The sequence below is a fragment of the Durio zibethinus genome, chromosome 27 (assembly GCF_047325235.1).
Source record: "Durio zibethinus cultivar Kanyao isolate XHJ-2024 chromosome 27, ASM4732523v1, whole genome shotgun sequence".
In the NCBI taxonomy this organism is placed as follows: domain Eukaryota; kingdom Viridiplantae; phylum Streptophyta; class Magnoliopsida; order Malvales; family Malvaceae; genus Durio; species Durio zibethinus.
Genome location: NC_143188.1, coordinates 13383058 through 13521609, shown reverse-complemented (window position 1 = coordinate 13521609; position 138552 = coordinate 13383058). Strand labels below are relative to the sequence as shown.

Genomic DNA, 138552 nt, shown 5'->3' with positions numbered 1-138552 from the left:
AAGAGCAGTGCAATTGGATCCTTGAAGAATCAAAGGGCTTGACACCCAAGAAAAAAAGAGCTTGAGAAACTTGAGTACCATACATTGAACAGGAATTAATTGGCCAACATTTGCATAGCATGCATTGAAATTCATATGCATAGCATGCATTGAAATTCATATGCATTTGCATAGCATACACTACTTTCAGGAAAGTATAGTGTACAAATTCAAGAAGCAGGGGTGTTCCAACATCCCACATGAAAAAGACAGATATGAAAAGACTTTGCAAGTTTAAGAAGAAACTTGTCAGGTAAGTTCCTAATCCTTGAAATAGGATGTCTCTTGGTATCAGGGTTGATTTATAAGACCTTTGGGCATAATCTCCTGAAATCCCTTCAAACACAACTTTCAACTCCTTCGGACATGATTGTCTAGGAGTATTTACTTTTCCAAGTTCGTTGCCTTTGTTTAGATGAGCAATTTACTTTTCCAAAGTCGTGGTACCTCTGTTTAGAGGAGCAATTTACTTTTCAAAGTTCGTTGCCTCTGTTTAGAGGAGCAATTTACTTTTCAAAGTCGTGGTGCCTCTGTTTAGAACAGAGGAGCAATTTACTTTCCAAAGTCGTGGTGCCTCTGTTTAGAGGAGCAATTTACTTTCCAAAGTCGTGGTACCTCTGTTTAGAGGAGCAATTTACTTTTCAAAGTTCGTTGCCTCTGTTTAGAGGAGCAATTTACTTTCCAAAGTCGTGGTGCCTCTGTTTAGAGGAGCAATTTACTTTTCCAAAGTCGTGGTACCTCTGTTTAGAGGAGCAATTTACTTTTCCAAGTTCGTTGCCTCTGTTTAGAGGAGCAATTTACTTTTCAAAGTCGTGGTACCTCTGTTTAGAGGAGCAATTTACTTTCCAAAAGTCGTGGTGCCTCTGTTTAGAGGAGCTTTGGTAAAAAAAAAATAATAATAAAAAAAAACAAAAAAACAAAAAACAAAAAAAACCAAAAAATGTTGAGTTGAGTCTTGATTGGGTGTCTACGTCTTTGCGCAATTTCTGTTTCACAGAAAATGTGCAAAGAGGGGCAGCTGTAGACACCCAATTGGGTCCGGCCCAGATCAATTGGGCCTGGCCCAAATGGGTAAGCCCAATTCAATTTTATCTTGTATTTTTTTTTCTTTTCTTCTTCTTTTGTATTTTATGTATTGTATTATTTATTATTATTATTATGTATTAATATATGTATATATTTATTTATTTATTTTTTGTTAATATTTATGTGTATTTTATTATTTATGTATATATATATATATTTTTATCTTTTTTATTTTATTCATTTTTGTATTTTTACTTATCTAATTATATATCTGATATATTTTTTTATTATTATTTATCCTATAATATCTGTTGATTTATCTTCTCTAATTATCTAGTTTTTTTTTATTTTGATTTTTATTTTGGAGGGCTAGGATTGAAAGTTGAAGAATCCCACTGGGAGTGGAAATTCAATCAGAAGAGTCCAGACTGGATTCAAAGATTGAATTCCCGTCCAAAGGGGAATTGGGATTGATCAGAAACTCCTGATCAATCCCTATATAAAGGACCCCTAGGGTAGACTGCATACACACAGAGAAAACAGTAAGCAAAGCTACTGATTTGAGAGAAAAGGAGGCGTATAGGAAGCTAGGAAAAGTTTAGGAGTGTTCTGGGAGTGAGAAAAAAATTTTTAGAAATTTTTGGCGAAAAAATTTTTCTGGAAATTTCTGGGAAATTTCCAGAATCCGACGAATATTCCGGCGAAATTTGAATTTTCCGGCAACAATTCCGGCGAACATTGAAGTTTCCGGCGACCAGCCCAGTTTCCGACAAAGAATCCCAGAAACCGGCGATTTTTCGGCCAACTTCCGGCGAAATTTCCAGATTCCGACGAAATTTTCCAGAATCCGGCACCGGTGTTCTTCAGTTTTTAGAGAGAAGGGAAAGGAAAAGGGAAGAAGAGAGAGAGAGGGAGGAGCGTTCTGCCGAAAAAATGAAGGTGATTGCCTTTTATACCCTCCCAAAACGACGTCGTTTTGGCCTTAAGTAACCCAGAGGATCCGCGCGTTTTGCCGAACCCGACCCGACCCGGGCGTCGACCTGCTTTCTGACCCGCGCGTGCCAGCCCCCTCCGAGCCGAGCCAAGCCTCCAAGCCACTCCCCCCGAGCCGTTTTCTCTTCCTTGAGCCGAGCCGAGCCGAGCCGCGATCCGAGTCGCTCCAGGTTTTTTTTCTTTTCTTTGTTTATTTGTTTATTTTATTTTTTTTTATTAGATTAGGTTTATGTAATATTCTTTTTATTTATTTTTTTTATTATTTTATTTTCTTTAAATAAAAATAAAAAATTTCCAAAAAATATTTTTAGGGAAAAGTTGAAAGTATCAATTTTCCTTAGAAATAAATTTCCAAAAAATATTTTTAGGGAAAAGTTGAAAGTATCAATTTTCCTCATAAATAAATTTCAAAAAAAAAATATTTTTAGGGAAAAATTGAAAGTATCAATTTTCCTTAGAAATAAATTTCCAAAAAATATTTTTGGGGAATAGTTGAAAGTATCAATTTTCCTCATAAATAAATTTCCAAAAAAAATATTTTTAGGAAAAAGTTGAAAGTATCAATTTTCCTTAAAAGAAAAATAAATTTCCAAAAAAAATATTTTTGGGGAAAAGTTGAAAGTATCAATTTTCCTTAGAAATAAATTTTCAAAAAAAAAGGTTTTTAAGGAAAAGTTGAAAGTATCAATTTTCCTTGAAAATCGAAATTTCCAAAAAATATTTTTAGGGAAAAGTTGAAAGTATCAATTTTTCCTACAAAAAAAAAAAATCATTCTTTCATTCCTTTCTATCTTAATTTTGATTTTGTTTTTTTTCTTTAAATAATCCGACGACGGAGCCTCTGCAAGTGAAACAGTAGTTTTTCTTGCATACTCTTGAGGTGAGGGAATTTTCTCAATTTTCTGCTAAAAGTATTAGAGTGAATTGAGAATAATTTTCAATAACTAACTACTTGATAAAATTTTAAGGCTTTTGGATAACACAAATTCAAGCTGGTACCATCTTTTGATGGGCGTTGTGAGGGTGCTATAACCTTCCTCACACGTAACCGAACTCCCGAACCCTATTCTGGTTTGTAGACCTGAACCTATTCTTCTAGGGACCCTTAAACTTAGGTGTTCCCTGGAAGGACAGATTCTTTAGGTGGCCAATCGCACCTAGACAAAAAAGATTGGTGGCGACTCCCTAAAAGTCAATGTCTAGCGATAGATCCCCGGATCTAGACGTTATGACAATGGAATTATAAAGTTTTAGATTAAGTTTCATTCTAATTATATATTAATTTTATTCAATTATATATTGATTAATAAATGAGTTAATAGCATTAGTAGTCTCTAAATTTTAATCTAAATTTTATTTTGATCCTTTAATTTTAAAAAGTTTTAATCGGATTCTTAATTATCGAAAATTATCCTATTTTGATCTTTTTGTTTATAAAACCGTCTAAATTAATAGCAAATACCAATCGACACCACATATGATGTTAATTAACATTTCACGTGGTAGATTAGAGACCAAAATGGAATCCTTTAAAAGTTAAGGGACCAAAGACAAAATTATCTCAAAATTTTATATATTTTATATAATTTTATAAAATACTATATTTAAAATTATATTTTTATATTTTTTGTTGTAATATAATTTATTTGTTATAGTTTTTGTTTTTAAGAGAAAATAGTTCTTTAAAAATTAAAATTAAGTTAAAAATTCAAATTCTTTTTTAAAAACTCAAAATCATTTTAAAAACAAAAATATATATTTTGTATTAAAAATATTATTTTACTCATAAATCATAACAAAAATATTATTTTCTATCCATAAAATATATATTTTAAAATATTAAATGTTTTTTATTTTTCTTTTTCAAATTTATTTTATACAAAATAAATAAAGGCAAAGATAAAAATAGTTTAAGAAAATTTTGATTTTTATATATTTCAAATATATTTTATAATGTATTATAATTTAAAATATTTTTATTATGATATGATTTATCAATAAAATAATATTTTTATAGAAAATATATTTTTAAAAAATTAAAATTTAAGTTGAAATTTTGAAAATAATTTTGTTAAAATTACATATCATTTTAAAAAATTAAGCAAAAGTTTTTATATTTCAAAAATTAAATAAAACCTTTATATAATGTTAAAATATTATGTAAAAATTTTCATATCATTTTCAAAATTAAAATAAATTTATTAATCTATTAAAAAATATAAAAATGTTTATTCATATAAAATAAAAAATATAATTTAAAACATATTTATTTTTTTTATAAAACATATTTTATAAAATATATTTAAAAAGGAAGATAAAAGATATTTAATATTTTAAAAAATAATTTTTTGGATAGAAAATAATATGTTTTATTATGACATATGAGTAAAATAATATTTTTAATAAATTTTTTTGTTTTTAAAATGTATTAAAATTTGTAAAAAATGGATTTTGAAAATTTTAACTTAATTTTAAGTTTTGAATATTTATTTTCTATTTAAAACAAAATTCTATCTAATAAGTTGTATTATAAAAAATATGCAAATATAATTTAAAATTAGTATTTTTTTTGTAAGTCATGTATGGAATATATAAAATTTTGATATAATTTCATCTTTGGTCCTTAAACTTTGAGAAAATTTTCCTTTAGTCCTTTATCTGCCATGTAAGCTAATTGATGTCATCATGTAATATCAGTTGGCATTTGCTGTCAATTTAGACAGTTCTAGAGATCAAAAAACCAAAATAAAATAAATTTGGTCAATTAAGGATTCAATTAGAACTTTTTAAAATTTAAGGATCAAAATAGAATTTGGATCAAAATTTAGAGATTACAGGTGCTATTAACCCTTAATAAATTAATTATTTCGATTTATTTATTAATTTTCATATAAAATATAAATTTAGATTATAATTGTAATTTCATAAAAAATATATATTATTACTCTATCACATTGAGCAATGAACATTCTCATTTAACTAAGAAATTAAGACTAAGGGCTACTGCATACAAAGCCACTCTTGGGATAATGTGAGTGATCAAGACCTCCTTAAATTGCTTATTGCTGATCCACTTGAGCTTGTTTCAATCTTTTTGGTGAAATTTCATTTTATTTATATTTTTTTACAAAGAAATTGTAAAAGAAATAGAAGATAGAATTATAAATATTAAAATTTAAATCTTATAAGAAATACTGCATGAATCAAATTAAACTTTAGATTCAATTTTACATGAACTTTGACTCAATAAGTAATTACATTATAAATTATTGCTACGACTTCTACACTATTGCTAGAAAGTGAAAAACAATGGCATCCTTCCAAGGTCCTACACACTTTAATCTCCAAGTTTTGACAAGTCATAATACCAAGCAGATTTTGGGGTGCTTTTGCTTTCCTCTCTCACTAAATTACGTGAAAAGAAATAACTTGTATGATTTCCGACAATTCTATAAATCCCAACCTCGAGGAAAACATGTTTGGATTCCAATATCATTTTTTTTCTAAATACTAAAAGTTTTGAAAAATAGCTAGGCAATGGATTTTAAGGAGCCAAATCATGGAATCCTCTTGCCTTTTTATATCTTCAATCATCCATTGGTCTCATTCCAATCATCTTGCCTTCGTTATCACTTTAATCTTTATTCAATCAATAAACTTCAACATTACAAAATATAATACCTTTGCATTTATTGGTTAGTATGCAATTATTTTTTCTTTAAAATACTTTATTCTAATCTTTATTCCATAAATAAGAATATAATTCTTCATAGATCATGTGAACCATGTTGAATATAATTATTTTTTTGGTTTTTATTTTAAGCTGTAATTAATTAAAAATTTGCATACACACCTCGAGTTGGTATGTATATTACTAAACATATTTGATAAAAATAAAACTAATTGATATACTAAATTATATTATTGCATAATATTGCATGATATTATTTGCATGATAATTTTTGTTTTTATTTTCTTCCAAATTCAAAAAAAGGTTTTCACAAAAAAAAATATTTTTCAATCCTATCAAATTATTGGAAGATTTAAATCTCGAATTAAGTCTTATCAAATTATTGGGAGACTTAATGAATTTTTTTAAAAATAATTTTTGCATAAAATCCTAACAATAGATTAGAGGATAATTTTCAACAAAAAATCTTACTAATAAATTAGAGGATATTTCTGACTATAAGCTCGGTTTATAGATATTTATTTTTAAAAGTAAAATTAAAGGAATCTGACGATAGAACTTCTTTAAAGTAAGATACTAGTCTCCATTAATACTTTTAAAGTGAGATAATTATCTTAAATTGCTACCAAACTATTGAAGTAATTTTACGATCAATTTTCAATATTAAATAATTTGATAAATAATAAATATGGTTAAAGCTTGGATAATTTAAAATCAAACTGGTATCATTTTTTAAATAGGTGTTGTGAAGGTATTATAACCTTCATTATGCGTAACCGTACTTTCGAACTTAAAATCTGATTTTGTAAACTAAAATTTATTATTTAAAGATATCTAAGTCAATCTTGAGACTTTTCTTTAAATGAAACAAATTCTGTCAGTTGTCAATACACCTAAACAAAAAAGATTCGTGGTAACTCTTTTAATTTATATGTAGTAATAGGTCTATGAATTTATATGTTATGACATATTTTATACAAAATGAATAAAGGAAAATATAAAAATAATTCAAGAAAATTTTGATTTTTATATATTTCAAATATATTTTATAAAATATTATAATTTAAAATATTTTTAATTTTTATTATGATATGATTTATCAATAAAATAATATTTTTAATAGAAAATAGATTTTTTAAAATTTAAAATTAAGTTGAAAATTTGAAAATAATTTTGTTAAAATTGCATATCATTTTAAAAATTTAAGCAAAAGTTTTTATATTGGTTTAAAAAATTAAATAAAAACTCTATATAATGTTAAAATATTATGTAAAAATTTTCAGATCATTTTTCAAAATTAAAATAAATTTATTAATCTATTCTAAAATATAAAAACTTTGCATTCATATAAAATAAAAAAATATAATTTAAAACATTTTTTCGTTTTTATAAAATGTATTTTACAAAATATATTTAAAAAAGAAAAATAAAAAAAAATTAATATTTTAAAAATAATTTTTTGGATCGAAAATAATATGTTTTATTATGACTTATGAGTAAAATAATATTTTAATAAAAATTGTTTTGTTTTTAATATGTACTAAAAATTTCAAAAAAAGGAATTTGAAAATTTTAACTTAATTTTAAGTTTTGAATATTTATTTTCTTTCTAAAACAAAAATCTATCTAATAAGTTATATTATAAAAAATATGCAAATATAATTTAAAATTATTATTTTTTATAAGTCAAGTATGAAATATATGAAATTTTGAGATAGTTTCATCTTTGGTCCCTAAACTTTAAAAGAATTTAATTTTGGTCTTTCATCTATCTTATGAGCTAACTAACGTCATCACGTGATACCAGTTGACATTTGTTATTAATTTAAATAGTTCTATAGATGGAAGGACCAAAATAAAACAACTTCGGATAATTTGGGATCCAATTAAAACTTTTAAAAGTTTAGGGATTAAAATAGAATTTGAATCAAAATTTAAGAACTATAGGTACTATTAACCCTTAATAAATTAATTAGTTCGATTTTTTTATTAATTTTTATATAAAATATAAATTTTGATTATAATTGTAACTTTTATTCTTAATTGTAATTTCATAAAAGTAAACATATATTATTACTCTATCACATCGAGCAATGAACATTCCCATTTAACTAAGAAATTAAGACTAAGGGCTACTTCATAAAAAGCCACTTTTGGGATGATGTGAGTGATCAAGACCTCCTTAAATTGCTTATTGTTGACCCACTTGAGCTTGTTTCAATCTTTTTGGTGAAATTTCATTTATTTATATTTTTTTTACAAAAAAAAAATTGTAAAAGAGATAAAAGATAGAATTATAAATATTAAAATTTAAACCTTATAAGAAATACTGCATGAATCAAATTAAACTTTAGATTCAATTTTACATGAATTTTGACTCTAATAAGTAATTACATTATAAATTATTGCTACGACTTCTACACTATTGATAGGAAGTGAAAAACAATGGCATCCTTCCATGGACCTACACGCTTTAATCTCCAAGTTTTAACAAGTCATAATACCAAGCAGATTCTGCGGGGCTTTTGCTTTCCTCTCTCACTAAATTACGTGAAAAGAAATAACCTGTACGATTTCCGACAAGTCTATAAATCCCAACCTCGAGGAAAACATGTTTGGATTCCAATATCATTTTTTTTTTCTAAATACTAGAAGTTTTGAAAAATAGCTAGGCAATGGATTTTAATGAACGGAATCCTCTTGCCTTTTTATATATTCAGTCATCCATTGATCTCATTTTAATCATTTTGCCTTCGTTATCACTTTAATCTTTATTCGATCAATAAACTTCAATATTATAAAATGTAATACCTTTGCATTTATTGGTTAGTAAGCAATCATTTTCTCTTTAAAATACTTTATTCTAATCTTTATTCCATAAATAAGAATAAAATTCTTCTTAGATCATGTGAATCATGTTGAATATAATTATTTTTTGTTTTTATTTTAAGCTGTAATTAATTAAAATTTTGCATACATACCTCGAGTTGGTATGTATATTACTGAACATATTTGATAAAAATAAAACTAATTGATATGTTAAACTATATTATTGCATGATATTGTATGATTTTATTTGTATGATAATTTTTGTTTTTATTTTGTTTCAAATTTAAAAAAGGTTTTCACAAAAAAAAAAATTCAATCCTACCAAATTATTTAAAAATTTAAATCTCAAATTAAGTCTCATCAAATTATTAGAGGACTTAATGAATTTTTCTATAAATATTTTTTGCATAAAATCCTACCAACAGATTGAAAGATAATTTTCAATAAAAAATCTTATTAACAAATTGAAGGACATTTTTTACTATAAGCCCGATTTATAGATATTTATTTCTAAAAGTAAAATTAAAAGAATCCAAGGATAGAGTTTTTTCAAAGTAAGATACTAGTCTCCATTAATACTCTTAAAGTGAAAGAATTATCTTAAATTGTTATCAAATTATTGAAGTAATTTTAAGATCAATTTTTAATATTAAATATTTTGATAACTCACAAATATGATTAAAGCTTGGATAATTTAAAATCAAATCAGTACCATTCTTTATATATGTGTTGTGATAGTACTATAACATTTATCACGCATAATCGTACTTTTAAACCTAAAATCTGATTTTGTGAAATAGAATTTACTATTTAAAGATATCGAAGTTAATCTTGGGACTTCTCTTTAAATAGAACAATTCTATAAGGTATCAATTACACCTAAACAAAAAAGATTTGTGGTGATTTCTTTAATTTATATATAACGATAGGTTTATAAATTTATACATTATGACATTTTTTATACAAAATAAATAAAGAAAAAGATAAAAATAATTAAAATTTTTTTATTTTTATATATTTCAAATATATTTTATAAAATATTATAATTTAAAATATTTTTTAATTTTTATTATGATATGATTTATCAATAAAATAATATTTTTAATAGAAAATAGATTTTTAAAAATTAAAATTAAGTTAAAATTTTGAAAATAATTTTGTTAAAATTACATATCATTTTAAAAATTTAAGTAAAATTTTTTATATTGGTTTTAAAAATTAAATAAAAACTCTATATAATGTTAAAATATTATGTAAAAATTTTCATATCATTTTTTAAATTAAAATAAATTTATTAATCTATTTTAAAATATAAAAAATTTATATTCATATAAAATAAAAAATATAATTTAAAACATTTTTTTCTTTTTTATAAAATGAATTTTATGAAATATATTTTAAAAAGAAAAATAAAAAACTTTATATTTTAAAAATAAAATTTTTAGATAGAAAATAATATGTTTTATTATAACTTATGAGTAAAATAATATTTTAATAATATTTTTCTTGTTTTTAAAATGTACAAAAAATTTAAAAAAAAAAGAAATTTGAAAATTTTAACTTAATTTTAAGTTTTGAATATTTATTTTCTTTTTAAAACAAAAATCTTTATAATAAGTTATATTATAAAAAAATATGCAAATATAATTTAAAATTAGTATTTTTTATAAGTCATGTATAAAATATATAAAATTTTAAAATAGTTTCATCTTTGATTCCTAAACTTTGAAAAAATTTTATTTTGATCCTTCATCTGTCTTGTGAGCTAACTGACGTCATCACGTGATACCAGCTGATATTTGTTGTCAATTTAAATAGTTCTATAAACGGAATGACCAAAATAAAATAACTTTGGATAATTAGGGATTCAATTAAAATTTTTTAAAATTTAGGGATTAAAATTGAATTTGAATCAAAATTTAAGAACTATAAGTGCTATTAATCCTTAATAAATTAATTAGTTCGATTTATTTATTAATTTTTATATAAAATATAAATTTTGATTATAATTGTAACTTTTATTTTTAATTGTAATTTCATAAATATATATATATATATATTATTACTCTATCACATCGAGCAATGAACATTCCCATTTAACTAAGAAATTAAGACTAAGGGCTATTACATACAAAACCACTCTTGGGATGATGTTAGTGATCAAGACCTCCTTAAATTGCTTGTTGTTAATCCACTTGAGCTTGTTTCAATCTTTTTGGTGAAATTTCATTTTATTTTTATTTTTTAAAAAAAAATTGTAAAAGAGATAGAAGATAGAATTATAAATATTAAAATTTAAATCTTAAACTTATTAAATACCGTCTTATAAGAAAAACTGCATGAATCAAATTAAAATTTAGATTCAATTTTACATAAACTTTGACTTTAATAAGCAATTACATTAGAAATGATTGCTACGACTTCCACACTATAGCTAGAAAGTGAAGAACAATGGCATCCTTCCATGGTCCTACACATTTTAATCTCCAGGTTTTGACAAGTCGTAATTCCAAGAGCAGACTCTGCTGTGCAACAAATATCATTTTTTTTGGTAAATACTAAAACTGTTCCAAAAAAATTAACCAAATAGCTAGGCAATGGATTTTCATGAACCAAATCATAGAATCCTCTTGCCTTTTTATATCTTCAATCATCCATTGGTCTCATTCCAATCATCTTGCCTTCGTCATCACTTTAATCTTTATTCAATCAATAAACTTCACTATTACAAAATATAATACCTTTGCATTTATTGGTTATTACGCAATCATTTTCTCTTTAAAATACTTTATTCTAATCTTTATTCCATAAATATGCATATAATTCTTCTTAGATCGTGTGAATCATGTTGAATAGAGTTAAATTTTTTTTGTTTTTATTTTAAGCTGTAATTAATTAAAAAATTGCATGCATACCTCTAGTTGGTATGTATATTACTGACACATATTTGATAAAAATAAAATTAATTGATATGCTAAACTTCACTTTAATTTTTTTACAAAATAGGCTGTAATGTGAAAATAGAAGTTTGAGTCTCAGATATGCTAGATATTATTTTTTAAAAATAATACATGAACCAACTGAATTATTCTGTGAGTGAAAAAGCATTACTTCCTCTCCAGCGAAAAAGAAAAAACCTATAGTCATTTATTCTAAACAAATTACAAGCACAACCAAAAGAGAATCAGAATAACTAGAAGAAAACCCTAGAAATTTTTTTTGTTAGCGACATAAAATTTTTGGATTTTTTTGAGTATAATTTTTTTTGGATCGATCTGTATTATTTCATAAATTTGGTCTTGACTATCACTATTTCAAAAAGATAAAGCATACAAATTTATATACCAAACTTGTTACTTATATAAAGTATAAGAAGATTGGATCAATCTAAAGTTAAAGCCAGCTACTATCTTAGGGGTAGTGTAAGGCATAAATTCTGCAGCTTGGGTACCCCGATATAGCCATGTAGAAACAGAGAAAACTATTTTTTCTTGTATCTTGCTCTTGGATATTCATGCTTGTGAGTTGTTATTGTATTGTGCCCACGAGGCTTTATTTTAATTATGGAATTATAAAGCTTTAGATTAAGTTTCATTCTAATTATATATTAATTTATTCAATTATATATTGATTAATAAATGAGATAATAGCATCCGTAATTCTTAAATTTTGACCTAAATTTTATTTTGATTTTTAAATTTTAAAAAGTTCTAATCAGATTCTTAATTGTCCAAAATTATCCAAAATTATCCCATTTTTTTTTTGTCTATGAAACTGTGTAAATGGATGGCAAAAACTAATCGATACCACATATGATATCAACTAATATTTCACGTGACAGATTAAGGATCAAAATAAAATTATCTCAAAGTTTTGGAGAATGAAGATGAAATTATTTCAAAATTTTATTTATTTCATATATATTTAATAAAATATTAAATTTAAAATTATATTTTTATATTTTTTTGTTTTAGTTATAGTTTTTGTTTCTAATAAAAAATAGTTCTTTAAAAATTAAAATTAAGTTAAAAATTCAAATTCTTTTTTCAAAAATTCAAAATCATTTAAAAACAAAAAATTTATTTTCTATTAAAAATATTATTTTACTCATAAATCATAATAAAAATATTATTTTCTATCCAATAAAATATATTTTTTAAAATATTAAATGTCTTTTATTTTCCTTTTTGAAATTTATTTTATACAAAATATATAAAGGAAAAGATAAAAATAATTCAAGAAAATTTTGATTTTTATATATTTCAAATATATTTTATAAAATACTATAAATTAAAATATTTTTTAATTTTTATTATGATAAGATTTATCAATAAAATAATATTTTTAATAGAAAATATATTTTTAAAAAATTAAAATTAAATTGAAAATTTGAAAATAATTTTGTTAAAATTATATATCATTTTAAAAAATTAAGTAAAAGTGTTTATATTGGTTTAAAAAATTAAATAAAAACTCTATATAATGTTAAAATATTATGTAAAAATTTTCAAATCATTTTTAAAATTAAAATAAATTTATTAATCTATTCAAAAATATAAAAACTTTGAATTCATATTAAATAAAAAATATAATTTAAAACAATTTTATTTTTTTCTTTTTTTATAAAAAGTATTTTATAAAATATATTTAAAAAGGAAAAATAAAAGATATTTAATATTTTAAAAAATAAATTTTTTGGATAGAAAATAATATGTTTTATTATGACTTATCAGTAAAATAATATTGTTAATAATTTTTTTTGTTTTTAAAATGCATTAAAAATTTTTGAAATAGGAATTTGAAAATTTTAACTTAATTTTAAGTTTTGAATATTTATTTTCTTTCTAAAACAAAATTCTATCTAATAAGTTATATTATAAAAATATGCAAATATAATTTAAAATTAGTATTTTTTATAAGACATGTATGGAATACATAAAATTTTGAGATAGTTTTATCTTTGGTCCCTAAACTTTGAAAGAATTTTATTTTGATCTTTCATCTACCTTGTGAGCTAACTAACGTCATCACGTGATATCAGCTGACATTTATTATTAATTTAAATAGTTCTATAGATGGAAGGACCAAAATTAAACAACTTCGGACAATTGGGGATCCAATTAAAACTTTTTAAAGTTTAGGGATTAAAATAGAATTTGAATCAAAATTTAAGAACTATAGGTACTATTAACCCTTAATAAATTAATTAGTTCGATTTTTTATTAATTTTTATATAAAATATAAATTTTGATTAAAATTGTAACTTTTATTCTTAATTGTAATTTCATTAAAGTAAACATATATTATTACTCTATCACATCGAGCAATGAACATTCCCATTTAACTAAGAAATTAAGGCTAAGGGCTACGACATACAAAGCCACTCTTGGGACGATGTGAATGATCAAGACCTCCTTTAATTGCTTATTGTTGATCCACTTGAGATTGTTTCAATCTTTTTGGTGAAATTTCATTTTATTTTTATTTTCTTACAAAAAAATTGTAAAAGAGATAGAAGATAGAATTATAAATACTAAAATTTAAATCTTAAACTTATTAAATATCATCTTATAAGAAAAACTACATAAATCAAATTAAACTTTAGATTCAATTTTACATGAACTTTGACTCTAACAAGCAATTACATTAGAAATGATTGCTACGACTTCCACACTATAGCTAGAAAGTGAAAAACAATGGCATCCTTCCATGGTCCTGCACACTTTAATCTCCAGGTTTTGACAAGTCGTAATTCCAAGCAGATTCTGCTGTACGGCCAATATCAATTTTTTTTTGGGTAAATACCAAAAATGTGTTGAAAAGAAATTGACCAAATAGCTAGGCAGTGGATTTTCATGAACCAAATCATGGAATCCTTTTGCCTTTTTATATCTTCAATCATCCACTGGTCTCATTCCAATCATCTTGCCTTCGTTATTACTTTAATCTTTATTCGATCAATAAACTTCACTATTACAAAATATAATACCTTTGCATTTATTGGTTAGTACACAATCATTTTCTCTTTAAAATACTTTATTCTAATCTTTATTCCATAAGTATGAATATAATTCTTCTTAGATCGTGTGAATCATGTTGAATATAATTATATTTTTTTGTTTTTATTTTCAGCTATAATTAATTAAAAAATTGCATACTTGCCTCGAGTTGGTATTTATATTACTGAACATATTCAATAAAAATAAAACTAATTGATATACTAAACTTGACAAGTTTTTTCATGAAGTAGGCTATAATATGAGAATAGAAGTTTGAGTCTCGATCTATTAGATATTACCTTTCAAATAGAATATATAAATCAGTTGAATTATTTTGTGAGTGAAAAAATATTATTATCTTTCCAGCAAAAACGAAAAGACCTATAGTGATTCTTTCTAAACAAATTACAAGCACAACCAAAAGAGAATAAGAGTGAGTAGAAGAAAACACGAGATTTTTTTTTTTTTTTTGTTTAGCGATATAAAATTTTTGGATTTTCCCAGAGTATAATTTTTTTTTATCGATCCGTACTATTTAATGAATTTGGTCTTGACTATCACTGTTTCAAAAAGATAAAGCATATAAATTAATATGCCACACTTGTTATTTTAATAAAGTATAAAGAAGATTGGATCAATCTAAAGTTAAAGCTAGAAACTATCTGTGGGTTAGTGTAAGGCATAAATTCTGCAGCTCGGGTACCCCAATATAGCCATGTAGAAACCGAGAAACCGAACTCACCATTTCTTCTATCCTTTCGTCCTTTGTTTCTTCAGGCAGCTCCAGCCAAATTTCCTTTAAATGTCGTTGTATTACCTCCTTTGAACCGTTAACCTAGCTGGTAGAATTTGATGGCGAGCGACCAGGGGAACCTGGAGGAAGTGATAATTCCTATTACTGAGATAGAGCAATCGGATTTCACGAGAGAACAGAGGATGGAATTAAAATCAGCATTTGTTGAATTCCAAAACCGGAGAAGAGGTGTATCTCAGACAACCAAACCGTTAATACAAAAAGTTACACCTCGCCTAGTTGGCGGTATCAAGGAGGACTTAAAGAAATATTTTGAACCGAGGATGGTAGCCTTCGGCCCTTTGCATCATGGCAACCCGAAGTTCGATCGGGGAGAGCAAATGAAACATTCATTGGCAGCTCTCTTCGTAGAGAAGAACAAAACGACTGACGATGCTCTATTCCACAAGATTAAGGAAGAGATAGAGGATCTTAGGAAGTATTATAATCCGGAGGACATAGAAGACTACGATGATGATAAGCTAGCTTGGATGTTCTTCGTGGACGGTTGTGCAGTGTTGTATACCGTATGTTATAATTTATCATTTGGGTTGATGTTATTCAGTTCAGATATGCTACAACTCATGACATTTGTGAAACTTGATTTATTCTTGCTAGAAAACCAACTTCCTTACAGAGTCCTCAAGATATTGATTGGCTCAACCCTACACCCCAGAATGTGGGAAATATCGATCGAAGGATTCATAAATGATAACCTTATGACAAATATACCAAGTGCGAGGAAGAGCCTACAGCTGGACGAAAAAGATTACGCTCACCTTCTGGACGGGTTGAGGACAAAATTACTGACAGGAATAGTAGAACAGAAAAGCTGGGGCGTGATTGGTAGGTTTCTTCTTTGGTGCGGATACAAGGCAAAAAATAGAAAGCTATTTCTGAGCATCATGGATCTTAAAGAATCAGGAATTCAAGTGAGCCCCAACATGACATGCAACCTTCTAAATATTTCCTTCCATTGCAACATTCTGGGAAGCCTAAAGATGCCAGGCCTCGTGTTGGCTGAGTCAACAGCCTCCAAGTTCGTAAACTTGGTAGCTTTCGAACAGTGTCCAGATTTTGATAATGATTATGCTGTCACCTCTTACTTATGCTTCATTTCTTCTCTCATTCAAACGCCCGAAGATGCTAAGGAGTTGCGGCCTACAGGTATCCTTCACAATTACTTGGGCAGTGACGAAGAAGTGGTTAATTTTTTCCGTGGGATGAGCAGGAACTTGGTGAAAAATATATTCTTATATTATGACGTTAGAGACGACATCCAAAGGTATTGCAACTCGTGGTTAATACGTATCTCTTCCAATTATTTTAGTAGAAACTGGAGTTTTCTTGCTTTTTCGGGCGTCATAATAGGACTTCTTCTCTCTCTTCTTCGGACTTATTTCACCGTCATACAAAAGAAGTAAACATCACTAGTATTTAATTAGTTGGTATGTGTGTTCAAATTCAATTATAGAATTATGTACTCAGAAAATGTATGCTTTCATCATTTCAAAATGTTTGAAAATGTGTTTTTACAGCACTCTTTAACCTTGTTGTGGCAGATTGGTATGGATTTGATTTGATGTTTGATTGGATAAATTAAATAAATATATGGTTAAGGTCTGCTTTTATTTATTTTATTTATTTTTACTGTCTTTTTATTTACTTCTATTGCTTCTTTAAAAGTTCTTAAAAAAAGAAATTAACTATAGAGTAGAAAGTCAAATTATAATAATCGATTAAAATGAGTAAAGAAACTAAAATGTGATGCCAACTTTAACCTATATTTTGTATATAAAATAATTAAATTCATTCATTATGCTCTTCAAAAGAATAATTCAGATTTATTTTTGTTTTCTTTTTGCCACTATTCAAAATTAATTATTAACTAGAATGTATACTGCTCGAGTTATTTTTATTTATTTTAATATATTTAAATTAAGTGATTAAAATATATTTTATAAAAAATATATATCTATATAATAGCTTTTTTCATATATATATTAATTTAATAACATTTTTTAATGAATAAAGCTTTTTGTATTCATTTAACAACTAAAACTGAGTATTCTCACAAACAAATTAATTTAATCTAACATATTATTTATCATTTTCTTTTACAAGATTCAGATGTTAATGTTTATTGAACTCCCATGAATTCATAATTAATACTTGCTAAATATTATGGAAGTGACTTGTTATTGGTAATCATATTTTCAAACGACCATGATTCATAATTTGTATTTAAATATAATAATTATTATTTAAAATTAAATAAAATATAAATATTCACATGCAAAACATGTGATGGTAATAAGTAAAACCAAATTAAATTAAACACATAATGTTTAATTATTTTATATAAATGTAATTAGTTATGAATAAAAGTTCTTTTGTAAACATAATTTACAAGAGTAAATTCAAGTGGCTAATAAAGTTGGTAAGCTATTCACTATTAACTTATATTAACTTAATCCACACAAACCAAGACAATTTAATCTTTTTTTATTGGTATATTATGTCAAAATTTATGACAAAGAAATAAAACTCTTAAGACAAAGTTTAAGTCCTAACAGAATTTAAATTATATTAGCATAATATCATTTAACTTTTAATCTATTTTTATTATTTTAATAATATACAATTTATTCATTCTTAAAAATTAGAATTTTAAGAATTTTTTATTATTTAATGTTTGTATCTAATACTATCATTTTTCCAATATGATTTCTTATCATGCAAACTAAAATTTTCTTAATGATCTTTTTTGTCTTTTATTTTTATTTTTTAAATAAATTGTTATTAGCTAACAAATTAAACTATGATAAAGTGATACGTCATAAATCAAAATTCAATTAAAATAGATTGTCTTAATGAATTTAGAATTTCTTCTAAATTCAATTATTTTTGTCTCATTTCTTTTTCATGTTGCTTTCTTTTTTCTTTATTGAAGACTTCTAGGGTTTGATTTTAAATCATTATAACTAAAAGTCCAACAACTTTATAAACAAATCAAATGAAAACTCTTAAAAACACCTGTGATTCTTTGACGTTTTGTCCATGGTTAGTACATGTTTTTTCCTGTTCAAAACAAATTTGTCTATTTCCCACTATTCTTATCCCAGAATGAAAAAAATTCATTTAAACTTGAAATCTTATTCTTTTGTATTATATTAAATAAATCTGTGTTTCATCTTTTAAATTAGTTTGCAATTCTTTGAATTATGCGCAAGCTATATTATCATTAACATAAGGATGCTATTATTATTTTTTTAATAAAAAGAATAATATTATATATTTTATCTAATGATATAAAAAATTTACTCTTTTCAAAGGATGTAAAGATAATAAATAAAAAATTCATTAGTAATGTCATTATTATTTAAGTTCTTGAAAAAATTGAATTATATCGAACATCATATTTTACTTACTAAAAATTTATTTTTTTACTCATAAAAAAGGCCCTGATTAATTTTAAAATTTTAATTATTTCTAGTTAAGCTTGAATCTTGCTCTTGGATTTTCATGCTTCCGAGTTGTTATTCTAATTTGCCCGGGACACTTTGTTTTAGTTATGGAATCATAAAGTTTTAGATTCAAGTTTCATTTTAATTATATATTAAATTTATCAATTATATACTAATTACTAAATTAATTATTTTGATTTATTTAATAATTTTTATATAAAATATAAATTTTGATTACAATTGTAACTTTTTTTTTTTAATTGTAATAATTTCATAAATAAAATATTATTACTCCATTGCCATTGAGCAATGAACATTCCCATTTAACTACGAAATTAAGACCAAGGCCTACTACGTACAAAGACAGCCACTCTTGGGATGGTGTGAATGATCAAGACATTCTTAAATTGCTTATTGTTGATCCACTTGAGCTTGTTTCAATCTTTTTGGTGAAATTTCACTTGAAAATTTTCTTTTATAAAAGAAGCCGTAAAAACACAGAGGATATAGATTTCAATATTGAGATATGAATTTTATATTTATTAAAAATTATCTTATAAGAATGATTATACAAATCAAACCAAGCTCCCCTCTGGAGTCAATTCCACTTGAACTTTGATTCTAATAAACAATTACATTAGAAATGATTGCTACCACTTCCTACCTATAGCTGGAAAGTGAAAAACAATGGCATCGTTCGATGTTCCTACACACTTTAATCTCCAAGTTTTGACAAGTCGTAATCCCAAGCAGACTCTGCGATGCTTTTGCTTTCCTCTCTGGCTAAATTATGTGAAAAGAAATAACTTGTGTGATTTCCAACAAGTCTCTAAATCTCAACCTCAGGGAAAACATGTTTGGATTCCAATATATTTTTTCCTTTTAAATATTAAAAGTGCTCCCAAAAAATTAACCATATTGCTAGGCAATGGATTTTCCTGAACCAAATCATTGAATTTGATCCCATGTTTCTTCAGAAATGGAGACTGGATTTCAAACCCAAGGGAACTGAAAGAGGTGGTATTTAATTTCTTTAGGGATCATTTCAAAGCAACCGGGAAGAAAGGTCTTGCGAACTTCGCTCTCCCACTCAAGAGGCTGTCCCTTGAAGAGTTGGAAGAGTTGGAGATGCCATTTACTACGGAGGAAATGAAAGATGCGGTTTGGGACTGTGAAGGGGACAAGGCGTTTGGGCCTGACGGTTTTAATTTTAGCTTCTACAAGAAAGGCTGACATATAATTAAAGAAGATGTGATGAAGTTCATGTTGCGCCTGAAGCAATAATCACAACAATACAGAAGCAATAGACAACAATTAATAATCAAATGCGCAGGAAAAATAAAGCACACCAAGATTTACGTGAAAAACCCTCCAGTGTAGAGGGAAAAAACCACGGACCACCAGAAAAATCTTCACTATCAAATAATAGCTATACAAAGTTCTTCTCTAGCTAAAACTAGAGCTAATCAACAACTAGAGAAACAATTGGAGAAATCTCACCAAATAAGTGACTCAACAAATACACCCTGAATTTGTTCCTAGAGAGCTTCAAACCCGATCTTCACCGTTCAGAATGTAAAACTCTGAATCATAAATCTCCTGACAAGGTTCCAACTGAATCGGACCACGGATCGACTTCCGTTCAACCAACTCTCCCTTCTCCTTTTTCTCTCTCTGCTTTTCCTGGCTTTTCTTCTTTCTCTGCTTGGTTTTCGACACACACTTAAAACAACCCCACCTCTTTTTTATTAAGTAGCTAGGGCTCTGTGTAAAATAAAAGATCAAAGCCCATGGCCTTTACTTAGTCCAAAACCACTTACATGGGACTGGACCCCATTTTCCTAACAATCTCCCCCTCCAGTCCCATTAGAAGGAGATTCATCACCATAGCAGTTTCATTTGGAACTTACCTTGGCCAGAGAACTCATTCCGGCCAAGTTACTGCAAAGCTCAAGCTTTTCCCTGGGAAGTATCTTAGTCAACATATCTGCTACATTCTTATCAGTATGGACTTTCTTCAATAACATCTGCTGTTCTTCAATCACTGAACGTAACCAATGATATCTAACATCAATGTGCTTTGTTCTAGCATGGTACATGGTATTCTTACTCAAATCTAAAGCACTCTGACTATCACAAAATATCACATACTCTTTCTAATTCAACCCCAATTCAAAAAGAAAGCGTTTCATCCAAAGCATTTCTTTACATGCTTCAGTTGCTGCAATATACTCAGCTTCTGTAGTTGACAAAGCAACACACTTCTGCAACTTAGACTGCCAAGATACAGCTCCTCCTGCAAAAGTGAACAAATACCCTGAAGTAGATTTCCTACCATCAAGATCGCCTGCCATGTCAGCATCAGTAAACCCTTCTAGAACTGGTTGTAAAACTCCATAAGTCAAGCACATTTTTGAGGTACCCCTCAAATATCTAAAAATTCATTTTACTGCTTCCCAGTGAACCTTCCCTGGATTAAAAAGAAATCTGCTCACTACACCAACTGCATGAGCAATGTCAAGCCTTGTACAAACCATAAGATACATTAAAGAACCGACTGCAGAAGAATAAGGAATACTAGACATAGCTAGTTGCTCTTCCTTAGACACTGGACAAGATTTCTTACTTAGATGAAAATGGTTGGCAAGTGAACTGCTAACTGATTTAGCATGTTGCATGTTGAATCTACCAAGCACTCGTTCAACATACTTTTCTTGTGACAACCACAGCTTTCCAGCTCTCCTATCTCGGATAATGTCCATACCAAGAATCTGCTTTGCTGGACCTAAATCCTTCATATCAAAGGACTTAGACAATTGTTCTTTCAACCTGCAAACCATACTAGCATCTTGTCCTACAATCAACATATCATCAACATATAATAATAGGATAATGAAGTTACCATTAGGAAATTGTTTAACATACACACAAGAATCCGCTGCTGTTCTTTTATAGCTATGACTCACCATAAAAGAATCAAACTTTTTGTACCACTGTCGCGGAGCTTGTTTCAAGCCATACAAGCTTTTCTTCAATTTGCAAACTAAGTGCTCTTTCCCTTTCACTTCAAAACCCTCAGGCTGATTCATATAAATGTCCTCCTGCAAATCACCATGCAAAAATGCAGTTTTAACATCAAGTTGCTCAAGTTCAAGATTCAAACTAGCTGCCAATCCCAGTACCACTCGAATAGAACTCATTTTTACAACTGGAGCAAAAATCTCATCAAAATCGATGCCTGGTTTCTGAGAAAAACCTTTTACTACCAATCGAGCTTTGTACCTCACTAGTTTGTCACCATCTTTTTTCAACTTGAACACCCATTTATTCTTTAATGGCCTCTTCCCTGTTGAAAGTTTAACAAGATCATAAGTACCATTCTTTCGTAATGACTCCATCTCTTCTTTCATTACTTTTAACCAGTGCTCTCTATCCGGAGTAGCCTGCACATCTTGAAAGCTTTCTGGCTCCCCTTCACTGGTAACTAAAATAAAATCTGAACTTGGATACCTGGTAGATGACCTGTGCTCTCTAGTAGATCTCCTGGGCTGAGACTCTACATCACTTGATGCTGAAGGTAGCTCCCCCTGCTCAACACTCTCAGGTAGAGAGGATTGCTCCCCCTGCTCAAAACTAATAGCATCTGGCTCATCACCAACTGTGGCTGGCTCATTCATATCCCCAAGTTCTGTTTCTGGCTCATTTTCACCATCTGTGGCTCTTTCCTGTGAAATCTCTGTCGGTGTTGAAACATCACACTCAACAGTAACTCGTGTAGTCTTCTCATTTTTCTCAAGGTCTGCTATGGTTTTTTTTTCATGAAAGACCACATCTCTGCTTCTGACTGTCTTTCTCTTTACTGGATCCCATACCCTGTAACCAAATTCTTCATCACCATATCCTACAAACACACACTGTGTAGCTTTACTGTCAAGCTTTGACCTTTGCTCTTTTGGCACATGCATGAATGCTTTACACCCAAAAACTTTCAAGTGAGAGTATGAAGTATCTTTTCATGTCCACACTCTTTCTGGAATGTCAAAGCCCAAAGGAACTGATGGTGACCTGTTAAGTAAATAACAAGTTGTGTTGACTGCTTCACCCCAGAATGGCTTTGGTAATTTTGCCATCCTCAACATACATCTGACTTTTTTCACAATGGTGCGATTCATTCTTTCAGCTATACCATTATGCTGCGGTGTTCTAGGTTCTGTCCTCTCATGTCTGATCCCATACTTTGAGCAATACTCTTCAAAGCCTTTAGATGTGTATTCCCCACCATTATCAGTTCGAATACACTTCAAGGGTAACCCTGTCATCCTTTCAACCATGGCATGAATTTTTAAAAATACTGCAGTACCTGACTTTTGTATTTCAACATAAACACCCAAGTCTTACGTGAAGCATCATCAATAAAAGTAATAAAATATCTGCTACCACCTAATGACTCAACCTCAATGGGACCACATACGTCAGAATAAATTAATTCCAATCTATTTTCTTTTCTCTAAGAACTTTTACGAAAAAAAAACTCTATGATGCTTACCAAACAAACAATAATCACATGAATCGAGAGACATACCTTTGGTCAAGGGAATGAGAGAGTGCCTTGCCAAAACCTGTAACCCTTTTTCACTCATGTGTGCCAGCCTCATGTGCCACAAGTTTGCTGAAGCATCATTTTCAACGGTATTTATCTGGTTACCATTTAATTGCATCCATGTCTTATACATTGTGCAGCATAGTTTTCTCCTTGCAACTATCATAGATCCTTTGAGAAGCTTCCACTGTCCATTCTTTTGTCGGCTTTCATATCCCTCCTTATCAAGGACATTAATAGCAAGCAAGTTCATTCTCATATCTGGAATGTGTCTGACATCCCTCAAAGTTAACATGTAGCCTGTACTAGTTTGTACAACAATATCACCAATCCCAACAATCTGCGACACACTCTTGTTTCCCATTTTAGTACAACCAAAGTCTCCTGCTTTGTAAGTTGTAAACAACTCTCTCTTAGGAACACAATGATATGCCGCTCCTGTGTCAACTATCCACTCAATGCCGGGATCACTAACATGATTGCAATCACCATGTGTACAAATCAAAGTAACTGAATCACTATCTGAATTCACTGCTGCAACATTGCTATCATCTGAACTCTTGCCTTTCTCATCTTTTCGCTTTTGCTTCAAGATTTTACAGTTTCGTTTTATATGACCCGCCTTACCACAATGGAAACACTTCACTTTACCTCTAGACTTGGATCTATGTTTAGACTTACAAGTTGCAATCTTTTTAACAAGCATAACTTTATTCATACATGTTTTTCTCTCATACAATGCTGCCAATTTTTCTCAAATAATGTGAACATCTGATTCCTGCGCTACATGATGAAACACGCTGATATCAACCCATTTTCTGATTGTAGCCAGCGTCTTTCTACCTAGCTTCTTTCAGCTTTCATCTTTCATATCCGCTGGTTTAGCCGAATCACCCAATACTGGCTCATACAAATCTTTGCAGTATAGATGATCCTCCATCATAGGCTTCCAAATTGAATAATTCGATGCTGTCAATTTTATCATGAAACCTGTATCACCTTCCATGATCTCAAACAGAATTTACTTCTATCCTGGGTTGCTTCTGTATCGATGTCTCAAAATAACCCTCGCTCTGATACCACTTGTTGCGCCTGAAGCAATAATCACAACAATACATAAGCAATAGACAACAATCAATAATCAAATGCGCAGGAAAAATAAAGCACACCAAGATTTACGTGGAAAACCCTTCAGTGTAGAGGGAAAAAACCACGGACCACCAGAAAAATCTTCACTATCAAATAATAGCTATACAAAGTTCTTCTCTAGCTAAAACTAGAGCTAATCAACAACTAGAGAAACAATTGGAGAAATCTCACCAAATAAGTGACTCAACAAATACACCCTGGATTTGTTCCTAGAGAGCTTCAAACCCGATCTTCACCGTTCAGAATGTAAAACTCTGAATCATAAACCTCCTGACAAGGTTCCAACTAAATCGGACCACAGATCGACTTCCGTTCAACCAACTCTCCCTTCTCTTTTTTCTCTCTCTGCTTTTCCTGGCTTTTCTTCTTTCTCTGCTTGGTTTTCGACACACACCTAAAACAACCCCACCTCTTTTTTATTAAGTAGCTAGGGCTCTGTGTAAAATAAAAGATCAAGGCCCATGGCCTTTACTTGGTCCAAAACCACTTACATGGGATTGGACCCCATTTTCCTAACAGTTCATAGGGTATTTTTACAGGAGTAGTAAGTTAGAAAAAGGACTAAACTCCTCATTTATATCGTTAATACCGAAAGTGGACAAGCCAACGGCATGGAATCATTATAGACCTATATCGCTTATTAATTCCCTGTACAAGATTTTGGCAAAAGTGTTATCAAGGAGATTGAAGAAGGTTATGGGTAATCTGGTTAGTGACACACAATGTGCTTTTGTGGCGGGAAGACAGATCATGGATGGTGTTCTTTTGGCAAACGAGGTGATCCATTATTTAAAGCAGGGACATGGGTGTGCAAAGGAAGGAATCATTTTAAAGCTGGATCCTGAGAAATCATGGGATAGTGTATCCTGGATGTTTATGGATTAGGTAATGGAGAGGATGGGTTTCGGAAGGATATGGGGAAGGGGGGTTCGAAAGTGTATCTCAACAGTGTGGGTAGTTATGCTGGTCAATGATTCTCCAACAAATCAGTTTCATATCAAAAAGAGGCTTCGACAAGGAGATCCACTGTCTCGTTTCCTTTTCATCCTTATTACAGAAGTTTTGCACGTTCTGCTTTTGGAAGCAGAAAACAAATCACTGATAAAAGGTATTATGTTCTCTTCCTCTGAGTTCACTATTTCTCACTTGCAATTTGTAGATGACACCATCCTGTTTCTGAAAGCAAATGAAATGACGGTTAAGAGTGTAAGGAAGATTAAGAAATGTTTTGATGTCTGGATTAAAGCTGAGTTAGGAGAAGTGTTTCGTGGTTGAATGCGGGGCTAGTAGTCAGTTGGTGGAAGGTTTGGCGCAGGAGTTTCGTTGCACAGGGAGATATCTGCTATTAAAGTATCTGGGAATTCCCCTGGGTGTAAACCCAAATAGGCTGTCTGTTTGGAATCCAATGATAGAGAAGTTCCAGAAGAAGTTGGCAATGTGGAAAAGGAGGTTTCTTTCGTTTGGGTGTCGAGTTAGGCTAATAAACTCAACGCTATCATGCCTACCTGTATATTATATGTTCATTTTCAAGGCACTGGTTGGTATAATCAAGAAGATTGATAGGATTAGAAGAAGCTTTCTATGGAGAGGAAGCGAATCACAAAAGAAAATGGCAAAGGTTAATTGGGACAGAGGTTGTCAACCTAGGAAAGCGGAGGGGCTGGGGATTCATGATCTACAACTAAATAACTTGGCTTTGTTGGCATAGTGGTGGTGGAGATATGCTAATGAACAGAATTCACTTTGGCGGAAGGTAGTGGTGGCGAAGTATGGTGAGAATATTCAGACCTGGATTCCTGCAGACACAAAAATGAAGAAGATGTTAATGGTTTGGGGAGTCATAGTGGGACTACAGTCAAAAGAGCCGGTTAAAAGGTACATTAGAACAGGGGCGTGTAGATGGCAGGTAAGAAGTGGATGGGACATATTGTTCTGGCTTGACAAATGGTGTGGTGATAAGCCTCTGATGGAATGTTTCCTGAGATTGTTTCAGATCGCATTTGATGGGTAAACAAGGGTAGTTGATTATGCAGTAAACAACAAATTAGATCATCCGAATTGGGCCTCTTCTTTCATGAGAGATTTGTTTCAATGGGAGGAGGAGTTGCTGCATGGACTATGCACAAATTATAAGATGATTCAGCTAGTACAAGGGAAGCGAGACAGGATTGTGTGGGAACAGGAATTGGCAGGTAAATTTTCAGTTAAAAAAGAAATAATCTCTGATGAATGCTTTCCCCAGTCGTTCTGATTTGTTTGAATTTAGGAAGCTGTGGAAAGTCAAAATACCTCCAAAGATTCAATGTTTCATGTGGCTGGTAGTGCTAGAAAGGATCCCCACTATGTCTTTTTTAGCGAAACACGGAATTCTGGTAATCGATCTGCGATGTCCATGGTGTCAAAGGATGGAAGAGTGCACGGATCATGTATTGTTTTCATGTGTATAGGTGGGAGGATTTTGGTGTAAGTTTATTGAATGGTGGTGTGTGAGTGGGTGCCAACCTCAGTTGCTAAGGACATTTTTCTTAGAAGGTTTCGACTCATTGTTTATGGGTTATTGCAGAAAGTGGTGGCTGGTTTCTATAGTAGCTGCATTGTGAACCATTTGATTGGCTAGAACACAAAGTGGTTTTCGATCATAAAGCCTTTACGGTGACTGATCTAATGTTCCTGACAAGGATGAGGACGTTTCACTGTATAAAGGTAGCGGATCGGAGTGGTGGGAGTGCCCTAAGAAGTGTGTTCCGAAATTACAGAATGGTGGTAGTAGAGGTGGTGCCCATTGGAAACCTCCACCAAGGGGTCTATTGAAGTTTAATGTCAATGGTTCAATGAAAGGTGATTGTGGGCCGGCCGGTTGTGGGGTGTTCTTACAAACGAAGTTATGATTGTTCTTGCGATGTTTTCAGGACCGTTAGAAAGTCAGGAAACCAGTGAAGTAGAATTACTAGCCTTTAAGATAGCATTAGAGCTGCTAACAAAGAAGAGCGGGATGGAAAAGGTGGGTTTGATAATAGAATCTGATTCCTCAGTGGTGGTGAGGTGGTGTGCAAAGGAAGAAACAAGACCATGGAATATGTGGGAGACTTTTGTAAGGATTGATTGCTTGAATAAGGAACTTGGTATGGTGAGGTTTGTCACTGTATTACGTGAAGCCAATGGCATGGCTGATGCCTTGGCAAAGCAGGGAGTACATCAGCCGAAATTGTTTGCGGCCTGGCTATAAAGGCACGAAAGGTGACTTGTATAACGTATTCTGTACTGTATCTTGAACATCATTATTAATAAACTTATGATTTAGCAAAAAAAAAAAAAAATAATGGAATACTTTTGCCTTTTTATATATCTTCATCATTCTTTGCTCTCATTTTATTCGTTGTGCCTTGTTTATCATTTTAATTTTTATTCTATCAATAAACTTTAATATTATAAAATACAATACCTTTGCATTTATTGGTTACTAGTTAAGCAATCATTTTCTTTTAGTTAAATATGTTAAAAGTGGGTTATTTCATAATTAATAAATTTTCAATATCTTACAATCTTATATTCAAATTGGACGCTTCATTTACTGTCAATTAATTTTAGATTAAATGATTAACATGATATCATTGTCAAAATTTCTTTCCGCTGCCATTTCTTAATTTGTCACGTGTATGACTTCTTGTATTTTTTCTTACACATGATATGAGTTTATTAAAGTGAGTTATCTCATATCTAATAAATTTTTAATATTTTATAGTTTTATATTTAAATTGGGTTTCTCCACTTACTATCAATTGATTTTAAGTTAGATGCTTAACAAAATATTTTATTGTAATGATCTTTATTCCATGAATTACCTTAACGTTTAGGTTATATCATATACTCTTTAGCTTGCGTACTTTATTTGACTACTGACGTCCTCCGATTTTGGAGAAACTATGAAGCATTGTGTTTTCCGTAAACCAGGCAATGAAGACCACCTTGGCACTTATTAAATAGTTCCATGTCACTTGTTAGTGTGGTGTTATCTCATATTTAATAAATATTCAATATCTTATAGTTTTATAGTCAAGTTGAGGCTCTTCACTTATTGTCAATTAATTTTAAGTTTGATACTTAACATGATATCAGAGTTAAGATTTCTTTCTTCTGCCCTTTTCTTATAATCTTATATTAAAGTTGAACCCTGTTAGTGTAATGTTATCTCAAATCTAATAAATATCCAATATCTTATAATCTTATATTGAAATTGAGCTCTGTTAGTATAGTGTTATCTCAAATCTAATAAATATCCAATATCTTATAGTCTTATATTGAAGTTGAGCTCCTTCACTTATTATCAATTGATTTTAAATCAAATACTTAACATGATATCAGAGCCATGATTTCTTACCATTACCTTTCCATTAGATACTTAACATGGTTTTAGAACCATGATTTCTTTCCATTACCCTTTCCAAATCTGTCACTAATAAGCTTTTTCCATCTTCATCTACATGTGATGAAAACTTGTTAAAGTATATTATTTTATATTTAATAAATATTTAATTTTTTATAGTTTTATATTCAAATTGAGCTCATCTACTTATTATCAATTGATTTTAAGTTGGAAACTTAATATCATCAACCAATGTAGCTTTGAACAAATCATGGTTCACGTAGGTGATAGCCTCCACTTGCACAGCCCGTTCAGAAGGAATGAGCTAATTGAAGGATTCAATTGCATCATTATAATTAATTTGGCTAATATTTAAAGCTTTCTTATTCAATCTAATTAAGCTAAGGCAAGTAGTCATAGATTTTTCCTGAACCAAATCATGGAATCCTCTTGCCTTTTTATATATCTTCATCATTCTTTGCTCTCATTCCATTCGTTATGCCTTGGTTATCACTTTAATCTTTATTCGATAAATAAACTTTAACACTACAAAATACAATACTTTTACATTTATTGATTAGTACACAATTATTTTCTCTTTAAAATATTTTATTTTAATCTTTATTCCATAAATACGAATATAGTTCTCCTTAGATTGTGTGAATCATATTAAATATAAATATACTTTTCGGTTTTTATTTGAAGCTGTAATTAATTAAAAAATTGCATATATACTACTTCTCTTTAAGATTTTTAGTAGTCTATCACTGATTTTATTTATGAAAAAGAAGTATTACTAAACTTAACACATTTGGTAAAAATAAAACTAATTGATATACTAAACTTGACATTTATTTTTACACAATGAACTGCAGTGTGGGATAGAGATTTAAGCTTCAAACTTATTAATTATCACTCGTTAAAGATAACACATGAACCATAGTTATCTTCTGAGTTGAAAAGAATTACTACCTTCCCAGCAAAAAAGGAAAAACCTATATTGATTCATTCTAAACAAATTATAAGTAGAAGAAAACGCAATAATTATTTTTGTTAAGTAACAGGGGGTTTATGAATTTTACCAGATACATTTTTTTTCCTGATTGATCCAAATTATTTCATGAATTTGGTCTTGACTATCACTATTTTAAAAAGATAAAGCATATAAATTTATATATCAAACTTTTTACTTTAATCTAAAGCTAGCTACTATCTTCGGGTAATATAAGGATATAAATTCTACAAGAAAACAAAAAAAGAAACAATGTAGGTGTCCGCATGATACTCCGATTTGATTTTTCCCTTTCGCACCTTTTTTTATTTAAATAAATTTTGCAACGAATGGAATCAATAGATAGAAACGACAAAACAATTCTTTTTTTTTTTTTTTGCTAAGCCAAAATTTATTAAAGTAACCACAAGGTTACAAAGCTAGTAAAGACTAGCAAAAACAAAATCCCCAATACCATTACAAACCTATATGAGTGTCAAAGATCACCTAACAGCAAAACAAAGAAAAACACCCTACAATTTCTCCAGAAAATCCATGAGTAATCAAGATACAAAAACAGGGATCCAAAATATGACCAATTATGAAAGAGCCCACCACACTTGAGTTTTGAAGGAAATATAGACAACTAATCATCAAAAGCAAGAAAAGGATATATTTATGGATTCAGAGATATCAAGTAATGACCAGTCGTTAGAGAATAAAACACATCATCATAAGACATAGAACCACCATGTACCAACTATCAAACACTAGCTGCTAGCATTATCATCTAAATTCCTCTGTTCCAATTCCATTAGCTTCTCAATAATAATTTCTTCATTACCGTTAAATGACAACCCGAGACATTTCCCAAGCTCCTAGGTTTTGATTTCCTTTTCTCTATGCATCGAATTTACCCATCAAATATCATTATCTGAAATGCTATTATCCTTTTCAAGGATCACAGAGGGATCAGGAATACACAATGGAACCCTTGAAATCTCCTTCCTACACTACTTTAGTTTTTTTCATTTCTTTTTCTTGACTTTATGACCTGTCAGATTCTTCTTACCCGAGTAATCAAAATGGTTGACAATATCTTCACAATTACCACCACACTCCTCATCGTCCTTTTCTAGATCACTCTCATCATTTTGTATAGATTCCCCGTCTTTCTCCTTCTCAACTTCCTCAACTAAATTAGTAGAATTTGAGCTCAGCCGATCTTCTAATGACTTCCTGTCCTTGAATACCCCTTCACCATCACCATATTTAACCATATCTAGACCACCACTAATGTCATGAGGTTCTCCCGCTACTTCATAATAGTTTGGAACCACATCACAGTCATCATAGCTTTTAACTCCTCTTTCACAACTCACTAAAGGATCAAGACTCCAATTATTTTCTTAAATTGGATCAATATTAGGAATATTCAAAGACACCGCACCACTTAGAGACTGCTTGTCATCAATAAAATGGCAGGCTTGTACTGGTTCATCCCCTAACCCCTTGGCCTATACATTGTTAGCCACCTCCAAAGACAGATTCTCATGTGACAACACCTTCTCACTGCATACTTCCATAACTCCTTGGCCTGTACATGGTTAGACATAAGCTTTTAATATCTCATCTAGATTGATTTTGATAACTAAAGACCCTTTGTCTGAAGAAACTTGAATATGATTAGATGCAACACCATAAGAAACAGAAACTGAACTCATAGTAACCTTATCCCCACCAACCATGCAAGAATCAATAATTTTCTTTATTCCAGGTTCCGACAAGCTCTTTTTATGGCTGCAAGTGTCATATTCTTGCCACCTACCTTTAACCACTTCTGCATAAGATTTGCAATTGTTTAAAGGGACCTCAGGCCTACTACTAGGTTCACTAATCTTAGCAGTCTTAGCGTGTTGAACTTGGTCTATAACATCGGTTATTCCTTTCGCTTTGAAAATTCTAAGTTTATAAGAACCAATCCAAATGCCATTTAAAGCTAAAAGTAAATCCTCACAATTCTTAACATTCCTGAAACTAACAAACCCATATCTTTGACCTCGAACATTTCTTTTAGCAGGAATGTATATATTGACAATGTCACCGTACCACTTGAACAAGTCCCAGAAATGAGCAGTGAACCATAGATTAGGGAAGTTAGTAAAATGAAAAGGCACTGAAATACCTTCACCGTGGAAGTTTGCATCAGTTTGCTGGTGTTGCTGATCTCTCTGGCTTGTAGAATGCTACTCTGAAAGTCTCCTTGATTCTCCTTTAGATAGCATCTCCAAATAAACCTGTGATTACGCAAGAACCTCAAGACTAGGATTCACTGTCCTGATGAAAAAAATTTTTCCCACAGCATTAATGAAAACCTCTAAATCTGTGGGCTAATATAGAGGTCGTGAGCGTAGTGGAAATTGGAGCGAGCAGAGCTTTGGACGTGCAAGGACAAAAGAGCAGGTAAGGGCTAGTGCGAGCAAAGGCTTGGGCGAAAAGAGTGTTAAGGAGTGAGGAGTTTTGTCAAATAGTTGGAGGGTGCAAGCTGAGGAGGAGCAACCGCCCAACACGAACACGTTTGGAGTGGGGCCTAGTCGAAGAACAAGCGGCTTTAAGTTTGGGGAAAGTCGCACCGGAGAAAGACACCGGAGGGGGAGCCAGAGGAGCCGTAAGGGGAGCCGGATAAAACAATTCATACCCTATGGATCCCCACTATTTTAGGATGTCCATGTAAGTACCCCAATGAAATTTTTTTTAATTTTTTTTACTTTTACTTGGTTTTTTCCTCTTTTTTTTGTTCTTGTCTTTTTGTTTTATGTTGTTTAAATTAAAGTATCTTTTTTAATAATTCGTTGAAGTTGTAACGTGACATTTTATTTGATTTTTTATTTTTTATTTTTTAATTAAATATATTTTATAAAAAAATTATTAATCGATAAAAATATCAAAACAATTTATATCTAAAAAGTTTCAATTTTTCTTGATCCGAGACATCTTATAAAAGGCATGTTTGTAGAGAAACTGGCATCTTGTTGAAGCCAATGGCAACTTGATCGGATTGAGAATCTAATTATTCTTGGAGCAGAAAGAGGATTGATAGTGGGATTGACTGAATTGTTAATGATTATAATTGTCTAAGAAACAATAATATTTGGGTTCATGCTCCATGATATAGAGCCTGTCCACCTGTTTGTACATTCCAAGTCTTTTTTTTTTTTTTTTGTCTTTTTCTTTTGGCAATTGCTCGTTGTATAAGTTAAGAGCACTGCTAACTCTTCTTCTCTAATTTAAATTTACAAACGATGATCACGATCACCACGTACAATTAAACGTATTAACGAGCTTATCTATTGATAAAATGTTTAAGTTTTTCTTTTTTTTAAGTATAATATATAAGATTAATTGTTACAAACTTAATTTTAAAGACATACATGAAGAGTAATGACACATGTATAGTAAAGACTTGTAGGTGATTTATAAAAAAGAAAGGTATTACAGCAAACTTTATTGAAATAAGTTCCTATAGAAAAACGTATACTTTCATAAAAATTAAGTCACTGCCTTACTGCTTATATTATGAAAGCACATGAATTTTGTGCATCAACTAAAATATTTTAATTATACCCGAGTTATATAAAGTGTTTATATTTGATAATCTTTTGTGAAGGTAAATTACTAGTTATGGCCCTGGGTCTTGGTTGCCGGAATAAAATTTTCCTTCTCGTCATCAAGATAAGGAAGAGAACAGCCACTTGGTGCATGTTTACGATTACATGGATCTGGTGGCCTTACAGCTATTAGATTTCTCTGAATCTCTTCATCGGCATTCTTCCTACAATAACCCCAAAATAAAAAAAAAAATAGAGTACTGAACAACCCAAAGGGGAGATCATACAAGTAAATAAGAAGAACGTTTCATATAAAGTTTTACACTTACCAAAGCGTGTCTTTCTGGTTAAAGTTGGAGGCAAGACTCAAGAGTAGTGAACGTGATAGTAGCAGAACAAGTATTGAAAGAACAAGGGACATCTTACAGTGCATGTTTGATAAGAAACTGATTTCTGGCCGAAGCCAATGGCAGCTTTATCAGATTGGGTTGTGTTTATTTTGGTGGAGAATGGGAATTTTGGTACTCAATTTGTTGCTGAAATGGTTATAAAATAAGAATATTTGGATTCATACTCCATATTAGAAAACCTGGTCAACTGCTTTTTCATTCCAAGTCTTTCTTTTTTCGTTTCCTTTTTTGACAGTTGGTCGACGATCATTGTGCGCTTGGATAATTTCTCTTTTTTATTTTTTATTTTTTTCTTCAAATCTCCAAGACGCCAAATGATGATGCCAGTGTCATTTCAAAATGATGGCAGCGATGATGGCATTGTTGATCTCAACAATGATCGTCACTGAGGCACCTGGGCTATTCCACCTAAAAATCAAAGTGAACGTGAAGATCCGTACTTAATTTACAATATATTATTTATTTTAATTCGATATTTATATATAAATATATATTATGTTATATTATATCCCATTAAATCTTCGGCAGCATGATCGGATTGGGATTCCGATTACTTGTGGAGCAGAAAGACGATTGATAGTGGGATTGATAGTGGAGCAGAAAGACGATTGATAGTAGGATTTATATATATATAAATATATATATATTTATATATATGATACAAATATATAAATTGTTACTTTTTTAATTTGTTTTTAATTTGTTACTCCCTTTTGTTTTGTATAGAATGTTTTTATACTGCCTTAGCTTATTAGGCCGAATATTTTATCACAACTATGCAAATTATATATATTACCCACTATTTGATAATTGAATTTGTTATGATTAAATCATAATTATTGAAATTATTAGAGTTTAACAATATGTCAATTTACATTTTACATGATATTTTATATTTGACATAATAATACGATACGAAATATGATATAAAAAATTTAAAATTGCATGGTTTAAAATTGAAAACATTTTATACATGGGTTTCAAAAATTAAAAAATATATATTTTATGTTTAACGTGTCGACATAAATTGTGATACGATAACTTTTATATTTTTAAATGAGTTTGACACAAAACAAATATAATATAAATACATGAATTGTCACATCTTTTTATTTGTTTTTAATTTGTTGCTCCCTTTTGTCTTGTATATATGTTTACTAGTTTTTTGCACATGTGTGACGCATTTATAATTTTTATTTCTAAAAATTCAATTTAGTAAATATTTTTTAAATACAATGATAATAAAGATAATACTAACAATTTAATTTTGATTTTAGTATAATATAAATAAATTTTATTAACTTTTAATATATTTTTTATTTTGATAGCATTTGATATGGTTTGATAACCTTTGTTAGAAGGCTGATAATCTTTAAAAAAATTTGGTAACCTTTGTTATTAGTTTAGTAACTTTTAATATAATTTTGATAATTTTTTGATGTAATTTGGTAGCATTTCATATAATTTTAATAACTTATAATATATTTTTAGTAATTATTGATAAAGTTTATGCCATCGAATATTTAATAATGGTCCTGCAACGGATTTCATTCTAATATAAAATAATATTATTTGAACCGGAAAGAAAATTGTGTGTAAATCGAGGACTAGGAATATATATGTGTGTGTATGTGTGTGTGAAAATTCATTCAATTTTGAGTAATATAACTCATATTTGCATTACGTACATACCTTTTTATAAGCCAAAAGTAAGGGAGAAACCTTTTCAATTATCCAGTTCTTCCATATGAATCAAGCACAAGGTCTTAAGCAATCTTGTGGTTCTCTGAATTTTGCTTATTATTTTCATTCCATTCTTGAATTTCCATATTTTCCATTGATTTGGTTTCTATTCTTATATAATTGTGAATTAAGTGGTTAGCCGAATTGCCCCAATTGCTCCTAATGAGAATCCATAGTGCTATGTCCATATAATTAGTCTCTTTGTAATTTTTTTTCATTGGTAAGAGATTCTTAGATTTCGTTTAATATATTTATTTTTCAGATCGATTTAAACTGGACCTATCAATAAAAATCACACAGTCAAATGAACAACAAATTTTTTTTGCCATTTGAGTCAATATCCGATAGTGGTGTAGTTGTAATTTAACATGATAGCTATAGAATCAGACACATGAGATTTGTTGCAATATTAGCAGTAGCCTGTTTGAGCCTTTGTGTCATCATGTGCTTTTTATTTCTTTGGATTGATCTAGTCTTACACCCCTTTTTATTTCTTTTTACCAAACACATAGTAAAGGGGCAAAAACAAGATCACCTGTAATTATTCAAGATTGGTAGGCTGAATATTTTATCACAAGCGTGCAAATTATATATTATATTATCCACTATTAAAAATTGAAAAACTGCTTGTGCTAAGGTTTCCAGCTTCATTAATTGTATATGTTTGTCTTCGTGCCTTTAGTGGCGTGAAAGTGCAAAATGGGAGCAGAAGACCTAGGAAATTTCTTTGAAACTTATATAAATACTAGGGATATTTTAGTCGTTTACTTTTAATATATTTTGAAATTAAAATTTTAAGTAATTTAATTTCACACAAATTTTATTTTTAATTTTAGTTAAATTTAAATTTAATTTAATTTAATTTAATGAATAAAAATTATATATTTAATGATAAATTTGTTATTTTAAAATTTTATAAAGATATTTAGGCTGATCGCTATTAGTATTTTTAAAATTCACACTTTTATATATAAATAGATAGATAAATATAAATGATAGATAATAGATGATATATATATACACACACACAAACATATATATATTTATATATTAGGTACTTGAATTTATCAAAATTAAATTATGAAAGTTAACTGTTTATCAACAGATCACACTAAAATCTTAAATTTAATTCAATTGATTGATGTAACTATCAATAGCATCCAATAAATTTATGATAAAAATTTTGGCACTTGTAATCTATTCTTTATTATGGGACTATCACCTGCTTTGTAAAAAAGATAGATCACACAATAACCATAAGTCTATATATTTATTAATGAATTCTTTATGTAGAAGCTAAATCGTCGTTTCCCACTGGGAAAGAAATTAACAATTGAAGGAGGGAGAAATCAAGATAGATCATGGGTGTTCACTTGGTGTTTTTCTTCATCCTGCTGCCATGGCTGATACACGCAGCAGTATTACAAAAGCCAGACAAGTCCAGTTGTACAGAAAAATGTGGGAATGTTACGATTCCATCCCCATTTGGACTAAGAGACCACTGCTATACAGATTCGTGGTTTAGAGTAACCTGCAACAATAGCTGATTGGGAAAAGCCTTCCATCAGTCGGATCAATCTGGAGCTGCTCGTTTCGTTCTCGCTAGGCAGCGAGGTCCTTGTCAATAATCCAGTAACATACGTCAACTGTAATGGCTCTGCTCATATTAGTGCTGCCGACCTGACTGGCACTCCATTTTTCTTCTCGAGTAAATACAACATATTTGGGTCAGTAGGTTGCGGCAATTTGGCTACTATTTCTGGTAACCAGACTGATCATCCCCCGCGTGGCTGCATACAACCAAGATGTGGCGACCTGGGCATATCTGGCAATGAAACTGACTTTGTTGGTGTTGGAAATCATTACTCAAATTCCATAATAAATTTATTTGAGATTAGTTAGATATTACTTTATGGACAAGAAGATTTATAACATAAGAATTTTAAGAGGAAAAAAATTCTTGATAAGCAAATTTATATGTTTCTAAATAGATAAAGTCTCTACAATGTTAGATATGAGAAAAAAATGTAAGAGAGTTATAAGATTTTATGAGACAGACACCTTATAGAACTACTTGAGATTTACATCTTATGATATATATATATATATATTTAAATATTTGCAAGTAAATTAGAAGAGACTGAGAGGATCTACATATAGATAGTACATTGGTGCACATGGATATGCGTTTGTTTAGGTTAAGAATAATTCATAAGGCTAGAGGAAAATGAGATGGTCTATGGGTATTAATTGTGAGTGGTTGCTTTGATTGTATGTTTGCGATTTTCTACAACTAATAGATCTTTTTTTTTTATCCGTAGACATTGGTCAATTAGGCCGAATCTTATTAAATTACTGTCTTTTATGTTATTGATTGATTGTTTGATTTTGTTTTTGTTTGTGTGAATGTTCAATTGGATTGAGGCTTTTTGCCTGAGAACTAGTATCAAAGTAAGGTTGGAAAGAGGAAAAACAAGCCTAGGGGAGTCGATTCAATGGAAGAGTTCGAGTTCATACTTTAATAGATTGGTTTGCATGAAGTTTGAAAGCACACAAAAGAAGATGATTGCGAGACTTCCATTGTAAGTGGAATCAAGTATGTCTAGCATAAAAACTAATGATTGATAGAATTTGAGTTTAGATGGAGATTACTGAAAATAGAGACTCAAATTCCATAGCAAATTAATTGAGATTGGTTAGATATTGCTTGATGGATAAAAAAACTTGTAAAAAAAAAATTCTAAAATGAAAAGGATTCTTGATAGACAAATTTGTATGCTTATAAATAGGTAAAGTCTTTACAGTATGAGAAAAAAATGTAATAGTTGTAGGATTTTATGAGATAGATACACTATAGGAGATTTAAATCTTATGGGTATATATGTTTGAATGTTTTTAAGTAAACTATAGGAGATTAAGATGGTCCACATAAGGATGGTACATGGGTGCACATAGGTACACATTTATTTATATTGAGAATACTCTATAAGACAAGAATAGAATGAGAGGGTCTATGGATATTAATTGTGAGTGTTTACTTTGATTTTATGTTTGTAATTCTGTACAACTAGTAGATTTTTTTGTCATCCGTAAATATATATAGATTGAGTCAAATCACATTAAATTACTATCTCTTATGTAATTGATTAATTAGTTGATTTTGCTTCTGCTAATGTGAATCTTCAATTAGATTAAGGTTTTTTGCTGGGCCAATCCCAAATAGCTTCAGCTCTCTTTCATTCTCCAAAGGCAATGCTCTCATCAAACATCCAGTAACTTATGTCAACTGTCGCAATAAAGATGATAATGGGATTAGTGTCAACCTGACAGGCAGCCCATTTTACTTCTCAAATATCCACAGCGCATTCTGGTCTTCAGGTTGTGGCAATTTGGCCACTGCTTTCCGGAATCAAGCCAATGTTTATCCCATTGATGGCTGCCTGCAACCGCAAACATGGCAGAGATTGGTCCTAATAATGGCTGCAACAGATCATGTGTATTTGCTTTCGTGAGGACTTCAATTACTTCGATGAAAATTTGACAATAAAACATGACCGCCAAGAGATAAGCAGTTGGACACATGTTAATACAACACTGCAATGAGGCATACCAAAACGTGGGCTGTGCAAGTTGAAAGAAGGTTCAAACACCTTTTGTAGCTCCGATGGTCGAGATTGTTGGTCCAAAATGAGCTCTAGGCATCTATGTGTTGGCAGCGTCGACTCCAACTTTGTTGAGTGTTATTCTATTGATGTCCGCAGAGGTAACATGTTAATTCATGTCTTCTGATATACCATATGAGATTATACTATATGTGTTTCTAACTTTATTTTATTCATTTCATAAATGACGGAAACAGGTAAATGTGGGAATCCTAAATATAAGTATTGTCATATGCTTTATCGGAATAGTCCTTGCAACTATTGTTCGTCGCCATGCCCTGAAAAATATAAATACGTAACTACTGAAGAGAGGTGCGTGCGTATAGCGATTGATTCACCAACGTTGCCAGCCAAAAAGGAACGAGACTTGGCAATCATTATAGGTGCCAAACTGGCTCTTTTTTTTCTTTTTTTTTTTATGCAAGAGAACCAAACTTACAGTCCATTTGACAGCTTCATTTAAGGGTTCTCACTGCATTGGAAGATTGGTTTTATAATTGAGTCGAATTATAAACGTACCCTCTCTCGATGCGGCGTGAGCCTTCCAATTAGACTCCAAAATTAATGAAACCTTACTATGTAAATTCAAATTTCACCCCACTCTTATCACTAGTATTCAAATTTACCCTTTAAATTAATAAAATTTTTGCCCTATATAGGCTGCAGCACAAGTATTGAAACAATATTTATGTTACTTGGTACAGTTAGGTTAAGGTTCACATGTGAATAAAAAATTTTACATCATAAAGAAATGTAAACAAGATGTCCTATATATACATGGAAGATCCAATAACCCAATAATTTAAGCTTTTGGACTCAAGTGATGTCAAACATGTATGAGCTCTTTTATATGCTCTCGTGGCTCCAAGTGTGACAAATATCCCAACAACTAGTATCAGAGTCAAGGTTATGAGTTCAAGTCTCAGTGGTGTTGCTGGGGGTGGTGTTGCTGGGGGAGATTGTTAGTAAATTTGAGGTTGGCCACGTCTATCAACTTCATGTGCTTGAATGCTAGTATCAGAGTGTAAGGTTCGACTTGGATACAACAAGTATATAATAATATGCAGAAGTGAAACACCTAAACAGACGATGTATTGAGTCAACCTAGAGTGCAAGCTTGACAACCTAGAGTGCAAGCTTGAAGGGGCATTGAGACAACCTAGGTGACAAGGTTGAGTGCTGTAACCTGGCCTAAAAGCATATTAAAGATGTGAGATTGCCTGGCCCAAAGAAAGTGTTGATAAGACTTACTCGCACAAGATAATCAAGGTAGGATTTGATCAAAACTCACAAGTGAATGGGGAAGATTGTTAGAATGAGGCTCACATGTTAGTAAAAAATCTCACATCATAAAGAAATTTGAATGAAATGTCTTATACATGGACCCAAAAACCCAATAGCTTAAGTTTTTGAGTTCAAGTGGTGTCCAACATGTATATAGGCTCTTTGATGTGCTCCCATAGCTCCAAGTATGACAAATCTCCCAATAATTGCTCATATTGTTGAGGTTATCCCACATCAATTGTGGAAGAAGATTTGTTATTGCAAACTGTGTTTGTGAGATCAAAGACATGCAAGAGATGATGCTGCAACAAGGCATTAGTTGCAGGTAGAGTCAATCGGGTGAAATTGATTTGGCTACACATGAGTATTGACCATCTTGTTTGAATCAAGTGGATTCAGCACTAATTCGACCATGTGTGGTTGGGATTTCTTAAAGATTAATGTTGTGGTAGAATTTGTATCAAGGTGTAGATTTGTTAGATATTGACTCAAATTCTAATTGGAAATCAATTTGAATTCCACTAAAATGATATTAGTTAAAGAAATACTTAGTAATTAAGAATAAATATTTTTAATGGGTAAGAGTTCTTAGTAAATAAGAATTCTTGCTGATCAAGTAATTGAGCTTTATAGATGTAGAGAGAGTAGTAACTCTTAGAATTATGAGAGAGAGTTATGAAATCTTTATATGAGAGATAAATTTATAAGGATGTGAAAAATAGTTTGTTTTAAAAAATACTGGTTGCATAGGATAAAAGATATTCCATAGGTTATATATTAGGGAGTATAGAAACAATAATTGTTTCAGAGACTCGAGAATAGTGTTTGTTTATGGTGCTTTATACTTTTTTGTAATCTCTACATTTGTAATGAATTTTCTCTCTCATTTGTGGATGTAAGCAATTAGACCGAATCACGTTAAATATTATCTCTTGCGTGTGATTTATTTTGTGTTGATCTCATTGTGGAATTTCTTTCCACTTAAAAAAATCCCAGCAGGTACATGGGGTATGTACAAAGCACTAAAAAGAAGAAAAGACATCAAGTTTAAGCAAATATATTTTAAAAGGAAAGAAGGTTTACTACTAAAACAACAATTATCCAGCAATGAAGGTAATGTTGAAAAAATGAGGTTGTTTACTTCAAAGGAGTTGGAAAAGGCGACAGATTACTATAACGAGAATCGAATCCTTGGTCAAGGAGGGCAAGGAACTGTTTATAAAGGAATGTTAACAGATGGAAGCATTGTGGCAATCAAGTAGTCTAAAATGGCGGAAGAGAAGATATTTGATGAAAAGAAGCTTGAACAGTTCATCAATAAGGTGATAATTTTATCACAGATTAACATAGAAACGTGGTTAAGCTTTTAGGATGTTGCCTATAGACAAAGGTCCCTTCGCTAGTGTATGAGTTTATCCCAAATGGAACACAGTCTCAACTCATACATGATCAAAATGAAGAATTTCCAATGACATGGTAAATGCGTTTACGAATTGCTATAGAAATTGCCAATGCATTATCCTATTTGTATTCGGCTGCTTCTGTCCCCATTTATCATCAAGACATCAAATCCAGCAACATACTTTTGGATGATAAATACAGAGTCAAAGTGTCGGATTTCGGAACATTAAGATCAATTGCACTTGAACAAACCATCTAACCACTCGAGTGCAAGGAACTTTCGGATACTTGGATCCTGAGTATTTTCGATCAAGTTAATTCACAGAGAAGACTGATGTTTATAGTTTTGGGGTTGTTCTTGTTGAACTTTTGACGGGACGAAAACCCATCTCCTCCAGACAATCAGAGGAAGTAAGAAGCTTGGTACCATTTTTTCTGCTTTCAATGAAGGAGAATTCATTATTTGACATTCTTGATCCAATGGTAATTAATGATGGCTCAGAAGAAGAGATTCTAGCAGTCGCAAAGCTAGGAAAAAGATGCTTGAATCTTAATGGAAAGAAAAGGCCTACAATGAATCAAGTTGCAATGGAATTGGAGTTGATCAAATCGTCAGAAGAAGCTAATGCGATTGATCCAAGTGGCGTTGAAGAATCTGATACAGATGACATAATTGATCCTTGGACTATTGCTTCTTGTTCAACTATGTCAATTGCAAACAATTTGTAGTTGCAATTTTAATTACATCCATGGTACTCCTAGTTTTCAACTAGTTTTTAAATGTTTTTCCTTTGGCGTGTACTCGATGTAATATATCTTCATGTTTAGTTTATATTATTATCCTCCTTCTAAATTCAACTATTTTTGTCTCATTTCTTCATCGTGTTCTTTTTTTTTATTCGAGACTATAAGGGTTTGATTCCAAATCACTATAATTAAAAGTCCAACACAATAAACAAATAAACCTGTGATTCTTTGAACTTTTTGTCCATAGTTAGTACATGTTTTTTCCTGCTCAAAACAAATTTGTCTATCTCCCAATATTCATATCCCAAATGAAAAGGGTCGTATCAACTTAAAATCTTATTCTTGTGTATTATATTAAATAAATCTATGTTTCATCTTTTAAATTAGTTTGTGATTCTTTGACTTGTGCGTGTAAATGATATATTAATACTTGTAAATTATTTTGATTCGATTCGAATAAAATTTAAATTCGATTCAATTATTATTGAATCGAACTTGAGTAGCTCGACTCATCGATTAAGTCGAGTTCGAGCATTTTTATATCCAACTTGAGTAACTTGCAAGTTTAATCGAGCTTTTATGTTTAAATATATTTTTATTATTTTAATTAATAAAATATCTCAAACTCGTGCTCGAGTTCAAGCACACGAACTTTTTTCAAATATAAAAATCGAGTTTATTTTTACATATTAGTTAAGTTTATTCGAGCAAGCTTGAATAACTCGATTTTTATCTCGAATCGAGATCAAGCTAGAAAAATAAAATTCGATTGAGTTCGAGTCAAATTTCGAGCCTCGAATTTTGAATCAAGCTCAAACTTAATATTGTATCAGCTCAAACTCGATCGATTGTACTATTAGTGCGTGAGCTATATTATCATTAACATAAGGATGATATTATTATTTTATTTATAAAAAAGAATAATATTATATATTTTACCCAATAATATGAAAATTTTACTCTTTCCGAAGGATGTAAAGGTAATAAATTAAAAAAATGTAATAAATAAAAAAATTCATAAGTAATGTGATTATTATTTAGGTACTGAGAACGATTGAATTATATCGAACATCTACGAAAATTTTTTTTTTCACTCAGGCCCTAATTAATTTTAATGATTTAATTATTTCTAGTTAAACTATTTTTTCTTGTATCTTGCTCTTGGATTTTCATGCTTGTGAGTTGTTTTTGTATTGTGCCCGTGAGGCTTTGTTTTAATTCTGGAATTACAAAGTTTTAGATTAAGTTTCATTTTAATTATATATTAATTTTATTCAATTATATATTGATTAATAAATAAGTTAATAGCATTCATAGTTCCTAAATTTTGATCTAAATTTTTTTAATCTCTAAATTTTAAAAGCTTTAATCGGATCCTTAATTATCTAAAATTATCCTACTTTGATCTTTTTGTCTATGAAATTATCTAAATTGATGACAAATTTCGGTTGATATCACATATAATGTCAACTAACATTTCATCTGATAGATTAGGAACCAAAATAGAATTCTTTAAAAGCTTAGGGACTAAAGACGAAACTATCTCAAAATTTTATATATTTTATATAATTTTATAAAATATTAAATTTAAAATTATATTTTTATTTTTTTGTTGTAATATAATTTATTAGTTATATTTGTGTTTTTAATAGAAAATAGTTCTTTAAAAATTAAAATTAAGTTAAAAACTCAAATTCTTTTTTAAAAATTCAAAATCATTTTTAAAACAAAAAAAAATTATTTTCTATTAAAAATATTATTTTACTAATAAATCATAATAAAAATACTTTTTTCTATCCATAAAATATATATTTTATTCTATCCATAAAATATATATTTTAAAATATTAAATGTTTTTTATTTTCCTTTTTCAAATTTATTTTATACAAAATAAAAAAGGAAAAGATTAAAATAATTCAAGAAATTTTTTATTTTTATATATTTCAAATATATTTTATAAAATATTATAATTTAAAATATTTTTTAATTTTATCATGATATGATTTATCAATAAAATAATATTTTTAATATAAAATAGATTTTTTAAAAATTAAAATTAATTTGAAAATTCGAAAATAATTTTGTTAAAATTACTTATCATTTTAAAAAATTAAGTAAAGGTTTTTATATCTATTTAAAAAATTAAATAAAACTCCATATAATGTTAAAATATTATGTAAAAATTTTCACATCATTTTCAAAATTAAAACAAATGTATTAATCTATTCTAAAATATAAAAACTTTATATTCATATAAAATAAAAATATAATTTAAAACATTTTTATTTTTTCTTTTTTATAAAACATATTTTATAAAATATATTTAAAAAGGAAAAATAAAATATATTTAATATTTTAAAAATAAATTTTTTGATAGAAATTAATATATTTTATTATGACCTATGAGTAAAATAATATTTTTAATAAAATTTTTTTGTTTTTAAAATTTATTAAAAATTAAAAAAAAAGAATTTGCAAATTTTAACTTAATTTTAAGCTTTGAATTCTAATTTTCTATTTTAAACATAAATCTATCTAATAAGTTATTTTATAAAAGATATGCAAATATAATTTAAAATTAGTATTTTTGATAAGGCATGTATGAAATATATAAAATTTTGATATAATTTTATCTTTGGTCCCTAAACTTTGAGAAAATTTTGATGTCATCACATGATACCAGCTAGCATTTGTTATTAATTTAGATGATTTTATAAACAAAAAGATCAAAATAAAACAATTTTAGACAATCAGGGGTCCAATTAGAACTTTTTAAAGTTTAAAGATCAAAATAGAATTTGGATCAAAATTTAAAAATTACGAATGCTATTAACCCTTAATCAATTAATTAGTTCGATTTATTTATTAATTTTTATATAAAATATAAATTTTGATTACAATTGTAACTTTTATTTTTAATTGTAATTTCATAAACAAAATATTATTACTCTATTACATTGAGCAATGAACATTCGCATTTAACTAAGAAGTTAAGACTAAGGGCTACTACATACAAAGCCACTCTTGGGATGATGTGGGTGATCAAGACCTCCTTAAATTGTTTATTGTTGATCCACTTGAGCTTGTTTCAATCTTTTTGGTGAAATTTCATTTTATTTTTATTTTTATTTTTACAAAAAAAAAATTTAAGAGAGATAGAAGATAGAATTATAAATATTAAACTTTAAACCTTATAAGAAATACTGCATGAATCAAATTAAACATTAGATTCAAATTTACATGAACTTTGACTCTTATAAGTAATTACATTATAAATTATTGCTACGACTCCTACACTATTGCTAGAAAGTGAAAAACAATGGCATCCTTCCACGGTCCCACACACTTTAATCTCCAAGTTTTGACAAGTCATAATACCAAGCAGATTCTGCGGTGCTTTGGCTTTCCTCTCTCATTAGATTACGAGAAAAGAAATAACTTGTACGATTTTCGACAAGTCTATAAATCCCAACCTCGAGGAAAACATGTTTGGATTCCAATATCACTTTTTTTTTTTTTTTCTAAATACTAAAAGTTTTGAAAAATAGCTAGGCAATGGATTTTAAGGAGCCAAATCATGGAATCCTCTTGCCTTTTTATATCTTCAATCATCCATTGGTCTCATTTCACTCATCTTGCCTTCTTTATCACTTTAATCTTTATTCGATCAATAAACTTCACTATTACAAAATATAATACCTTTGCATTTATTGGTTAGTAAGCAATCATTTTCTCTTTAAAATACTTTATTCTAATTTTTATTCCATAAATAAGAATATAATTCTTCTTAGATCATGTGAATCATGTTGAATATAATTTTTTTTATTTTTATTTTAAGCTGTAATTAATTAAAAAATTGCATACATACCTCGAGTTGGTATGTATATTACTGAACATATTTGATAAAAATAAAACTACTTGATATGCTAAATTATATTATTGCATGATAATGCATGATATTATTTACATGATAATTTTTGTTTTTATTTTCTTTCAAATTTAAAAAAGGTTTTCACAAAAAAAAAATTATTTTTCAATCCTATCAAATTATTAGAGGATTTAAATCTTAAATTAAGTCTTACCAAATTATTAGAAGACTTAATGAATTTTTTAAAAAATATTTTTTGTATAAAATCCTATCAACAGATTGGAAGATAATTTTCAATGAAAAATCTTACTAACAAATTGAAGGACATTTCTGACTATAAGCCCTATTTATAGATATTTATTTCTAAAAGTAAAATAAAAGGAATTTGACAACGAAGCTTCTTCAAAATATGATATTATTCGTCATGAATATTCTCAAAATGAAAAACTTATTTTAAATTACTATCAAATTATCGAAGTAATTTTAAGATTAATTTTTAATATTAAATATTTTGATAAATCATAAATATAATTAAGGCTTGGATAATTTAAAATCAAACTAACACTCCTCTTTAAATGAAACAAATTTTGTCAGGTGTCAATTACACCTAAACAAAAAATATTTGTGATAACTTCTTTAATTTATATACAATGACAGGTCTACAGATTTATACATTATGACATATTTTATACAAAATAAGTAAAAGAAAAGATAAAAATAATTCAAGAAAATTTTGATTTTTATATATTTCAAATATATTCTATAAAATATTATAATTTAAAATATTTTTTAATTTTTATTATGATATGATTTATCAATAAAATAATATTTTTAATATAAAATAGATTTTCTAAAAATTAAAATTAAGTTGAAATTTTGAAAATAATTTTGTTAAAATTACATATCATTTTAAAAATTTAAGTAAAAGTTTTTATATCGGTTTAAAAAATTAAATAAAAACTCTATAGAATGTTAAAATATTATGTAAAAATTTTTAGATCATTTTTCAAAATTAAAATAAATTTATTAATCTATTCTAAAATATAAAAACTTTATATTCATTAAAAAATAAATAAATATAATTTAAAACATTTTTATTTTTTTCTTTCTTATAAAATATATTTTATAAAATATATTTAAAAATGAAAAAAAATATTTAATATTTTAAAAATAATTTTTTTGGATAGAAAATAATATGTTTTCTTATGACTTATGAGTAAAATAATATTTTAGTAAAATTTGTTTTGTTTTTAAAATGTACTATAATTTTTTAAAAAAAGGAATTTAAAAATTTTAACGTAATTTTAAGTTTTGAATATTTATTTTATTTTTAAAACAAAATTTTATATAATAAGTTATATTATAAAAAATATGCAAATATAATTTAAAATTAGTATTTTTTATAAGTCATGTATGGAATATATAAAATTTGAGATAGTTTCATCTTTAGTCTCTAAACTTTGAAAGAATTTTATTTTAGTCCTTCATCTACCTCGTGAGCTAACTGATGTCATCACATAATACCAACTGACATTTGTTATCAATTTAAACAGTTCTATAGACGAAGAACCAAAATAAAACAACTTCAAATAATTAAGGATCCAATTAAAACTTTTTAAAATTTATGGATTAGAATAGAATTTGAATCAAAATAGAATTTAAAATATATATATATATATATACATATATATATATTATTACTCTATCACATCGAGCAATGAACATTCCCATTTAACTAAGAAACTAAGACTAAGGACTACTACATACAAAGCCACTCTTGGGAGGATGTTAGTGATCAAGACCTCCTTAAATTGCTTAATGTTGATCCACTTGAGCTTGTTTCAATCTTTTTTGTGAATTTTCATTTTATTTTATTTTTTTTTCAAAAAAAATTGTAAAGAGATAGGAGATAGAATTATAAATACTAAAATTTAAATCTTAAACTTATTAAATATCATCTTATAAGAAAAACTGCATGAATCAAATTAAACTTTAGATTCAATCTTACATGAACTTTGACTCTAATGAGCAATTACATTAGAAATAATTGGTACGACTTCCACACTATAGCTAGAAAGTGAAAAACACCACACTATAGCTAGAAAGTGAAAAACAATGGCATCCTTCCAAGGTCCTACACACTTTAATCTCCACATTTTGACAAGTCGTAGTTCCAAGCAGATTCTGCTGTGCAACCAATTTTTTTTTTTTGGTAAATACTAAAAGTGTTGAAAAAATTAACCAAATAGCTAGGCAATGGATTTTCATGAACCAAATCATGGAATCCTCTTGCTTTTTTATATCTTCAATCATCTATTGGTATCATTAATTCCAATCATCTAGCCTTCGTTATCACTTTAATCTTTATTCGATCAATAAACTTCACTATTACAAAATATAATACCTTTGCATTTAATGGTTAGTAGGCAATCATTTTCTCTTTAAAATACTTTATTCTAACCTTTATTCCATAAATACGAATATAATTATTTTTAGATCATGTGAATCATGTTGAATATAATTATTTTTTTGTTTTTATTTTAAGCTGTAATTAATTAAAAAATTGCATACACACCTTGAGTTGGTATGTATATTACTGAACATATTTTGATAAAAATAAAATTAATTGATGTACTAAATTATATTATTGCATGATATTATTCGCATGATAATTTTTATTTTTTTTTCAAATTTAAAAAAGGTTTTCACAAAAAAAAAATTTTGATCTTATCAAATTATTGAAAGATTTAAATCTCGAATTAAATCTTATAAATTATTGGAGGACTTAATTAATTTTTCTAAAAATATTTTTTACATAAAATCCTACCAACAGATTGAAGAATAATTTTCAATGAAGAATTTTACTAACAAATTGGAGGACATTTTCAGACTATAAACCTGATTTATAGATATTTATTTCTAAAAGCAAAATTTAAGGAATCCAACAATAGAGTTTTTTCAAAGTAAGATACTAATCTCCATGAAAACTCTTAAAGTAAAAGAATTATCTTAAATTGCTACCAAATTATTGAAATAATTTTAAGATCAATTTTCAATATTAAATATTTTGGTAAATCATAAATATGATTAAGATTTGGATAATTTAAAATCAAACTAGTATCATCATTTAGATATGCGTTGTGACGGTACTGTAACTTTCATCACGCGTAACCGCACTTTCAAACCTAAAATCTAACTTTGTAAACTAGAATTTACTATTTAAAGATATCTAAGTCAATCTTGAAACTTCTCTTTAAATGAAACAAATTTTGTCAGGTATCAATTACACCTAAACAAAAAAGATTTGTAATGACTCTTTTAATCTATATCTAGTGATAGATATATGGATTTATATGTTATTACATATCTTATACAAAATAAATAAAGGAAAAGGTAAAAATAATTCAAGAAAATTTTGATTTTTATATATTTCAAATATATTTTATAAAATATTATAATTTAAAGTATGTTTTAATTTTTATTATGATATGATTTATCAATAAAATAATATTTTTAATAGAAAGTAGATTTTTTTAATAATTAAAATTAAGTTGAAAATTTGAAAATAATTTTGTTAAAATTACATATCATTTTAAAAATTTAAGTAAAAATTTTTATATCGATTTAAAAAATTAAATAAAACTCCATATAATGTTAAAATATTATGCAAAAATTTTCAGATCATTTTTCAAAATTAAAATACATTTATTAATCTATTCTAAAATATAAAAACTTTATATTCATATAAAATCAAAAATATAATTTAAAACATTTTTTTATAAAATGTATTTTATAAAATATATTTAAAAAGGAAAAATAAAAAATATTTAATATATTAAAAATAAATTTTTTGGATAGAAAGTAATATGTTTTATTATGACTTACGAGCAAAATAATATTTTAGTAAAATTTGTTTTTTTTTTAAAATGTACTAAAAAGGTATTTGAAAATTTTAACTTAATTTTAAGTTTTGAATAGTTATTTTCTTTTTAAAACAAAAATCTATCTAATGAGTTATATTATAAAAAAAATGTGCAAATATAATTTTAAATTAGGATTTTTTTATAAGTTATGTATGAAATATATAAAATTTTGAGATAATTTCATCTTTGATCTCTAAACTTTGAGAGAATTTTATTTTGGTATTTTATTTGCCTCATGAGCTAATTGACGTCATCATATAATACCAGCTGATATTTGTTGTCAATTTAAATAGTTCTATAGACAAAAAAACCAAAATAAAACAACTTCGGATAATTATGGATTCAATTAAAATTTTTTAAATTTTAGAGATTAAAATAAAATTTAAATCAAAATTTAAGAACTACAAGTGCTATTAACCTTTAATAAATTAATTAGTTTGATTTATTTATTAATTTTTATATAAAATGTAAATTTTGATTATAATTGTAACTTTTATTTTTAATTGTAATTTCATAAATATATATATATATATATATATATATATATTACTACTCTATCACATCGAGCAATGAACATTCCCATTTAAATAAGAAATTAAGACTAAGGGCTACGACATACAAAGCCACTCGTGGGATGATGTGAGTGATCAAGACCTCCTTAAATTGCTTATTGTTGATCCACTCGAACTTGTTTCAATCTTTTTGGTGAAATTTCATTTTATTTTTATGTTTTTTACAAAAAAAAAAATGTAAAAGAGATAGAAGATAGAATTATAAATACTAAAATTTAAATCTTAAACTTATTAAATATCATCTTATAAAAAAAAATTGCGAAAATCAAATTAAACTTTAGATTCAATTATAAATACTAAAATTTAAATCTTAAACTTATTAAATATCATCTTATAAAAAAAAATTGCGAAAATCAAATTAAACTTTAGATTCAATTTTACATGAACTTTGGCTCTAATAAGCAATTACATTAGAAATGATTGCCACGACTTCCACACTATAGCAAGAAAGTGCAAAACAATGGCATCCATCCATGGTCCTACACAATTTAATCTCCAGGTTTTGACAAGTCGTAATTCCAAGCAGATTCCGCCGTGCAACCAATATCATTTTTTTTTTTGGTAAATACTAAAAGTGTTGGAAAAAAAAATTGACCAAATAGCTAGGCAATGAATTTTCATGGACCAAATCATGGAATCCTCTTGCCTTTTTGTATCTTCAATCATCCACTGGTCTCATTCCAATCATCTTGTCTTGGTTATCACTTTAATCTTTATTCGATCAATAAACTTCACTATTACAAAATATAATATCTTTGCATTTATTGGTTAGTACGCAATCATTTTCTCTTTAAAATATTTTATTCTAATCTTTATTCCATAAATATGAATATAATTCTTCTTAGATTGTGTGAATCATGTTGAATATAGTTATATTTTTTGTTTTTATTTTAAGATGTAATTAATTAAAAAATTGCATACATACCTCGAGTTGATATGTATATTGCTGAACATATTCGATAAAAATAAAACTAATTGATATACTAAACTTGACAAGTTTTTTCATGAAGTAGGCTATAATATGAGAATAGAAGTTCGAGTAAATTACCTTTTAAATATAATATATAAATCAGTTGAATTGTTCTGTGAGTGAAAAAGTATTATTATCTTTCCAGCGAAAACGAAAAAACCTATAGTGATTCATTCTAAACAAATTACAAGCACAACCAAAAGAGAATCAGAGTGAGTAGAAGAAAACGCGAAAATTTTTTTTTTTTTTGTTAAGCGGTATAAAATTTTTGGATTTTTCCAGAGTATAATTTTTTTTTGATCGATCCGCATTATTTCATGAATTTGGTCTTGACTATCACTGTTTCAAAAAGATAAAGCATATAAATTTATATGCCAAACTTGTTATTTTAATAAAGTATAAAGAAGATTGGATCAATCTAAAGTTAAAGCTAGCTACTATCTTCGGGGTAGTGTAAGGCATAAATTCTGCAGCTCGGGTACCCAAATATAGCCATGTAGAAACAGAGAAACCGAACTCACCATTTCTTCTATCCTTTCTTCCTTTGTTTCTTCGGGCAACTCCAGCCAAATTTCCTTCAACGGTCGTTGTGTTACCTCCTTTGAATCGTTAAGCTAGCTGGTAGAATTTTATGGCGGGCGACGAGGGGAGAATTCTTATTATTGAGATAGAGAAATCGGATTTCATGAAAGAACAGAGGATGAAATTAAAATCAGCATCGCTTGAATTACAAAACCAGGGAGGAGGTGTATCTCAAGTAGCCAAACCGCCAATACAAAGAGTTACACCTCGCCTAGTTGGCGTTATCAAGGAGGACTATAAGAAATATTTTGAACCGAGGATGGTAGCCTTCGGCCCTTTGCATCATGGCAACCCGCAGTTAGATCGAGGAGAGCGAATGAAACATTTATTGGCAGCTTTCTTCTTAAAGGAGAACAAAACGACTGACGATGCTCTATTCCACAAGATTAAGGAAGAGATAGAGGCTCTTAGGAAATATTATAATCCGGAGGACATAAATTACCACGATGATGACGAGCTATCTTGGATATTCTTCGTGGACGGTTGTGCAGTGCTGTATACCGTATATTACGCTGATCCCGGTGAGTTTGATAAGTCATTCCCTTCAGATATGCTAGATCTCATGACATTTGCCAAATTTGATTTATTCTTGCTAGAAAACCAACTTCCTTACAGAGTCCTCAAGATATTGATTGGCTCAACCATAGATCCCACATGGTGGGAACTATCAATCAAAATTTCATAAATGCTAACCTTATGACAAATATATCTGGTGCGAGGAAGATCCTACAGCTGGACAAAAAAGAAGCAGAAAGGCAAGATTACGCGTACCTTCTGGACAGGTTGAGGACAGAATTACTGACAGGAATGGTAAAACAAGTAAGCTGGGGCGTGATTGGTAAGTTTCTTCTTTGGTGCGGAAACAAGGCAAAAAATAGAAGGCGATTTCTGAGCATCATGGATCTTAAAGAATCAGGAATTCAAGTGAGCCCCAACATGACATGCAACCTTCAAAATATTTCCTTCCATTGCAACATTCAGGGAAGCCTAAAGATGCCACGCCTCGTGGTGAATGAGTCAACAGCCTCCAAGTTCATGAACTTGGTAGCTTTAGAAATGTGTCCAGATTTTGATGATGCTGATGCTGTCACCGCTTACGTATGCTTCATTTCTTCTCTCATTCAAAAACCAGAAGATGTTAAGGAGTTGCGGGCTGCAGGTATCCTTCACAAAGACTTGGGCAGTGATGAAGAAGTAGTTGATCTTTTCAGAGGGATGAGCAGGAACTTGGAGCCAAGTACATTCTTGTATTATGATGTTAAAAAAAACATCCAAAGTTATTGCAACTCGTGGTTAATACGTATCTCTTCCGATTATTCTAGTAGAAAATGGAGAATTCTTGGTTTTTGGGGCGCCATAGCAGGACTTCTTTTCACTTTTATTCAGACTTATTTCACCATCATTCAAGGAAGTAAACATCACTAGTATTTAATTAGTTGGTATGTGTGTTCAAATTCAATTATAGAATTATGTACTCAGAAAAATGTATGCTTTCATCATTTCAAAATGTTTGAAAATGTGTTTTTACAGCACTCTTTAACTTTGTTATGGCAGATTGGTATGGATTTGATTTGATGTTTGATTGGATAAATTAAATAAATATATGGTTAAGGTTTGCTTTAATTTATTTTTACTCTGTCTTTTTATTTACTTTTATTGCTTCTTTAAAAGTTCTTAAAAAAAAAAAACATTAAATATAGAATAGAAAGTCAAAATATAATAATTGATTAAAATGAGTAAAGAAACTAAAATGTGATGCCAACTTTACCATAAACTTTATATAAAATAATTAAATTTGTTCATTATGCTCTTCAAAAGAATAATTCATTTAACAACTAAAATTGAGTACTCTTATAAAACAAATTTAATCTAACCTATCATTTATCATATAGATAAATTAAGTTAATAATATTAAATTTTAAATTAAAATAATACATTAAAAATTTATGATACAAATTGTATTATTTTATTTTTTACATAGCGATTTGTATATTCAAAATTTTATGTACGTCAATATAATTATAAGGTGTCAAATTCACATGCAATGCCAAATCATAAAATATCGATTGGATGTGAAATTGTCTAATCGAACTAGAAGGGTAAAAGTGGAAATTTGCTAGGGGATTGGAGGGGATAACAGTAAGAAAAAGCAGAAAGAAAACGAAATGAAAACCTAAAGCATTTATCAAAATTTACTTACAGAAGGTTTCTGGAAATCTCCCATCCTTTCCTTTGAACATCTCCCCTCCTGCAATTGACCAAGCGAAATCCTCTTTTCTTTCTTTGAAGAAAGCCATGAACAACAACAAAAATCCTCCAAAACCCCTGTTTTTAACCAAAGCCCAACGCGAGCAATTAGCCCTCCAACGCCTCGAAGAGCAACGCGCCCAACAGAAACGCCGCCTCGAAGACCTCCACCGCTCTCACAACAGCACCACCAACAATGACTCCGATTCGCCTTCTACTAAACCCTCCTACGATTCTTCTGACCGCCGCGACCGCGAAAGACAGCGGGAGAGAGACCGGGAATCCGAGCGAAGAAATCGGGAACGTGAAAGGGAGCGTGAGCGGGAGGAGGAAGCCAAGTCTCGAGAGCGAGCGAGGTTGGAGAAGTTGGCGGAGAGGGAAAGGGAAAAAGAATTGGATGCGATTAAAGAGCAGTACCTAGGATCGAAAAAGCCTAAAAAGAGGGTTATTAAACCTAGCGAGAAATTTAGGTTTTCTTTCGATTGGGAAAACACGGAAGATACTTCGAGAGACATGAATTCTTTGTACCAAAACCCTCACGAGGCTCAGCTTCTGTTCGGACGAGGGTTTAGGGCTGGAATGGATCGAAGGGAGCAGAAGAAGCTAGCGGCGAAGAATGAGAAGGAGATGAGAGAAGAAATTAGGAGAAAAGAAGGGGTTGAAGAGAAACCAGAGGAAGCCGCGGCACAGAGGTTAAAAGAAGAAGCAGCGAATACTTATGATACATTCGATATGAGAGTCGATAAGCATTGGTCTGAAAAGAAGCTCGATGAAATGACTGAAAGAGATTGGAGGATTTTTAGGGAAGATTTTAATATTTCCTATAAAGGGTCGAAGATTCCACGGCCAATGAGGAGTTGGACTGAGAGTAAATTGAGTGCGGAGTTGTTGAAAGCTGTGGAGAGAGTTGGGTATAAGAAGCCTTCCCCTATACAAATGGCTGCCATTCCTTTGGGATTGCAGCAAAGAGATGTGATTGGGATTGCAGAGACAGGGTCAGGTAAGACTGCTGCTTTCGTTCTGCCTATGCTGTCTTATATATCTAGATTACCTCCTATGAGTGAAGAGAATGAAGCTGAAGGACCTTATGCTGTTGTCATGGCCCCAACTCGTGAACTTGCTCAGCAAATTGAGGATGAAACTATGAAGTTTGCACATTATTTGGGTATTAAAGTTGTTTCAATTGTAGGTGGTCAGTCAATAGAGGAACAAGGGTTTAGGATTAGACAAGGGTGTGAGGTTGTTATTGCTACGCCTGGTCGTCTGCTGGATTGTTTAGAGAGGCGGTATGCTGTGTTGAACCAGTGTAATTATGTGGTTCTTGATGAGGCTGATAGGATGATAGATATGGGTTTTGAGCCGCAAGTTGTGGGTGTACTGGATGCTATGCCATCTAGTAATTTGAAACCGGAGAATGAAGATGAGGAGCTCGATGAGAAAAGGATTTATCGTACAACTTATATGTTTAGTGCTACCATGCCTCCAGCTGTGGAGCGGCTAGCTAGGAAGTATTTGAGGAATCCTGTTGTGGTCACCATTGGTACTGCTGGAAAGGCTACTGATTTAATTTCACAACACGTGATGATGATGAAGGAATCAGAGAAGTTTATGAGATTGCAGAAGTTACTTGATGATCTCGGGGATAAGACGGCAATTGTGTTTGTCAATACTAAGAAGAATGCTGATACTATTTCCAAGAATCTGGATAAGGCTGGTTATAAAGTAACAACTTTGCATGGTGGAAGGTCGCAGGAGCAGAGGGAAATTAGCCTTGAGGGTTTTAGGGCCAAGAGATACAATGTCCTTGTTGCTACTGATGTTGCAGGACGTGGAATTGATATTCCTGACGTGGCTCATGTAATTAACTATGATATGCCTGGTAATATTGAAATGTACACACATCGTATTGGAAGAACTGGGCGTGCAGGGAAGACTGGTGTGGCCACAACATTTTTAACTCTCCATGACACTGATGTTTTCTTTGATCTCAAGCAGATGCTTGTTCAAAGCGGCAGCCCTGTTCCTCATGAGCTGGCAAAGCATGAAGCGTCTAAGTTCAAACCAGGAACGATTCCTGATAGGCCTCCTAGACGCAATGACACTGTTTTTGCTCATTGAGAAACGCAGGTTTTTATTGGCACATAAAAATTGAAGATCCAATCTGCATATCTGTACTATGATATTTTGGTTGCCAAAGTGTTGAACATTGCTGCAGACAAGTAATTGCATTTGCGCTACAATTGTAGAATTTGAAAGTGGTAATTGCTTTCTTTACTTTAATTGCTGTTGTATTGCTGCTACCATGCCAATTAGTCACTAGAAGAGTATTACTTGGTAATGGGAAGAAAGTTAACATTTTGAAATATTTTTATTTTGAGGTCACTGAATACTATTTTATATCTTCTTTGGGATGGTAATGTTTATAACTGCTGTAATGGTTTGTGGCTTGTTTGTCTTTATTATGTTTGCAAACATTTAATTTTGATATTTGGCTTGGATGGATATTTGGGAGGAAAAAACCATGTGCTCAAAGAATAATGCACAAAGAAGAAGAAATATCCTCTCTATATATATTATAGTTACACATATATATATATGCTTTTGACATATTAAATAAAGCTTGACAAAATTATTACCTCTGTAGAAGTTGAGGTATACCTCAACATTGATTATACTTGTGACATATTAAGTAAAGATTGACAATATTACCACTTCTATAGAAGTTGAGGTATTCCTCAACAGCTTGGATGTAACTTATTTAGGTAACAAATTGGAGGTTGGATGTTTGGGAGAGTCAAGATGCTTATTTTTATCTTTGAAGATTATATTGGCATGGAACATGAGGCTTTACTTCTTGATTGGATATTAGCATTCAAGAACTTCCATGCAATGTCAGTAGTTTTAAAAGTTAGAAGCTTTCCTGAAAGGACGTGGTATTGTGATAGTTGACTGTAGCCTTTATATTGAAATTATCCTTGAAAGGAAAACCAGAAACCTAGTGTCCTAGGAACAAAAAGCTGTGTCTTAGGAATTGCTTTAGTTCAAGGTTCTTTCCCTTATTCTTCTTTGATTATTGTAGCTGAAATGTGTGTTTTGAGAGTGAATCTTCATTTTCCAAACCAAATATTGGTTGGATCATTGTATGGATGGATCATCTGAATATGAACGGTCTGCATCTTGTTAGTTGTTTTAAATGACATTTTTTAGGTTACTAGGACTGAACTTGATAGAGGAGTTTTCAAGTAGGAAATAGGATTTTCATTCAGTTTCCTTTTCTGTGTGGATTGGAAAGGTGGTAGACAGATACATGATCTATTCTTTTCATTTCTTTATGCTTTTCTGATTTCAATAACTTGATACTCTTATTTGGGCTTGGATCATGCACAACAAATAGAGTAGCCCTTGTGAGTGTTATTATTTTTTCTTTCCCTGTTATTGCTGTACTTCATTGTTGTTTGCATTCGTTATTGTATATTGCATTATTATTACTATTATATCTATTCGTCCTGCAGGTATACTGTTAATACTCGAGCTACGAAAAACTCTACAAAATGGTCTTTAGCATGAAGAGTTGGGTGTGCTTTGTCATTGGTTGTTGGCACATTCGCTATCATACCATGGCCGTTCACGTTAATTTGTTCTCTTGCCGTACATGGATGCATCTTCTGATATCCTATAATTAAATTTTGGTAATGAACTGTCAACATTACCGGTTCGCTGCCACATGTTGTTTTCTTCTTTTTATTTTTTATTTTCTTTTTTTAAATATTTAATTAACATTTTTTAAAATTATCAAAGTATATATTTTTTAATGATTCTAGTATTATGGATCTACTTATAAATTTTTTTTTTACCCTTTTTAATTTTTTTCTTTTTTAAAAAATATATAATAATATTTTTTAAAATTGTAAAAATGTATATTTTTATTTTTTAAAAAATATTTAATAACATTTTTAAAATTATATAAATTTATATTTTTAAAAAATTTATTTTTTTATGTGTGAGATTTACTTATACTAATTTTTTTAACTTTTTTTTTACAAAAATATTTAATACAGATTTTTTTTAAATTTTTTTGGAGTCACTTGATGCTAATGATATGTAATTTTTTTGTTTTTTTTATATTTAATAAATAATTTTTTATATTTTATTTTTTTTAGATTCACTTGATATCAATAGTATAATACATTTCAAGTCATTTACTTTTTTTTTGGCATTGTCTTTATAATTTTTTTGTTATTTATTTATTTTTTTTAAAAGTTTAATATTTTAAAAAATTTTCTTTAATATGGATCTCACTTGATATGATTATTTAAATTATAGTTTTTTCATTATTTTTTTAATTTGATGACATTTAAAGAAAAAAATATTAAACCAATGTCACATCCAAATTAGATTTTTTTAAAAAAATTTTTAGTTTTTTTATTTTTTTAAATTCATGATGTCAAGAAAAATTCATCCTTGCAAATATTGAATGGTAACTCAACTTTATTTTTTTTATTTTTTATTTTTTTGCGTTTAATCTTTCCTTTTTTTTTTTAGTTTTTTCTTTTTTCTAAAATAAGATCATTTTTGAAAAAAAAAATCGAATGTTTACATGTGATATTTTATATTTTATTGTTTTTAATTTTTTATTTATTATTTGATAAGTTAATTTAAAATATTAATATTTTAAACTTAATTAGGATATTCACATAGTATCTAATAAACTCTCTTTCCTTTTTTTTTTTTCCCTTTTTTATGTTTTTATGTTTTTTTTATTAAATTAATTTTGGTATAAAAAAAAAGGATAATGGAGATGTCTACATATCCCATATATTATTTTTTTCTTTCATTTTTTTATACTTTGAATTAGATAAATTTTGTAATAAAATGTATTAATTAATAAAAATGTTAAAATAATGTATCCACATGATATTAATCCATTCTAATTTGATAAGGGATGATTAAATAATATGCATCCAACTTATATTAATCCATTTTATTTTGATAAGGGATAAATTTTTTTTGAAATTAGGATCGAGTTGAGATAAATTTTATTCCATTAAGACATACGATATTAAGACAAAAGTGTATTTAATGTGTTTTATCTCATTTTATTTTAAGATATAAAGAAAAATATTTTTTATTATTAATTTAATTATATATATGTATTATATTAATAAAATTATTTTTTAATATTTTAAATTAAAAAAATTAATACTTTAAACTCAACGGGAGTGTGGCACATTTTATGAACTCTTTTATTAATTTTTATTTTTTTATAATTTCTTTTATTTTATATTTTTATTTTTTAATTAGATATATTTTATGATAATAAAAGATTAATTTAGGTATTCATATGTCATTCTTGGTTTTTCTAATTTTTAATTTTTTTATTAGATAAATATTGAAAAAAAGTGAATAAAGATGGCAAAAAAAGAAAAAACCGGTAACATTTTTGTTTGATAAAAAATAGTATCATATGGATTTTAATCCATATTCGATATAGATTTTTTGTTGTAAAAAATCAATATCTAATCAAGCAAGTCTGTATCTTATAAAAAAGTGAAGATCAATCAAAAACGAAGTTAAGGTACTTTATTCCAAATCACTATGTAGTATATATAAAAATATATATTTAGAATTTCCAATCTTTTCTCAAATTTTCTTGATTCTCGACTCTTTTCATCAAAATTTTTGCTAAAATTCTTGAAGATTATCACAGATTTCATAAAATTTCATCAGATCTTGCTATTTTCTTTAGCTTCAAAGGATTGATTGGGTTGTTTGAGATGAGTAAGAAGGATTTGCGATCTCTCTTGATTGTTACTGAAGAACTAAGTACTAAGCAGAAGAGTGATGTGGTGGGTGAATATCTGACAGAACCGACTAAAGCAGAAGCTGCTAAGAAGCAAAAGGTGACAGATTTTAAGGTCTTCGTTTGCAGCATCAGGAGATCAAGCCTTGGAGTATTATCTGCCATTGAAGACTGAAGGGGGGCTAACTATGAAACCATCGAATGATGTTTTTTAAGAAGGAATTCTCCAATGACAAAACTCCATTGTAGTTCAATTCATTAGGAGAACACCTAATTATAGCCTCTTCCAGAAAATGGTCAATATACTTTGGGGGAAGGAAGGTGAAGTAGAGATTAAGCATCTTGGGCATAATCTTTTTGTGATTCATTTTACGAACTTTGATACAAGGAACTGAGTCCTTGAGCACGGTCTGTGGCACATCCAGAACAAACCGCTGATAATCAGAAAATGGGAGCCAAGAATGCGTTCATTGGAATTTAACATCAAGAAATTGCCCGTCTGGGTTCATTTAGGTAATGTCCCACTTGAATTATATTCAAAAAAGGGGTTGAGTTACATTACTAGTGCATTAGGGACTCCTTTATATATGGATACAATCACTGCCAAGCAATAAAGAATGGTTTATGCCAAGATCTGTGTAGAGATGAGGGCAGCATTGGAAGTTCCAAGAACCATTGATATTGAATTGAGAGATGGATCTCTAGTTTTAGTTAAATTGGAAATACCATAGATGCCTCAAAAGTTCTCTCATTGTTGCATTTTTGGACATTCTAATAAAACCTGTCCAAGTAAGCCAGTGATGGTTGCAACTAAGGTGTGGATGCCTAAAGATAAGGCTAAAGCTACATTGTTGGAGAATAAAATGAATGAAGGTGATACATAGCCATCTATAATTTAAAAAAGGAGTGAAATAGAAGAGGTTAAGGTAACAGAACTATCTCTGCTACTAAGAATAACGACAAGGTAATAACCCAATACCATTCCACTAAGGCTAATTTTGTGAACAGATTTGCTATATTAGAGTCCATAAAGGAATTAGATACTATAAGGCATGAAATTAGTGATTCTGAAGGAATAATGGATAGGATAATTCTTCATTGAGCAAAGAAGCCTAGAGTAGCAATTGTTGGGGTGGCAGCTTTGATGAAGGCTATCAAAAGCTAAAAGAAAGGACCAATTGACAAGGGAAAGAAGCAAGTAAAGGCAAGCATTTCTACCTTGAGAGGACATACTTCCAATTCTCCAATATGAATTGTATAGTATGGAACACTAGAGGATTTAACCGTCTTCTAAAAAGAAAAGATGTAACAAATAAAATACAAAGATTAAATATTGATTTGGTTTGTCTAATTAAAACAAGAGTCAAATAGCATCGGATGCACGCCATATTGGATAATAATTTTCATGGTTGGGGTATGTACCATAACTACTCAGAAGTATGCAATGGAAAGATTTGGATTTTGTGGAGACGACATGGTGAACCTTATTGATCAAAGTATTACCTGTAATATGTTCTTTGAAAGTCAAAAATTCTTTTTCTCTGCCATTTATGGGAGTAAAAATGGAGCTGAGAAGAAGAGGCTATGGTCACACTTGCTATCTTTAAGAGGGATAATTTTATATAGTCACTAGATCCTAGTTGGTGATTTCATTGTTATTGCATATCCTTCAGAGTTTTCAGATTTCAATGGCTCTCAAATAGCCAATTCAGAGATGAAAGAGTTACAGGATTGCATGACTCAGCTAGTATTGTTTGATCACGTAGCAATTGGGCCTCTGTTCACATGGACTATTCATCAGCAAGAAAGCCATGTAGTAAGAAAGTTGGATAGGGTATTAATAACTGACTCATGGCTCACTATATTTGCACAATCACAGGTGGAGTTCATTGCTCTTGAAGTATCAGACCATTATGCTATACTGATAAAACTTACTATGGCTTGGTATTCCCCTCCCAAACCATTTGAGTTTTTTAATTTCTAGACTAGGAACCAAGAGTTTAAGAACATAGTTGAAAACTCTTGGAAGCTACCAGTGATGGGAAACCCATTGTTAAATTGCACAAAAAATTAAAAAGACTGAAGTTGGAGTTAAGAAAGTACAACAACTTGCACTATGAGGATGTAAAGCAAAGCTGCAAAAAAAAAAGAAAAAAGCTGAAGGTTGTACAGATAGAAATATTAACAACTATTCCAAGCATTAAAATGATTAAATTCGAAAGTACCTTATCCACAGAGCTGAAGGAGTTAATAGAAGTTGAGGAGAGTTATTATAGGCAAAAGTCCAAGATAACGTGGATACAAGAAAGAGACCAAAACACAAGATTCTTTCACAAAATCGTTGCAGCCAAACAAAAAAGAAGCACGATAAGAGTACTTGTTGATGCTGAAAGGAACGAACTAGAAAAAGTTTTGCAAATTTTTAGGGAAGCAGTATCATTCTTCCAAAAAATGATTGGTACACCAGATAAGAGAGTTAAAGTTTGTTCACAAGAATTTTTTACTAAACTTCTTCAAGCTTCAATATCTTTTGAGGAGCAAGATGCACTTAAAAGGCCAGTGCTGAAAGAAGAGATCAAAATTGTTATGTTCTCTATGAACAGTGACAAAGATCCTAGTCCAGATGGATACACAACCCATTTCTTGAAGCAATCTTGGTCCATTGTTGGTGAGGATGTTACAAATGCTATTTTGCACTTATTTCAAACTGGACACATACTTTCTGCATTTAACTCAACCATTATTACCTTAATTCCAAAGTGTGCAAATCCAAGTAGGATTAGAGATTACAGGCCTATATCATATTATACTATTATTTATAAGTGCATTACCAGGATTTTAGCAAATAGGCTTTAAAATATCCTGCCAAATATCATAAGCAAAAGTCAAAATGCTTTCATAAAAGGGAAAAGCATCACAGATAATGTGCTTATGGCATAATAGACGGTAAGGAGGTATGGTAGAATCACATTATTCCCAAGGTGTGCTATAAAGAATGATTTACAAAAAGCTTTTGATACATTGGATTGCCTTCCAAATTTATAGGTTGGATTAACAATTGTATTACAACCCTAATGATTTTTATATCACTTAATGGAAGATTAGTGGGCTATTTTTAAGGAGCTAGAGGAATAAGATAAAGGGATCTACTCTTCCCATATCAATTTGCTTTAGCAATGAATGTGTTGTCAAGAATGCTAGATGAAGCTACCAAGTTTGGAGTGTTTACCTATCATCCCAAGTGCAAGAAGATCAAACTGACACATTTATATTTTGAGGATGATTTGTTGATTTTTACAAAAGGATGAAAAAATTCAATCATTTGTGTCAATGAGGCTATACAAGCTTTCTACTTATTCTCATAACTATAACTTAATTGCAAAAAGAGTGAGATATATGTTACAAGAATAGATAGCGAAGAGATCTAATCAATTCAACAGGCCACAGATTCAAAGTAGGCTTACTCTCTATTAGATACTTAAGAGTCCCACTAGTCACCAGAAGACTCACTGCAAAAGATTATGCTTTATTGCTTGAGAAGATCACAACTAGGATTAAAAAATGGACTAGTAATCACTTATATTATGCTAGAAGACTACAGCTAATCCAGTCAGTACTCTTCAGCTTACACAATTATTGGTACAGACACTTTATATTGCCTAAACATGTGTTAAAAAAGATTAATAAGCTATGCTCTAGCTTCCTTAGGAAAGGTTAAGAGGGGATTTCTAGAAGAGCTAAAGTCAATTGGGAAGCTATTTGCCACCCTAAGTCTGAAGGAGGGTTGGGTATCAAAGACACATTAACTTGGAACAAGGCATGCATGATGAGGAATATTTGGTCTATTTTCTCACTATATAGATAACTTGGATTGAAGCCAATGTCTTGAAAGGTAGAAATCTATAGCAAGTTACACCATAGCAGGGTAACAATTGGAGCTAAAGGAAACTACTTCAACTCCGGACTACCGCACACCAATTTATCAAACAAGAAAATGGTATTAAGGTGTGGCTTGTCCTCTGCAATGGCTATTCTATTGCAATAGTTTGGAATGAGATAAGGTCTAAGCAAAGGAAGGTTGAGTGGCACAAACAAATTTAGTTTCAATATCATATCCTAAATCACTCAATGATTACAAGGATGACTATATTAAACAGGTTTCCAACAAAAGATAGATTGAGGAATTAAAGAGTGGAAGTGGATGAAAGGTGCTGCCTATGTCAACATGGAAAGAAATCTAAGGACCACCTATTTTTGGGCTGTGAATATGCAAAAATGGTGTGGAGAATGATATTACAATCATGCAAGATTGATAGAGTAGCCAGGGAATGGACTGAAGAATTGTAATGGGCAATGACAAAGATGAAAGGTAAGGCATTGATATCAGTAGTATTGTGTATTGCTTGGAATGCTCGTATATATCATATATGGAGAGAAAAGAACCACAGATTATTCAAGAATAAAGAAGGAATAGAAGAACAAGTGTATGAACAGATTAAAGAAGTTGTTAGGACTTAATTACGTGGATTGCATTCAATTGCTGCTGATTCAGTCAATAAGATTTTATGTGATGCTTGACATATCAAAAAAGTTATATTGCATAATAGTTAGAATACGATTTGATTATATGTCATAGCAATTTATTGCTTATTTGGATAAATAAAATACAACTTATCCAAAAATATATATTTTATTATCTATTTAATTTTATATAAAATTTATAAGAAAATAATGTTAATTGAGGTGTCCAATTAACACCTCTTTGTTTGTTTTCTTTCATATATTTTTAATTTTTTTATTTGAATTAATTTTATAATAAAATGAATTGATTGATAAGAATGACAAAATAATTAATATGTGATAAGTTTTTATTTATCTCAATTTGATATGAATGTTTTTATACCTTTTAGTTTTTTAAGTTTCTATCTGTTCAATTTGATAAAACAATTGGTATTGAATAAATTCAATATAAAATATTAATTTAAGTATTTATGTGTCACCTTTATTTATTTATTTTTTTTTTACCTTTTGCTTTTTTTTTTTTTTTTACTTTTTTAAAAAATTATGTATACTTTAAAAAAATAAATATAAATAACAAAAAAAAAAAAAAAAAAGCGACAACACACGAACACTCACCTACATTATATAAAGCTAGTGAAGCAGGTAAGGATCCATTGGAGTTCTACTTATGTGTACGTTTCTTCAATTTATCCCCTTAATTTCAACGACGCCTCACACACACTCTCTCTCTCATTGTGTATGAGCATGCATGCATGCATGCATGTCTGCTCATGTGAATTTTGATCATGCACTCATGCTAGACAAATGCTTAAGTTCTTGTTTCATTAGCATCGGTAAATCCTTATTTTATATTATTAAAATTGTAAATTAAATATCAAAATTTTTAATTGTAATTTGCAAGGGTGTTGTTCCCTCGAGAACTCTTAAAAACACAAACAGTTAATGATAGATCTATTGATGTCCATGTTAGGCCATAGGCATTGTCCCATTTCAGGCCTTTTTCAGGTAACCCAAAGTGTCACGGAGTTAAGGGAAGTTCTGAATCTCACATCGAACATAATAAGAGGGTTATTGAGATATAAAAGGATTCACACCATCTCTTCTTTGTGAGATGCCTTTTAAAAGACAAAACCGTGAGATCAAAGGGGGTTAGAACGGATAATATCTCACAAAGGTGTGAACCGTGACGGAAAGTTGATCTGAGACGCCAGAAGGGTGAATGCTCGGGTATCGGAGCCGCGCGGGTTCGGAGCTTAAGTCTCGACCTGTGACAAGTGGTATCAGAGACAACCCTAAATCGTTCGATCCACGCCAAGCACCTCGAGGGAGGTAGGCAGGGTGGCTAGCCTCCGTGACGAGAGCATCACGAGGTTGGGTGCAGGAGAATGTCACGAACCTAAGGGGAGTCCTGAATCTCACATCAAACATAATAGAGATGCCTTTTGAAGGACAAAATCGTGAGGTCAAGGGGGGTCAGAACGGACAATACCTCACAAGGGTGTGAACCGTGACGGAAAGCTGATCTGAAATGCCGGAAGGGTGAATACTCGGATCCTGAAACTGCACGAATTCGAAGCTTAAATCTCGACTCGTGACAAAAGACTTAATCTTCATACATACCTCGCCATTTATTTTTCCTAACAATAATAATAATAGTACCTGTAATATATTACTAATGTGTTATAAATGATTAAATTATAACTTTATAAATTAAAAAATTAAATATATATTTTTTAATTTTCTCCCCGTAATAATTATTCACTGGGGCTTAACCCCTTTATCACTCCAACAATCGTATTAGCGGTTGATTCGGTCAGTAAATTGACCGTTTTAATAATTAATTACTATATATAAAGGTGGCAAAAGTGGGGTTGGGATTTGGATATTTCTGGGTTTAGGTTCCGTGAAGTTCAGGTAATTTGAAGCCTCAATTATTTTGAGTTGGAATATTTCTGAGTCTTGGTTGAATTCAAATTTCATATGTTACGTTAGAACTTGAAAACAGATCCACTTTTTTACGTTTTGAATTTAGTTTTTAAAAATTCAAGATCAAACCTAAAAAAAAAAAAAAAAAAAAAATTATAGATATTTTTAAAAAAAATAAAAATTAATAAAAATTTTTTAATTTTTTAAGATAATTATTTTAAATTTTAATTATTTTAAAATTAAATTAAATTAAATTTTATAAAATAAAAAAACAAATTTTTTTAATATTTTTTATTTACAAAATTCAAAATTAAGATTTTATTTTTAAAAATTTTTTGTCAGTACGACTGATAGACGTTGGTAAATAGATCCAATTTATTCAAGCAAAGAAGTAGATGACAGGTTATCAAGGTTGACTTTGAAACAAGATGAGGTTTCGTGGTGTCAACACCACGTGGTCCCACTTTCTCAACTCCCCCCAATCCACTTCCTATTATTTTTTGGCAATTAATTTTCGATGGCTTTGGATTCGAAAGAAACTTGCCCATGAAGTTTTTAAATTTTATAAAAGAGATTAAAATTTGTGATATATATTTTTTAGATTTATTTGAAAATTAAAATAAATTAAAAATAAAAATGAAATATTTATTAGTTTTTTAATATTATTTATGAAATTAAAAATTTATATTAATAATATATTAAATATTAAACTCATGAATTTAATCTCATATATAATAATTGTAGTGTTTTTAATATAAAAAATTATAATTTGATATTATATAAGATTTATAAAAAATATATGAATTTGATTTAATATATCACTTATAATTATTATAATCAATTTAATCAATTAAAATTTAATGTATTTTAAAATCTACAAAAAAAATTATATAAAATTCATATTTTTTAAACGATTAATTCCTATATATCAAATAATTTCTCATTAATAAATAATAGTAAATTAAAAAAAAAAAAACTTCAAAACAACTTTCTTATTGCTGGTAATTTGCCTATTTTCTGGTGTCATAGTGATATTCCCCTTCAAATTCCATAAAAAGTTCAAAAATAAACGCTGGTGTTCAACTCCCAAACGTCTCCTCTTCATCGACCCAAGTAAATGTGATTTGTCTTTTGTTTAAGCCTAGTATAATGCCAGGTCTAAAATGGCCTACAATAATAAAGCTGACGGTCAAATTTTGTACTACTACTATTTCATTTATCTATAAAAAAAAAATGAACCCAAAGCTCCAATTCTAAAGCTAAAGCTGCTACCGTTGCTGCTTCGAGACTTTGAGCTAGGAGAGTAGAGGAGAAAAAGAATGGTTATGGAGGAAACTGAGAAGCCAATAGAGGTTAGAGCTATGGAAGCTTTGGGAAAAGGCTTTGATGTAAGTGGGGATTTCAGGTTGAAATTCGCTAAAGGAACAAGGTTGGTGGTGCTTGATGAAACCAATGAAAGAGACATTGTATTGCCAGGTGCTTTTACTATCAAAGGTGTTTCTCCAGATATTCGTCTTGATAAAGGCGATCGTATTCGGTTCAAATCTGATGTTCTTGAATTCAATCAGGTTTTTTTTTTTCTTTTCTTTTCCAATTTATTTCCTTCTGTTTTCTTTATATGGTAAAGCATATGGGGCTTAATTGTTCTGTTTTCTTTTCCAATTCAGAAAATTTTCTCAAACTTGATTTGTATCAGTTTTCTGATTAACCGATGAATTAGTTTTTGTTGTTTTTCATGGTTCTTGGTGTTGGGTCAATAAGAAACAGCTAATAGCGTTGTAATAGAGCCCACTTGTATAAATATACACTGTCATAAGGTTGCCGAAATTTGCGGGATTGAAAAATTATAGGACTTTGACTAGGGAAATGCTAATGACTGCCTGAATCTTTAACTAGTATGGTTTGCAAAGGTGCTTTCTATAGATAAAATTATCCTTTGTATTTAAAGTCTATATTTTTAACTAGTTTGTTTTGGCAAGAAGGTGTATATTTTTATGAAACCGGAGTTTAGCTCATTTGGCTCATGCAGCTACCAGTAAAAGCGGCATTAGAGTTTGAATCCGGTCCATTATTCCCAAGTTGCCTCGTCCTATGAACCAAAAGAAAGTATGTAATTTTAAAATAGAGCCATACTCAGCATATGCAACTCCTTTCATTATCTTCAGCTGTGGCTTCTTCTTGAAAAAATTAGAGCCATGCCTTTTGTTTTTCAGGCATTGGATATCAAAGTTTTGTTTGGTTAATGAGCCTTGAAAAAGGTTGGCGTGAAAAGTTACCTTTATGTCACATGTGGATAGACGTGTTTATTCTATACTTTTGACTGAGGCTGCCTTTTATGCAACTTCATATGCTACACGTGAAGGTGGGAAGAGGCCAATTGAATTCATGGAACTTTCACTATTTGAAGCTTCTCTTCTTCCTCCGGGGCCTGGGCTGTGTTTGACATCAATAAAAAAAAAAAGTAGAGATACTGAAGGATGGATTTCTATGATTGCATTTTATGTGGTATAAATGGTTTTCCCCTGTCTTGTTTTCTCTACACTCTGCCATAAAAAAAAAAAAAAAAAAAAAAAAAGAAAAACCAACATGCTTAGGAATTTAAGAGCATGTTTTGAGATAACTCAACTTTTTGAAAGTCTGGAGCTCGGTCAAGCGTTCATCCGTAGTTATTCTCTGTTACTGGTGTCAATGATGATAAGAAACAATTTGTTTCGACTTTTTATCCTTATTTTTATGTGATGATTCATAATTTAAGTAATAATCAAGGTTTGGATTTCAGTAGAGTTGGGATAAGATTTCTCTACCTGATTCAGGTTTTCAATAGTATTTTTCCTTAGAGCTTAAAGTGAATCCTATTTAAAAAAGATGTGAATAATTTTCTCTTTGATGTCAATTATGATTTACGCATTTGAATATATTCCTACCTACTTCACTAAAATCGAATGAGAATAAAAAAGGATCCGAGGTCACAGACCACTTGCTAGTTATTAGAGGTTATGTGAAAGCATCTTTCCGTGAATGGAGTTCACAAGAAAAGAGTTGGCCTTGAGTTAAGGAAAATTAATGGACTCCTATGGGAAAAACAAAGAAAAGTCAGAGATTGAATTACTTATAGTGTAAGAGGAAAAGTGTAGCATATAGCATGATTCCCTTTGATTGTTTACCATTAGTTTATTTATTTAAGAGTTCTCAATCTGCTAGTAATGTTGTTTATTTTTTGTCAAATTTTCTTCTTAAACTGTTTGGTTTGCAATAAATAGATATTAAAAAGTTAACTTAAAACATGAAGTGAACCTCAATTTCAGAAATAGAAATTAACTGCATTCATGAGTTACTAACATCTGCTCCATGATCTAGGAACTTTACTAATTGATAATAATGGCTGATATTAGTCAGATAGCAACTGTCTAATTTTGTAAAAACTCTTTGACAAATATACTTAAAATCCTAATGACAAAATATCTTGGAGGGGTTTCTACCAAAACCTTAATGATGAAGAACATGAAAACAAAAAACAAAAAGGCAAGATTCAATGTAAAAAGTATCTAGGATTATGCACTCTGTTCAATGCTGTACTCAATAAGAGCCTTATATAGGTTTGAATAAATTTATTTGGTGCCGTATTGATGTTGTACCTTATCTTTGCTCCCAAATCTTCCTTCTCTTGCAGATGTCTGAGTTACTTAATCAGAAGTCTTCAGTACAAGGAAAAGTTCCTTCAGGCTATCTTAACAGTATTTTTGATTTGACTGGAGACTGGCTTCATGACGCTACAGACACCAAAAATCTTGCTTTTGATGGTTACTTTATTTCATTGTATCATTTACACCTTACAGCATCTCCACTTGTACTAAATGACCGAGTAAAGAAGTCCGTTCCAACTCACTGGGATCCGGCAGCATTGTCTAGGTAGCTTTTCAATATATTATTTTGTGCAATTTCTTGACATTAAGAATTATTATATATAAATGATAGATCATATGAATTATGTGGAGGCTGTTTGCAAGAATAAAGAAATATTAAGAAATAATACCATCAATTGTATGTTAGAGACTCTTGCCTATGATCAGGGAAATATATACTTGTTATGCTGAATTAAATGTGGTTCTCAACTGATTAGGTTGATCATGTGCCTGTATGCTAGAAAAAAATAACATAACTAGTTATACATGAGATGATGAAGCTGTAATACTCGTTTTCAGCTTTCTTGTGCAATGCATTTTGGTTTGTTAAATGTTACTTTCTCACCATTTTGCTCTCGCAGTAGTAGCATCTTTGTGCAATGTATATTAAACATGCTGTCGCTCTATCATCTTCCACATATAACCAATTGTGACATAATTGTGCTTCCATTGCAAATATCTGACTTACCTAATAATACAAGGAAAAGTTACCTGAGTCCATCTTAATGTTATAAAATTGCTGTTAATATTGTCAATAATTATAGTATAATATGCTCTCTTTCTGTATTACAACATGCAGATTTCTAACATCTTGGCCTATAAATTTTGTTTAAATCCCCATTTAGATATCCTGAAATAGTTGATTATAGTGAAAAAGTCAGTTTATTCATGTGAACTTTTCTGGTTTTAGCACACTGGACAAATAGTAAATAAGTTTTTAGGAAAGACACTGGATAAAGATTTTGATATTTGAAGGCTTCTATTCTATTTTTATGGATTATCAGTTACGTTCTATGAACCACCCTTTACATTTTTTGTGAAGTTATCAGATCTTTTTACTCTTAATTATAGTTGTTTTTAAGTCAATTTTGATAGTTTCATATTTTGGATCTCAAGCACATATAAAGATAGGATTGGTAGAATGTAGCTTATTTAATTTAATAGAGAACAGGTTTATAGGAATATCAGCAGCATTTTGCTTTTTGGGAGTGTGTGAAGCATTTGGGAAGTTTAATGTTTGAAGCCTAGATCTCCTCATTTCCTCTTGCAGTTCCAGTTTCGTTTAGGTTAAAGATGAACCTTAAATCTTTCAGTTTGATTACTTGTTTACAATACTCTAACCAATCTCAGATCAAAGTAACCATCGACCTGCAACCTTAACATTAATTAACAGTTCACAATTGCTGTTCACAGTTACCAGTACAGCCCCAAAATAGCTTTCTAAATCCTTGATTTCTTCATTCAATAATAGTTTCCCATCTCCTGCACATCCACTTGCACTCTTTGCAACCACCTCTATCTGTCCTATGTGATTTATATATTTAGTGATCTTTATCTGTTTATTTATTTTATTCTTTTTGAGCCAGGGTAGTGTTCTTATACATGCATCATTTTATATATATATATATATATATGTCTGCATGTTTGTATGTAAGGATTCACCCTATCACCTATTTTCCATTGGAAAATGATATTTGTAACCAAAATTTTAATAACAAACCTCTTCAGCAATCCTGTGTATATATAGAATTTCCCACTAAGTTTTCTGTCATAGAGTTGTGTCCGTGATGTATCTAAGTTGGTGAAATTCAGATGGTGGGAAAAAACAAGAATCATTTTGGTTACTTGGCATCTATTAATATCATTATTATTGGTTTCACAAGGTACATATCCTTATAAATTGTATTAGTCAGGTTCATCCAGACATATGGGACACACATAATAGTTGGCATGGCTGTCGGAGGTCAAGATTTAATATGTGTCAGACAGAACTCTTCCTCTACAATTCCTCCTTCTGAGCTCAGAGGGTATTTGGAGGACCTTGGAGATGTTATGTTTTCAGATGGGAAAAGCCCTTCATTACTACAGAGAAAAACAAGAGATGGCAAACAAAAAGTATTAGCACTGCATTCAACTTTAAGGGCACTTTTTTTGGTAAACACCGATATTGTTTCTAAATGCCATTTATTTATGTAGGTGCCGGAGGTCTTTCACCGCATTTTGCAGTCAAACAACTTGCAGTTGGCCAGCATTTCAGAAACGTCAAGCAAAGATGTGAGTCAGGAACTAGAGTTTTACTCTCTGAATTTTTGTATAAAAATAATCATTTCAATCCATGAATTATTTATTTTCCTTTTTTTCAACTTCAATAGGGACTCACTGTCATTTGTTCAAAAAGAGGAGGAAATGTGTTCTTGCATAGTCACTCCAACTGGCTTCAGACAGTTCCTGCTAAACCAGAAGCAATTTTGTTCAAGTTTGTACCAATTACTTCTCTTCTGACTGGGATCCCAGGAAGTGGGTATCTTAGTCATGCGATCAACTCGTACCTTCGTTGTAAGTATTGCAGTGCCCGACTAATGGAGATAACTTCATTTCGGGGATTATGCTTCAAATATGATTTCAAAGATGATCAAAATCCTTCTCTAGTAAAAAATATGAGCAAATATCTTGGCTAGGGTAGTTTGGAGTTTAGGCTAGGATATCTTTATAGGTTTTTGGTTGGAAAGAAAAAAAAATAATGAAACTCTAAAAAATCTGGATCTGTTTAAAATTCTTAATTCTAAATTAGTATTAAAAATTATTGAAAAAGACAGAATTATGTGTTCAAAATCAATTGAAGCACTTCTTTAACTGCCTTTGTTTGCACTCAATTATATTAGTGATTTTGAAGTTTGAGGTACATATGGATGGTGATAAAGGGCTTCAATATCCAAGGGATTCTTTTTGATTGCCATGGAAGCAATTTCATTTTTCAACTTGATTTTAATCTGTTTCCTTTTGATTTTATTTTATTTTTTATATCATTTGGCTATCGAAAGCCACATGGAAATTAGAGGGAGGGATTTACCCTCTGTTGTGTTCCCACTGGAAAAAATATTCCACATATGACATATTCCATTGTCTGAAGCTGAATCTGGCATGTTATCGCTGTCAAGAAATTAGCTGGAAAACATGAATGTTTTTATCAGCTGAGGGAACGTGAAACATTTGGCCTGAGTACTGGAGTGTTGGAAGGCTTTAACCTTGTTATTCTTTTTAACAATAATTATACAACTAATTTGTTTCTATTTTTCTAGTTTATGTGATAGAGATGTTCTTTTAACCCACTGAATCTGTATGTAGACAAGCCTGTTCCAGAGGATTTACGGTATTTCTTGGAGTTTCAAGTTCCGCGACAATGGGCACCTATGTTCTGTGAGCTGTCACTTAGGCATCAAAGGAAAAAAGCTTCTTGCCCTTCCCTGCAATTCGCTTTCATGGGTCCTAAGATACACATTAACTCTATGCAGGTAGTCAAACAGCACATAAAGCATTATTTTATAGGAATCGGCTTCTCAGTTTTATTTGTTTTGCATTATCATATATAATCTTGTGACCTGCATTATTATGTTTTTATTTTCATACAAAAACAGAAGACTCATAAGAGCCAAAATGTGTAATTCCTGAAGTCAATGGGGAGATTACACCAATGCTTACCTTGTATGCTCTTCTTGTAAGCAATTCACTAGATAATTTAAAATCTTAAATAAAATTCCATGTGCAGCATGATAGCGTAGAGACCTAAAAGTAAGATTAATATCACTGCATCAGTTTTGCTTGAAATCATCATGAGTGTGGCAAGCATGACTTCTACAATACTACCAACATTGGTGAGGTTCTAGGAGGTTTGATGTAGTCACCATATTATAATTAAAATGCCAGTTTTCTATAGTCAAAGTGTGTGGTAGAAAGTGGAGTTGAGCTACTACTTTTGGAAGTGAAGTTGCATTGAGTATTTTATTGGTAATAACATTACAGCTTGACTGTTTAAAATGTAATTTTTTCATGGTCAAATTGAGTGGCAGTGGTAGTGTGGTAGAAAATGGAGTTTGAGTTACCACTTCAGGAAGTGGACATTGACTTTGAATTGAATTTTTTATCGACGGCAACTAGCAACAAACACAACTACACTATTCTTGAGGATAAAAAATGAGTTAAAAATCTTTTAAATATGAACTTGTTGTGACATGGCTTTCCAAGAGTCTGTCTAACATATTTGTCTGCGGTTTTACCTCTCTATTCCATCTATGCATATATGTTGTTTAAATTGCTAGACCCTCAGAGTTGCCGCATCTGCTCCTATATCAGAGTTCATCTTTTAGTTTGTTGAGATATTTTGCAGCTATGTTTCATCCTATTCTTTGTTGTTACTATAAAGTATGTTGAAATATTCTGTACAATTTCAGGTTTCAAGTGATAAAAAACCGGTGGTTGGCCTCCGCTTGTACTTAGAAGGAAAGAAATGCAACCGATTGGCGTTACATGTGCAGCATCTCTCAAGTCATCCAAAAATAATGACATTCACATCAGGCAGACCATGCCAATGGCGAGGTTCAGATGACTATAACTCCAGTGATCAATTTTTAGAGCCAGTCAGGTGGAAGAGATACTCCAGTGTGTGCACATCTGTTGTCAAGCACGATCCTAACTGGTTGCAAGAAGTTTCAGGTGGTGTTTTTATCGTCACTGGTGCACAGCTCCTTACCAAAGGGAATTGGCCGAAGACGGTTTTGCATCTCCGTCTGCTTTACACGCACATACCCAACTGCACAATCCGGAAGACAGGGTGGGCAGCTGCACCTGAAACTTCTCGTAAGGCCAGTTTCCTCGCCAATCTAAGCACCACTTTCACGTTCACTCAACGGACGGTCACTGCACAACAAAAGCAGGCTCCAACCGCACTTAATTCAGGTGTGTATCCTGATGGTCCACCCACACCAATTCACTCCAAAAAACTGCTAAAATATTTAGATGTATCTGAGGTCGTGCGCGGTCCACATGATGCTCCAGGACATTGGTTGGTAACTGCAGCTAAGCTAGTCAATGAGGGTGGTAAGATTAGCTTGCAAGTGAAGTTTGCATTGTTGGACTATCCATGAATTTCAGCTTCTTTTGTACATACAGAGTGAGATTGAGAGAAAAAGAGTTGAATTGATTTTTCTTACCTATCCAACTACCTCAGCTGCACCCTAGGTCGCAAATTGAGCTTAGCCATTGTTTTGTTTATTTTTCTGTTTCTTTTTTCAAATTTTTGAACAGAAGAGACCATTAACTTCTTTCTGAGAGTTCCATTTTGTAACAGAGAACAAATTTATAGAAGCCTTACCATTATTTTGTACAGATGAATTTTCCTTCTTTTTTTTTTTTGCATTAATTTAAGGTTACACAAATAGGAGGGTAATCCACTTTCATTTTATAAATTTTTTTATAAAATTTTCCCTGTATGTTTCCAGATTTGAATTTAAAACTTCCAAATTGGATTTTCAAGTTCTGATAATTAAAATGTCCCTTTGAGGATGCATGGAGGAAGAATTACACAAAAATTTATGTTAGTAGTCATTTATATTAAATACTTATAAACCAATCTAATATCTCTCAGTTTAACTCAATCGAGATTAAATTTAAAATTTAATTCAATCAGTTAATATAATTTAACTCAATCACAATTGAATTTAGAATTTAATTCAATTCATGTAATTACCTTTAAAAGATGACGTCAACATGACAATTTTAAAGTATAAGAATTTACAAATTTATTGGACTTAGATCAAGTGTCTAAATGTGCAGTAGAAAAGATGATGGTTCCCTCTTTGATCTCCAATCTGATGACATTTCGGCTCCTCAATTGCAAACATTTTCCAATTCCAATAGTTCATATTATAATTTTCAAGAAACTAGCATTGAGATTTCCACCATTGGATAGTGCTCCGCTGATTTACTTGCGTCTAATCTGACAGGCAAAGCAATGAGCTGAAAGCTCAGGAACAACCCTTCCCGTCTTCAAATGATAGAACATGAATTACTTAAAAATATTTTTTTTAATACTTGAAGCTATCAAGATTTGAATCCTGATTATTGAAACTAAGAGTCCAGGCAGCTGTTAGCATACTTAAACATATCCATCCCTTGTCTTTTGGCCTCCATGTATGTATGTTATAATCAATGACTTGTGATTATGAAATCTATGCCGGATATGTGAATATAGTTAGCATAAAACTCCATCTATACCGATTGAATATGAAATAATGCTAGCATTGCTTAAGATCAAAAGTGCATAATTTCCATGTGGATGACAATAATATAAAAGATTGCACACCTGATAGGATAGAAGCCATTACTGGGGTTGAGGGCGTGTCTGAACCACATAAATATCTTTTCCGAGAACACATCCTTCCACATCCTGTGGGCAGCCAAACTTCCGCTCCAGGAAAAACCCAACAGCACATAGTCGCTGACTTAGCTGATGACGGAATATAGGATCAACTGTTAATGGTTTTTTGCTGTAGTCTACAGTCAACCGGATTACTTCCCCATCAGCAGGACCTGAACTTGATACCACCATCTCCTCACTGAAATTTGCAAATGCTAGTGTTCTCACTAGCCCATCAAACTTCCCAGAAGATACACGCCAGGGCGTGCCCCTAGTTCCTGATGCGAGGGTTTCGCCAAGCCCTGGTGCAATCTCAGCCTCAACATAGTTATGATCATGATCTGTTGGGCTGAGTGTGTGGAGTACAAATGAGAGATCAGGTGAAAGCATTTCTTGAACCAGAATTGCCATTGTAGCATCTTTCTGGGACACACCAGCAGCTCGACGACTTAGTACAGCTCTTCGGGTATAGAGTGAGGCCCATACTTTGCTAACAGCACCAGTGAAAACTGTTGGATTTGAAGGATTGACATTCGGGATTGATTCATAAAGTCCAGCAGCTGACATCCCAGCCAAATCCTCAACATTTGCACTTGAACGAACAATTAATCGTACATTGCCTGGAAATACTCTCATTATACTATCAATGACGTCTTTTGGGGTCTCTAGGGAAGAGATCAGTTGCTGGAGTTGGTGGCATAGTTTGTCAAGCTCACCATCCTCCAGTCCGGCTGTTTCTATCTTTTCTAGAAGAGACAAGAATGTTTCGGTGGATTTATTTTGTTCTAAAGCCAATTCCATGGAGCCAAAAGGTATAACTACTCCAGCAGGAACATGAAATGAAGCTGGCACCCCTTCGTCACTGTAGACTGCCATACAGAAACAAAAAGAAAAAAAAAAAGGAAAAGAAATTAGGCAAAATGACTATATATGAATGTAAAATTTAAAAGATAAAAGATTAATCAAAGTTCATACAACAAATACAAAATGAATTTGTTTAGAAAATAAAATATCTTTGTATAATACTTCATTAGAATCTATCATTTACCATAAGAAAATGATCTTGTTGAACATTATTCACATAGAATACGTCTTATGACCAAAGACTCTTTTTGGTGGTGGAGGTAACAGGGGGTAGATGGTGAAGGGGCAATGCCAAGAAAAAAAATATTACCCTTATCAGAAACTGCTGCCAGGGAAGCTAAGCGGCCACAAGCAGCTGCCTTTGCTCCTGAAGTTAGTGCATCTGCATCAGCAAGCAGTAAAATTCCTGAAGAACTACCCTGTACGAAAAAAGAAAAACCATTATCAGTTTGATTAATAACATCAAAAATAATTGCGAGATTGCTAGTTTCTTCCAATTTAAGATGGCAGAGAGCAAAACTTGCCTTCTTGGAGTAAGGGGCTTTAACAGCCAACCCAGACGAATCATCAGGTTCACGCACTTCAACAGCAGGTGAACCATTAGTTGAAACATTCTTCACAACAGAATCAGCATCATGTTTATCTAAAGAAGATGGACTTATGTTCACTCCACTTGGCGATGCTTCCAGTCTGCAAGATTTTACAGGAACAAGAAGCAAACAAAATAAACTATTTAAGTATCAGACTCAATGGTAAATGGAGCTAACTTTCATAGGTGATTGATTAGACCAAAACTAGATTATACAGTGGAGAGGTTCAGAAACAACCTCACATATTTTCCTGCAAGCTTTTTTATATCAGAAACATTTTCTTCATCTTCACATGTAACAAAGACAACCTTTTCCTGCACAAAAGGGCAAGTAATTTGTTAGTCTCTATCAAAATACTTTATCATGTTTCTACACAAATATTAAAATAAATTTAAAGTCATAAGAGAGAAAGAACTTGCCTGTCGAGCCCTAACACCAAGATGAGATAAGTGAGGCAGCTCCTGCAAAAGTACAACCCCTGCGATATTAGATCCAGCTGCTGTTACCTGCAAAATATATCAAATGAGACTAAATGACCACTTTGCTTGTACACAAGAAAATGACAAACAATATACAACGATAAATAGAAATAGTGTATTAAGAACTATCCCAAACCTCCTCATCTCCATCAGCTTTATTGACCACAAGAATAACAGGTCCTTCCAAGGATGATGGCAGTGATCCAGGGACAATGTTCTTAACCTAAAGAAAAACTAATTAGGCATCACATGCTCACAAATTTGCAGAGGTACACATATAAATGATGGGATTGAGTTTCGAATATATTTATTGGAACTACTATAGTTGATATCATATTATCAGATTACAACCTTAAAAACTTCAGATAATGTTGATAGTCTTACTATAGGTTTATGAAACCAAAAGAAAGAATAGACTTGCACTTGCCGGCTGCAAGTTCTAAACTTATTCTAGGATATAATGTAATGTAACAGTGATAAGACCAATAGCATATAAAAACATAGAGATGAAGGTGGAATTGTGGAAGTTGTCATTTGTAAGATGAGGTTATACACCATACCCCTCAATAATATAAGTCAATAATAGCAAACAATTTTATTTTATTTTTCAAAGATGCAGAGTTAAACCTCAACGAGGGTAAAAGCATATGAAATGAACAGATGGATATAAACAAGTGTTCAGATATATGGAAACAAGAAAATAAACCTTCTTCAAAAGCAACCAGTTGGCCATGGTTTTCTTAGCCTGAATTTTCATATAAAATCTTTTTCTTTGGGTCAAGGCTGGCTGTGGGGGCTGGGGTTGGCAGGTTGAGGGAAGGTTTTATTCCACCTGATTATTTGGTACAAGCTTTTATCTTAATTCCTGGATTCTTAATAGAGGCCTTTATGTGGATCAGAATGGTGCAATTTGAGGAGTTTTATGCAACATTTTCTTGTGAATTGAATTTGATCTTTTTCCATTTTTGGTTGAGTGCAGGTTGTGCCAGTGGTTATTTACCTGGAGGAGGCTTGTGGAAAAATCTAGTAACTGAAGTAGAAAAAGTCCAATTGGGTAGCAATCACAAAAAGAATTTTTAAAATCCTAGAATTGTGAATTATTTACATTTATTAAATTCTGCATCCACGATCTAAATTAACAGTCAAGTCATTATCATATAAAATGTCCCTTTGGCCAAAAGAAAAAAATACAATTATAGGACCTTATTGCTATATGCTGACACAATAAAAAATCAATGTTGCACCAAAATCAACTCTAATTCAACTTAAAATAACTGGACATCACTGTTCTATCAGTTCTCTATTTTTAGAATTAGATATATGATTTTTAACATCCAGTAAGAATTTTTCAGATAGCAGTTAAATTTTGAGTGCAACTATCACTGAAATAGTTGCAATTAGGACAATGATGTACACAGAGTCTTATTAACTACCTTATTTTCAGCAACCAAAAACATACCTAGGATCTACTTCCTAATGTATGGGCTCATTGACAGTGACACTGTGTGTTTATGGATTCAGAAGTAAGTAATGGAAGAGAGAGACTAAGTGTAAACATTGCTATCCTTGTAATGAAATGCAGTCGTTTAAGTGATTGAGGTACCTGAACCAATGTTCCGGAAACCACCCCTGGAACAAGGACATCCCAACCCTGAGAATGCAATGCTGTTCGCACAGCTTTCAGAAGAAGAGTACATAGTTTTGAAACCTGAAAAATTACTCTACAAATGAAGTTTTCCAGTTAGGATAATAAAAAAAAGTAAAAAATGTCCACTAATATAATTTTTTGGTCTACAGTTTTAAATAGCAAAATCACAAACTTAAGGAGCATAACATTCTTTGGAAATTTATCAGAAAGGTAAGTGTCACCATACCCAGCCCGAATCTCAGCTTCAGCATATGTCCTTACACTGTTTTCTGGAATTCCAAGAGCTTTACCAAGCATCTGCAAGAGTGAAGAAATAATTTCCATTTAGCATTCCACTTACTTCATTTATAAATTTTATAGTAAAATACTTATAATATGAAGATGTATCAGTTGGAGGTTGAAACATCCAGGAAGAAAACTATCAGTACATTGAATATTGCACATGCCTTCCAGAGTTTATCTGACATTAAATTTAAAGGTTATAATCTAAATAGTTCATTTAGTACTAAAAGAATTTTAACATTTGGTTCCATAGGAAACATTTTGCTAAGCTTACATCAATCTCAGGTATTTATCCTTCAAAAAAGTTTCAACCTACAGTACGAAACTTTTCCTCTCACAAGAAGATCAAAGTACCTGCACTTTTTGAGGGAATATTTGCAGAAGAGCTTCAGAATATTCCTCAGTCAGCCTCCTTGTCCTGTCAAGTGTAGCTTTGAGTCTTAATGCCCAGATTCTTTTTCCATCTTCACTTCCTTCATAAGAAACAAAGGGGCCAAGAAAATGACATAAATCAATGTACTTAATGCTATTCTACTAACCATGCAAATTTCCAAAACTAGGAGAAAAAAAAGATTCGAAAGGCACCTTCCTTCTCAAAGGGACCTTTCTCTTGCCATGCAGAAAGCTCATTTTCAATTGCAGCACATTCTTCTGGTTTCCAACCAGATAAACTAAGCTGATGAACAGCAACAATTAGGGCACCAAGTGGATTATTCCACGTGCCTGTATTCCTTGATTCAAGATTATCTACAAGCGAATTAGCTCCTCCCATAGCTTCAAGTGTGTTGAGTACCCTAAGTCAATGCAAGTCAGTACCACATGGATAAGAGAAATGCTGAGAAAAAGAGTATAACACTGAAACATATTGCTTGCAGACAAAGTCTAAAAGGAAATATGGGAAAGAATGTACTATGGTTCTGTTTCCACAGGAAACTATATCATATGGAAAAAAAAAATTGTCATTACAAATGCAATAAAGGCATTTTGTTGTGGCTGAAGAGGTGTGACAAGCATGACCATAGTCACCTTTAATAAAGCAACCTGTTTGCAGGGTTGAGCGTATCAGTAGTTTTTTTGCACGCATTTTGCAGATTGTATTGTACGAATACCAGGCAGACAATATGTATTTTGTGTTAAACAATTGAGCAACACAAATGACTCTGTTCTGATGTTAGAAGCTCACTTTCACAGCCTAACCAGACCCCAGCAAAACAAGATAAAGTTTCTCCTATTTGTTGCCCTTTAGGATGGCCTAAACACATTAATATGACATCATATCTATACTATATATCTTCCCAACCCTAAGCATAATGTGGGCGCCTACCACAAATTATTCAATGAAAAGAATATATATAAGTAACATGAGACATCAAGGGGCATTGCCTCAAATTGAAAAGAATTTGGAAAATAAGTAAAATAATAGGCTGATTAGGATTTTTGGCATAAACTAAGACTTAAGGGTGATACAATGGGGAAGCTAGAAGAAAAATCAGGCTTTATGATGGCATAGGTATGGGTTCAGAATGTATGAATAAATAAAGAATTTAAAAGGCTATTCAGAGCCTGTTTTGATACTGTGAAAATACATGAGAACAATGAATTAAGGGTTCTACACTCTAGTCTTGCTAGTCATTGTTAATAGGGTTAGTTTTTGCTGGAGCAAAAAGAAAACAATGTTGTAAATTAACGGATAAGAAAGAAGAAAATGAGATACAGGCTTCGAACCTAAACCCGGAAGCCACATCAAACAATGACCAAATTCAAAAATCTTATTGGAATTTAATCTTGGCTTTCACTGACCACTTTGTTTTCTGTGTGAAGAAGTCTCATTGTCTTAATTGGAGTCATGCACATGTTAAACAAGATCTTATGTAAACAAATGTCTAAGATCTCAACGGTTCATTTAAACTAACTGCCATAACTAAAAATTGTACGTTTGGAATCTTTCGAAAGTGCTTTTAATCTTTTCAAGTTCAAACACAATTATCAAAAGCAACCCAATAAAATTAGATACATACCTGCTTAAGAGGACAAAGGAATAGTCCTCAAGGCCAATCTCACAAAGCCGCCACTAACAGTTGCAAACAACAGCACACCACAAAACAAGACATACGTGCAAAAAGAGAAAATTTCAAGTCAAATTTATGTTTATTTAAAGTTTATGCTTAATCATTTTAAAAATTGGACTGACCTTTTGACGCATTGCTATTGCAGCATCAGGAGCATCATTTCTAAGACCACTTTCAAGACCCTTCACAATTACTTCTCTCAAAGCACTCAAGGATCTCATAGTCTTAATTAAATCCAAAATGCCACTTGATTCTTCTGCAGCATCCAAACTCTGGAAATATAAATATGCCATAGAGAAATCAGGGGAATGCAACAAATATTAATCACTTAGAAATAAATTTGCAATAACAACAAAGCATTTTTCTATTGACTTAAAAGTTTTCATTTGTACGATAACAAGAAGCCTTTCCTGCAGCATGGGATAGGCTACAAGAATCAGAAACTACTACTGTGCTCTATTTAGAAACATATCCCAAGTAGAATGATTAAAGGAAATGTCATTTTTTATAGTTTTCCCTTCCCTCCTTTAATGGTTTCTCTTCTTTAATGGTTTCCTTTTTATAACCAGTCTCAAGCCCAGATACAGGATAATTGTCTTATGTAGAAGACAGCCACAATAAACATGTTGAATCTTCTTGAACATGGATCAAATTTTCCTTTTCTGGAATTCTCAATGTAACTAAATGCGAGATACAGTGGATCTAATTTCTTTATGTTGTTGCAATATTTGCAAAAAAGGAAGGTAGGTCCAATCTCTTCCTAATTTTACTTGCTTTTATACTGTTTGAATTTTTCAACAAGGTCATTGCGGAGGATCTCATACTAGGGAAAAAGATCTTTTAAATGAATCTTTGATTGGACATCACCTTTTTTGTTTCTCCCAAACTCTCCTATTTAGAAGGTTCCAACCAGGTCTTTGCAACTTCATTCAAACAGCCAAGAAACCAAACCTTTAGCATAGACATCAAGGTTTAAGATTTACTAGGCTAGACTCATAGATCACTCTATCACCCACATAGTCCCCCCTTTACCCAAACAAGCATACCCAAAATGTCTTGGCAGTTTATGAAGTTATTACAAGTCCATCAAAGCCATTAATTCCACTCTTACACAGATACACTATGACCTATTATGCACACAAAGGTCCCTTTGCTAAAACAGAAAGTTTAAGTTTAAGCCTCGTCCTTCTAAAGGGAAATCATAGATTAGTAACATAATAGGAGTCCAAGTATATTCCAAGCCCTGTTCTAAATCTCATATGGCTATAAAAACTTGCATATTATTCATTGAAGCAGCAAGAAATTTCATTAATCAAACAAATAAATCTATTGATATATGGAACAATAGTGACAGTCTGAAATAATCAAATTAAAAGAAGAAACTGGTTTTTCTTGACATGGATGAAGCCAGCAACTCTATAAATGTATTTATTAAGAACTTTTTGTCAAATCACATTAAGCACTAGATAAGAACTCCAACGACAAAATCATAGCAATAAATGAAAACCATGAGCAGAAAATTACCAATCTACCTTTTTGCACTCTAGAAACATTGCAAGAGCTGATATGCCCTGCTCATCTAATGATTCTCTGATTGACTCAAGTTGTTCAGTGAGACTGCAATAACATAAAATCTTGGATAGATGCATAAATGTCCAACAAGGAGTCTCAAGAATCAGGACACAGCATTAAAAAAAAAAAAAAAAACTGGATTGCTCCATGAGGTGGAAAAGTCAGGAAAAATCAAAGTACTTATTCATAGATAATACAAAAAGTTTAAAGGGTCAGCAGCATTTATGCCTCAATTTAGTGATTGAATAAAGCAGGTAGGAAATCCACTCTCCTTGGTGAAGGCAGCTTTACATAGTAAAATACAGAGAAGGGTTAAAAATAGATAGGATGAGAAACAAATATAGAACTTATAAAACTAATTCATGTCTTCACTAGAAGTTTCAACAAAGATCATTTGAACTCCTAAAACCTAAATTACTTAAAAAGTAAAAAGCCAATTTATTATATTAGTGTCGCAGAGAACTCTATGCTACCGTAATGTTGCTTAATACCATCTTCAACAGATTAACATCAAAAGTATAAACCATGGAGACAAGGAAAAGTAAAAGTGAGAAATACAAATTGTATGAATTCAACCTTCCAGCATTGAAGAAATCTTTGAGTTCCTGATGGAAAATCTTGAATTGTTCCACAAATGCTTCACTATATTCTCCAGGATTCCTGGTGACTCTTGCAAGCATTGCTTCTGTCGAAACTAAGTCTTCAGGGCCAGCATTTCGATGAAGCTTGTTCTGTATTGTATGCTTAATTTCTTGCTGGAATAAGTAAATTGAAAATTAATTAGTAATTTGAATTACATAAAAAAACTCCAGATGCATCTGAAATCTAACCTTGAGATCATGAGGGATATCATTCCGATGAGCAATGTCTCTAATCCGAGTAAGTGGAACAGATGCAGTAAACTCTGCTTTAAAAGATGGCAAACAAGGATGGATCTTGCGAATAACAAGCACTGCCTAGAATTAGGGAAGAAAAAGGTAACTGAGAAAATAAAAGACATCACGACCGGTGTGCTACACATAACTCAAAACATAAAGAAAATGTTGGTAGTTGAAAGTGCATGAGATTTGTCATATTTATCCATTTCTTCAACATTTGGTGCTTGCTCCATGTAAAATACTTTTATAATCTAATTTCCTAATATAAAAGCTTTAACAAAGGAAACATGCAAAAATCAAGAGGGGACTAATATTATCTAATGATATCAACCCTAAGATATGAAAAGAAACACAAAAAAAAAAAAAAAAAAGATGCCAGACTGTGCTTTTACTGATCTTCTTCAGGATTTAGTTTAAATTGAACAAAATGGCAAAATATAGCCAATGTAACTGAACCTAAGTAATGGAAAAGCTATGTCTTTTGTTTACCATTCTCTACATAAGCCATTGGCTACAAATATATATTTTAATAACTACGAAAGGTATCAATACAGCAAACTGCAGTGATAGAGCACCTGAGGAGAAGTGTCTTTCCAACTAGAAATTCGTTCTAATTCACGAAATATATGCCTGGATATCTCAGCATGTCTGTTTGGCCGGTGATGACCCCCATCTTCAAAACAAGGAATTTGCCCTGTATTTATCCACTGCATAAGAAGAAGATTTAAGACAAGCATGGAAGAATAAACGCCAAAACAAACTGTAACAAAAGAAATAGAAAAAACCTTCAGATAGATAGCAGAGCATATTAAAGCCTCCAACCGTTCCCCACTTTGCAAACTTCCAACTAATAGCTCACGAACCACTTCAAGCTTTCATAAGCAATAGGAAAACAAAGATGAAGAAATGTCAATGGTCAAAGAAATATAAATCAATCATGAAAATTACCCACAAGGATAGAAGTTTACAACCTTCAGACACATATTACACTATCAACCATCCAACCGCCAAATGTGCAAAACTCCCATGCATCAAACCACCCCCCCCCCCCCCCAACACACACACATAATGCCAAAAGTAGGCCACACCTTAACAACTTCCACTGGCCTGGCTTGTGTCAACCAGATATGTTTTTAGTGTAAGTGCAAGCATGCGAACATAGATTGCATGGATTTTCATACTCAGAGCTTATGAAAAAGGATTTCAGAAATATAAGGCTAAATGCCATCGGTAATCAATTGAATGCATTAATATATTGTGCTACACAGAGATCCATAATGCTAAAAGTCATAAAATTATATATAAGAATATGAGAAGTAAATTGCAATTCAATTACTAGTATCAAAGGTGGGATGAAAAATATATTGATTATGACATCTCTAGAAAAATGTCCATAAATATGAATAATGCAATCAACATAATAACTATCTGTACCTTTCTCCACCAATTCCTCGCACTTTTATCGCCTTCAACTAATTTCAAAGCCAACCCTTTGAGACCAGTTGTATCCCATTTCCTTTCCACTTCTTTGTTGTGATGCTCACTCGACCTCATGAAAGAGGCAGGCCTCCCCTGCCATTGTCCAACAAAAGGACTTGTCTCCACCTCCAAGGCATCGGCAGTAGATTCATTATGACCATCATCCTCCACACTGTCTCCATATTCTTCCAGACTTAAAGGCAATGGTTCCACTGTTTCCCCTGTTGAATTCCAGTGACAAATCATACCAAAACTCCCTCCTTGAGGCAGTTTCAGGACACGGTTATCCCCACCTTCCCAAACTACACTCTTGTCCTTCCTAACATTCACAAATTTAAACTCAACAGACTCACCCCCTTTCAACTCCAAGTCACATACCCATCCACCCTCAGTCCAGTTCATAGGCACTTGCTTCTTCCAGGATCCCAATTCTTTGGTGGACCCCAAAATCACTACATGCTCACCAAATTCAACTTGGTGATCTAAACAAACATTAAGCCCCACTTTGCCACGTCCAGACTTTTGTTTCATTTTCATCTTCTTTTCTTCTTCTCTGCTCCCAAAATCAAAAACCCATTTTAGTCATCACCGTTGCATAGCATTTCATACAATCAGTTAGAAAAAAACTATGCCATTTGCTTATTAATCATGATAACAAATACTAAAACTCAAATAACCACTCCATTTTCAGATATTTCTCATTAGCAAAAGTTACTTATGGTTAAGTGGAACACCTAGCAAGTTTATAAACCCGCTTATGCAGATTTTAAACTCAACCACCAATAATTCATCATAAATTCATCATAGTAATTACTAAAAACAGAAATGGCCGTTCGGTTTCATTTCATTTTCACACATTTCTCACAACAAGAGCAGTTGAAAATGTTGAATGAACACTTTATATAACTATTTTACATTCATTTTCAGACAGATCTTCAGCAGCTGAAAAAAAAAAGGAACCCATAACAATGAAAGTTCAAAAGACAGGCAAAATGTAAAAGGGTACCTAGTGGGAGTAGAGGAAACTGCAAAAAAGAGAGGATGAGAGTGTTTATGTTGGCGGTTGATTCCTGGCGGAAAAGTAAAAGGAAAAGAAATCCTGGGATTGAAAATAGCGGTGTTTGGGAGGAATCCGAGTTGCTTCCTAACCATGATTTGGGTTTGGAGTGAGCCTAGAGAAATAGAATCCATTTTCTTCCTTTTTCCTGAGAAAATAAGAGAGTCACAGTTCACTGAATCATGATTGGGATTTTGGGAGGAGAAAGAGTGTTTAAAGTGCTGGATTTGCGCCACGTGGAGTGCTTAACACATCCCAATGACTCATCTAGAACGCTTTTTCTTACATTTGCATTTATTACGATCACTTTGAGAATTGAGATCCGAAAAATATCTGATCTAATTTTTTTAATTTTATTATAAAATTTTATAAATATAATTAGAACTTTTTCTTTTTTTTTTTATAATTCAAGGGGCAGAGCGTAGGGGAGCGAAAACTGAGGTCGAACCTTAATTTTATGTTTTTTTAAGATTTTTTTTTATCATTAAATCAAGAAATTGAAGAAAATATAATTAAAACTATATAAAAATAGCAAGGAACATGTGACAAAAATAAAATAATAAATAATAAAAGGAGGGACAACACGATAGCTCAACCCGCCGTTGCAACGGTTGAGTTGTCAAATATCTATCGGCTGCAAAAAAAAACCTCTAATCCTCCTAATTTCCCACATTTTAATCTCCATTCTCTTGAAGAAAGAATTCTATATACCGTACACCGAAAGCCTGCTCACTATAACAGTCACCACTCCACAGCCACCGTTACCTTCTATCTTCAATCGGAGGTATTATATATTTATTATTTCCTGCAAGTCTTCTCTTTTTCTTGATTTTTATGGCGTCTATCTGCCACTGTCTTTAGGAACTTGTCACTTTAAGATTGTTATTTGGGAAAATGAATTTTGGGTTTTTGTTGCTGAGGTTTAGAGATATTCGGGTCACTGGGTAGTGGAATTTTGAACTGTTCAAGACATTAATCTTGATATTTTGCTTCTGGGTATTCCATTAACTAGCTTATTTATGTAATTATGCTAAATTCGAAGACTTTGTTTGATCCGGTGACTTGGGTCTTTTTGGTTTTTTTTATTAATCCAATCTCAGACTTGTGTTTTCCCTTAATTCAGATTTTGAAAATAGCCCTCATAGCACGTAACTTTATCTCGTTTTTTTTTTTTTTTTTGAATTCAATAACAGAAATGAAATTGTAACCAAAGATTAGTACTTTTAACTTAGATGTGAGCAATGCCGAAATTGACTTTTAATTGGTTCTCTCTGGACTCGTTGTTATCATGCTATAGCTTATGGGAAAAAAAAAGTTTCAGCATCATGTAAGTTTTATTGAGTATCTTGAATCTTTTTTTTTTCTTTTTCTTTTTTTTTTGTTTATAATGCTGATTTTCATCATTTTTATTTTTGCTAAATTTTGGGTGAAAAGGCTTTTTCATGATACATTTTTGTGTAATTTTTTGGTCTGATTGGAATTTGATTGGTGTAATATTTGGACTTTAAGGTCTTACATGAGTTTTCTTACTGTAGAAGTTAAAAGGAGGAGGAGCCAAAGATGCAAACAGCTTCTCAACTTCGTCCTATATTTTACTTTTCTAGCAGGTCTCTCTCTTTCTCTCTTCTAATTTCACTGAGAATCTACTATCCTTTCAAAATAAAATTACTGCTGATGCTTTATCTGTGAGATTTAAAATCTTTAATCATGTTGTAGAAGGAGCTCTATCAAATCTGATGGATGGATAAAACTAGGAGGTTGGAATTCAAGTACACTTTCCAGCACTGGAAGAGGTCAGAGTCATAGATTTCTAACACCAACCCGCAAAACTAGGTTGTTTGTTCTTTCCAACACAGATGATGGCAGCCCATATGCCCCTGTGCTAGAAGAAGAAAGCAGTGCAAACCATGCACCCTGTTCAGAGCCAGAGACATTCTTTAGCAAATGGTCTCCTCCAAGGTACTTATGGAGAGGATTATCTGTTCTTGTCCTTGCAGGGCAAGTTATTATTAGGACTCTAAAGGGTAAAGTCCACTGGAGAAATACCCTCCAACAACTGGAGAGAGTTGGACCTAAATCAGTTGGGGTTTGTCTTCTAACCTCAGCATTTGTTGGCATGGCCTTCACTATTCAGTTTGTGAGAGAATTTACCCGTTTGGGGTTGAACCGATCGGTTGGTGGGGTATTGGCCTTAGCATTCTCAAGGGAGCTAAGTCCTGTGGTTACATCAATTGTGGTTGCAGGGCGAATTGGAAGTGCATTCGCTGCAGAATTAGGAACAATGCAGGTTTCTGAGCAGACTGACACATTGAGAGTTCTTGGATCGAACCCTGTTGACTATTTGGTCACACCCAGAGTGATCGCTTCCTCTTTAGCTTTACCATTTTTGACTCTGATGTGTTTCACAGTAGGGATGGCATCAAGTGCCCTTTTGGCTGATGGTATTTATGGGATTAGCATTAACATCATCCTGGATTCAGCTCAAAGGGCTCTACGATCATGGGATATAATCAGTGCAATGATTAAGTCTCAGGTTTTTGGTATGATCATCTCTATTGTGAGCTGTGCTTGGGGAGTTACCACCATGGGAGGAGCCAAAGGTGTCGGAGAGTCAACAACTTCAGCTGTGGTTATTTCTCTCGTTGGTATTTTTATGGCTGATTTTGCACTCTCATATTGCTTCTTCCAAGGAGCTGGAGATTCTTTGAAGAATTGTGTATGATGAGGCTGGCCTCTTTGGCATCTTTACAGTTTTCTTGGTTAAACCCATTGTCTATGCATTTATAAAAAAGTAGCTAGTTTTTCTGTTTGATAGGAGAGAATGATTTGTAAAATTTATGATTGGTGTGATAAAAAAGATTTATGTAATAATTTCAGGATCAAGTTATGGAAAAATTATTTAGATATATATTTTTTAAATATAAATCTGAATGCATTGATAATGCATGATGTGATAATTAAAAATTTTCACATAAATATAAATAAATTTATATTTTATAGTGCTTATTATTTATTTGATGGGAGAATGATTATTAGGAACAGCTTTGGTGCTCTAAATTTATGGTTGTTTCACTCTCTCTTATTGATCAAAATTCCTTCACTAATTTAACCTCAAATAACATAGAGATTTCGTGCAATGATCCTGAATTTCTAAACCTGTCACCAATACGTTAGAAGAAAAAAAGATTTATATGAAATGGTTATTTAATAATCCTGTCACCAATATTAATTTGAATAAAATAATTGATTATTTAATAATATATGATTTTTATAATTTGAATGAAAATGATATATATTGACATGATGTAACTGTTTCATATAATTTTTTTATGAATGCTGATAGATGTTGTATGTCTAATAGACTAATGCAATTAATGAAGAAGAAATTTAAACAAGATAATTTGGAAAGCTATGCTAAAAGTAATAACTTCTGAGATTAAATGCAAATGCACTTTGATTGATTGTACTTTTAAGGGATTTTTAAATACACGTGAACCCTAAATCAAAAATTGAAAGTGAGACCAATGGATTTGATTCTTGAGACAATTGTATGTAAAGATGTGTTGAAAATCACTGTTTGAAACACATTTTTTTGCATAAATGAAGTCAAAGTGAAACCGAGAAAACATTCATTCAACAATAAATGATTAAATTCATGCATCAATTGAGGATCAAACCCTTATTATTTTATAAAAGACATTTAAAAACATTTTAGAAAACATTCATTCAACAATAAATTCATGCATCTTTTTTAAATCAACGGCCATCAATTCTTTATGGCATTTGTTTATTTAAAAAAAAAAAAAGTTTCACAATGGAGAAGTTAACATAAAGCTATAATGTGAACAAAATTGTAAAAAACTCCTAATTCCTAAGTGATAATAGATCCATAAAATGTGGTGGCCAGCCATGTAACTTGAAAGAAGAGTTTTAATGAAAATATTTTATTAGTTCTGATAATACTATCAATAAACAAAGTAAACGAAGCATAAATGGAAAGTTGGAAAATTAATTTTTATTACTTTGATATACTAATCAAAAGGAAACGTGGGTTTGCATGTTTGGATGCTTCCATAAATGGACACTCCCTTGCCTTAAATATTCTGTTGCTTTGAATGACTTCCCTTAGTACCTTTTTTTTTTTTTTCAGTTTTTTCTTTCTTGCTTCAAAAACAAATTTTAGTCGTTTGTTGTCTTCTTTTCTTTGTTCCAAGTCATTCCCTCGGTGGCTTGTGATTTTTTTTTCAGAATTGGACAAAAATGGAGAAGATGATGATTTGGAAGCAGAGACATAATCAACTCTGGTTTGTTGTTCTTGTCTCCTTTGTTTTTTGCTTGGTTTTGCTTTGCTTGGATTATTCAGTTTTATCTGGTGCCAAGAATGGAGTCTCCTTCATAGTCCACAGTTTTGCCTATGCTCTCAACACCCAGAGAACTGGCCAATTTGTTGCCATTGACAAACATGGTGAAACTTCTGCCCCACCTTTCATTGTCACCAGCAATCAAGCTTATAAAGATGCACAGGATTTTCCTGTCCTGGAAAATAATGTTACATTGGATAATAATGTGAAGGAAGAAAACAAGGTTCAGGTTCAGGTTCAGGTTCAGGATGTTGCTGATCAACAACCTGGTAGTGATTGGAAAAGAGAGGATCCATGTTCAGGTAAATACATATATGTTCACCATCTTCCAAGTAGATTCAATTATAATGTGCTCAAGGATTGTCGAAAGCTTAACCAATGGTTTGATATGTGTCCATCCCTGATGAATTCAGGGTTCGGTCCAAAGGTTGAAAGCCCACGAGGGGTTTTATCTGACAGGAATTGGTTTGAAACAAACCAGTTCCTTCTAGAAGTCATTTTCCATCATAGGATGAAGCAATACAAATGTTTAACCAATAATTCATCATTGGCTTCAGCTATTTTTGTACCCTTTTATGCTGGCCTAGATATTGGTCGTTTTCTTTGGGGTTATAACACATCCATAAGAGATTCTTCTGCTTATGATTTGGTCAATTGGCTTGGAAAAGAAGCTGAATGGAAACGGATGTGGGGTAGAGATCATTTCTTTGTTGCAGGGAGGATTGCTTGGGATTTTCGGAGACAAACAGGAAAAGAATCCGATTGGGGCAGCAGGCTTATGTCTTTGCCTGAATCCATGAACATGACAATGTTAACTATAGAAACAAGCTCGTGGAGCAATGAATTTGCCATACCATACCCAACTTACTTTCATCCATCAAGCCACAGAGAGGTAATCCGTTGGCAGAAAAGAATGAGAAGTCGTAAAAGGCGACACCTATTCTCATTTGCTGGTGCTCCACGTCCAAGTATGAATGACTCAATCCGGGGCAAGATTATCAACCAATGTTTAGCCTCAAAAAACACATGCAAGTTTCTTGATTGTCAGTCTAGTGGAAACAGGTGTGATACTCCAGTTGAAGTAATTAAGGTGTTTCGAGACTCCATTTTTTGCTTACAGCCTCCAGGGGATTCATACACTCGGCGCTCAATATTTGATTCGATCCTGGCAGGGTGCATTCCTGTTTTCTTCCATCCTTATTCTGCTTATGCACAATATACATGGTACTTTCCAAAGAACTATACCAAATATTCTGTGTACATTCCTGCCAATGACATAAAAGATGGCAGGGTGAGCATCAATGAAGCACTTTCTCAGTTTCCGAAAGGCCAAGTATTAGCTATGAGAAAACAGGTGCTAAAGCTAATACCAAAGGTGATATATGCAGATCCCATGTCCAGATTGGAGCTTTTTGAGGATGCATTTGACGTTGCGGTTAAAAAAGTTCTTGAGAGAGTGGAGAAAGTTAGGAAAGTTATTAAGAAAGGAAAGGATTCCAGTGTTGATTTTGCTGTAGAGAACCGCTGGAAGTTGAAATTATCTGGAATAGTGGGAGACCATTCATTGGAGCAACTACTTTAGACAATGAAGAAGAGCATAGAAATGCAAGGTTAGACAAAAATTAGTGCATTACTTATGTGACTGGGATTAATGAGGAGTAAAGAAAACAAACTCCTGCTTTGATCTCCATTGTTTATTTCTTTTCCTTGATTGAATTTTTGCATTGGGTAACTGGATGGTTGATCATCTGTTTGTCCTCTTCGTATTCCTGAGCTGTAAGTGAAAATAGGTATAGCCAATGTTACAGCTCTTTGATTTAATATGTTGCAATGTTTCATTGATGTTGAAATCTCATTAAAATTGAGTTTCTTTTGGCTTTCTAATATACCATTTGCCAGTGCTGCATGGCCACTTATACGCAAAGAGGTATATCTTCTGCCAATTATTTTCAGATCTTAATTTCAGGATTCCTTAGGCAGTTCTGAATTGTGATAAAAGAACAAAAGCATTCAAAGCTAACAGTAAATTTTGATGGGATAGATAATGCTAAGCAATTTACCTAGGTAACTAAATATGGGAAGTATTAAGCACAAAATTTTCAATTCCATTCTTTTTTTTTTAAACAAAAGAGATTGTAATAGGTTGCAGGTTCTGAAATCTAAATCCCAGACCAGCTAGATGCTACATCTTAAGGGTTGCTATATGAACCAACTGAGCTAAACTCTGGGTTCATTTTCAACTCCATTCTGCAATAAATAAAAGCTTAACTAGGAAGAACTAAAAATTGGTAAGGTGAACATAAGCATATATTACAATGATATTTCTAGACAGAGAACTTATTCTCAGAACACAAGCATATAAACTTCACATACAAACTTCTCTGTTTGTGGACTCACAAGTCACACCAACATTTGATAATCTGGACAGAGAACTTATTCTCAGAACATAGGAGGAACTCAACATGGTTCCAAACATCTAAAGGCAGTATTGTAGCTCATTTATTAGATTGTATAGATGCAACAAAAATGCATCTTCTCAAACGGGTTTCCATGAAGATAAAGGTGGGGTATCAGAGTTCTTATAGGCTGTGACAGTGCCCCCATATCTGTCTCCTTTTACAGCATCTGCTGAAGCAATGGATTCTAGTTCAGCCATCTCTTCAGGTGTTAGTTTCACAGACAAAGCCCTGATATTCTCATTTAGGTTTTCAACTTTTGTGGTTCCAGGTATTGGACAGACATCATCCCCTTGGTGATGGACCCAGGCTAATGCAAGCATTGATGGACTCCACCCTTTTCTCCTTGCTATCTCATTAACCCGCTCAAAGAGGTGTTTGTTATGCTCAAGATTTTCAGGTTGGAACCTTGGAACAAACTGTGGCAATTAAAGAGTTAAGACAACATGAAAATTATACAGAAGCAAATGAAAATTAACTTTTAGCAGGAAAGTCAGTAACAGAAAGAGCAGCTAGATAAATCTGAAACTCGAAGGCCCCTTCAATTGATACTGAGTGAATCCAGATGTAGTCAAAAACTCCAAGAATAAACTTTTCATTACTAAAGAAACTAAGATATAGAAGTTTTGGTTATTCATACCCTGACATATCATGAGTCTACTAGAACTAAGATTGTTATATTGTATGGACATTCATCAAATATGTTATGGGAACGAACCTTCCTGGCGTCCCCATCAGAAAAAGTTTCCACCAGTTTTGGCCCTGTGGAAAAGAATCCTTTCCCCAGAGGGCTATAGGCAACAATACCAATACCAAGTTCCCTGAGAAATGAAAAGGAATGAGACACTAGAATTTGGAATTGTTAATGATCCAACAATATTGTTGGTACTCTTATCCATGACTAACCTGCAAGTAGGAATTATTTCTTCCTCAACATCTCTAGCCCACAAGGACCATTCCAACTGCACAGCAGTTATTGGATGAACACTATGTGCCCTTCTGATAGTTGATGCGGAGGCCTCGGAGAGACCTATATACTTTATTTTACCCTCGTCAACTAATTTCTTCAGCTCTCCCACCTGTAAAAACACCCACTTTTATTTTTCTTTGAAAAGCAAAAGAAAAACAAGTACCAAATAAAAGAGCGGATTGAACCCAAGGTTAGCTAAATTGGTTTATGCAATCACTGATGATATTCAACGGGTCTGGAGTCTGAATCTTAACACTTGCAATCTAGACTGCGGGTGTCACGGGTCGAGACTTAAGCTCTGAACCAGCGAGGCTTCGGGACCTGAGCATTCACTCATCCGGTGTCTCAGATCAGCCTACTTACCACTGTTCACACCCTTGTGAGGTATTGTCCGCTCTGGGCCCCTGGCCTCACGGTTTTATTCTACAAAAGACGCCTCACAAGGTGAAAATGGTGTGAACCCTTTTATACCCCAGTGATCCTCCTATTATGTTCGATGTGGGATTCAGGACTTCTCCTTGGGTCCGTGATATTTTCCTGCATCCAACCTGAGGTTGGCCATCCTGCCTACCTCCCTCGAGGTGCTTGGCATGGATCGAACGGTTTAGGGCTGGCTCTAATACCAATTTTGTCACGCCCCGAGATCAAGACGTAACACGGCCATATTACCTTGAAGAAAATCTCAAAATAATACGAAGTTTTTTTTCTTAAACATTCTAAACTTCTTCAATAAAACAATCTACCAAGTAAAATTCATATCTTTAATCAAACTGATGATACATCTTTATATATTCAAATACAAACCATATAAAATACAAAATTGCCTCTTAAAATCTCATTGGCCAATATATTCTCCGACGATTAAGTAAGTAATCTTACCCATTTCATCTTCTAGCTTCACACAAGACTAACCAAACTCGATTAAGTAAGTAATCTTACCCATTTCATCTTCTAACTTCACATAAGACTAACCAAACTTATCACTTAATCATCTGTAAAGAAAAATAAAAAGGAATAAGCAAACCACAACTCAATAAGTATAGCCTCACAAGGTTGAGGTGGTGTGAACCATTTTATACCGCAGTGACCATCCTATTATGTTCGATGTGAGATTCGGAACTCTTCCTTAAGTCCATGACATTCTCTCCCACCCAACTTCGTGACGCCCTCGTCACGGAAGCTGACCACCCTACCTATCTCCCTTGAGGTGCTTGACGTGGATCAAACGGTTTAAACTTGACTCTAATATCACTTGTCACGGGTCGAGACTTAAACTCCAAATCCATGCGACTTTAGGACCTGGGCATCCACTCATTCGAGGTCCCGAATTAGCCTTCCTGCCACGGTTCGATGTAAACCGTGTCGGACGGCTAATCTGGGACGCCGGATGAGTGGACGTCCGGGTCCCGGAGCCGCGTGGGTTCGGAGCTTAAGTCTCGACCCGTGACAAGTGGTATCAGAGCCAGCCCTAAACCGTTCGATCCACGCCAAGCGTCTCGAGAGAGGTAGGCAGGGTGGTCAGTCTCCGTGACGAGGCCGTCACGAAGTTGGGTGGGAGAGAATGTCATGGACCTAAGGAAGAGTCCCGAATCTCACATCGAACATAATAGGCGGGTCACTGCGGTATAAAATTGTTCACACCACCTCAACCTTGTGAAGCTATACTTACTGAGCTGTGGTTTGCTCATTCCCTTTTACTTTTCTTTACAGATGACTAAGTGATAAGTTTAGTTAGTCTTGTGTGAAGCTATAAGATGAGTAAGATTACTTAATCCTCTAAGCGATAAGTTTGGTTAATCTTGTGTGAAGCTAGAAGATGGAATGGATAAGATTACTTAATCGTCGGAGAATATATTGGCCAATGAGATTTTAAGAGGTAATTTTGTATTTTATATGGTTTGTATTTGGATATATAAATATGTATCATCAGTTGAATTAAAGATATGAATTTTATTTGGTAGATTATTTTATTGAAGAAGTTTAAAATGTTTAAAAAAGAAGGCTTCGTATTAGTTTGAAATTTTTTTCAAGATAATATGATTGTGTTACGTCTTGATCTCGGGACGTGACAGTGGGTACCAAAAAAAAAAATAAATAAATAAAAGAGAAAATCAAAAACAACAGACCGTGACTTCAATAGGAACCCTGGTGTCAATCCGATGCTGATAATAAAGATCGATTCACTCCACACCAAGGCGTTTCAAGCTACCTTCACAAGCCTCCCTTACATAAGCAGGGTCACCCCGGACTTCCACTTTACCATCCACAAAACGAGCACCAAATTTAGTAGCCAATTCAACTCTGTCTCTGACATCTTTCAAGGCCTTTCCCAGAAGGATTTCATTAGTATGGGGACCATAAACATCGGAAGTGTCGAGGAAAGTGATTCCACAGTTGATGGCGTGGTGGATGAGGTTGATCATGTCAGGTTCAGGCTTGGGTGGACCGTAGAAGGCTGACATGCCCATGCAGCCTAAGCCTTGAGCTGATACTTCCAGGCCTTGGGTGCCTAGCTTTATTCTCCCCACTTTAGTTTCCATTTCTTCTTTCTTTATTTCAACACTAACAGGTTAAGCAATGGAGTTTTTGCTGCTATCTTTTTCTGGCTTTATACAGCAGCACTGCATGCATAGTGTTGAATTGACCCAGTCAACTTTTTCAATTAAATTGCGGGAATCAGAGAAAATTTACTTTAAATTTATATATTGTTAATTGAAAGCAAAATTTGAACGTTAAGTTTACAAGAACAACGCATCTTTATTTTTTGCTTTTCAAATTCCGGGTTCATTTTTCCATATCAAGACAAAATGTGTACATCAATACATAAAATAATTTCTATCCCTTTCGATGACTTGAATCAAGTTACTGACAAATCTCTAACTTGATTACTCTTTTTTTGGAAAAAGTAAAACAAAAAAGAAGAAGATAATTTGGATTTTTTCTATCTTTGGGGGGCTGAGAGCTCAACGCCAATTTTTTTTCAAACCCTTTACATTAATTTTCAAGTCAATCATTTTGAATAATTTTAATTAATTTATTAATGCTTATGTGTTAATATTTATATTTTTTATAGTTATTATAATCATAATATTTTTATGATTTATATATATGTATATATTTTATTATTTATATTTTATTTATATATTACTTATATATTTATTAATATAATTTTTAAAATAAAAAATAATAAAACTTTTTTTTTCACAGAAACACAAACATTCTTCTAATTTCATATCATATTAGATTAACACTATTGATGATTTTCTTGAATAGAAATAAGCTGGCTGGTGAGCCAGGAGGTGTAAAACAAGAGAAAACGTTAACAGACGAGTTTGTTTTTCGGAATATGCTTAGATGCCTAAGTTAATTAAGTGCCTTTAGATTTTATCAAAGAAGAAGAGAAGTTGTAGAAAGTATAGAAGAAGCTTAATGATAAAGGTTCAGAATGTGTATTCTTTTTTTTTTTATCTTATACATATGATGATGATAGTGATAATTAATTAAAAGTAAATGTGAATCTTAAAAAAAATTAATGTGAATAAGTAAGGATTATATTTAATGATTTTAAATTAACGTAAATTGATTTCAGACGAGTTAGATGTTAGTTAATTTTGTTATAATATTTAAGGCTTAGAAAGATTAAAAAAAAAAAATTATGATCTAAATTAACAAAATTAAATTTAAAAATCTATTACGTGTAAAGAAACTTTGAGTATTCCATTGCGCCCCATTACACAATGCTACAGAGAAAAGATTAAAAAATCATATTAAAATAAGAATTTCACATCAATAACTTTCAAAAATTTTTTTAGTTTTATGGATAAATAATCCATAAATAAATTTAATAGTTTTAAATATTATACGATTATATAATATAAAAATATAAAAATGATATAATTTAAAATTTTAATAAAAATTAAAAAAAATTATATTTTATATTTAATATATATACCCAAATACGATATTATAATTTTTATATTTTACGAGCATTTAACATAATACAAATACACAAGTTTTCAACTCTATTGTCTTTCTCAGCATCTCATGACCACAAGGATCATTCTAACTGCTGTTACTGACTGAACCGCATGTGCCCTTCCAATGGTCGAAGCAAAAGCCTAAGCTAAACCTATGTACCTCACTTTACCTACTTCGACTAGTTTATTAAGTTCACCCGTCTGGGTTGAAACAAAACAACTAACAGCCAATAAAAAGATCAATGATGCTCTTTTTTCAACTAGAATAACAGATCATGACAATGAAAACAAGCAGAGAACAAAAGTACCGTGACTTCAATGGGAACCCTAGTATCAATCCAGTGCTTATAATAAAGATTAATACAATCAAAGTCAAGACGTTTGAAGCCGTCTTCACAGGCTGCCCTGACATCAGCAGTTGGGTCACCACCGATTTACCTCTTGCCTTCAGTATAGTCTATACCAAACGTAGCAGCCAATTTCACCCTGTTTCTGTCATCGTCTTTCAGGGCCTCACCAATAAGGATTTCAGAGTGGCCAATTCGACTCTGCCCTGATAAAAATAATATATACCAGTACTACAAGTAAGGAGTGAGGGATTTTGTTTCGTGATTATGGTAAAGTAAATGTTTTATTATTCGAATTTTAATCTTTAACACATTATAACACGGATTCATATTTCCTATAATTTTATTTTTTTTATAATATTATAATTAAATAAATCATAATTAAAAATTATTTAAAAATTCACCACTTAAAAATATAAATTCTACATAATTTTTTTAATAAATTTCATATAATATTAAATTATAATTGATTAATTACATAATAATAATTATAAATAATATATCCTCACACGTATCCATGTCACCTATAATTTTATTTTAATAATATTATAATTATTCAATTATAATTAATTTTATCATAATTATTATTTTTAACTTTATCGAACTCAATTTCATCTCAAATTCGAATAAATGTTATTTTAATAATTAAATGTTAGAAATTTGAGCAGAGTGCATCGGACGGCTGAGAAGCATTTTAGCGTGAGACAACCATCCATTATCATCTAACCACCACATTGGAAAAACACCCCGAATTGGCGGGAGAAGGAGGTTAAGACTCAGCACCCAAACTTACAAGGGAAGCTACCTAGGGTTTCAAAGTAATGGTGAACTTGCATATAATTGGGGCAAAGTGATCTAAAGTACGCGGCAGCAAAATGCTAGCAGGGAGAGAAAGTTTGAGCAGATTGATCGGCAAACGACGCCGTTTTCTTCCTCACCTTCAATCTATTCTCTCCTCGCCAATCCAGGTAAACCGCTCTTTCTTTCATTGATTTGGTTGCTTATCTCATAGAAAGCTATCAATGTTATCAATGTTACAGCTCTTTGATTTAATATGTTGCAATGTTTCATTGATGTTGAAATCTCATTAAAATTGAGTTTCTTTTGGCTTTCTAATATACCATTTGCCAGTGTTGCATGGCCACTTATAGGTAAAGAGGCATATCTTCTGCCAATTATTTTCAGATCTTAATTTCAGGATTCCTTAGGCAGTTCTGAATTGTGATAAAAGAACAAAAGCATTCAAAGCTAACAGTAAATTTTGATGGGATAGATAATGCTAAGCAATTTACCTAGGTAACTAAATATGGGAAGTATTAAGCACAAAATTTTCAAGTCCATTCTTTTTTTTTTTTTAAACAAAAGAGATTGTAATGGGTTGCAGGTTCTGAAATCTAAATCCCAGACCAGCTAGATGCTACATCTTAAGGGTTGCTATATGAACCAACTACGCTAAACTCCGGGTTCATTTTCAACTCCATTCTGCAATAAATAAAAGCTTAACTAGGAAGAACTAAAAATTGGTAGGGTGAACATAAGCATATATTACAATGATATTTCTAGACAGAGAACTTATTCTCAGAACACAAGCATATAAACTTCACATACAAACTTCTCTGTTTGTGGACTCACAAGTCACACCAACATTTGATAATCTGGACAGAGAACTTATTCTCAGAACATAGGAGGAACTCAACATGGTTCCAAACATCTAAAGGCAGTATTGTAGCTCATTTATTAGATTGTATAGATGCAACAAAAATGCATCTTCTCAAACAGGTTTCCATGAAGATAAAGGTGGGGTATCAGAGTTCTTATAGGTTGTGACAGTGTCCCCATATCTGTCTCCTTTTACAGCATCTGCTGAAGCAATGGATTCTAGTTCAGCCATCTCTTCAGGTGTTAGTTTCACAGACAAAGCCCTGATATTCTCATTTAGGTTTTCAACTTTTGTGGTTCCAGGTATTGGACAGACATCATCCCCTTGGTGATGGACCCAGGCTAATGCAAGCTGTGATGGACTGCACCCTTTTCTCCTTGCTATCTCATTAACCCGCTCAAAGAGGTGTTTGTTATGCTCAAGATTTTCAGGTTGGAACCTTGGAAGAAACTGTGGCAATTAAAGAGCTAAGACAACATGAAAATTATACAGAAGCAAATGAAAATTAACTTTTAGCAGGAAAGTCAGTAATAGAAGGAGCAGCTAGATAAATCTGAAACTCGAAGGCCCCTTCAATTGATACTGAGTGAATCCAGATGTAGTCAAAAACTCCAAGAACAAACTTTTCATTACTAAAGAAACTAAGATATAGAAGTTTTGGTTATTCATACCCTGAAATATCATGAGTCTACTAGAACTAAGATTGTTCTATTCTATGGACATTCATCAAATATGTTATGGGAACGAACCTTCCTGGCGTCCCCATCAGAAAAAGTTTCCACCAGTTTTGGCCCTGAGGAAAAGAATCCTCTCCCCAGAGGGCTATAGGCAACAATACCAATACCAAGTTCCCTGAGAAATGAAAAGGAATGAGACACTAGAATTTGGAATTGTTAATGATCCAACAATATTGTTGGTACTCTTATCCATGACTAACCTGCAAGTAGGAATTATTTCTTCCTCAACATCTCTAGCCCACAAGGACCATTCCAACTGCACAGCAGTTATTGGATGAACACCATGTGCCCTTCTGATAGTTGATGCAGAGGCCTCGGAGAGACCTATATACTTTATTTTACCCTCCTCAACTAATTTCTTCAGCTCTCCCACCTGTAAAAACACCCACTTTTTATTTTTCTTTGAAAAGCAAAAGAAAAACAAGTAGTACCAAATAAAAGAGCAGATTGAACCCAAGGTTAGCTAAATTGGTTTATGCAATCACTGATGATATTCAACAGGTCCGGAGTCTGAATCTTGACACTTGCAATCCAGACTGCGGTACCAAATAAAATAAATAAATAAATAAAAGAGAAGATCAGAAACAACAGACCGTGACTTCAATAGGAACCCTGGTGTCAATCCGATGCTGATAATAAAGATCGATACACTCCACACCAAGGCGTTTCAAGCTACCTTCACAAGCCTCCCTTACATAAGCAGGGTCACCCCGGACTTCCGCTTTACCATCAACAAAACGAGCACCAAATTTAGTAGCCAATTCAACTCTGTCTCTGACATCTTTCAAGGCCTTTCCCAGAAGGATTTCATTAGTATGGGGACCATAAACATCGGAAGTGTCGAGGAAAGTGATTCCACAGTTGATGGCGTGGTGGATGAGGTTGATCATGTCAGGTTCAGGCTTGGGTGGACCGTAGAAGGCTGACATGCCCATGCAGCCTAAGCCTTGAGCTGATACTTCCAGGCCTTGGGTGCCTAGCTTTATTCTCCCCACTTTAGTTTCCATTTCTTCTTTCTTTCTTTCAACAGTAACAGGTTAAGCAATGGAGTTTTTGCTGCTATCTTTTTCTGGCTTTATACAGCAGCACTGCAAGCATGTGTTGACTTGACCCAGTCAACTATGTACTGCACTTTACCTTCTTCGACTAGTTTATTAAGTTCACCCGTCTGGGTTGAAACAAAACAAGTACCAGCCAATAAAAAGATCAATGATGCTCTTTTTTCAACTAGAATAACAGATCATAACAATGAAAAAAAGCAGAGAAAAAAAGTACCGTGACTTCATTGGGAACCCTAGTATCAATCCAACGCTTATAATAAAGATTAATACAATCAACGTCAAGACGTTTAAGCTGTCTTCACAGGCTGCCCTGACATCAGCAGTTGGGTCACCACCGATTTACCTCTTGCCTTCAGTATAGTCTATACCAAACGTAGCAGCCAACTCAACCCTGTTTCTGTCATCGTCTTTCAGGGCCTCACCAATAAGGATTTCAGAGTGGCCAATTCGACTCTGCCCTGATAAAAATAATATATACCAGTACTACATGTAAGAAGTGAGGGATTTTGTTTCGTGATTATGGTAAAGTAAATGTTTTATTATTCGAATTTGAATCTTTAACACATTATAACACGGATTCATATTTCCTATAATTTTATTTTTTTATAATATTATAATTAAATAAATCATAATTAAAAATTATTTAAAAATTCACCACTTAAAAATATAAATTCTACATAATTTTTTAAATAAATTTCGTATAACATTAAATTATAATTAATTAATTACATAACAATAATTATAAATAATATATCCTCACACGTATCCAAGTCACCTATAATTTTATTTTAATAATATTATAATTATTCAATTATAATTAATTTTATCATAATTATTATTTTTAATTTTATCGAACTCAATTTCATCTCAAATTCGAATAAATGTTATTTTAATAATTAAATGTCAGAAATTTGAGGAGAGTGCATCGGACGGCTGAGAAGCATTTTAGCGTGAGACAACCATCCATTATTATCTAACTACCACATTGGAAAAACACCCCGAATTGGCGGGAGAAGGAGGTTAAGACTCAGCACCCAAACTTACAAGGGAAGCTACCTAGGGTTTCAAAGTAATGGTGAACTTGCATATAATTAGGGCAAAGTGATCTAAAGTACGCGGCAGCAAAATGCTAGCAGGGAGAGAAAGTTTGAGCAGATTGATCGGCAAACGACGCCGTTTTCTTCCTCACCTTCAATCTATTCTCTCCTCGCCAATCCAGGTAAACCGCTCTTTCTTTCATTGATTTGGTTGCTTATCTCATAGAAAGCTAAAAATGAAGTTTTTCTTCTTCTTCTTCTTTTTTTTTTTCCCTTTGATTTTACATTTTTAGAGCTCTTTGAATCTCTTGTCTGATAAAAATGGAAGCTTGGCTGAAACCGAAGGTTCCAAAGACAAGGTTGAAATGCCCAATTGTGATTTGGTAACCTGCCCTGTTTGTGGGAATAAAGTTTCTGGTGAAGATTACACTATCAATTCTCATCTGGGTATTTTTCTTTTCCTTTTTCTGATAATGCTATTAATTGGATATTGCTCTTTCCTATTTGATTTTGATTTTAGATCCTTTAATATGAATTAAGGGATTCAGATGGATGTCTTTCTAGAGGAACCAAACGGAAGTTGACTCAGAGGACGCTTCTTCAGTTAAACTTTGGTTGTTCTCAATCAAAAGTTCAAATTTCTTCAGGTGAATCAGAACAGTTGTCGACTAGTAACCTTGATAAGAGTCCTTGCGACTTTGAACAGAATGCTACTGGTGGCTTCTCGAAAACCATTCCAAGTGAAGAACAGAGCCATGACCAGCGCAGACAATTGCCGTGTACTGAGAGTGTTATACGAATTGATATAGCTGGTTCAACCGAAAATCCAATTAGTGATGGAAGCGTGAACATCATGGATGAGCTTCCTGTGTTGTCCACTGATAATGAGGAGCCTAGACATTGTATGGATGAAACTGTGGACAGCATATCTGGGATGCCTATTGATACTTTTATTGTTGGTCGTAGGTTTAGTGACGAAAAGGATGTGAATCTTGGGGCCAGCATATCTCTCCTGAGAGACCCTGATAATATTAAGGATTCTAATGCTATCAAGGTTCACTTGTTTTTGCATATCGTTATTTTCTGCTCTTTTTCTTCTTTTTTTTTAAACTACTAATTCAAATTTGCACCTTATTTTTTTAATCAGGTTGTTTCTGCAAGTTCTGCATGCTCTAAAACGCTTGGTTATCTCCCTCGAGAGCTAGCTCAGTATTTATCTCCTCTGATTGAGAAGTACTGCTTGAGCTTTGAGGTGATGTAGCTGGAAAAAAATTGTTCAGCTTTTTCTTTTCTTTTCTTTTCTTTTTTAAGTTATTCTTATGTATGTATGTATGGTTATATGTCTTCAGTATTGTATGAAGTATGAACCATAAAATGAATACGCAAAGAACATGAGTAAATCACTCCTTTAATGGGAACTGAAGGAAAGAATGCGAATAAACTAACACGTGCAGAAAGCCTCAACCCATCAATGGGAAAAGGGAGTCCGGTGGAAAATAAGGTGCCATATAAGTTTATTGGCATCACTGAATAATAATATAGCAACTAATAAAGATAGTAAAAAGGAATAAAAAGACCTCTACCACTCATTTATTTTGATTCCTTGCGGATCTAAGAACTAAAAACCTTGTAAGATTGGAGATTTGTCCCTCTAGGGACCTAAGTTCTCAACCAACTGGGCAGAATCTTTTTTTTTTTTTCCTTTTTTTGGCAGTGGGGTGTTGAATCATAGATTAATGTCTAAAAAGTCATCCTCCTCCCTAACTCTCTTCCTTATCTTGGCATCTTATACTCCATTGTTTTTAAAAAAGTTCCACATGTCATGAACTTTTTATCTTCACAGGCTTTTAAGTATAGGGAAGAAAATAGTTCTGTGACATTCTTTTTGGGTATCAAATTTATATATTGCCTTCATTAATACATTTTGATTAAGTAACCTGGAATAGGCTGCATATACCTAGCCAAAAAAGGGGTTATATAGTTGATATATGCAGTATATGATCAACTTAATGCAAATGTTGAAATTATATGTTTCTCTCTCTCTCTCTCTCTCTCTCTCTCTTGATAAATATTCATGTAGTCATACTTACTCTTTTAATCAATCAACTTGTCACACTCTTAGATGTAAAATTATGGAAACTGACAAGACTCTAGTTCTCATCTCACTTTAGGGCTTCTTGCAGGGATATGTGATTGCTGTTCCCAGACATTCGGTAGATGCTGTTCCAATTCAGATTGTGTGTCAGAACATGATGTTTAATGATGAAAAAGGATGTGATAATTTTGAGGATTTCAAACATTTGTGGCGAAAAGCTCTTCAAGTAGTTGAATTTGCGAAGAATCGCCCACCTAATACAACAAAATATCAGCAAAACTTTTGTCTATTACTACAGGAGGTTCTAACAAGCAGCAATCACCTTTTCACTGAAGATGAAAAGAAATTCATTGGTACTGGTTCAAATTCTTGGTTTTAACATTTCTTCCTGTCATTTAAGTTCTACTTGATTTTAATGCCTATATCATCTGTTGACAGAATCATTCACTTCATTATCAGAGGATAGTCAGAGGCTTTTTGTTCGGCTTTATACACGGAAAGGTTTTCTATTGCAAGATTAAGTTTCTATAATATCCTCTCCCCCACAACCTCTGAATTCAGTTTTGATTTATTCTTGAATTTATGGCTGCATTCTACATTACTGGTCCGTATACATTGGCTCTATTGGCTGCTTAATATTGAACTCCGATCGACTTAATCTGTTAGGCACTGGATCCTGGTCACTTGTTACTTGTTGCTAAATTATCAATTGAATATACCGGTTATGTTACTTTGATCATTGACCTACTCAAGCTTTTATAGTTGGATTCTTTTTAACTGGCTTCTTTTTTTTGCGTGTCTAAATAGGTATCTAATAGTTCATTTTACTGTCAATAGATGATGTATAATGGATTAAATCATTAAAAATGACTGGATTTCTTTTCCATATTGAGTTGATGTTTGCTTACTTAGCAGCTATTCATCAGCAGAAACAGCCTTGTATGTGCACTCAACTTGACTAAGCCCTACTCCCGAGTTTGTTGGTGGGTTCTCCCTAGATTTATCCAACATAAAACCAATGCCATAAGATGGTTAGAATTGGAGTTCTGATAACTATATTTATCTGTGATATTTTTATATACTTCTATCTTACTTCATTCATTCTTTTGATTCTTCTTCCACTTCTTCGAGGAGGAGTGTTTTGTGATAGGTTGGTGGCCAGCATAACACTATAGTCACATCTTAAAAACACGAATCCTAGGAAAAAAATGTTTTTATGACTGACCTTGTAGTTTCCTTAGTCACTAATATGTAGGATTGCAGTATATCATGTCTTCCTGGTATGTGCTGGGTGTATTGCTTATACATATAAACATTGACATATTTCATTGAAATAGAAATACGAACTGTTGTTTCTATAAAGGTGATTTTTTGTTGTATGAAATATTTAATTATGTGTGATACACATGTTTACAAAGTATTCGACATTGTGCTATAGAAAGTGGTTAATCTACCATTTTACATTGTCCAAAACTTGCTCATTTGTTTCCATAGCCAAAAAATTTCATCATGCTATTTTTAATTCAGGACCTTGGTTTCGAATGTCAACCATTATGTACCCTGAAGTATGTAATCCTCAACAAGCTGTCAAGGAGCTATCTGGTAATTTAAGTTTACAAATATATTAGCTACAACTTCTATACTAAATTCTGCACTCCTTAATGGTAAATTTGTTATTTATGTGACATTGCAGCAACTGGCTATCTGTGTCTCATTGAAGATATAACTGAACTACACGGTGATGACATGAAGGACATTTTAAGTCTGCTCACTGTTTCTGAGCTTCGTGATATTTTATGTACACTTAGAAAGGTTTGGATTTTATATGTTGACTTCTTTTTGTTCTTTGTGTCACTCTTGCATTTCTGTACTTTTTAAAAGCATTTCTAGTGATCCTTGCCGTGTTATTTCAGTCTTGGAATGTAATTAGGATATTTGTTAGTGTCATGTGATATTGGCCAAGTTGTTTGGCAATATGGTTGTCTAACATTTCACGAGAATTTCTAACTTAAGTTCTTTTTTTTTCTCATCCTTTCTGGTTATCATGTGTAAATGTTTTTGACCACTGACCATGCAATGTTTGCAATTTTTTTATTTACAAAAAAAAGCTAATAAGAAAGTTCAGCTATGCAATTGCCCCATGAAAGGGGAAAAAGAGTGAAAAAAAACTGGTGTGCAATACCCTAAGGTATAAATTTTTTATTGACCCTTTGTTTTTTCTTTTATACATAGAATCTATGAGAAAAATGATGCAACTATGGTTCAAATACTAAAGGGTTTATTGGACCGTGAGCAATCAAATACAGTTTTCTCTTTAAATAATTTATTTTCACTTTGATAATACTGTTCCCTGGAACGTTTGTATCTGATCGTGTATGTATTTTACAAATGAAGCAACACTTTTTACAGAGCTAAAGCACTACTAATGAATGTTCTAGTTATATCTGTATGATATTGAAATTGTAACATATTAGCATCTTCTGTTCATATCAATTGTGTGATCTAATCGAGACAATGAGGCTTTTCTTACATACGTGGTTTTGGTTTCTGTTATAAGTTACTCTTATGCAAGATTTCCAATGTTATTTATTGCATATATTTTATAAATGTTTAGGTTTCTTTGAGATAATGTGGCACCAAAACATATACTTTTATCCCATGTTATTTCTCTTCAAGCATGACTGTAATTTTACTGTTCATCATTACTTATAAGCATAATCTGAGGTCAACGCCTGTAGTTAAAGCACATTTTAAGTTTGACTGTACTACAAATAGTAAAGGGAGCATTTTGGTTGGGTCTTTCTAATTTTGGTTGATTCCATAGTTTATGCTCCTAAAGTGATAGATTGGCCTTCGATGACTACACATTAAGAGATCTGCTGTGTGGACAGATACGGGTCAGACATTTTATTTATGTTTGTTTATGTTTAGTACAGTAACAATTATATGGACAAGTGATTTTGCTTGAGTAAATAAGTGCATTTAGATCAAAATTCATAATAGACTACAATACAAGTTTTTCAAAAGTCAGGGCATGCTTGGCTATTATAATCATCCTATTAATTTGCATGTTGAGGCTCCTCATTTCTGGTAGTTCTAATCAGTCATTTTTTATACTGAAATTCTTAGTAAAGGTCCACTGGACCCAAAGTTTTAGCTTCTATTTAATAGTTGTGATGTGAAGTATGTGTTTCTTACTCGTTCCTTTGATGGTCCTTTGCATTCTGTTGAGGTTTCAGAAACGTACTCATGGTTCAAGAAAGCAAAATCTTATTGCATCTCTTCTTTCCTGCTATAAAGGTGGAACTTGGTAATATGATTTCATAACAAGAATTCATCAGTTTTATGTATTTTGCAAGTCCAACTGTATGTGTTTATTTTGATTTGCTATTGTTGCTTTATAATTTGCAGCCCTGTTCTACCACACTTGATTTTGGAGAGAACTGAGATTTGTATTAGGACATCTTCAGAAGCTGAATCCCTTTTTTGGCGTGCTGAGGTGCTTGCACTATAGTTCTGCCCTCAATACCACAGTGATATTTTATATGGTGTATAACAATTAAATGTAATAAGTTTGGTTTTGTACTGCAGAGGCTCTTCTTCCTAAATGGAGAACAGGATCTGTCAGCATTCCTACTGGTGGATCTGGGGATTGTCAAGTATCCTACTTTCAACTGCATAATTTCAGAACAGATTTTCCCAAGTAAAAGTGACTTGCTTGCTTATGAAGAGGTCTTAGTTTCTCTCTATGTGAAAATGCAGCCAAAGTTTCGTTGCCTTTACCACATGTAATTGTAATGTGTTGCAGGCCATTGAAGTAGCTCAATTAATGGATCAGTCTCTAGAAGAAAACAGCTTTGACTTGGTTTTAAGATGCATCATGATAGCTGAGTCCCGAACATCCAGGTCTCCTGAAAAATTGATTGATTCCACAACTCCTGAATTAATGTCTAGATTTCTTTCATGCTTCTCAGCATCATGGGTGTATTCCAAAGTGATCTTGCTAGGAATTTCCTTCCTCGAGCGTGAGCATAGGTATGGAATTATGAACCTCATCACATGCTTCTTTTGGTAAAATTCCCCTTATCTTTTTATAACTTGTCTTACATCTACTGAGACAACATTAAAGGGAACTCATTAACTTTTAAACTCTTTTATCTTTCTGGGTTTTGCCATTGTGTTTCAATGCATGATTGTATGCTTACAACCACCAATGATCCCTTAAAAATTTCCTATTTCAAAATAGTGGTGGTAGTAGCAGTCATATTGGTGGTGGTTTTGCTTGGTTAGTAGCAGTAGCAAGAGTAGGAGCAGTGATAGTAGCAATAGTAGTATTTGCTAGCAGTGGTAGGAATAGTGCTAGCAAAAGGCAGAAGTAGTAATGGTGGCAGATTGGTGGTAGTGGTATACAAAGAGAATAATACAACCATCAATTATCCAATAATGAACAAACTAATACAATGAGGAAAACTCATTAGTGAACCTTAAAATATCATTGAGCATAGTGCTCCTTACTCATTAACCTGATCTGTGTGGAAAGATTAAAGATCCTGATGCATAAGAAAACATCACATCTATGGAAATTGTTGGTTTTTGATATTTTTATAATTCTATCTGGGCCTCAGGTACAATGATGCGATACATTTACTAAGGCGATTGCTTAATTGCTTCACATGTGATAGAAGAAGAGGATATTGGACTGTAAGATTATCTGTTGATTTGGAGCATATGGGCTGCCCCAATGAGAGCCTTTCAGTTGCTGAGGCTGGATTATTAGATCCTTGGGTCCGTGCCGGTTCAAGAATGGCACTACAAAGGCGGGTTCTTCGCTTGGGAAAACCGCCAAGGCGCTGGAAAACTCCAAGCTTTTCAGAATCAATTAAGAGGAAGATAAAAGAGGTATTTCTTAATTTTTCCTTCTCTGGGTTTCAGGTCTTGAAATTTTCCCGGAACTATGCACTTAAAGTTACTAAGTTTATCTAATTAATACTATTAGTTTTCATCCTGAGAAATACAGGTTCATATTCAAGGGAGACCATTGAATTGTGAAGCTGGTAGAAAAAGCAGGTTCTATGGGGAAGATGGAGAGCAATGTGGAGTAGAACAGCTAGCTCTGCATTATTATGCAACGGAAGGTGGATGGCAGGGTGTCCATACAGAGAGTGGTATCTGGTTGACTATTTTTGGCCTTCTCATGTGGGATGTTTTGTTTTCTGATTTACCAAATGTTTTTCGCACCAGATTTCAGGTATGATGCTCAATGCCAGTCATCAAACACTCTTGTTATTTTGAATTGCTTTTGCAAATTGGTGATGCTTTGTAATGCTTTACATGCAAGTATGTGATTTCTTGATGCTGACATGTTAATTTTATTGCAATGCACATTCAAGAGTAGGCATCTTTCCTGATGGAATTGTAACTGCTATTACAGAATTCTGTTCTAGCAAACTGTATGGTATTATTATAGTTAGGATGTATGAGGTGTTTTGTAGACATAGGTAGGAAAGTGAGTTTGAATCAGATGGAGCAAGTTTTATTAGCTCTCTTACCTTTGTAAGTCAATATTTTATAATGTTCCTTCTACCCTTAAGAATATAATTATCATATGTCACCACGCTTTAATTTTCTAAACTTATTTGAAATAGTGAATAGGTGAATGGAGCTGTGACAGGTTAATGCTATGTTTACAAGCTAAGAGAGGTAGGAAAGAAAAGGAGAATGGGGGAAAGGAGAAGTAGGGCACTGTTGACCTTGTTTGGATTACATAAAAAGAAGAGTGAAAGGAAAGGAAGGAATATATTAGAAAACTTGTTGGGTTAAGGAGCAAAAAAGGAAGGAAATGATAACTTATTGTATACTTTATAATTAAGCCCCTTGTAAGTTAAAAGGAAATGGAACTAATTTTAGTGAGGAATTTTTCCCTCTAATCCCCTCAATCTGACGGTTTCAGAGTGGGAGGGCTACTCACACTCCTCAAATCTCTCTTCTACATTTAAAATGTTTCTCAAATTAGGAAAGGGAAATCTTGTCAGAAGTGGACCGGACCAGCTGGTTGGACCATGAATCAGAGTTCAGGAATTGGTAAAAAACTACCCTTTCATCCAAATGGACCAGACTGGCTAGTTTGACTGGACTGTTTTAGCTGGATTTGACTGGTTTTTATTACTTAAAGTATGATTTATTCTTTAAAATATTTTGTAAGTTGTAAGATTGAGCCCTTACCCATTTAAAGTTTCATTAATGTGCCAACCATCAAGTCAAATGTATATATATGTTGCAAATCTGTCCTATTTAATATATATTTAATAACAAATATTGCATTGAAGGCATAATCAATGCATACAAATGAACTGGCCCGTTGAACCGAGAACCAGACATCTTAAAACATTGGAAAAGATGCAACTCTTCTTCCTTTGCCTTCCTTTCCCTTCCCTTCAATCCAAACAACACCTAAGTAATACCAAGCCTGATATTAGATTTGTTAGATATTTGGGCAACGCTGCGTGTAAAATATTAGAAAATGATACAGATAGCTTCTTTATACTGTTTTAATTGAAAAGATTGGAACAAATGAATTTTTTTACTTTCAGGTTGTCAGATTAGAACGTATAAGGTATTAACTATCTAGTTTGTTGTTGTGTACGTGGTTTCTCATGAAACATGAAGCTAAACTTGTCACTTTGAAAATTTTTGTCATGTTGCTTGGATCATACTGTGAGTACATGTTCAAAAAATGAGGACTGCTGGGCTCTGGCTGCAATTAGCTGTTATATATGGCAAAAATTGAGAAGGTTGGAGAGACAGAATGCGGAAACTAAAAAATTTCTCCACCCTTTAAATGATAACATGCTGGTAAATCATTTATATACTTGTTGGCATGGTTGCTTCAAACATGTGTATATTTGGGGAGAAAGGAGATAGTTTTGGCTTAATAATGAATTCAAATTCTGTGAAAATTTTCTTTTTCATTTTTCTTTGGATGAATTATATGAGTTAAATTTGTGTCTAAGTGGGTTTCTACAAAGAAGTAAAGATATTTCCTTTTGCAGACTGCTCCCTTGGATCTGGAGACTGATCATTTTTATCTAGCAAGAGCAAGCCTTATAGAGTCCCAACTACAAAAGATTCAGGAAGGGTTGGCAGAAGAGATTCTCATAGCTTCATGGGAATTGCATATTGGAACAGCTTGTAGAGGAGTTAATTGGGACCGACACTCCCTTTCTGACCTTCGAGCAGCTGTTTCATGCATTCGAGGTCCTTGTTTGGCCTCTTTCTGCAGACATCTTGCTCAGGATTATCGCAGTTGGTCTAGTGGAATGCCAGATTTGTTTCTCTGGCGCTTCCATGGCGACTACAAAGGTGAAGCCAAACTTGTTGAAGTTAAGGGCCCCAGAGATCAACTCTCTGAACAACAAAGAGCATGGTTACTGCTTCTAATGGATTGCGGATTCATCGTAGAGGTTTGCAAAGTGAGCCCTGCAATAACGTTCCCTTGAGGTCAATTACCATACCATGTTGTTCAGATTGCAGATTATCAGAGCTGGTTCCAGTGGAATGCCAGATTTGTTGCTCTGGCTCTTCCACGGCGATTACAAAGGCAAAGCAAAACTTGTCGAGGTGAAGGGCCCCAGAGATCAACTCTCTTAACAACAAAGAGCATGGTTGCTGCTTCTAATGGATTGCGGATTCAACGCGGAGGTTTGTAAAATGAGCCCTGCAATAACATCCCCTTGAGGTCAGTTACCATACCATGTTGTTTGTGACAAAAATCAAAGTCTTTCCAGGACATGGGTCCAATGTTGTTATAGTTTCTTCAACAAATATGTTAAACAAGTTACCATCGAATTCATTGTCCATTGTTTTGTAATTGTTCCATGAAACGTAAAGAAACAAACATTTTTTCATTTTCTGGAGGTAAAAAATTGGCAGAGTGGTTCTTTATTAAGGTCTTTTCTTATGACAATTGAACTAAATAATAAGTTGTATACAGTTACGACAGAAATTTTTTCAACTCTGCAATTGCAAGCGGGAAATCACATGCGGAGTTGGAGGTAATTCAATTATTGTTTAAAAGATTTATGCCATTTTATTAATTTTAATATCGAGATACTTTCATTAAAATATCGTACAAAATCCAACAAATTTCTGTATAAATAATTTTTAATTTTAATCTTATAAGAAATAACATCCCTACTAATTATTTCTCTAAAAAGGCGAAATTACTTCCTTTAAAATCTAAATCTAAGCCTAAATTTGGGTTTCTTTTCTTTGTTACAAATAAAAACTTTAATGTAATTGTTGTTGATGTTTTGATATAAAAATCGATAAGGATTAAGATCAGCTCATAGACAACCACCATATGATTGGCCAAAAGAAACAAGTGATAAGAGGTTGAATTAATGAAAAGTTTTTTATTAGACATTTCCAATTTCAATATAAAGAACTAAGAAGCATTTTTAATTGGACATCCCAAATACTAAATTTTGATAATTTAATTTATAATCAAACTTCACAAAAAAAAATTGTTTTTTATGGGATAAGAGAGGGTTGTTATTATTATTATTATTATTATTATTATTATTATTATTATAAAATCACATATAAAAAATAATTTATCATTTTTTATACTAATGATTAATCTTTTAAATTTCATAAATAAAATTTATACATATCTATTTAATAATCTTTAATTCATTTAATAATACAATATCGATCGATTCTTTATGGTTGTTATAATTATTTTAATAATGTGATCTAGAGTACTCTTAAATTTTGCCTAATCCTACTTTTTTTTTAATGATTTTAAAAATATTGTTCTTTACACACATACATATATATATTCAAGATTTTATTTTTAGAATATTTGTTACAAAAATAAAAAATTTGATTGACAAAAAAATATAAATGAAATTATATAGATCCAGTATACTTGTATTTAGTTATTTTATTTCTAGTACATATAAAATATAATAAATAAAATATATTATTTTTATACAATTTTATATTATATTATTTTTATATCAGTTTATTATATCTCATATTTAAAATTATATTTTTTAAAATTACGTAGCAGCAGGAGGGACCACATGAAGGTGCGGTCCCATTCTTTGGTTTCACTCACATTGCGTTTGTTGGTTGATTAGATTACAAGAATTAAATTAGCATTTCCATTAGCTATTTCCCATTGGAAGTAATGAGTGGTCTCAGCAATTAAAAGACGGGTTTCGCCGACATTAACGTAAACCCCAAAACTCTTTTCATTATTATCTCTACTACGTCATTTTTCTACCTATAAATATATAAATAAAATCACTAAAAGTAATAAATCCACACTCTCAAGGCCAAACCTTCCAAGACCAGACCAAGTTTCATGTAAGAATACCCATCTCTCTCTGTCTCTTTTTTTTTTTCTTTTAGTGAATTCTATGTTTGGTTTTTCTTGTCCTATGTTTTTACCATTTTTTTCGTTTAACTTTGTACATATTTTTTTTTTGTAGAAAAAAAGAAAATTTTGTATGATATCTTCCTCTTTAGTTGGTGGGGTTTAAGGGTTTTGGGTTTTTTTTTTTTTTGTTAGATATGATTGTATCATATATGAGGGGTTTTTTTAATGAATTTTATGTTTGTTTTTTCTTGTCCTTATGTTTTTTCATTTTTTTTCGTTTAGCTTTGTATTTTTTTTTTTTTTTGAGGTAGAAAATAGAAAGTTCTGTATAAAATCTTCCTCTTTTGTTTGTGGGGTTTTGGGTTTTTTTTTGTTAGACATGATTGTATCATATGTTTGGTTTTTTGTAGGCGGTTTGATGGGAGATAGGTTTCTTTTATGAATTCTGGAAATACCCTTTTGCTCCAAATTCGTTTCTTTATCGGAACTTAACTTGTTTTTGTTTTTATTTGTTTTAAGAAAAGGAAAAGAAATGTTGGTACTGTTTTGCTAGTTTGTTTGGAAATGCTTTTCATTCTATGAATACCCTTTTGCTCCAATTACCTTATTTTCTCTTTATGTTTTCCGAAGATTTTTTATTTTATTTCTTTTTTTTTTAAAGGAAAAGATAAGAAAATAATAGTAATAATTGGATAACTTTGCAGTTGAATGCAAATATAGCATGTCTTACCAGCAAGATTTCTATTACATGGCCGAAGATTTGGTCGATGACATGGATGAAGACAAGTACGATAGAGCTGGTGAAGACATGGATGGTGATGAATATGACATGGTTTGTTTTTCATTTTGGTTATATATAATTATATCTTTGTTGTTACTTTTAGTTCATTTTATAATTAAATGATGAAATTCATCACTTTCAATCTATAATTTGAGCAGCCGACCAAGTTGACTGATACGTCTGCTGTGCAAGCGCGGAAGGGGAAAGACATTCAGGGGATTCCGTGGGAAAGATTGAACATAACTAGGGAAAAATATAGATTGACAAGGCTTGAACAGTATAAAAATTATGAGAATATCCCATCCTCAGGTGAAGCTGTCGACAAGGTTTGTTTCTTTTCTACCATCTCTAAATGAACTAGTTTGTATTGAAGAGAATATCATGTTAAACTTTATGTAATTGGTATTCGTTGCTTCAGAAATACAAACAGATGGAAAAGGGTGGGAACTACTATGAATTCTTCCACAACACTAGATTGGTTAAACCTACAATTCTCCATTTTCAGGTTTGTTAGTAAGAAAGTGCTTTATTTCTTTTGTTATTGTCATTTATATTCTCTATTTTCAGGTTTGTTAGTCAGAAAGTGTTTTATTTCTTTTGTTATTGTCATTTATATTTGCTTTATGAAGATGTTGATTTTGGTGTCAAAATATTTTTTCTTGAGTTTCTTCTTTTCCTTTTAGATAATGCTATAGCTTTAATGTATTTAATCATTTAAAGACTACCCATCTCATTAATTTTCTTGGTTCAGGTGTGCGTGTGCGTATGTGTGTGTGCGCCTAACTAAGCCTTTAATCTCAAAGTAGTATTTGTTGGCTGCATGAATCCTTTATTGCTGCACGCACACATAGATGCATGTATCTATGTTTTTGTACTGTTCAAATTTCCAAGTGATGATTCTATTAAGTTTTTAAGCTTCGCTTTTCTGATTGAGGGATAAGTTTCAAGTTGCTAATATTGACCTAACGTATTGGTTTTATTCGTTGATTATGATTCTTAAATTTGCAACTTTTCCTATCCTAGTAAGTTGTGGAGCCTATTTTGTGATCGTACATTGAGAGGCATTTTAGGGTTGTCTAATGGTGTTTGAATCTTGCTTGGAGTCCTTATTGGGCCACGAGTTGGCAGTTGACACGAGTTTAAACTGTTTGAGTTCAAAACTGTAAGTTCTTATTTGACTAGAATACTAAAGACTTTTAGTATAGTCACTTTCTATTAACCAGTGAATTATAGTTTTCCTGCAAAACATCAGCTACCTTTTTATCATCTGCAGTTACAATCTGTTCTCAGTTCTACAATCACTTGGGGTACCTTTCACCTCCACTGAAATGGTCTTGATTAACAACCAAAATTTTGTCCACAACAAATTTCTTGCTTTAACATGGTTATTCATTGGTATATTCATTAACACTACCAAAATCCTACATCATGTACAATAAAAACTCTAATACCCCACAATTTTTGCTCAGAAATTTTACCAAAGCTCATTTCCGCATCTGTTTGCATGTTGTTGAAGTTTTAGGTGATACTAAGAACCAATACCACAGACTTTGTCTCTCAAATATCACTAAAAGCTATCCTTTAAGCTATAATAAATAACATTGGTTACCACATATCTTTTGTGAGACTATTGTATCATAGACGGAAAATGCCCAGAAAGCAAAAGGTAGGAATTCATTTTTCCTATACATTTAAGTTTCAGCAATAAAATCCCATTATTGTGGTATGTTTTCTGGTATATCAGTTTGGATAAGTGTCTGTTGCTCTATATTCTGTTGCTCTATGACACATTATTTGAGCAAAATACTCATTTTTTTTCTCTATATTGAAATTTAAGTAATAGAGTCCCATTATTATGTTATGATATATTTGGTGTCTAGTTTGGAGAAGCATTTATTGGTTTTGTCTATGTTATTGAAAGTGTGTCTAGACACTTGTTATTTGAGCTTTAAATGACCTGCTGTGGAATGAATTTGCAGCTCAGAAACTTGGTTTGGGCTACTTCAAATCACGATGTTTACCTTATGTCCAATTATTCAGTTATGCACTGGTCATCATTGTCATGCAATCTATCTGAGATCCTTAATTTTTCTGGGCATGTGGCACCTACTGAGGTATTACAGTTGTACTTATTATCCTTATGCTTCTTATCTTTTCCTTATCAGCATGAATGATTTTGACGATAGTTAGTTATTGTAATTCTGGTCTACTTTTATCTGCTAACTACTATTGCCTTGTAACTAGAAACATCCGGGAAGTTTGTTAGAAGGTTTTACACAAACTCAAATAAGCACGCTAGCAGTCAAAGACAATTTTATGGTTGCAGGAGGCTTCCAAGGAGAGCTTACTTTGAAGGTAAGTTAATATTTACAGCCTTTTCCTATTTTTGCTAATATTAATTTCTCTTTGATCTGCTGCTTATGAGATGGAAATGCTAATTTTATGATTGGTGGTTGTTTTTTTGTTTATTAGTCATTGGCAATTCTTTGGGGACAGAATCAGAATTACCCCCAGCCAGTTCCTCTCCCTCTTCTCTGAATTGAGCTAGCAACAGTATTTGAAATGACTATGAAACCCTCACCATTTGCGTATATACTCAAAACGAATTTGAATTCCATCTAAATCATCTGATCTTCTATAAGTTATGTGATGACTTGTTATATGTAATTATTGTTAGAGAAACTGTATGTTGTTCATGGTTAGAATCTTAATCATCTTGCAAACTTGTTCAAGCAAGAGAGAGAGGTGCATGTAACTGGAATAATGATGGGTGTTGTGGTGTGAATCAGTTAGTATGTGGAGAGTGTCTGTGGTCAGCTATCTCCCTTTTAGGAACTTTTCATGGTCGTGATAGGGAGAAGAGGCAGTGTGTGTGTGTGTGTGTGAGAAAGAGAGAGAGAGAGAGGTGACATATAACTGGAATAATGTGGCTATTAGTTCATTTAATTACTCGTTGAGCTAGATAATTTCTTGGAGTCTAGGTTTAAACGTAATCGATAATACCAAATGCCTTCATTTTCTAAGATATAAAATCCTAAAGGAATAATTTAGTTGAAAATAATGCAGTGAAGGTATATTCATTGTATTAGCATGCATAATGTTACACATACCAAAGTAATGATGCTTTAAATTTACCGTAATTTAATTAAAATGGCAACCTACCAAGCCTACCCCTTTTCGTATCATGAAACTGAATTCTAGAAAATCCTAGAAATTGAAGTGATGGCATGTTTCTAGAAAGAGTGACATGGATTGTCCTGTATTAGTGCCTACATATGTTTTGTTGTTTCTATTTCTATCATTTATGTACTAGTTGGTTCTGCGTATTCTGGTTTTGCACAAATATATTTTTTGGCATAATTGGTTTGCTTTTACCCATTTCTTTTATTGATATTGTACAAATTCATTTTTCCTGTTTCTGCAGCACTTGGACAGAAAAGGAGTAACCTTTTGTACCCGGACAACCTATGACGATAATGCAATTACAAATGCTATCGAGATATATGACAGCTTGGGGTAGCATGATAATTGCTGATTGGCTCTTTGACTGGGAAAATATGTTGAATAAAATATAGATTGAATTTCGAAGCTGTTTTGCAGGGGTGGAATTAATTTTATGGCCTCCAATAATGACTGTAGCATGAGAGAATATGATACAGAGAGATATCAACTTTTAAATCATTTCCGTTTCCCTTGGCCAGTAAATGTAAGCCATTGTAATTGCTATTGGGATGCCTAAATTCTTAATTCAGTTGTTCTTTCTTAACCCTTCATATTTTATCTTATATCCACATATGTTTTAAAGAGAGGCAATGGTTTAAGGGTAGTTGTATGGTCATTTGAAGTAAATAATTTCTTCACATAATGGAGACAAATGGTGAATTTGAAGGTCTGTAGGCAATAGAGATTGTTGCTTCATAAACAGAAAAGGCAAACCTAAAACATCTATGACATTTTCTGGGATTACCTTAAATTTCAATCACATGACTAAACGTATTTATTCTGATGCAGCATACATCAATCAGCCCCGATCGAAGGCTTATTACTGTTGTTGGAGATCACCAAGATGGGTTGCTTGTGGATTCACAAAATGGAAAGGTAGCAAATTAATTTTCTAATAGGATATTGGAACTGCACAGGTGACTGGATGAGCCTTGGTGCAATAGTAATGTTGCTCTATAATGAGTTATGGGTTCAAATTAGGGAGATAACCTCCTTGAAAACAGGGCTGAGGTTGTGTACATTTGACGCTCATGCATTGGGCTGCCCTTTTTTCTTTGAAACATTTAAATGCAGAGAAAGAGTCAAAATGGTGAGCCTACCATGAAGAGCAATAGATTACTAGTGCAGCAATAGACATACTTGGGGCAGTATGTGCATGTCTGTTTTAACGCTCTTTTCTTCCTTCTAAGCGAGTCACTTTTCATCTATAATTTTTTGAGTAATAGTCATTTATCCATCTGTGCCTTTGCAAAGAAATGAAAGGTCTTGCACCAAAGAATCTGGAGCTTAGCGCTGTTTGTTTATCCTCTCACCCTTAATCCAGTAGGTTTGGCTTTAAAATTTCAGCACCCGCAGTCCATTCCTCTATTCCCAGACTATGGCTTTTTATATAACAAGAAAAAAAAAAGGGTTTCTGCACAAAACCAACTGTGAGCATTATTACGTATGCTTGTGGTTTGGTACTATTTTGACCCAAGCTTTAATTAATGATTTGTCTATATGGTTAAGAGTATCATATGTTAAACAATAGAAAGTGTGCTGCCTTTCTAGTGTAGAATAGTAAGAATTATCAGTGCTATCGCAACTGAATCACATTTTCTGTGGTCTCAGACTTTAGCAACGGTGGTAGGTCATCTAGATTACTCCTTTGCATCCGCATGGCACCCAGATGGGCGCATATTTGCCACAGGAAATCAGGATAAGACCTGCCGAGTATGGGATATAAGAAACCTCTCAACGCCGGTTGCAACTCTCAAAGGAAACTTGGGTGCCGTTCGATCGATCCACTTTTCATCCGATGGCCAATTCATGGTAGTTGCCGAACCAGCTGATTTTGTTCACGTGTATAGTACGAGTGCAGATTACCAGAAAAGGCAAGAGATCGACTTCTTCGGTGAGATTTCAGGGGTATCTCTGAGTCCAGATGATGAGTCTCTATATATAGGTATATGGGACAGAACTTATGCTAGTTTGCTGCAGTATAACAAAAGACACACTTACACGTACTTAGATTCATACTTTTGATTATGTCGATGATCCTCTTTGAAAGAGTGTGTTGCGTGCTGCTTTAATTTTGCAACATTGTTGTATTCTCTTATGTCATGTAGGGTGAGTTAAGTGAAGATCATATATAACAGTAGAGTGTGTATCCTTTGTTAGAATTTTGGTGCATGTACAGTTCAATATCATCCTTGAAATGAAATGTCTTACAACGATAAGTTCTTTTCCATACTTCTATTTCCTTTGATAACCCTTTTTCTTTTGCTGTCTTATGTCGTCAATATAGTATATTGAAAATAATCCTCTCGAGGGTTTTTTTCTTTTGGACATTTGGCAATAATTGATTGGTTTAAATTTAATTTAATTTTATTTATTTATTTATTTTTGGTTACGTCAAGGCAAAATCTTAGTATAAGTAAAGGGGAGGGAGGAAGTTTGATTTTAAATCAAGTCTTTGATGTTCCTTCAAATGCTTTTAGTCTAGTGGCTAAAGGCTTGAAGATGGTTTAAATTTTATTTTTTATACTTAATTAAAAGAAACTAAAATAATTTAAATGAAAATAATACGTTTTAAAAATTCAATAATAAAATAATATATCGCGTAATTTTATAAAAATTACTTGAACTTTTACCTTAAAAACTAAATAAAATTAAAATATAATGAATGTTTAATTCAAAATACAATGACAATTTATACTTAGTGATTATTGATTACTCCAAAATTGTGCCTTATTCTTACCATGATTGATTGTGACTTTGATAATAATGATGCTTTTTCGACTTATCCATGAACAGACAAAGGGAACTTCTATAAGTTCGTTATGGTTATGATGGAACATGGTTTCGTGCACGCCTCGTGTTACAATTATAGGACTGAGAGAAATTGTTATACTGCCAACAGCCACAATCATTACTTGTAATAATTTAAAATTCAACATAATAACATCATACAAATATGATATAAAAAGATAAAAATATTAATTTAAAATTTTAACAATAATTATATTCATGTTTTATAAAATAAAAAATGTATTTATGACATAAATTATGATATATAATTTTTGTATAAAATATTATATAAATACATAAATTTCAATATTTAACAAGATACGAATCAGTAAATTATCGAGTCTATATAGCATAAACTGTTAGTATAGTGCAATAGAACTAAAAGAACTTAGTATGCTGTCATCAACCGTTGATAGAATCAAGAGAACTAAAAGAACTTACTATACTGCCAAAGCCGCCAAGTAGACTATTAGTAGAATCCTAGATTCTTAATTCGAATGATTAAGATTTAAATTCTAACATCAACTACCCAAAAAAAAAAAACCTTACTATACTACATAAGCTGTTAATAAGAGCAACTTCAGGTGGGCAATGAGGATTTCATTTCAAAAGTGAATTTAACAGAGGCACAAACAAAAATGATATCACTCCTTGCCCCCTCAAACTTGATGCCATAGAACTAATGGGCTGAAGTTGGCATACTATGCAACTTGGCCAACATCAGTGCTGCAGCTGATCCTCTTGCTTCATGGGGTTTAGGACAAGCATCACCCACAGTTGAAGACTCAAAATTCATCCCTTTTACACTTACCTTGGCTTGATATCCGCCTTTAAAATTCAAAATAGACTTGTTAGTTCCTGCATGTTATTCTTGTTTCTTCAACACAGCATTATAAGACAATTAATGGCCAAGGACTAAATAAAAAGGCAAAAGCAGGTTTCTAAAGGACATCTCACAGTTGGAGAAACAATGAAAAGTGCCCATCACAGAACAATCATTCCATCAAAATCTCATCATTTCCAGATGAGAGACGTGAGTAGCTTTAGCATTCATATGGTATTAAATTGTATAACATTTCTCATTGCACATTGAAGTTAAAAGATCTTACCATCTGAGGGGAATACTTGATAAGTTGGTAATATCCAATTCTTCTCGTTGCATATACCATCCAACTCCTGCTGGATGAGAAAAATTAATCATTATATGCTGCACACGGGTAAAGCATAGAAGTCTTAATTTGGAGTTAGGGCATCAGCTAGCACTTTAAAACCTTATAGCATGTAAAAACTGGTCAACACTGAAATGCAACCCCCGTAATATATTACCATTCTTCAATTTTTGGGTTTCCCATAATGAATGTCTTACTACTTACCTAGAGCTAATTTTAGCTATTTTACTTTCTTACTTACCTATCAAAATATCACATTGAAATTTCTGCTTATTTATACTCCATTCAATTATGGAAAGAGCTGAAGATGAAAATTTTGTTAATCTAACGGTTAAGCTACAAAATAGAAAGTGGTTATGAATATTAATCATTGCATTAACGGGTTTTTCATCCATTCCTTTTTCCCAATCGTTTCTACCAAACAAAGCCTAGAGGATTGTTTTGGGAAGAAAGCTTCATTTTGAATTCTTCTTTAAAGTTTGTCATCTTTTATGGAGACAATGATTGTGGACAGAGGGAATACGACTCCTGTGATATATAGTACACAATAGATCTCTAGTTGAACAGGTACCTCTATTTACCAACATTCACAGACATTAGCAATTGTCTTCTAGAATAAAATGAAGCTTGACCTACAAAATGGAAAGAAAAATAGAAGCCTTCTAGCTAAACTTGCCTGACATGGATTTTGCTTGCTGAGAGCTTCCTCTGACAATCTGTTTCTTTTGATGTATGGAGTTGAACATTGGTCTTCATAATCATGGGAAGTCCCCCCTTGGCTAGCACTTTCTAGACACGCCTCATTACAACCTTCAATTATTAAGTCTATCTTTAATTCCAAATCATCTTTGCCACCTATACAAAGAAAAAATATTACCACATAAGTTTGAGTTAATTAAATTTGCTCCCAACTCTGAGTTGTTTAACCTATGGAATGGAGTAAAGAAACCTGCAACTTTCTAACCTGTAGCCTTTGATCTTTGCCTTAACAATTCTACTCAGATAACAAAGGGTCAATTAATATGGAACATGAAATTAGTAATCATGTGCACCTCTTCGAGTTCAAATTGAAGAACTAGCAGTCATTGAGTTGCTTAGCGCAACTGATTCATTAAGTTGGGTGATTGAACTGGAATTATCCCCTAAAGCAAATAGAACTCCAAAAAGCATCACAACTCATGTATTTGACACACTTTTCTGAACAAGTATTCCAGACAGTCAAATAAGATCAAAACTCAAAATGAACCTCATACTATAAAGAAATCTCCATGTATGTTGGATGTAACACATTCTTTAAGAACAGTAATTGTCAGTAACTCTGTTGACTGACTTTAATTACATTGATGACAACTTAGTCGACATATAATTTCCAGAGCAATGATCATTACTTGTAGGTAATCGTATACCAACAAGAGAAAGTAATGGGACTTAAATAAGTAGAGTCTAGAAAGGAAAAATTATTAAAAAAAAAAAAAAAAGCAAAGGAGAGTTCTGAAGAAAAACGCATCAACTAAATTTCAGAAGCCCCTATAGCAAATGTAATTTACATTTCCTCAGTAAGAAATCTATTGCTCGGCTTTAAACTCATAGCATATAAAGAGAGTTAAACAGCATCCTGTATAATAAAACTTGCATATATATGAGAGAAGACAACTGAGTCAACACTTGGGAGAGAATTATGAATTTCTCTCTAAAAGTAATTACAATAGGGGAAGAAGAGCTAAGAAAATCAATGACTAAATCGATCTAAGAAAGTCAGAAAAAGCAGAGAATAAGATCTATTGATCCAAAAAGCATTACTACGAATTAATAAAGGCTAATGCTTTCATGTATGTATAAATCCATTCTCGCTATAGGAAAGCACAGAGGTAATGGCAATTAAGTTAAATCACCTAATAATACATTAAAAGAAAATAATGTCTCGACCATTGCTTGTTTTCTACTACAGTCTCATTTCTTTTCTCAGTTGTATCCTGTAGATCTTATGAAATTATATATGTGTGTATATATATATATATATCCACTTACATCAGTATAAGAATTATTAAGTTTTAAAAAGTAGTACCATTCAAAATAGTTTGGATCTTTTTCTCGCATTGAGCAATCTCATCTCCAATATTGCGTTGCCGAAGAACCTGCAGATACAAACAGATGTGTGAAATTTTGCAATAGTCCTAATGTTAAGAGAAAAAATATATAATCAAGGAATTCATCAACAACAAATATCACAGGAAAGAGCATGAATCACTTCAAAATGGGAGTTTAGAGGATGCAATATAGGTTATGTATTCAGATGTTTTAAGGCCGCTTCCTATATGCAGGCTATCTTACTAGATATTACCAATCTCATCTACAGAATAAATGTGGCCAGCTGCATGCTACTAAAAGTTCAACTGACTTCATGTCATAAATTATTCAAAGGAGGAATGCAATTGGAGCATCATTTGAACAAAAGCAAATAAAATCATACCAATTTATCCCTTTTACTAAGTAGAACTCTCAAAGCAGTTTCCGACAAGATGTGTTCCTTTGAGGCTATGGCATTTTGTAGTTTGGCAGAATATTTGGAGTTGGACTCATGAATAACTGGAGCATGATTACCCACAGGCATCCCATCTTGACAAGAAGACAAATTATTCCATGCTGCATTTTTAATGGCAACATTTTGACCCTTAAGATGATTATGGTTTTGAAATTTGGAGTCGGCCACCTCAAACTGCAATTGAATTTAGGATTACATTTGATACAATAAATAAAGAGTAGACAAAAGAACATAGAGCTTAAAAGATTAAACAAATTACCAACAAATAAATAAACGATAAATAAAGCTGGGCTTCCTTGGATCATTTGACCCATAGCCTTGGCTTCTGCTTAGACTAAAAAATTGTTTTACAGAGAAGCGTAGAGATAACTAAACAGGAAGCTCCATGTTTGTGGAACTAAAAAACTGAAATGTGGTACAGTCATACAGAGATACTGTTATGGTCTCCATGTGTATGCGCAACACACCCCCCCCCACCCAAAAAAAACATGACAAAATCATGTTTATGTTAATTTATCTAGTTATTTTGGTATGTATCAGCAGTTACACTCAACATGACAAAGTGCTGAGTACCTAAAAAATTGCAGAAATTGATATAGCTATTAAAACATTCTTAGTGAACCTTGTGCATCACAAAATAGGAATCTATTATATAGTTCCTTTTTATATTAAAAACTCTCTAATCTAATTAACATTTTTCAATGGTTAACTCAACATGGTTACTAAGTGCTGAAAATTCCAAGAAGTTGACATTATTGCCAAAATATTTCTACTAAATCATGTAGACTACAAAAAGAAATACAATATCTAGTTTCTTTCTTAAAGAATAAAAATTCTCTAGATTACCATATTTCAACTGGTAACAAATAAAAAACAGTTATCAGGCCACACCTTAGCAACATTCGTCAAGCCATTTAAGCCGCTCTCTGCACAAGAAGTCATAACCTCTAGCTGAGCATCATGTTGGACTTTCTCAGCAACATTTTTGCATGTCGACTTTTTTTCAGAGTAAACCACAGAATGGTTGTCCACATCCATATTCCAAGGACCATCAATAGCATCCAAGAAGTCATTTGAGCAGTGTTCATTCTTCTCATTCTTCTTTTCTGATTCAGCACTGGTGGTGTCTCTAAAAGCCTCTACTACATCGTTAATCTGATTTTGGTTTCTGTTATTACAAGCTTCCGGTTCACAAGGTTCTGTCATTTTAGAGCCATTTACATTTACAACTTCCAGTATTGACTCCTGATCCCGGAAACTGGTAGGAAGCATATCCCTGCAGCACAACTTGTACTGAGATAATTAGCAATAAAAGGAACACATGCAAACATATCCAGGCACACAAATGTCAACAATGTTAGTTAAAGATAGCTGAAGTAATCCATACAAATACATGTTTACCTGTACTTATCTTAACCACTAATAAAATTGGTGGTACATGGATTATCCACATAAATCGTTGCGTATTAGTTGGAAAAGTGTTAACCTAAATTAAGTTATTTACTAATGGCACCTTAATACCTGTTCTTGCTTTGTAAAGCTTTAGGGAATGCAAGTCAACTAATATGGAGAAAATAAATATTGACATGTGGCATGGTAATTCTATGCATAAGCAGTTCCAATTTTCTATTGGTTAGTTAAAATCTTTTATCAAATAATTACAAGTGTGCACTACTAAACCTACAAAACAATTTTTACACATAAGTAGTTATAATTTTCTGTATGAGAATGCAACTTAACCTACAAAACAAAACTAAACCTTTTCCACTACACAGGAAAGTAATTTGGTCTAACATAAAACAAGATCACAAACCTCAAGAACCATTGAGAAATGATCTGAGCATAAGGAAGCAAGTGGAAGTATTCAACAACAGAAGTGTGAATCCATTGGAAAGAAATCCTTTTTACTAAAGCACCCTGCATGCTAACAATATGTACAAGAAGCTTCATCAGCAAATTTGCAGAGTAATATTTTAATAAAAAAGGTAGATATACAACAAAACTAAAAAGAACAGATATCTTAACCAATTCTTTTAGCTCTATTTAACATTATTTATACCACTAATAAAGAGATTGGCTGAGTTGGTCTCTTACCAGCTCGATCCATTATTTTACTGAATTAAGTTGCACCCTAATTTTTCCCTCCTCTGCAATTAAGTACTTGCAAACTGTCACTCTCCCATGTTTTGTCTACCAATTTCTATTAAGTAAAGTTTAACTTTAAACCTATTTTTGTTTAACTTCTCACCTCTTTCATTTCCCCTTCTCCCCTTCATGGTACTTGTTTTTTGGTTTTTTACCTTTTGTATCATCCCTAAAAATTCTGCTGTAACATAATTAGGCTCCATTTTAGTTGGTTTTACTACTTATTTTTTGCTTTTAAAAATGTTGTCACAAGGAAGAGCAGATAATAGTAAAAAGCAAAATAATATTTGATTAAAAATGAGTAACTACATTAATTTAAAAAGATAGTTCTATTCTATCTAAAAGTAAAACAATAAATTTTTTATACATGAAAGTCAACCATTAGGTTTTCAATTTTCCAAAAATATTGTTTGCTTCCATACGCAAAGACACTTATTGCTTTTGGAAGCAAAACAAGAGCAAAACCACTGACCAAGCAAAGTCTTAGCACATGCCATGGAAGATGGTTAATCGTCATTCATAATCGTCATTCAACAAGACTAAATGCATAAAATGGTTCCATGGTATAAAGTCCTATCACGACATATAAATGTATAACTTGTAGCAGCTCCTATTGTGATCAAAATGAGCATTATCCAGGTTCCTAATTCATACAATGATGCCTCATGATATTGAAAACTTTCACAACGATCTAACTTACAACTGGAAGATAATTTTGATCTAACTTTCACAATAGGGGCATTCTGACATTAAAGTGCAATCTAACATGGCAGTTTTCATAATTTTTCATCAGTTCATCTTGCCTCTATGCTAAGTTCATTATCCTAATTATGTAATTGATATCACTCTCAACCATGAACATCTTGTTACCTAAATGATCATCCACTAACCAGGCTGGACTCTAGAAGTTAAAAGTATGTAGTAAGGTGAACTCCATCCTGTGCTCATGGACAATAACAAACTAACAACAAAATCATTTGACATAAGAATTACACTTCCGCAATAAATATCTAGAAAACAAACCTTTGATACCAACCAGAGGAAGAATACCAGAAAACAGAGACCATACGACAAGCACATAAATATAAAAATAAAAGGCATTGACTTGAACCAAACCTATCAATAACATCCTTAATAGGTATCCAATGAGCAATTTCTTTTTCTGCATGAACGCACTGCATTATATAAAAGAGAGTGGCTGTCTTTTCTTTACTCAAAGAACAAACAACATGGCTCTCTACGATGGTAAGATCACTTTGACTGATGCCTGTTCCATAAAAAAGTCATTAATTACTAAACTATTAGCAAATCCTTTAACAATTAAACCATGCTAGAAAAGAAAGGATAATAATTGATCTAAAAGCTATTCCTCAGTCCAACAGACAAGGATTGTGCAGCACAGCCACAAAATATGTGCTCCATGTCTGTGAACATGTATGCGTGTGTTTGCATTGGTTTATTGGTTCTTTTGGCTATGTGCATGTGGACTCTCAAGGGACAGCATAGTCAAGGCATCAGGCTAGTAGTGATATACGGGCTTAGCCAAAATTATGATTTCTTCAACAACAAAGAAGTCTTTCTGATCCTAGGGTAGGAAGCATCATTAGAAGTTTCTGGGTCCTTAGTCCAGTTATTTATCAGCCTAATCAAGTTTCAATTCACAAGTTACTTTGATAACTTTTTGTTATGGTCCACTAGTTCTTTTCAAGGGTGCACTTATAAGGATTTTTTAGGTCTTTTAATTTATTTAAATAAGGCCTTATTTTTTTATCCAATGATGTGAGGAAACCTGCTACAATTTAGCATTAGCATTTATATAATATTACAGACACACAGAGAACACATACTCAAACACAAATTATTTTTTCTCTTCATACTTTTCTTCTTTCAACTTTCTATGGTTATAGTATGCAGTTTTTTGTTCCTGATAAAACAGGAATAGCCTCCATGAACCTGTTGCATTCGAGTCTTCCTACAGCTCACAATTTCCAGCAAACAACTTCATTCAATTGCAGGCAATTTTTTTTATTAAATCCTTTCAGGTTAAACAATATTCAAATATCCTAAACTCCATTATCTATACTCACAGAACTAAAACCTATTTTTCCAACCCTAGGCCACTATAGACCTAACTGTTGATTGCTTGAATAAGTCCTTCACCACATTCCTTAATACAAACAGCATGAAAGAAATTAATTAAGTTTAATACAGCCTAATCCAAGCTAGATAATTTAAAAATATCATGTTAAATAAATATAAGCCAACATCTAACTTAGATTGTTGGGAGAAAACAAGAAATAAACATTCAAGCTGCTAATTTAATGGTTATAGCATTTTTCATAATAGTAATTTTATGATTGTAATTGTACTCCTAGATGATTTAAACATATCATGTCAAATGTATATAAGCCAATATCTAACTTGGTTTGTTGGGACAAAACAAGTCTTCAAAGTGAATAAGTTTTTCAGTGAGTTAACCATCAAATCTTTCCCAACAAGGAACATGATTACTCTGTCAAACAAGCGGCACACAAGACAACAGTCAACTCAAAGTCTACACTGATTAATGCTAATTATTCAAGGTTTTAATTGAAGCAACCCCTTTAAATTCAAATTCTAAAGCTTATTACATTAGTTACACTAAAAGGTGAATAGAGAGATTATTTATCACTGCCTGGAAATCCATATTTAAGAATTTATTCAACAATTAATGTAAACTTTCAGTGGTTTACCATCATGTATTGCTTCCTTAACGGCCGAGAAAGCAAATTGCTGGAAGTGACGTTCATCAGCACCCAATTCATCTTGCAAACATTTATTAGGGATTCTTTTTCTTTTGTTCATATGTTTTGCCTCAATAGAACCATCTGAACTCCAAGAGGACTCATTCACATCTTTTTCAATAAGTGACCATACACCCTCAGTGATGCTGCCATTCTGCAGAGAGCACTTCTCTTTACTCGGGTCTACTAAAAAAACAACAACTTTTGAAATTGGCCATCCATTTGCAGTTTGAACATTACTTGATGCATCTAAACTTGTAGATATATCACATGCATCCTTGATGGCTTTCTCTGTCAATGATAGCTGCTTCTCAAGGTCACTCAATTCAGTATCATCAGACCTTAGCATGAGCTTCATATGGGACTTCAAATTAGGCTTCACAACTACAGCTAACTTGCAAAATGGCTCAAAGCCTAGATACTCTAAGTGGGGATGTCTTTTCCTGTGGTAATAGTTGTATAGTAACACAACAGCATGCACCTAAAGGAAAATTGCAAAAACAAAAGAAGAAATATAAGAGAGTGGATTATATGATCACAAATTTGTGCATCTATTCATGAAAGAAGGTAAATGTACATTTCCACAATCCTCCAGCACGGACATCAACTCTTGAATAAACCTTTTAAATTATCATCTAGTCATTCCAACATGGTACAAGCTCATTCCAAACAAATCGTTACGAGACAATTGTTGAACATTTTCGCACCTCCTCTCCAAGTAAAAATCTACTGTGAATGACATTTTCTTTTAATGCTTTGTATGTAAACAAAGCATTAAATGCATATAATCCAAAAGAAATACAAAATACTTAAAGTCATACTCCCATTTCAACATAATACAATTAGAACCCCAAAATTTGCACCAAATAATCAATTCTACTCATTCTTCTTCCCTATTAACTTTGTCCAGAATCCACTAATACGGAAAAGATCATTACAGATGAGAAGCATAAAAATCCTCCATAATTGGTTAGATAAAGCAATTCTCAACTTATTAAGATCATGTAACAGATCATGACATGAATAACCTGACAAAAATAAATTTGGAAAGCTAAGCTCAATGCAAAGTAAGGAAAGGGACCTGTTTTGCAACTGCCTTCTGTTTATCTAGTGTTGGAATTTCCTGAATTGAATATTTAGCAGGTAGCAAAGGCTCAACCAAGTAGTCCAAAAATACTTGAATAGCATCCTCGGTTGGACACACATTTGAGTTGTTCATATCTGCGTAAGCACTGCTCTCGTAGAATTATTATATCCATACAGCAGTAAACAGAAATTGTGGAAATCAACATGTTAGTCTCTTTAGGGTTTATTTATCGAAAGGAGCTTATTGAATTACACATTTGATAACAGTCCAAGCAAACAAAAAACAACACCTTATGCCAAAATGCATATAATTTACAGATATGATTTCAATTCTTAAGGTTTCTAAGTCACTGACAAGCTCAAACATTAAACAAGGAAAATCACATAACAAAATTAAGACCCTTGTTTCCTTCTCTAAGGCTTTCCAACTGTTCAAATTGTAAACCTATAACTGCATGCATCAACAAAACAAATTAAAGCAACATAATTTCCAAGAAAAATCATATTTTTTTCAAAAAAATAAAAGAAAAACCCAACTTCGAAAACGTGTCTTGAATTAATTTCCTTTTCCAAACACGTTTAATAATCAAATTTTAACCCAACGAAAAATTTTAAACAAAAAAAAAATTGTAATAGAGAATCCCATCAAAGCAATCCAAAAAAGTTAACAAATCTTTCACATAACCCAAAATTTCTAACAATATAGATGCTTTTTTGTTTATTTTTCAAAGAAAGTAGTTTATTTAAAAAAAAAAAAAACTGATTAAAACTTAGCAATAAAATATAAATAATCTTTTAAATAAACAAGTAACCCCCAGAGAAAAATGGAAAATAATGATTGAAAACAGAGAGGTATCGAATGTACCGATTTTAAAAACAGAGAGGCAAACAGATTTTAGGGTTTTTTTGTCTTCTTTTTGTAGATAATTTGGAGTTCTAAGAGGGTGAGCTCTCTTCACTGTTTCCTGTTAAGACAAGTCCAGAAAAGCAAAAGAAGCGTTTAAGTGACCGTAGGTTATTATTAATTAATTAATTGATTGTTTATTTGATGCGACGTCGTTTATTTGGTCCTTTCATACCGAAAAGATCCCAACACTTGTTAGAATTCTCATTTACTAATTGAAAAAAAATTATGTAATACAATAATATTAGAAAATAAAATTAAAAAGCTACCATATATTTTATTAAAATATATTAAAAAAATTAACAAATTAATAGAATAAATAATAAGATATATAGTAAGTCTCACATTTTTAATTACAGACCAAGTATATAATTATTTTATTTATTAAATTTAAAAACTTTACTAATAATATATATTATAATTGTCTTACCAATTAAGTTGCATTAAAGTATAATATATGAGAAAAATTATGATCAAGAATACACTCATTATCACATGTTCAATTAAAGGCTTCAACTTAACAAGTCTTAAGATAAATTTTAAGATCCAAACTCAAGGATATTGTTTATTAAGTATGTTTCATTTAATTTTAATTATAAATTGTATTAAAAATTAATTTATTTATAAAATTTTGTTAATATTTTAATAATAAATATTATAACGATTTTGAGAACTGCTAAATAAAAATTTTAAAATTTAAAATCAGAGAATCGCAACTAATCTTTTTGTTATGTGTGATTGATAACTTAAAAAATTTATTTATTTTAATATAAAATTGTAAAATATAATTTATTTAAAAAGTTAAAACTTATAAGGCAAATACTTTGTTTTTCCTCTGAAATGAATCTGTAAAGAACAAATGTTCTGCCCTATCCCATTAGGGTTATGACATGTATATTTATATCATGAGAGAGTACAAGCATATTTACACATAACTAAATGTACAACTATTGACAACATATTCTAATACACATCTTCAAGTGATTTGAGAGAACTCCACAATAGCTTGTTCTTAAATGGATAAAAAATTGAAGAAGAAAGTCCCTTAGTAAATATATCAGCTAGTTATGACTGAGAATGAACAAAAAACACTTAAAAAAAATGCTTGCAAACAAGGTCTCAAACAAAGTGATAAGAGGTCTTTATATGTTTTGTGTGATCATAAAAGATTGGATTGGTAGCAAGTTAAGTAGCACCCATATTGTCAGAATATACAGAACAAGGTAATGCAAGAGGAAATCCATCCTCATTCAATATATAAGAAATCCAAAGTATATCTCAAGAAACTATAGAAAGAGCCATATACTCTACTTCAATACTAGATTGAGCAATGGAAACTTGTTTTTTAATATACCAAGAAACAGGATTAGAACCTAACAAAACATAATGAACCATTGTAAAACGTTTAGTTTCTAGATAACCAGCCCAATCAGCATTAACATAGCACACCAAATTTGATATAGTGCAAGGAAGTAATTGAATATCATAATTGATAGTTCTTTTAAGATATCTCAAGATTCATTTTATAGCCTGAAAATGATTATCACGAGTTGCATACATAAATTGACAGACTTGTTGCACAGCATAGGTAATGTTACATATTACAAAGCTTTAATAATGGCGCAACATTGTGATGGGTTTGAAAATAAAGTTTCATCATATAGAGAAAGTTTCTTACTAGCAGTTACTAAAATAGAAGTAAGTTTATTGTTTTCCATACCCAAACATGAAAGTAAAGATAACACATATTTTGTTTGTGTTAACAACAAATGTTTAGGTGTATGATGTGCCTTTATTCCAAAAAGATCACCAAGATCTTTCATTGAAAATTATGAAGAAAGTTGTGAAATGAATGAATAACATCTAATAAAGAGCCAGTGAGAATGATATCATCCACATAAAGTAAAAATAGCATTATCTCATATTAGGAATGGTATATAAACATAGAAGGATCTGCTTAACTACTTTTGAAACCAAAAGCAAGAATAGCATAATTAAATCTCTAAAACCAAGTTCGTGGAGCTTAGCGAAGACTATAAAGAAAGTGATGTAATTTACAAACACAATGAGGATGATTAGTGTCTACAAACCTTGGTAGTTGTGCCATATAAACTTCTTCATGCAACTTGCTATGAAAAATGCTTTTTTGACGTCTAATTGTATGATAGACCATCCTCTACTAACATCAATAAAAAGAATAATTTAAATAGTGGTGTCCTTAACAATAGGGCTAAAAGTGGAGTCAAAGTCAATACTTTCTAGTTACGTGAAGCCTTTGGTCACTAATTTTGCTTTATACCATTCAATGGTACCATCAGCTTGTTCTTTGATTTTATAGATCTAATGACAACCAGTAATATTTATAGATGAATTATGAGTTGCTGAAGATCAAGTATTATTTTGCATCAAAGTAGAATATTCATCATTCATAGCTAAAATTCATTTTTCATCTTGACATGCTTATTTAAAGGATCTTGGCTCAAAAGATGGATAATTTGTAGCATGTAAAGAGTATGGTACTTTAGGCCTTCGAGTACTATCTCAACTTCGTGTAACCATAAGATATATGGTTCTAGAATGAGAAAAAATGGAAGGCTCAAATGATGGTTGAACAGAGGGTGCCAACACAATTGTATCAAGTTCAGAAATAGTTGTATTTGGGATTGAAGCATTTGGTAATGGTTTTGACATAATTGTAGTAGGAGGTATGGGCAGAGATGCCTTAAAACTAAACTCAAGAGATGTAAAAGAGTTAATAGGATGAGAAAAAATCTCAAAAGCTGTAGAACCAAAACATTATAAAAAAAGAAAGCAATTTTCATCAAAGACAATATGCTATGAGATATAAACCCGATCATTAGAGACGTCTAAACAACAATATCCTTTGTGGATTAAACTATAGCCTAAGAAGACACAACGAGTAGATTTTAGGAAAAGTTTATCCTTTTAATAAGGAACTAAATAAGAATAACAAGCACATCCAAAAACTCTTAAATGATTGTAGTCTAGCATAGAGTTAAATAACACTTCAAAAAGAAAAAAATTACCCAAAATTGATTTAGGAAGCTGATTGATAAGATAAACGACTATAAAAAAATGCCTTAAGCCAAATAGATCATGGTAAGGAAGCTTGAAATAACAGATTCAGGCCTATTTCTTCAATATTCTATGTTTTCATTTAGCTAAACCATTCTGTTCATGGAGATGTGGACAAGAAATTTGAAGAGAAATACCATGGTGATCAAGAAGATTTTTAAAATCACCTTAATAAGCTCATTAGCTCCATCACACTGAAAAATTTAGATTTTGTTGCTAAATTGATTTCAACCATAGTCTTGAAATTCTTAAAACAAGTAACACTATCAGAACGATGCTTCAATGGATAAAATCAAATATAATGATTGAAATCATCCACAAAAATAATATAATAGCAAAAATCAGTAATAGTAGCAATAGGCTATTGTAGACACCAAATTTTTTTGATTTTTTTTAGTCGAGTCTCAATTTAAAATTCGTCACGTGTATTGGGTTTTCAGACCCAAGCCTGATTCTGATTCGACAGGGCTCTAGGCCCGATTTTGATTCAATTAAGCTCTAGGCTCGATTTTGACTTAATTGGGCTTCAGGCCCAATTTGATCTAACCAGGCCCAAAGCCCAATCTAGTCCTGTAAGCCCAAAACATATTTTTAATTTATATTTTATTTTATTTTAATATTAATTTATTAATTAAGCAAAAAATTAAATTAAATTAAAAATAAAAAAGAGACAGAAAGCAAGAGGCTGGTGTACGACACTGCTGCCACCCCTGTCCAGCCCCCTGCCCAGTCCTATCGAATCAACTGCCTCTATCAAGCCCCCTACCTAATCCCATTAGATCAACTACCTTTACTAGCTACCCGATCAGCCAACCTATAGCTTACCCTATAGCCGCTACCTACTCCATTTTGCACCATCGCCCAGTCCTATAAAGCGGCCAGCCTCTCCTCCATTTGTCTCTCTCGGACACACCTCTATTCCTAAAAACATAAAACTTCCACACCTAGAAGCTTAAAACTATTCTCAGAAACCCAAACACTTCCTTATCCCCACCTATTAGAAAATAAAAAATAAAAAACAAATATACAAAAATAAAAAATATAAAATATAAAACCAAACAAATAGTCTTCTCCGTAGAAAGGAGCCTCAGTGCCATAGCCACTTGCAATGAATAAGAAGATCATCAGTTAGCATTCAAAAAAAAAAGAGAAAAAAAAGAATACAGAAAACTTCAAACCTTAATTTACGACGATCATGGTTATTTATCGTAAAAAGGGTGACGGATCTGAGCTCAGGAGGTCAAAAGGAACTTCTAGGTGAATTTTGAAATTTTTTCGATCACCGGCGATCATCGACGATAACCATCGACGGTGACCCAAACGGCGGCTAACTAGGCGGCACGGTTTCGGACCCCGACCAAAACCAGAGAGTTTTTTTAGGAGCTGGAAACCTTTTTTTTTTTTTAAAGAAGGGTGAAATAAACTAAAAGGTTGACTTTTATAGAAGAACCAAACAAGAAAAACGACGCTGTTTAAGGGATAAGATGATTCGCGCATGCTCAAAACTCGACCCGAGATCCGCTCAACTGCCCGCTGACCCGTTTCTCTCAACCAGCTTTGAATCAGTTCAATTGAATCACATGTCGAACCGCCACTTATCCGGCTCAACCGAATCGTTTGTCGAATAGCCTCTGTTTTCGGCCCAATCGAATCGGCGTTGATTGAACCGTTGACTAGTTTGGTTTAGGTAAAAAAAGATTTTTTTCTTTGTTTTCAAAATTTTTATTATTT

At 31.9% G+C, this 138552-nt stretch overlaps 11 protein-coding genes and 4 pseudogenes across 19 annotated transcripts; 11 read left to right on the top strand and 4 right to left on the bottom strand.

Annotated features, from left to right (window-relative positions):
• Nucleotides 1-15429: 15429 nt before the first annotated feature.
• LOC111280146 (UPF0481 protein At3g47200-like) lies at nt 15430-16910 on the top strand. Its single transcript, XM_089756351.1, has 2 exons — nt 15430-15906; nt 15988-16910. The coding sequence occupies exons 1-2, from the start codon at nt 15430-15432 to the stop codon at nt 16792-16794; spliced, it is 1284 nt and encodes a 427-aa protein (XP_089612477.1). The 3' UTR covers nt 16795-16910.
• An 8564-nt stretch (nt 16911-25474) lies between these two features.
• On the top strand, nt 25475-27053 carry LOC149510956 (uncharacterized). The gene is made up of 5 exons (XM_089756350.1): nt 25475-25792; nt 25842-26204; nt 26295-26538; nt 26620-26774; nt 26853-27053. Exons 1-5 carry the CDS (start codon nt 25475-25477, stop codon nt 27051-27053), a joined length of 1281 nt encoding a protein of 426 aa, XP_089612476.1.
• An 11054-nt stretch (nt 27054-38107) lies between these two features.
• LOC111279659 (wall-associated receptor kinase-like 2) lies at nt 38108-42777 on the top strand (annotated as a pseudogene).
• A 9652-nt stretch (nt 42778-52429) lies between these two features.
• Nucleotides 52430-54321, top strand: LOC149510955 (UPF0481 protein At3g47200-like; annotated as a pseudogene).
• A 550-nt stretch (nt 54322-54871) lies between these two features.
• On the top strand, nt 54872-58769 carry LOC111279720 (P-loop containing nucleoside triphosphate hydrolases superfamily protein). Its single transcript, XM_089756280.1, has 2 exons — nt 54872-57215; nt 58470-58769. Exon 1 carries the CDS (start codon nt 55006-55008, stop codon nt 57073-57075), a length of 2070 nt encoding a protein of 689 aa, XP_089612406.1. The 5' UTR covers nt 54872-55005; the 3' UTR covers nt 57076-57215; nt 58470-58769.
• Nucleotides 58770-62162: 3393 nt separating this feature from the next.
• Nucleotides 62163-63613, top strand: LOC149510954 (uncharacterized). The gene is made up of 3 exons (XM_089756349.1): nt 62163-62253; nt 62431-62701; nt 62794-63613. The coding sequence occupies exons 1-3, from the start codon at nt 62163-62165 to the stop codon at nt 63611-63613; spliced, it is 1182 nt and encodes a 393-aa protein (XP_089612475.1).
• A 4599-nt stretch (nt 63614-68212) lies between these two features.
• Nucleotides 68213-76269, top strand: LOC111279718 (MACPF domain-containing protein At1g14780-like). The gene is made up of 7 exons (XM_022866741.2): nt 68213-68772; nt 70875-71113; nt 72801-73002; nt 73084-73161; nt 73260-73443; nt 74233-74399; nt 75336-76269. The coding sequence occupies exons 1-7, from the start codon at nt 68524-68526 to the stop codon at nt 76026-76028; spliced, it is 1812 nt and encodes a 603-aa protein (XP_022722476.2). The 5' UTR covers nt 68213-68523; the 3' UTR covers nt 76029-76269.
• A 331-nt stretch (nt 76270-76600) lies between these two features.
• On the bottom strand, nt 76601-88384 carry LOC111279717 (phosphoglucan, water dikinase, chloroplastic-like). 3 transcript variants are annotated; one of them, XM_089756479.1, is made up of 20 exons: nt 88167-88384; nt 87116-87713; nt 86467-86553; nt 86257-86388; nt 85634-85759; nt 85380-85558; nt 84764-84848; nt 83354-83503; nt 83181-83233; nt 81748-81956; nt 81517-81635; nt 81107-81177; nt 80836-80953; nt 79369-79455; nt 79173-79259; nt 78991-79067; nt 78688-78853; nt 78474-78582; nt 77246-78168; nt 76601-76927 (listed from the first exon to the last, which is right to left on the bottom strand). In XM_089756479.1, the coding sequence occupies exons 1-19, from the start codon at nt 88349-88351 to the stop codon at nt 77264-77266; spliced, it is 3543 nt and encodes a 1180-aa protein (XP_089612605.1). In that variant the 5' UTR covers nt 88352-88384; the 3' UTR covers nt 76601-76927; nt 77246-77263. The 3 variants fall into 3 exon arrangements, with proteins under 3 accessions (XP_089612605.1, XP_022722471.2, XP_022722472.2); XM_022866736.2 differs by having other exon boundaries at nt 76601-76879; XM_022866737.2 differs by having other exon boundaries at nt 76601-76874.
• Nucleotides 88385-88815: 431 nt separating this feature from the next.
• On the top strand, nt 88816-91123 carry LOC111279242 (protein TRIGALACTOSYLDIACYLGLYCEROL 1, chloroplastic-like). Of its 5 annotated transcripts, none has more exons than XM_022866212.2 (3): nt 88816-89001; nt 89753-89824; nt 89934-91123. In XM_022866212.2, the coding sequence occupies exons 2-3, from the start codon at nt 89778-89780 to the stop codon at nt 90937-90939; spliced, it is 1053 nt and encodes a 350-aa protein (XP_022721947.2). In that variant the 5' UTR covers nt 88816-89001; nt 89753-89777; the 3' UTR covers nt 90940-91123. The 5 variants fall into 5 exon arrangements, with proteins under 5 accessions (XP_022721947.2, XP_022721949.2, XP_089612607.1 ...); XM_022866214.2 differs by having other exon boundaries at nt 88865-89001; nt 89937-91123; XM_089756481.1 differs by having other exon boundaries at nt 88870-89001; nt 89756-89824; nt 89937-91123.
• A 1004-nt stretch (nt 91124-92127) lies between these two features.
• Nucleotides 92128-94539, top strand: LOC111279802 (putative xyloglucan galactosyltransferase GT12 pseudogene; annotated as a pseudogene).
• Nucleotides 94540-94863: 324 nt separating this feature from the next.
• LOC111279715 (putative aldo-keto reductase 2) lies at nt 94864-98634 on the bottom strand (annotated as a pseudogene). Its single transcript, XR_016334691.1, has 4 exons — nt 98131-98634; nt 95941-96113; nt 95753-95855; nt 94864-95453 (listed from the first exon to the last, which is right to left on the bottom strand). The product of XR_016334691.1 is annotated as a putative aldo-keto reductase 2 (transcript).
• Nucleotides 98635-101848: 3214 nt separating this feature from the next.
• Nucleotides 101849-104315, bottom strand: LOC111279716 (putative aldo-keto reductase 2). The gene is made up of 5 exons (XM_022866734.2): nt 104001-104315; nt 103319-103893; nt 102926-103098; nt 102738-102840; nt 101849-102438 (listed from the first exon to the last, which is right to left on the bottom strand). Exons 2-5 carry the CDS (start codon nt 103730-103732, stop codon nt 102100-102102), a joined length of 1029 nt encoding a protein of 342 aa, XP_022722469.1. The 5' UTR covers nt 103733-103893; nt 104001-104315; the 3' UTR covers nt 101849-102099.
• A 466-nt stretch (nt 104316-104781) lies between these two features.
• LOC111279714 (zinc ion binding/nucleic acid binding/hydrolase) lies at nt 104782-114863 on the top strand. Its single transcript, XM_022866730.2, has 15 exons — nt 104782-105005; nt 105117-105270; nt 105372-105877; nt 105971-106075; nt 107007-107271; nt 107357-107419; nt 108446-108520; nt 108612-108730; nt 110158-110228; nt 110330-110417; nt 110510-110650; nt 110727-110953; nt 111544-111817; nt 111936-112166; nt 113968-114863. The coding sequence occupies exons 1-15, from the start codon at nt 104913-104915 to the stop codon at nt 114412-114414; spliced, it is 2859 nt and encodes a 952-aa protein (XP_022722465.2). The 5' UTR covers nt 104782-104912; the 3' UTR covers nt 114415-114863.
• Nucleotides 114864-116137: 1274 nt separating this feature from the next.
• Nucleotides 116138-122536, top strand: LOC111279713 (putative WD repeat-containing protein C2A9.03). The gene is made up of 10 exons (XM_022866727.2): nt 116138-116290; nt 117008-117135; nt 117243-117410; nt 117503-117589; nt 119064-119198; nt 119329-119439; nt 120509-120600; nt 120685-120790; nt 121096-121182; nt 121918-122536. Exons 2-10 carry the CDS (start codon nt 117025-117027, stop codon nt 122329-122331), a joined length of 1311 nt encoding a protein of 436 aa, XP_022722462.2. The 5' UTR covers nt 116138-116290; nt 117008-117024; the 3' UTR covers nt 122332-122536.
• An 885-nt stretch (nt 122537-123421) lies between these two features.
• Nucleotides 123422-133810, bottom strand: LOC111279711 (uncharacterized). Of its 2 annotated transcripts, none has more exons than XM_022866724.2 (11): nt 133687-133810; nt 132817-132967; nt 131685-132216; nt 130069-130219; nt 128621-128731; nt 127699-128083; nt 126736-126981; nt 126331-126400; nt 124942-125120; nt 124206-124272; nt 123422-123924 (listed from the first exon to the last, which is right to left on the bottom strand). In XM_022866724.2, exons 2-11 carry the CDS (start codon nt 132952-132954, stop codon nt 123776-123778), a joined length of 2028 nt encoding a protein of 675 aa, XP_022722459.2. In that variant the 5' UTR covers nt 132955-132967; nt 133687-133810; the 3' UTR covers nt 123422-123775. The 2 variants fall into 2 exon arrangements, with proteins under 2 accessions (XP_022722459.2, XP_022722461.2); XM_022866726.2 differs by having other exon boundaries at nt 132817-132956.
• Nucleotides 133811-138552: the final 4742 nt, after the last annotated feature.

Bases quoted from the DNA above. Each gene is read 5' to 3' on its own strand.
- LOC111280146 (XM_089756351.1), top strand. From the start codon at position 15,430: ATGGCGAGCGACCAGGGGAACCTGGAGGAAGTGATAATTCCTATTACT. The intron at 15,907-15,987 runs AATTTATCATTT...TTATTCTTGCTA, and splicing joins TGTTGTATACCGTATGTTAT to GAAAACCAACTTCCTTACAG.
- LOC149510956 (XM_089756350.1), top strand. From the start codon at position 25,475: ATGGAGAGGATGGGTTTCGGAAGGATATGGGGAAGGGGGGTTCGAAAG. The intron at 26,205-26,294 runs GTTAATTGGGAC...TTGTTGGCATAG, and splicing joins CACAAAAGAAAATGGCAAAG to TGGTGGTGGAGATATGCTAA. The intron at 26,775-26,852 runs GCAGGTAAATTT...GTTTGAATTTAG, and splicing joins TTGTGTGGGAACAGGAATTG to GAAGCTGTGGAAAGTCAAAA.
- LOC111279720 (XM_089756280.1), top strand. From the start codon at position 55,006: ATGAACAACAACAAAAATCCTCCAAAACCCCTGTTTTTAACCAAAGCC.
- LOC149510954 (XM_089756349.1), top strand. From the start codon at position 62,163: ATGGTTGGGGTATGTACCATAACTACTCAGAAGTATGCAATGGAAAGA. The intron at 62,254-62,430 runs GTATTACCTGTA...CATATCCTTCAG, and splicing joins GGTGAACCTTATTGATCAAA to AGTTTTCAGATTTCAATGGC. The intron at 62,702-62,793 runs GTATTCCCCTCC...GGAAGCTACCAG, and splicing joins ATAAAACTTACTATGGCTTG to TGATGGGAAACCCATTGTTA.
- LOC111279718 (XM_022866741.2), top strand. From the start codon at position 68,524: ATGGTTATGGAGGAAACTGAGAAGCCAATAGAGGTTAGAGCTATGGAA. The intron at 73,003-73,083 runs GTATTAGCACTG...TTATTTATGTAG, and splicing joins CAAGAGATGGCAAACAAAAA to GTGCCGGAGGTCTTTCACCG. The intron at 73,444-74,232 runs GTAAGTATTGCA...ATCTGTATGTAG, and splicing joins GATCAACTCGTACCTTCGTT to ACAAGCCTGTTCCAGAGGAT.
- LOC111279717 (XM_089756479.1), bottom strand. From the start codon at position 88,351: ATGGATTCTATTTCTCTAGGCTCACTCCAAACCCAAATCATGGTTAGG. The intron at 81,178-81,516 runs GTACTTTGATCT...TCACTCTTGCAG, and splicing joins TATTCCCTCAAAAAGTGCAG to ATGCTTGGTAAAGCTCTTGG. The intron at 79,456-80,835 runs GTACCTCAATCA...GTTTTTCTTTAG, and splicing joins TTTCCGGAACATTGGTTCAG to GTTAAGAACATTGTCCCTGG.
- LOC111279242 (XM_022866212.2), top strand. From the start codon at position 89,778: ATGCAAACAGCTTCTCAACTTCGTCCTATATTTTACTTTTCTAGCAG. The intron at 89,825-89,933 runs GTCTCTCTCTTT...ATCATGTTGTAG, and splicing joins ATATTTTACTTTTCTAGCAG to AAGGAGCTCTATCAAATCTG.
- LOC111279716 (XM_022866734.2), bottom strand. From the start codon at position 103,732: ATGGAAACTAAAGTGGGGAGAATAAAGCTAGGCACCCAAGGCCTGGAA. The intron at 103,099-103,318 runs GTCTGTTGTTTC...GTGTTTTTACAG, and splicing joins GGGTTCCTATTGAAGTCACG to GTGGGAGAGCTGAAGAAATT. The intron at 102,439-102,737 runs GTTCGTTCCCAT...TAATTGCCACAG, and splicing joins CTGATGGGGACGCCAGGAAG to TTTCTTCCAAGGTTCCAACC.
- LOC111279714 (XM_022866730.2), top strand. From the start codon at position 104,913: ATGCTAGCAGGGAGAGAAAGTTTGAGCAGATTGATCGGCAAACGACGC. The intron at 105,271-105,371 runs GTATTTTTCTTT...TAAGGGATTCAG, and splicing joins CACTATCAATTCTCATCTGG to ATGGATGTCTTTCTAGAGGA. The intron at 110,229-110,329 runs GTAATATGATTT...TATAATTTGCAG, and splicing joins TGCTATAAAGGTGGAACTTG to CCCTGTTCTACCACACTTGA.
- LOC111279713 (XM_022866727.2), top strand. From the start codon at position 117,025: ATGTCTTACCAGCAAGATTTCTATTACATGGCCGAAGATTTGGTCGAT. The intron at 117,411-117,502 runs GTTTGTTTCTTT...TCGTTGCTTCAG, and splicing joins CAGGTGAAGCTGTCGACAAG to AAATACAAACAGATGGAAAA. The intron at 119,199-119,328 runs GTATTACAGTTG...CCTTGTAACTAG, and splicing joins GGCATGTGGCACCTACTGAG to AAACATCCGGGAAGTTTGTT.
- LOC111279711 (XM_022866724.2), bottom strand. From the start codon at position 132,954: ATGAACAACTCAAATGTGTGTCCAACCGAGGATGCTATTCAAGTATTT. The intron at 126,982-127,698 runs GTGTGGCCTGAT...ATTCAATTGCAG, and splicing joins GCTTGACGAATGTTGCTAAG to TTTGAGGTGGCCGACTCCAA. The intron at 124,273-124,941 runs GCAAGTTTAGCT...CTCATCCAGCAG, and splicing joins GCAAGCAAAATCCATGTCAG to GAGTTGGATGGTATATGCAA.